The 114,592-nt window shown below is 54.6% G+C and overlaps 11 protein-coding genes across 16 annotated transcripts; 5 read left to right on the forward strand and 6 right to left on the reverse strand.

Annotated features, from left to right (window-relative positions):
- Positions 1–2,934: 2,934 nt before the first annotated feature.
- Positions 2,935–21,475, forward strand: KHDRBS1 (KH RNA binding domain containing, signal transduction associated 1). Its single transcript, XM_005529762.3, has 9 exons — positions 2,935–3,232; positions 9,132–9,259; positions 9,861–9,977; positions 10,834–10,980; positions 12,952–13,088; positions 14,168–14,396; positions 16,196–16,263; positions 17,125–17,183; positions 21,337–21,475. The coding sequence occupies exons 1-9, from the start codon at positions 2,935–2,937 to the stop codon at positions 21,432–21,434; spliced, it is 1,281 nt and encodes a 426-aa protein (XP_005529819.2). The 3' UTR covers positions 21,435–21,475.
- TMEM39B (transmembrane protein 39B) lies at positions 21,457–36,576 on the forward strand. Of its 2 annotated transcripts, XM_014258438.2 has the most exons (10): positions 21,457–21,534; positions 24,361–24,418; positions 30,358–30,543; positions 32,608–32,827; positions 33,096–33,179; positions 33,718–33,872; positions 34,588–34,924; positions 35,322–35,509; positions 35,814–35,934; positions 36,171–36,576. In XM_014258438.2, exons 3-10 carry the CDS (start codon positions 30,416–30,418, stop codon positions 36,405–36,407), a joined length of 1,470 nt encoding a protein of 489 aa, XP_014113913.1. In that variant the 5' UTR covers positions 21,457–21,534; positions 24,361–24,418; positions 30,358–30,415; the 3' UTR covers positions 36,408–36,576. The 2 variants fall into 2 exon arrangements, with proteins under 2 accessions (XP_014113913.1, XP_005529818.1); XM_005529761.3 differs by lacking the exons at positions 21,457–21,534; positions 24,361–24,418 and adding an exon at positions 28,856–28,913.
- A 15,417-nt stretch (positions 36,577–51,993) lies between these two features.
- MARCKSL1 (MARCKS like 1) lies at positions 51,994–54,201 on the forward strand. The gene is made up of 2 exons (XM_005529828.3): positions 51,994–52,123; positions 52,730–54,201. Exons 1-2 carry the CDS (start codon positions 52,061–52,063, stop codon positions 53,300–53,302), a joined length of 636 nt encoding a protein of 211 aa, XP_005529885.1. The 5' UTR covers positions 51,994–52,060; the 3' UTR covers positions 53,303–54,201.
- Positions 54,059–67,754, reverse strand: HDAC1 (histone deacetylase 1). Its single transcript, XM_005529760.3, has 14 exons — positions 67,658–67,754; positions 64,405–64,517; positions 63,908–64,025; positions 62,608–62,682; positions 61,455–61,593; positions 60,826–60,967; positions 59,904–59,996; positions 59,523–59,631; positions 59,290–59,430; positions 59,021–59,129; positions 58,805–58,935; positions 57,945–58,091; positions 57,801–57,855; positions 54,059–57,523 (listed from the first exon to the last, which is right to left on the reverse strand). Exons 1-14 carry the CDS (start codon positions 67,704–67,706, stop codon positions 57,496–57,498), a joined length of 1,449 nt encoding a protein of 482 aa, XP_005529817.1. The 5' UTR covers positions 67,707–67,754; the 3' UTR covers positions 54,059–57,495.
- A 402-nt stretch (positions 67,755–68,156) lies between these two features.
- Positions 68,157–78,779, reverse strand: LCK (LCK proto-oncogene, Src family tyrosine kinase). Its single transcript, XM_088067532.1, is given in 13 exon segments — positions 68,157–68,928; positions 69,851–69,982; positions 70,301–70,454; positions 70,540–70,616; positions 71,002–71,292; positions 71,295–71,456; positions 72,176–72,325; positions 72,400–72,503; positions 72,621–72,719; positions 72,803–72,893; positions 72,976–73,057; positions 73,151–73,257; positions 78,214–78,779. Coding segments are annotated over 12 exon segments (1,647 nt in total). The 5' UTR covers positions 73,253–73,257; positions 78,214–78,779; the 3' UTR covers positions 68,157–68,725.
- A 536-nt stretch (positions 78,780–79,315) lies between these two features.
- Positions 79,316–80,440, reverse strand: FAM167B (family with sequence similarity 167 member B). Its single transcript, XM_005529759.3, has 2 exons — positions 80,111–80,440; positions 79,316–79,806 (listed from the first exon to the last, which is right to left on the reverse strand). The coding sequence occupies exons 1-2, from the start codon at positions 80,399–80,401 to the stop codon at positions 79,543–79,545; spliced, it is 555 nt and encodes a 184-aa protein (XP_005529816.1). The 5' UTR covers positions 80,402–80,440; the 3' UTR covers positions 79,316–79,542.
- Positions 80,441–81,255: 815 nt separating this feature from the next.
- Positions 81,256–86,897, forward strand: LOC102099532 (myotubularin-related protein 9-like). 4 transcript variants are annotated; one of them, XM_088067531.1, is made up of 13 exons: positions 81,256–81,285; positions 81,483–81,562; positions 81,971–82,163; positions 82,348–82,407; positions 82,564–82,672; positions 83,802–83,927; positions 84,004–84,177; positions 84,657–84,874; positions 84,951–85,106; positions 85,199–85,340; positions 85,423–85,643; positions 85,745–85,896; positions 86,016–86,897. In XM_088067531.1, the coding sequence occupies exons 3-13, from the start codon at positions 81,982–81,984 to the stop codon at positions 86,177–86,179; spliced, it is 1,704 nt and encodes a 567-aa protein (XP_087923657.1). In that variant the 5' UTR covers positions 81,256–81,285; positions 81,483–81,562; positions 81,971–81,981; the 3' UTR covers positions 86,180–86,897. The 4 variants fall into 4 exon arrangements, with proteins under 4 accessions (XP_087923657.1, XP_014113910.2, XP_087923656.1 ...); XM_088067530.1 differs by lacking the exon at positions 81,256–81,285 and having other exon boundaries at positions 81,346–81,562; XM_014258435.2 differs by lacking the exons at positions 81,256–81,285; positions 84,004–84,177 and having other exon boundaries at positions 81,345–81,562.
- Positions 86,898–87,011: 114 nt separating this feature from the next.
- On the reverse strand, positions 87,012–93,276 carry EIF3I (eukaryotic translation initiation factor 3 subunit I). Its single transcript, XM_005529757.3, has 11 exons — positions 93,148–93,276; positions 92,848–92,940; positions 92,677–92,764; positions 91,155–91,220; positions 90,487–90,636; positions 89,957–90,084; positions 88,861–88,971; positions 88,477–88,566; positions 87,970–88,043; positions 87,683–87,775; positions 87,012–87,386 (listed from the first exon to the last, which is right to left on the reverse strand). Exons 1-11 carry the CDS (start codon positions 93,274–93,276, stop codon positions 87,305–87,307), a joined length of 1,104 nt encoding a protein of 367 aa, XP_005529814.2. The 3' UTR covers positions 87,012–87,304.
- On the forward strand, positions 93,264–96,153 carry TMEM234 (transmembrane protein 234). Its single transcript, XM_088067533.1, has 5 exons — positions 93,264–93,287; positions 94,152–94,303; positions 95,128–95,194; positions 95,344–95,436; positions 95,880–96,153. Exons 1-5 carry the CDS (start codon positions 93,275–93,277, stop codon positions 95,939–95,941), a joined length of 387 nt encoding a protein of 128 aa, XP_087923659.1. The 5' UTR covers positions 93,264–93,274; the 3' UTR covers positions 95,942–96,153.
- Positions 96,154–97,574: 1,421 nt separating this feature from the next.
- On the reverse strand, positions 97,575–104,753 carry LOC102099172 (uncharacterized). The gene is made up of 11 exons (XM_088067592.1): positions 104,477–104,753; positions 104,224–104,309; positions 103,581–103,777; positions 103,354–103,508; positions 101,087–101,241; positions 100,981–101,003; positions 100,327–100,594; positions 99,875–100,018; positions 98,710–98,998; positions 98,509–98,618; positions 97,575–98,373 (listed from the first exon to the last, which is right to left on the reverse strand). The coding sequence occupies exons 3-11, from the start codon at positions 103,733–103,735 to the stop codon at positions 98,269–98,271; spliced, it is 1,404 nt and encodes a 467-aa protein (XP_087923718.1). The 5' UTR covers positions 103,736–103,777; positions 104,224–104,309; positions 104,477–104,753; the 3' UTR covers positions 97,575–98,268.
- Positions 104,754–104,994: 241 nt separating this feature from the next.
- Positions 104,995–113,785, reverse strand: TXLNA (taxilin alpha). Of its 2 annotated transcripts, none has more exons than XM_088067520.1 (11): positions 113,622–113,785; positions 112,612–112,746; positions 111,603–111,929; positions 110,511–110,602; positions 109,815–109,985; positions 108,675–108,869; positions 108,469–108,588; positions 108,205–108,279; positions 107,762–107,854; positions 107,407–107,502; positions 104,995–106,974 (listed from the first exon to the last, which is right to left on the reverse strand). In XM_088067520.1, the coding sequence occupies exons 2-11, from the start codon at positions 112,718–112,720 to the stop codon at positions 106,681–106,683; spliced, it is 1,572 nt and encodes a 523-aa protein (XP_087923646.1). In that variant the 5' UTR covers positions 112,721–112,746; positions 113,622–113,785; the 3' UTR covers positions 104,995–106,680. The 2 variants fall into 2 exon arrangements, with proteins under 2 accessions (XP_087923646.1, XP_087923647.1); XM_088067521.1 differs by lacking the exon at positions 113,622–113,785 and adding an exon at positions 113,109–113,121.
- Positions 113,786–114,592: the final 807 nt, after the last annotated feature.

Consider the following 114,592-nt stretch of genomic DNA (forward strand, 5'->3'; position numbering starts at 1 on the left):
CACCCCCCCTTATAGCTCATGGTACAGGGCTCTTGTTCCCCCACTAGTTTGGGTATTGGTATGGCCCGGAGGCGTCTCGCCCTGACCAGGCACCGACCGTCCCCAGTCACCTTTGGTACGTCCCGCCCCCCCCGCAGCCCCCGCGCACTTGGAGCGGCCCTTTGGCCGCACGTGCACACGGAGCCTTCCACGCCAGCATCCCCCCCGCCAGCGCAGCCCGCTCCTCCCCACTGCGGGCAGTGGTTCGGTCCTCACGGGGGTTCCCACGGCTTCCGCTTCCATGAGCCCGCGCCGGGACCGGGATCTGGGAACGGGGAGCTGGGGCAAAAACACACGGGGAAACGCTGGTGCGTCCAGCCCTGATCCCCGTGGAAGCGCCAGCACACGGTGAGACGTCAGTAAATCAATGAGCCGTGATCTGCTTCCCCCCTCCCGGCTGGAGCACGGCGTTCCGTGCCTCAGAGCGTGGCTGGGAGCAGGATCCTGGCCGGCCGGACACCCCACAGCTGTGCGGCTTCAGGCGACCCGAGGTGACAACCTTGCGACGTGGCCGGGTGTGACAGTGCTTGTGTAAAAGCTGCTTTCCAATCCCACCTGGAAAAGGGAGGCTGTTCCCCTCACAATCCTGCTGAGATTGTGTCAGAACCCGCTCAGAGCCACCGACCCCAGCCGGGGCCACCAAGTGCCATGTGCAGCCAGCGCGCTGTCCCCAACATCGGGTGACATCTCACAGCTCAGGGAGAGGTGGATAAATAGGAATCCCTTGTTTCCTGCACAGGCTGGAGGAGATGTGTGATTTCCCCGATTATAAAAGTTGTTGTCTTCCCGTTTCCCATGCTCTGACTGTCGAATTTTTAATAGAGGGCTGTGTTTTATACTAATTTAAGCAGCTGCACTGCCTGCAATGTGTCTGTGCCAGTCAAGTGTTGCCTCCACACACAATAACAGAACCCCTGCATGAAAGAGATTTTGCATTTATAGAATGGAATACCTCAAGTTGGAAGGAACCCATGAGGATCACCAAGTCCAACCCCTTGCCCAAACCCATCAGCAAAGAAACCTGAAGAATCATCCATGAAGGGGCAAAATTGAGGTTGGATCCCCAGTGAGAAAGAAGGAACCAGCTAACCTTTGTCCCTCAAAATACACGGAGAAGCTCTCAGTGCCACTTTGCTGGGTTTAATGGCTCTGCAAAGTCGTAACTGGAGTCACAAACTCCGAGAATCACAGGCCTTAGGGCTCTTTTCTTTCCTTCTTCAGCACTGTATGACAACACCTCCCACAAGCACACCTGCTCGCCCTTCAGGGAGCCAAGACACAGAGGCTCGTCCCCAGGGTGGGCTCTGCTCCACAGGAACATGAGGGCAGGCAGGGGAAGGCTCAGCTCCCGCAAGGGCACTGCCAAGGCCCTGCCGGACTGTGGAAGCCGGAGGGACACGCTGAGCCCTCACAGCGGCGCTACCCCTGTACCTCAGGGCAGGCCAAAATCTCGGTCCCCATGGCTCGGTCCCGGTCCCGGTCCCGGTCCCGATCCCCCCTCAGTCCCTTCCCGCGCCTCAGCGCCACCTCCTGGAGGGAATCCGGAGCGCGCATGCGCGGCACCGCCGGGGCGCAGTCCAGGCAGAGCCGCCGGTTCGAATCCCGCAGTCGGCGGTTGGCTTTTTGTCGCGGGTTCGAATCCCGCCCGCGCTCCCAGCGCCAACATTGGTTCTCTTCCAAATTTTTGATTCTATGTACTCTGGGTGGGTGAGGCTGCACTTCTACTACTGCGTCCAGTTCTGGACCCCTCAAAGGCTCCTGAAAGGTCGAAGAGGAGCGGCTGGAGGAGCTGGGTTTAGTCTGGAGAAGGCTTAAGGGGAACCTCATCGCTCTCCACAACCACCTGCCAGGAGCTTGTGGTGAGGCGGGGTCTCTTCTACTGTGTGAAGAGTGAGCTTACTGAGAGGAAACGGCTGCAAGCTGAGACAAGAGAGATTCACAGTAGATATTCAAATTCTTTCGCCGTCCGGGTGGCCAGACATTAGAAAGGGCTGCCTGGGGAGCCGGTGGAGTCACCGTTGTCAGGAAAATTAATCCACAAACACCAGAGGTTTATGTCCAAAAAGGAGACAGAGGAGTCCTTTTTCTTTATTCGAATAAAGGGAGAGGCCATGGGACATTCCCCTGGGGTCTCTCAAATTTTTGGAGGGCGCAGCCTCCTTTTTTATCCTAATTCTCGGCCGCTTGTCCCTTCTCTCTTTCCCCATAGGCTGAGGTACTTGACAGGTACAGACTTCCCGGAAGGCCTGATACCTGCGATACCTTTCCCTCCCCCCCAATGCATAATCCCTTCTTAATTCTTAACTCTTGTGGAATTCATGGTGCTCTTTCAGTGCCTCTTTGATCTTTTAGTGGAATCCATCCCATTGTTTCTGTTGTCTCTCACTGAGAGCTGCATCTTATCAGCAGACCCACAGCTTGTTTATAAAGACAAACCCGTCATTCCTCTCAATGTGTTTAGAGGCGCTACGTGATGCGGTTTAGGGATTACAATGACAGCGCTGGGTAGACGGAGTGGAAGAGTTGTTCTCCTCCCACATCCACGATTCCCTGACTCCATCATTCCCCGCTTCCGCGGCTCCCCTCACGCCACAGGCGGGAAACGCGCGCCCACCATGGCGCCACTCCCGAGCGGCCGGCGGCGCGCGGCGCATGCGCGGGGGCGCGCGGGGTGGTCCCGCGGCGGGTCCCCCCTCACACACACACACACACACACACACACACACACACGCACACACACACACACACGCACACACACACACAGGCGGAGGGGGCGGAGCTTCCGGCGCGGCACTTCCGGCCCCGGCGCTGCGCGGGCGGTGTGGCCGCTGCGCTCCCGCCGCTGTCCCCGGCCCGGCCCGGCCCGGCCCGGCGTCCCCGCCCCGGCTCCGCCTCATGCAGCGCCGCGATGACCCCGCCGGCCGCCTGTCGCGAGGACAGGGTCCCGGTGGGCGCGCGCCGCCGTCGCGCCGGGCGCCCCGTGGGGGGGGGGCCCGGGGGCCCGCCGGCGGCACCCAGCCGCCGCGCGGTGGGGCCGCGGCCGGCGGGGCCTCGGGGCCGGGGGGCTCCGGTGGCTCGGGCCCGATGGTTGGCGGCAAGATGGAGCCCGAGAACAAGTACCTGCCCGAGCTGATGGCCGAGAAGGACAGCCTGGACCCGTCCTTCACTCACGCCATGCAGCTCCTCACCGCAGGTACCGGGGCAGCGCCGGGAGAAGGGAGAGGGCAGCGGGTCCCGATGGCCGTTCTGGCTTCGATGCCATAGGGGGTTAAAATGAGCTATTTCCCTGTGTAATCGGAGCTTAATCCGCAGAGACGCAAGTTTTGCGTGTGTTTTATTGGTGGTTATATTACATTGTGTTAGTCCTTGTGGTGTGGCCTTAGCCAGACGGGAGAATCTAGAGACTCAAGACCCTTGCGGGTTGAGATAACCGTTTAATAATTGAAATAAAACGTAATGGTAATAGTAAATACGCTGATAATAATGATAATTGTGATGTTGAGAAGGAGTAGAAGCAAGCGATCCCCAGTTCTTCGCCACCCGCGGAGCGGTGCCCACCCCATCCCCGAGCTCCTTGCAGTTTCTGGGATGGGAATGACAGTACGGGGGATGGAATATCCCTTTGGACCGTTCAGGTGACCTGTCCTGGCCACGCTGGCTTGAGGACAGCTCCTTTCCTTTACTGAAAAGTCTTGGGGCAAACGCTGCTCGGGAACAGGCAAAACATCAGGGTGTTGGTAATGTGATTCCAATAAAATTCCCTAAAAACAGCTGTTAAGAAGAAAAGGAGCTCTATCCCAGCCGAAACCAGGGCAGCTCTTCCATCCCTGGGGACAGAGGAGCTAAAAAGGAACCTTAAAAACCCGGGGCGGTTCCCACGTAGCGGCGCTTAAATCCCAGCGAGCCATTTCTGGGATTTTTTTTTTCCCCCGTTGGAAATCCGTGCCGAGCCCGAGGAAGGACTGGAAATGGCAGTCTTTGTTCTGTGCCCAGCCGAGCCTTCTCCTTCCTCACCGCCGCTGTCCAATCGCCTGGCAGCTCGGATTTCCCTGGATCTCCCCGCTGCAGCTGCTGCACCGCCTTCGGGGCCTCCATCCAGCCCATTCAGCTGCTCCCACACTCTGGAGGCAGCTTAAAAACGGCAATCAGTTCAAATATTCCCAACCACTTTCTGATTTCTGTGCACGGTGGGGGAGCTGGGAGGTTCCCAAAGCAAGGATCTGTTTAGGTTTAATCTCCCCTGGGCTTGGTATCCTGCTTTTTAAAATAATTTGTTTTGTCGAGGCTTATAAATGCAGAGTTTTGGTGCGGTTCTTGAGGTTTTGCAAGCTTATTTTATGCGGGGAATAATTCTTGGGAATTGCTGTCTCTCTCCTATTGTGCAAACAACCAGGAGAGATCGTCACGGCATCACCCACCAGCATCTTGATCTAAATAAAGGAGTTTTATAATCCATCAGTTTAATGGTTTTGATTAATAAAATTCTTCAGCCAGCTTGGCTATGGTGCCTCCCAGCCAAAGGAAATCCAGGGAGTTTGCAAATTCCCACACAAAGAGCAGAGTCCTGCAAAGCCTCCTTCACTTGAGGGGTGTAACGAGGATTTAGGAGGGGGATTTTTATTAATTTAAAAATTGCTGATTGCAGCTTGGGGAGATTTAAAATTGGAGCAGCTCCAGCTGTGGATATATTGAAAATCACTTTATTTTGGGAGTATTCACAGTCCCAGTTCAAGGTGAGCTGAGCAGGAAAACGATGAGGAAAAATTTGAGGTAAAATGGTGGATTTAGGTCAATTCTTTTGCCTGGATGATCCCCCAAAGTGCTCTGAATTCCTTGGAATTTCAGTCTGGGCCAAAGCTGTGATGCACAGAGCCGGCAAAATGACTTCCAGACATAGAAATGATCTTGAGTGTCAGCAGAATTCCTATTCCAGCCTTTTTTTTTCCTTCCCAGAGTGGAAGTTACTCAGCCTGCCTGCCTCAGGGAGGGAGCCCTGCAGGAATTCTGCATTCATTTATTTTAAAACAACGTCTTAAAGTTGTCTAAAATCCTGTGGTGGTTCTGTGTTTTTAGAAGGAATTGGCTTTTTTTGGGAGCAAGGGCCTGACAGTGATGGGATTTCTACTAATTCCACTAATTTTACTAATTCTGGTATGGAAGTGGCTACACTGAGGGCTCTGTTATCCTAAGGAGAAACTGAAAACTGTGATTTCTTGCATTTTCAAATATAATCCATGTTTCCCTCCTGGGATTTGGGGTCTGTGTGACCTTCCTTTTCCACAGGAGCAAGAAAATCCTCTTTTTCCTTTGGATATAAGCTGTGGAAAGAGGGGAGCTGCTGCTGGTGTGAAGGGCATGGCTCTCTCTGCTTCCCTCCTTTGGGAAAATGGGGGATATCCCACTTGAGTGTTAGCCAAGTGTGGGATTTGGGGTTTTCTGGGAATTTTAGCTGTTTTTATTTCATGGAGAAACTCCAAGGGAAAAGAGCTGAGCTTCCCAAGGTTGTGTGAGCTGTGTCATTCCGTGTGGGGTGGGAATGAGAGCAGGAAGGAGCTGTTGGAGTTGGAGCAACACCTGGCAAAGGCAGGAGCAGCTGGAGGTCCTGGGGCACTCCCACGTGGAATTCCCTGCTGGATTCAGGCTGGGATTCATTCCTGGGAATGGGAAAGGACTGGATGGGAATGTCCCACGGATGGGTGGTGGCTCCTGGGAGCCAAAGGAGGGGTTAGAGAGGACTGAGGTCACTGGAGATGAGAAATGTCACCCTGGAGCTCCTTCCACGTGGAGTCCAGGCTCTCCTGGCACGGAGATGGCTTCAATTCCTGTCTTTCCAAGTGGATATCCTGCCCCCAAACTGTCACCTGAAATTGTCTCAGGCTGGATTAGTTTGAAACAATTTCACTGTTGCACTTTTCAATTTGTATTTTGTTCAACCATGGCAATGTTCTCAATTGCTGGCACTGCTGTGGCCATTCCCATTCCCACTGCCATCCCAGGAGTTTCTGTGCCACATCCCAAAATTCACCTTTCCCTCCCTGTGCTCCTTCTCCTGGCAGAGCCCTCCCTTCCCAGCAAAGCCCCAAAAGCAGAGCTGCCTGCCCAGGAATCCCAGGGTGGGGTGTGTATTTTGGGGAGGGAAATAGTGGGATTAAGATTGCCAAATTGTTGGAATCTAGCCAGGAACTGCTTCCCCTTCCTGGGAAATCAAACCAGCTGGGAAGCAGGGAAGGATGGAGGCTCTGCTTTCCTCAGAGGTGCCACCCCCAAATTCTTTCAGGTTTGGAGGTTTTTTTTTAGGGGTCAGTATTATTTTTGCTGGTAATATTTTCAGCCTTGCAAATGTGCTTCCAGAGCACAGCTGAGCTGCAGGCCAGCACTTCCCATGGATTTTAATTATTAAGGAAGAGCTGGGGCTTAGCTCAGGAGCAGGAAGGAGGAAGAGCAGCATTCCCAGCCCCCTTTACCTGCCCCATAGGAGTCCTGCTGAGCCCGTCCCTGCCCTGGAAAGCTCTGGAAAAGCCACTCATGCTGCCAGCCTGCTGACATTCCCCGTGGCAACCTTCTCCCAAAAAACCTCTGGAATGGGCCTTGATCCCTCCAGGTATCCAGGTTTTCCGACAGCTGCTCCTGGTGTCACATCCAGCTCACCAGTGCCACGATTTTATCCTTCCTCACCTATTTCCAGACTCCCCCTTGGATCTGGACGTGGCCTGAATTCCAGAAGCTTGGAAGAGCTTGGAATTCCTCTGCTGCTCCTTCTCCTCCCTTGTGTTTTACGTTCCATTTCAAGGCATGGAGCTGCTGCTGCTTTTCTCTTTTGGTTTGGTTTTGATAAATTTTTTTAATTCCTTGTGGCCCAGCCAAATTTCCAGATGTTTCTGCAGCTTTGGCAGGAGGCAAAAATGGATTTTGCTGGGTGTGAATTGGGATTTGCAGAGGTTTTCACCCAGTCCTGTGGTGTTTTCAGGAGGCAGAAAATTACTCTGTTTAGTTTCATTTTAATTTTTTAATTTAACAGTAATTAATTCATGTTTAGTTTCATTTTATCAAGGAAGTTTGAGGGTGTTTTTATTCTGGGTGTGTGTGTAAAAAAAACCACTTTTTGTTTATCTGCAGGATGCATTTTCAGAAAAACAAATTATTTAAGGGTTTTAAGTTATCCTTAAACAGGCAAACAGTGCAACCTTTAATTTCCAAATCTTGATTCTCTGCCCTGTTCTTGGAGCTAAAATTAAAAAAAAAAACAACTCCGTAAAATGAACCAAGACAGCTCTTTTGTCTTATTTCATAAATTTGGCAGTGTATGAACTTGAGGGTTTTTTACTTTTGCTTTGTATCTTCAGAAAAATAATTTCTTTTTACAGCAAAATTCAAGAGATTTTCAATTTTGAAAAGTAAGGAGTCATGGTAACAATTTTGTGAGGGGAGACAAGGGGCTGCTGGGAGCAAAAATACAAAATTCAGGTTTTTTAGCACAATTCTGTGTTATGGTTTGAGCCCAGCTGACAAGGAGGCCCCACTAAAACCGAGTTTATATCACTGGGCCTATAACAAAAGAAATATAATTAAAATAGAGATTATTTGATGATTTTTCCTTGAGGTTGGGTTTAATTTTTTCAGTCAGAGGTGCTTCTCAGCCCAGGGGTTGTTCAGAAGGGTGGTGGTGACCCCTGATTCCTGCTTGGATGATCCAAAAATATTCCCTAATGGATAATACCCCAAATATCCAACATCTTTAAGGTTGGAAAAGACCTCCAGGATCATCAAGTCCATCTGGCAGGCTCGTGGGGCTGTGAACAGGAGCATTTCAGACTCAAGCAGATGGTTTGACGTGGCCAAAAATCCCAGGAAATACAAAATATTGCAGCTGCACTGTGCTGGAAATCCTGCTCATGACTAAGCAGGCTGCACTTTGCTCTCCCAGCTCAATCCCAGTGCTGTGGATAATTTTGGGAAGTGTCTCTTTCCCTTGGAAGAGGCTCAGAAATTAAATTTACAAGCCTTGGGTTTGCTGGTGAAATGGCACAATTTGATTTTTCACCAGGCTCCTCTTCCGATAAACAGCCTGAAATCAGGATTTGGGATGGATATTAATGATCAGTTTGGGTTTTTTTTTTCTGTTGGACCAAAGGATCAGCAGTAATTTGGGATTGTTAACAATGGATTGACTCCACATTTGGGGGAATTTTTCACAGAGTTGTTTGCCTTGAAATAAAAATTGTGTTTTTATCACCTCTGGAAAGGGAAATCCAGGCAGCTGTGGGCTGTGTTCTTCTGGAAAATGATGTGGGTTATTCCTGCACCAGGAAAATTAATTTATAACTCAGAAATGCCTGGAAGAGGATTTTCCATCTCCGTGTGGGTCATCTCCTGCTATCTGTCAGTGAAAGCTGAATTTCCAGGAGGTGTTTGTGTACCAGTCCCTAATTAACTTCCCTTAACGACCTCATTCCAGCAGGTTATTGGGACTGTCCCAGCTCCCCTCAGGCTGCCTCAATGGGGTTTTAAAATTGATTTTTAATTCACCACAGGCAATTAAAAAAGAAAAAAAAAATATCATAATTTTGAGAGACAAATAATTAAAAAAGGAAAAAAAAATCTCAATTTTGAGAGACAAATAATTTGTAGTTGTGTTGCTGAATTAAGAATTTCTGAGACTCTCTTTTATGGCTGCACACCTGAGGGTTTAAAATTCCCACTTAGGAATTATTTGTGTGATGAATCTGAATTTATTTCATGAGGTGAAGCTGGGAGAATTTCCTAACCCAAAGCACACTGATGTTTATTAGGAATATTTTCAACGTAACCAAAACTCATTGTGCCTGGAGGTGTTGACACCACTAATTAAAGGTCAGATTTCAAATAAATTCGAGTTGGATGATAAAAACTTGCTGATTTCTGTCACAGTTTAGCAAAAATATTGGATTTTAATGTAGCTTGAGCTGGTTTCTTTGCAGATTTAGGGGCTGGCAGAGGAAAGCACAGGAATTTCCTTCTGGTATTTGTAGGGTTCTGTCCTTGTCATGATTCCATCTCTGATCTGATGCTTGTTTAAGGAAAATATAAAGCAGCCCTATTTTTATCTTGTTTAGAAATTGAAAAAATTCAGAAGGGTGAGACAACAAAGAAGGATGAGGAAGAGAACTACCTGGATTTATTTTCCCACAAGAATATGAAACTGAAAGAACGAGTTCTGATCCCTGTCAAACAGTACCCCAAGGTGAGGGCCAGAAAAGGGTGACCGAATCTCTGGGATTTGCTTATTTTCTGTGGGATTTTGTGCCTGGCAAAGTGTCAGCAGGAGTTAAATCTTCTTTTTAAAGCAAAATTCAAGACATTTCTTTTGAAAAGTGAGGAGGGATTTTTTTTTTTTTCTTTCTTTCTTTGCAGGCCTGCAGGGATTTAATTTCTAATACATTGAATTTCTACAATATCTTGTGATAAATGGTGGTGCATAGGTGGGATTTTGGATTGCTGGAACAGACAATTCCACGTGTGGAGCTTTGTGTTTTTACATTTAACTCCTTAAAGATTTGCTGGAAAGCTGCTGCAGAGTAGATGTTGGAATTGAAACACTTAATTTAGCTTGATTTTTCTGTTGGAGCACTTTTATTTTCATGAAAAGAAAGGTTAGAAACTTAAATTTTCCTTTTGAAAGTTAAATTTTCCTGTGCATTTTTTTTTGGTGAGGTGAGGAGAAATGGAGAATTATTTATTTTTTCCTTCCTTTGTCAACCAACAGAACATTCAGAAAAATTTTTTGTTGACTTTTTTGAGCTCTGGAGCTGATTTTTTTTTTGTTGTTTTTTCTTAAATTCCAGTTCAACTTTGTTGGGAAGATTTTGGGACCCCAAGGCAACACCATTAAGAGACTTCAGGAAGAAACTGGTGCTAAAATCTCTGTGCTGGGGAAAGGTTCAATGAGAGATAAAGCCAAGGTAAAGGAAAACGAAATTCCTTTTGTGGTGTGAGAATTAGTGGTTCTCCAAGCATTTTATTAAAAGTTAAACCAGAGAAAGCTTCAATGAAAGATGAGCTACAAAGTTGATAAAATAAGGATTAATCTCCTGAAGAGCCATTCGCTAAAGGGATATTTTTCCCCTCCATAAAAAGATAAAGAATCCCTTTTCTAGCTGCTCCCTCTGAAATCCTTAAATTCTTCTGGTTCAGTGGAGATGTTGATAATCTTTGGTGAATCACAAAGTACCAGGAGGCTTTTTTTAACAGAAAAAAAAAAAAAAAAATATGAAAAGAATGGGGAAAAGATGTTTTTTATTTCTTCCTGTTTATTTTGAAGCTGAGCTAAGAACCAGCAGAGCTGTAACTTAATTCAGATTTTACGTGAGTGGCACAAAAAGGTTTTTTAAAGACACTTTCAGGTTGTTTTTAACTTCCGAAATAACTGCAAAACAGCCTGAAAAACAGAAATATCTTAAAGATATCTTAAAGCAGAGGTGGAGGAGTTGTTGGAGGCATCGGGCTCCACAAAGTGGTGTAGAAGAGAATATTTAAATATTCTGAGGTAAAAATTTTGCTGCCACCAATTAAAAACTGTGGATTTAGCAAAAAATAAACCAGCTGAAGAGGCAGCAATAAAAAAGTGGAAGTTTTTTTCCTTAAAAAAAAAAAAAAAGCCACACGAAGAGGCAGCAATAAAAATAAAAATATTTCTTTTAACAACACCCTTACACACCTTATTAAAGCTTAGAAAAGAGGCAAAAAATATGATTTTTTTTTGTCTCTTAAACAGATTTTAAGAGGCAAAAAAATACTTTTTTTTTTTTTTTTCCCCAGGAGGAAGAGCTTCGCAAAGGGGGGGATCCCAAATACGCCCATCTCAACATGGATTTGCACGTTTTCATCGAGGTTTTCGGGCCCCCCTGCGAGGCCTACGCCCTCATGGCCCACGCCATGGAGGAGGTCAAGAAATTCCTGGTCCCAGTATGTGTCCTGCTCCTTTTTTTATTCCTGAGGGGTGGAACTGGCTTGGGATGGGTTGGATTTCCTCCTCCTGCAGAGATGAAAGGAGATGAAATGGTTAAATGCGTGTGGCAGCTTTGTAGAATCCTTCAGGAAGGTGTTTTTGGGTTTTTTTTTTATTATAATTATATTATTATATATTTATTATATTAATTATATTATTATAATAAATGATTATAATTTTATTATAATTTTAATTATAAATGACAAAAAATTCCCAGACAAAACACTTGGGGTGGGGATTTCTCTCCCAGTTCAAGCTGTGGGTGTCTTGTCTAGCTCCACATTCCAATTTTAGTGGGAATGGCTGGAAAACCTCACTGTCAGGTCAGGAATTAAATACAGAGGTGCTGAAGGGTATGAAGATGAGGAGGGTGACTGCCCAGGCAGCTTAGTAGTTCAATATTGTGTCTTTTTTTTCTGAGTTAAATCAATATTTTTATAGTTTTAAATGCAGAAAAAAATCCCTGGTTTTGCAGAGCAGGTTTTTCTACAGGTGTCACTTGTCACCTGCTTGGGGATGTGTTTTCCTGGTGAAGCTTTTTGATGCTTTCATAGCCAAATTCCTGGCATTGTGCCGGTGTGTGACAGGATTGTGCTGGAATTTTGCCTCCAAGGGTGCCAGAACTTGAAGTGTGTTTTTAAAATTAAACTTGGTTGTTGAATTAGGAGGAAAAAATGGGAAAGTTCATGCATCTGGTGGGAGATGGTCACTGGGATCAGCAGGAAGCACTGGGATGGTGCTGGGATGATTCTGGGATCACCAGGGAGTACTGGGATAATGCTGGGATGATTCTGGGATCACCAGGGAGTGCTGGGAATGGTTCTGGGATCAGCAGGAAGCATTTGGAATGGTGCTGGGATGATTCTGGGATCTCCAGGGAGCACTGGGATGATTCTGGAATCACCAGGAAGCACTGGGAATGGTGCTGGGATGATTCTGGGATCACCAGGGAGTACTGGGATGGTGCTGGGATCAGCAGGAAGCATTTGGAATGGTGCTGGGATGATTCTGGGATCTCCAGGGAGCACTGGGATAATGCTGGGATCACCAAGGAGCACTGGGATGATTCTGGGATCAGCAGGGAGCACTGGGAATGGTGCTGGGATGATTCTGGGATCACAAGGAAGCACTGGGAATGGTGCTGGGATGATTCTGGGATGATTCTGGGATCAGCAGGGAGCACTGGGAATGGTGCTGGGATGATTCTGGGATCAGCAGGGAGCACTGGGAATGGTGCTGGGATGATTCTGGGATCACCGGGGAGTACTGGGATGGTGCTGGGATGATTCTGGGATCACCAGGGAGTACTGGGATGATTCTGGGATCAGCAGGGAGCACTGGGATGATTCTGGGATCAGCAGGAAGCACTGGGATGATTCTGGGATCAGCAGGAAGCACTGGGATGGTGCTGGGATGATTCTGGGATCTCCAGGGAGCATTGCAATGGTGCTGGGTGATCTCCTGTGCCTCTCTAGTCCCCAAGGAAGGGATCTTTAAGGATCTGCCAGGAACACACTGAATCCCTAAGGATTTGAAAAGCCAGCTTGGATTTGGGAACAGGTGTTTGCTCTGCATCCCAACCCTTTCCTTTGGGAATGGGAACACTGCAGGGTTACCTTGTGTAGGCTCATTGCCCCTTCAGACAGGAGCTGTGGGCTGAGACCTGCCTGGGCTTTTCCCCATAAATCCTCCTGACATCCCTGGGATGCTGGGATCATCAGGACCTGGAGATACAGGTGCTGGAATCTTGGAGAAAGCTGCAGCAAATCCCAGTAAAACCAGATTTCAACTGAGGTCCATGCAGTTATTTTTATCCCAGCACAGCAGCCTGTGATATCCCGGAGCTGTTCTCTGGAGCTGACTTTTTACATCCTTATTTATCTTTATTTTTATCCTTATATTATCCTTTATTTACATCCTTTTTCCAGGATATGATGGATGACATCTGCCAGGAGCAGTTCCTGGAGCTCTCCTATCTCAACGGGGTCCCGGAGCCCAACCGCGGCCGAGGCGTCCCCGGGCGGGGCCGGGGGGCGGCCCCACCTCCCCCTCCACCTGTTCCAAGGTATTCCCAAAATCCCAGCCCTGGGAATGCTGGATTTCACTCACAGTTGTGCTGTCAGAGGGGGTTAAGCTGTTTCTTCTTGCACATCAGCTGCTGGGCCTGACCTTGGGATTCAGCCAAGGTTTGCCAGCTGGCTCGGAGCACAATGTTTGGGATGTAATCCAAGACTGGGGATGATTTGGGATGGGTTTAATCAATAGTTTGATAAAGGAACCTTTCAGAAGTGGTCCCAGCTGGTGATGGATGTGCTGTAGCCCCCTCAGCGTTTTCAGTTGAAATGCCCATCCCTGCAGAGCTCTGGGGGGGCTTCTGTCAAAGCCTGGGGATAAATTGGTAACAAAAGTGTTCCTTCAATGCTTGCCTCACTCCCTGATCCGTGGGTGGTGCTTTTCCTTCTGCTTGGAGAGTCCCTGCCCATGTCCTCAGTGATCCTGAGGGATCTGGAGTGATCCCAGGTGGGTGGGAGGGTCCTTTAAAGTGAAATTCCCTGCCAAGAGTTCTGTATCAGATTTATTTCTTTGTCTGCAGCTTCCTTTATCCTCACAAATCCTGACTCTGGGCTGTAGATCTGCCCAAAATTTGGATGTAGATGTCATCAGGAGGCCTCTCCTTGGCTGTGTGGAGCCAGTTGGGCTCAGTAGGCAAAGCTCAGCTAACCTAAATTATGTAAAACTCCCAACTTAGGCTGGGCTGAGCCAAAATTTTGTGATTTAACCCCAAAGGGTCACCTCATTGAATCCCTCCCCACTTATGGCATGGAGAGAGAATGGGAAGGGTAAAAGTGAGAGAATGAATGGGTTGGGATAAAGTTCAACAGGAAAAGTAAAACAAGGAATTCATTCCCTGTTTCCTTGGGAAGACATTCCAAAGGTTCCTCCCTGCCTCCTGCTTCCCTCAGCTGTGATTTCTTGTCTTTCTACACCTAAAACCGTGGAATTCTCACCCCAAAGGAGAGTTTTGTACCCCTTGCAGCACAACAGCGTGAATTTTCCTGCTGATCCACAATTCCTGGCTCCATTTTTTGGCAGCTTCGTGTCATCCTCGGGCTCCTGACCAAAACCTTCCTCTCTCTTTTCCAGGGGCCGTGGGGTTGGTCCTCCCCCTCCTCCTCCTCCTCCTCCCCCTCCTCGGGGTGCCCTGGTGCGAGGAGCCCCCGTGCGTGGGGCCATGGCCCGGGGGGCCACGCTGGCCCGGGGGGTGCCCCCTCCCCCGGCGGTGCGCGGCACTCCTGCCCCCCGGGCACGGGCAGCTGGAATCCAGAGGATACCCCTGCCCCCTCCCCCCGTGCCAGAGACCTACGAGGAATACGTAAGGAACGGTTCGGGATGCACGGGGTTAACGGGTGCTGGCTGCTCGGCGGGGCGCAGGGAGGGGCACGGTGGGATGGGGAGCACCGGGGAGCAGTGGGGTCACCAGGGATCAGTGGGATGGTGCTGGGATCACCAGGGATCTGTGGGATGGTGCTGGGGTCACCAGGGATCACCAGGGATCTGTGGGATGGTGCTGGGATCACCAGGGATCAGTGGGATGGTGCTGGGATCACCAGGGATCACCAGGGATCAGTGGGATGGTGCTGGGGTCACCAGGGATCACCAGGGATCAGTGGGATGGTGCTGGGATCACCAGGGATCAGTGGGATGGTGCTGGGATCACCAGGGATCTGTGGGATGGTGCTGGGATCACCAGGGATCCGTGGGATGGTGCTGGGATCACTGGGGATCCGTGGGATGGTGCTGGGATCACTGGGGATCAGTGGGATGGTGCTGGGATCACCAGGGATCCGTGGGATGGTGCTGGGATCACCAGGGATCCGTGGGATGGTGCTGGGATCACCAGGGATCACCAGGGATCCGTGGGATGGTGCTGGGATCACCAGGGATCAGTGAGATGGTGTTGGGATCACCAGGGATCACCAGGGATCTGTGGGATGGTGCTGGGATCGCCAGGGATCAGTGGGATGGTGCTGGGATCACCAAGGATCACCAGAGATGAGTGGGATCAGTGGGATGGTGCTGGGATCACTGGGGATCAGTGGGATCAGCAGGTATGGTTGGGATGATGCTGGGATAACCAGAAACTGATGGAAATGGTGTTGGGATCCCACCAACTCCTGGGATGGTGCTGGGACCACCAGAGATCAGTGGGATCACCAGGGATCGCTGGAATGGTGTTGGGATCACCAGGGACCACAGTGGGCTTCTGGGATCACCAGGGACCATTGGGATCTGGGTGCTGGGTGATCTCCCCTGCCTGTTTATCACTCAAAGAATGGAACTCAAAGTGTTCTAAATCCAGAATAAGGATTGGTTTTCATAAAAGTGCCCCCAAGAACTGAAGTTTCCCGTGGCTGTCCAGGCACAGTGTGAAAAATGACATCAAAAATGGATGAAATTCACATTTTACACTCTTTCTGCGAGAGAATTCTTTAAGAAGCACCAAAAAGTCCTCTAAAAATTAAATATTGGAATGGACAGGGTGGTGTTTCAAGCCCTATAACCCAGGACCACCCTCCTGCCAAGCTAATTTTGGCATCTATGTTCCAAAGGAAAAATGGGAAAACTGATTTGGATCACAACAGCATTTTTTGGGAATCATCACAAATACTGATACACCTGGAAATCTGGTTTCTCTTCCCAGAAAAATGTTATTTTTTCACTGAAAAGTTCAGAGGTTGGGGGATTGTAAATGTGTGGTTTGGATGACACAGAATTATGGAATATCCTGAGCTGTGAGGGATCCCCTGGGATCATCCTGGCCCTGCACAGACACCCCAAAATCCCCCCCTGTGCATCCCTGAGAGCGTTTTCCTGGAGCCCTTTGAGCCTGTCCAGTGCCCAGCACCTTCTGGGGGAAAAACCTTTCCCTGATAACAATTCCAGCTCTCCTGGCACATGGATTTATCCCTGGAGATGGAATGATTCCTAAATATGAGTGTGATTAATCCCAGCCCTGGGGCACAGTAGGGCTCAGTGCTACCTCTGTGTTGTGCCTGAGCCCTTTTCCCTGTGGCAGAGCAGGATTTCCAGGCTCCTCTGGAAGCTGCTGGGGGTTGGATTTGGTTCCTTTTCGGTCCTTTTGTGACAAATTTTTGTCCCCATCCTTGCCAGGGCTACGATGACACATACGCAGACCAGAGCTACGAGGGATACGAGGGCTACTACAGCCAGGGCCAAGGGTGAGTTGGATTCTCTCTTCCCAAAGGAATGCTGCATGGCTTTTTTCCCATTTTTCCCCCTTTTTCCCCCTTTTCCCCCTTTTCCCCCTTTTCCCCCTTTTTCCCCCTTTTTCCCCCTTTTCCCCCTTTTCCCCCTTTTTCCCCTTTTTTTCCCCTTTTTTCCCCCTTTTCCCCTTTTTCCCCCTTTTTCCCCTTTTTTCCCCTTTTCCCCCCCTTTTCCCCCTTTCTTTTCCTCTTTTTCCCCCTTTTTCCCCCTTTTCCCCTTTTTTCCCCTTTTTTTTCCCCCCTTTTTCCCCCTTTTTTCCCCCCTTTTCCCCCCTTTTCCCCCTTTTTCCCCCCTTTTCCCCCCTTTTCCCGCCTTTTTCCATTTTTCCCCCTTTTTCCCCTTCTTTCCCCCCTTTTCCCCCCTTTTTCCCCCCTTTTTTCCCTTTCCCCCCTTTTTCCCCCCCTTTCCCCCCTTTTCCCCCCTTTTTTCCCCCCTTTTCCCCCCCCTTTTCCCCCCTTTTTCCCTCCCTTTTCCCCCCTTTTCCCCCCTTTTTCCCCCTTTTCCCCCCTTTTTCCCCCCTTTTTCCCCCCTTTTCCCCCCCTTTTCCCCCCTTTTCCCCCCTTTTCCCCCCTTTTTCCCCCTTTTTCCCCTTTTTTCCCCCTTTTTTCCCCCTTTTTCCCCCCCCTTTCCCCCCCTTTTTCCCCCTTTTTCCCCCCCTTTTCCCCCCTTTTCCCCCTTTTTTTCCCTTTTTTTAAATCCCATTTGAAGCCAATAGAAACATTCCTGAGCTGTAGAGTTCTGCTGGAATCCAGGGAATGACACCGAGCATCGGGAATGGGATTTCCCTGTGTGTAACCACCTCGTTGCTTTTCCAGGGATACAGAATATTATGATTATGGACATGGGGAGGCACCAGAAACCTATGAAGCTTATGGTATGTCTGGGAATTCTGGGATAGGGAAGGGGTTGGGAATTGCTTGTGGTCAGTTTTCCAATGGATAAAAAAAACTGAGAAGAATCTCAAGTGGTTCTTGTGGTGTTTTTATTTAGGTCTTAGCATAAGGACCACCCATCTCTGGGTTTAGATTCTTCTCAATCTTGATTGTCTCAAAGGTGGTGCTTTTAAAAAAAAAATTCATTTTTTAATTCTGGAAATGTCTTCCTTTCTTTGTAGCTTTAGAATATTTCAGGAGGTCTGGATTTCCACCCACAGCACTTGTGCTGCAGTCTGGTTTTCATGGCTGGATTTGATATGGTTCCATCTGCTTCCCTTATCCTCACAAATCCTGACTCTGGGCTGTAGATCTGCCCAACATTTGGATGTAGATGTCATCAGGAGGCCTCTCCTTGGCTGTGTGGAGCCAGTTGGGCTCAGTAGGCAAAGCTCAGCTAATCTAAATTATGTAAAACTCCCAACTTAGGCTGGGCTGAGCCAAAATTTTGTGATTTAACCCCAAAGGGTCACCTCATTGAATCCCTCCCCACTTATGGCATGGAGAGAGAATGGGAAGGGTAAAAGTGAGGGAATGAATGGGTTGGGATAAAGTTCAACAGGAAAAGTAAAACAAGGAATTCATTCCCTGTTTCCTTGGGAAGACATTCCAAAGGTTCCCTTCCTGCCTCCTGCTCTCCTCAGCTGTGGCTGCATTTACTTTTGAGGCCAGTTCCCATATCCAGGCTTGGAATGGCATCTGGATGTGGCAATGGGAAGGAATCCTTGTCCTGTGTCCCCAAACCAGCCTGTGTTGCTCTGGGCTGAGCCAGAGTTCATTTTCCTCCCCAAGGCTGCTCCAGGATTGACTCTGGATTTGTGGTGATGATCCTGAGTTCTGTTGTTGCTGGACAGGATTTTCCTGCTCCTCACAGGGAAATTGGGACAGGACCCCAAGGAATTTTCCAGACCAAATTCCCAAAGCTCTCCAGAGAGCTGCTGAAAGGCATGGAATTCCATGTGGCTGGAACCCGTGCCTTTCACAGCTGAGTGAGTGCAGGTAGTGACATTCCTGAGCAGCTGGAGATCCCTGGGAATTGGGAATTCATTCCTGGCAGAATCAGGGAAGCAGAATTGTTGTCTCCTGTTCACCCTGCTCCAGCTTTGAATTCAAATCCAGGAACCTTGGGGCATTCCCTGCTCCAAGTTTGAATTCAAATCCTGGACCTTCATAGCATTCCCTGCTCCAGGTTTGAATTCAAATCCTGGACCTTCATAGCATTCCCTGCTCCAGGTTTCAATTCAAATCCTGGAGCTTCATGGCATTCCCTGCTCCAGGTTTGAATTCAAATCCTGGAGCTTCATGGCATTCCCTGCTCCAGGTTTGAATTCAAATCCTGGAGCTTCATGGTATTCCCTGCTCCAGGTTTGAATTCAAATCCTGGAGCTTCATGGCATTCCCTGCTCCAGGTTTGAATTCAAATCCTGGAGCTTCATGGCATTCCCTGCTCCAGGTTTGAATCCAGGAGCCTTGGGGCATTCTCTGCTCCAGGTTTGAATTCAAATCCTGGAGCATTGGGGCATTCCCTGCTTCAGGTTTGAATTCAAGTCCAGGAGCCTCATGGCATTCCCTGCTCCAGGTTTAAACCCAAATCCAGGAGTTTTCCAGACAGCTGCTCCCAGGAACTGGCTCTTCCCTGGCTTTGCTGTGCCTGTGTCACTCCCAGAGCACAAAGAGCCTCCTGCTGTCTTGGAGCTGGCCGGGACTGGGAGGCCACGATGCTCCTTGGACACTTGGCACTGTTAATCCAATCTGTTTATCCACAGCTTCCCTGAAATTAGGGAATAAATCACCAAACTGGGCTGGAGACAGTTGGAGAAAGTGGGAACAGGGTGGGAGGAACGGGTTTGGTGTCTTGGGACATTGGATTTCAGAACTGGCAGGGACAGCTCCCAGGGGTGGGTGCTGCGAGTAAACTCTGCTTTTTTCATGGAATCCTGGAATGGTTTGGGGTGAAAGGGGCCTTGAAGATCATCCCCTGCCATGGACACCTTCCACTGTCCCAGGACTGGGATGTGCTGTGTCCTGTGCTGGTGCAGCACTGGCATCTGTCTGCTCCCAAAAGATGTCCCCAAGGGGTGTCAGAGGATGGTGCCAGGCTCTGTTCGGGGACAGGACGAGGAGCAGTGGCCATAAATTAAAACACAACGAGTTCCACCTCACCCTGAGGAGGAACTTCATTCCCTGCAGCCCTGGAACAGCTGGAACCTCCCTCTGGAGACATCCCAACCCCACCTGGAGCTGTCCCCATGTCACCTGCTCCGGGTGACCCTGCCTTGGGTGATCACAAATTGTTTTGGGGGGATCATGAGCTGGATTTTGGGGAAAAACATGAGCTGTTTTGGATAGCTTTGGGGGGTCATGACCTTCTTTGGAGCTGTTTTGGGGGATCATGAGCTGTTTTGAGGGCTCATGAGCTGTTTTGGGGCATCACTTTTGGTGGATCATAACGTTTTAGTGGAGCTGTTTCAGGGGATTATAAACTGGATTTTGGGGACCACAAGCTCTTTTGCTGGAGCTGTTTTGGGGATTACAAAATGTTTTGAGGGAGCTGTTTTGGGGGATCAGTGAGGTCTTTTGGTGGAGCTGTTTCAGGAGATCAGGAGCTGTTTTGCTGGATTTTGGGCAATCAGGAGCTATTTTGGTGGAGCTGTTTTGATTCATCACTTTTGGGGGATCACAAGGTGTTCTGAGAGAGGTATTTTAGGGGATCAGGAGCAGTTTTGCTGGATGACAGGGTGGATTTGGGGGGATCAGGAGCTGTTTTGGTGGGTTTTGAGGGAATCAGGAGCAGTTCTGGTGGATGACAGGGAGGATTTTGGGGATCAGGAGCAGTTTTGGTGGATCACAAGCTGGATTTTGGGGATCAGGAGCAGTTTTGCTGGATCACAAGCTGGATTTGGGGGGATCAGGAGCTGTGTTGGTGGATGAAAAGGTGGATTTGGAGGAATCTGGAGCAGTTTTGGTGGATTTTGAGGGATCAGGAGCAGTTTTGGTGTATCACAAGCTGGATTTTGAGGGGTCAGGAGCTGTTTTGGTGGATTTTGAGGGAATCAGGATCTGTTTTGGTGAAGCTGTTCTGCTGGATCACAAGCTGGATTTTGAGGGAATTGGGAGGTGGTTTTTTGGATGACAGGGTGGATTTTGGGGAATCAGGAGCAGTTTTGGTGGATGACAAGGTGGATTTGAGGGGATCAGGAGCAGTTCTGCTGGATCACAAGCTGGATTTTGAGGGATCAGGAGCAGTTTTGCTGGATTTGGGGGGAATCAGGAGCAGTTTTGGTGGATCACAAGCTGGATTTTGAGGGAATCAGGAGCAGTTTTGGTGGATTTGGGGAGATCAGGAGCAGTTCTGCTGGATCACAAGCTGGATTTTGAAGGAATCAGGATCTGTTTTGGTGAAGCTATTCTGGATCACAAGCTGGATTTTGGGAGCTCAGGAGCAGTTTTGGTGGATCACAAGCTGGATTTTGAGGGAATCAGGATCTGTTTTGGTGGATTTTGGGAGATCAGGAGCAGTTTTGCTGGATCACAAGCTGGATTTTGAAGGAATCAGGATCTGTTTTGGTGGATTTGGGGGGAATCAGGAGCAGTTTTGGTGGATCACAAGCTGGATTTTGAAGGAATCAGGATCTGTTTTGGTGAAGCTATTCTGGATCACAAGCTGGATTTTGAGGGATCAGGAGCAGTTTTGGTGGATCACAAGCTGGATTTTGAGGGAATCAGGAGCAGTTTTGCTGGATCACAAGCTGGGTTTTGAAGGAATCAGGATCTGTTTTGGTGGATTTGAGGGGATCAGGAGCAGTTCTGCTGGATTTGGGGGGAATCAGGAGCAGTTTTGGTGGATCACAGGCTGGATTTTGAAGGAATCGGGATCTGTTTTGGTGGATTTTAGGAGATCAGGAGCAGTTTTGCTGGATCACAAGCTGGGTTTTGAAGGAATCAGGATCTGTTTTGGTGGATTTGAGGGGATCAGGAGCAGTTCTGCTGGATCACAAGCTGGATTCTGGGGGCTCCCACCACCTTTCCCATCCCATTTTTAGGACTCTCCCTCCATCCATCCCATCCTTGACTTTCTCCTCCTTTTCCCCACAGGCCAAGATGACTGGAATGGAACCCGGCCCTCCCTGAAGGCCCCTCCGGCCAGGCCAGTTAAGGGGGGCTACAGAGAGCACCCCTACGGACGCTACTAAAACACAAAAAATGAGGGAAAAAATCCCCATTTAGGAGCAAACAGTTGTAACTGGTTCTTGTATCTCCCAGGATTCCCGTTGCTTTACCCACAGCAGACAAGTAATTGTCTCCCTGTTTTTCTTCCTGGCCCTTTTTTTCCTCCCACTCCATCCTCACCCTGCATTTTGGCTTCTGTATGTAGTGACTTCTCGAGATGAATTTAAATAGATTTAGAGGAAAACTTTTTAATTTTTATTATTATTATTATTATTTTTTTTTCTTCTTCTTCTTCTTCAGTGTGTAGATGGCTTTTCTTTCTTTGTCATTTTAGGTTAAAAAAAAATGTAACTTTTTTAAGGAAAACAAACAAACAAAAAAAACTAAAAAAAAAAAAAGTTTAAAAATGTTAGTTTCCAAAGTGACATGCTTTGCTTAGTTCTGAACTTAAGGTTTTGTTAAAACTTTTAAAGTTTGTTTTAAAGGAACCCATAAAGGTTGTAGTTGCAGAATCCCAAAGTAGGCTACATTTCAAAATTCAGGGTTATTTTTTTAAGAATTAAAATCATAATGTTACAGTAGTGGCTGCCACCATTTAAAAAACAAAAAAATAACTTCAGATGCCAAACCTTTAAAAGGAGATTGCTGGTGAATCTTGAAGTTTAAATTTTAACCTAAAGGATCCTCCAAACAAATTAAATAGCATTTTCTAAAGAGAATTGACTTAAAAGGAAAAATTAGGTTGGTAAAAAAAATTGACTTTTCTTATGTGGATTTTGAAATCTAGCCCCCATGCAGTGTTGAGATATGCTTGGGAATATTTTTCCAGTGGAGAGGGGTTTTAGTTTGGTTCTAAATGAACAATTTTTAAGGGAAAAAAACCCCAAAATATGGCTCTAATTGCCCAGTGTTCGATAGAAATAATAATCCATGGGTAGGCCTGTAAAATTCTCTTTTTTTTGTAGCACTTTGGGGCAGAAAATCTGATGAAAATCTCAAACTTGCCCCGAAAAAAAAAAAATCTCAATTTTAAGAAGTCCCAGCCACTTGTTCAAGTGTATCTCAGCACGAGCTTCTCATAAAAAGGGACACTGCAGCTGTAAAAAAATAAAATCAAAAACAAAAACAAAACAACAGACAAAAAAACAATCCCAAATTTCACTTTGTACATAAGATAAAGTCCTAATTGGATTTGTTACACTGTCCTCCCACTCTGTTCTGGAAGAGAAAAATGCTACATTTTGTGTAAAGTCTGCCTAACTAGGTAGCTCAAAACGTGTCAAAATGTCTGTCTCAATCTGTCAATAAAGTTTAGTCCTTTTTTAATCAAAGTAAATGTGATGAATTGTCATTTGTTTTTTGGAGGTTTTATTTTTATTTTTCAAACAACTTTTAAATTCATGCTAAAATTAATTTGTCTTTTTTTATTATTATTATTATTATTTATTATTTATTTTAAAACCGTGGAGGCATTTTTTTTTAAAAAAATGGTGGTCTTTTGGTAATTCTCGTGAGAAAACAAAATTTTTTTTCAAGCTTAAATTTCTTTTTAAAAAAAAATATGAAAAAGACAAAACAAAAATTGTTTTTCACCCCCTGGAAGTTGCTGAAAGCAGTTTTGAGGCAGAAATCTGAATTTGGAAAGCGTGTGATGGTTCTTTGCTCGATGATTCAGATTTCAGGTGGCCTCAGAGAATATTCCAGAGGCTGGTTTAAGTAGGATTGCTGAGAATTCCAAGGAATTTGCTTTCTGTAACCCCCCCTTGGCTAAGATGATGTTTCCAAAGCAGCTTTTCCTTGGAAAAAAAACACTTTAAAAATGAATTTTTTGTTGGTGAATGGTGCAGCAGCTGCTCCTTAAATCCTTTCTGAGAGGGTGTGGATGTAGAAATATTTAATATATTTATATTTAAAAATAAAGGCTTCATGGTTTGTTATTTCCCATCCAGCAGATGAATTTGGAATTTTAAGGGGAGAGGATTAAACTGCTTGGGGGTGAAAAATAGAACTTTAGGGAAAAAAAAAAAAAAACAACAAAACCAACAAACTGCAGCGCATGAACAGAGGGGAATATTTAAAAAAATAAAAAGGAAAAAAAAAACAAACCAAAAACCACAAAAGTTGTATTTGTAGATTGTTATTAAAGTGCAAATAACTGAATTTTCAACACTGGTTTGGAGTCAGCTTTCAGGGCATAATGTGATGAAAAGATCAGCCTATGCCCCCCCTTTTAAAGGAAAATTATCAGCAGGAGAAATCAGGATGTGTAAAGCTAACAGGCATCGCAAATCCCAAAAGGTAACCTAAATGTCTGATTTTAATATAGCACATTTCTCTTTTCCATAAACCTGTGACGTAAACTTTTTTACCCAGCCGACCCTTCAGATGTTAATTTAATGCAAAAGGGGACAAAAAACACCAACCAAAACCCAAAAAAAAAACTATGAAAAAAAGAAAAAAAAATGTTTTAAATATAAACATTTAAACCAACCCACATGGCTCCGGCATAAATTAGCAATAACTTTATTTAATAATGTGCCCTTGGCAGATGCACTGGGATGGAATGTGGGCCAAAAGGAATCTTTTAAATATCCTGAATTTTTAAAGGATAAAAGATGTAAAATGAACATGAATCCAAGCTAGTCCTGCTACTGCCAAAAAAAAAAAAACAAAAAACCAACCAAACCCCAAATTCTGCTCAGTTGTTTGAAAATATCAATTTTTAGCCCCCCCAGTATTGCTGTTTCCTGTGAAATGTCCATAGCTCAGCTGAACTTGCATGTTTTTCCTTCATGTGTAATTGCATGCAGGAATCTTTTTCCTTCTTTATCCTTTTTTTTTTTTATTATTATTCTTATTATTATTATTTTCTGTGAAGATTTTTTTTGGTATCTCTGCTTCTGTTGAGGATCCTCACGATTTTTTATTTTTTTTTCCTTTAATTTGCAGGGATTTGGCGCCGTGACTCAGCGGGGGGAGGAGGAGGAGGAGGAGCAGCGCCAGCTGGGTGAGTTTTGGGGGATTTTTTACAACCCCTTGTTGAGTTCCCAGCGTGGGGGTGGCACCATCTGAGCTGCTAAATTCCAGTTTTTCCTTGGATCCACACGAATTAAATAAAAAAAGGAGGGAAGCTGCTTCCCTGCCTGCTGCTCTGGCAGAGGTCAGGGCGTGGAGGAGGCTCCTCAGCTGAGGTTTTGGGGGGTTTTAAAGGATTTTGGGATGGGATCTGCGCCTTGGAGCTGGGATGCAGGGATTTGTGAGCAGGGGGGAGCTGGATTTCATGGAATGAGAGGCCTTAAAGGTTCTGTGCTTCCCAAGCCTTGGGATTTGTTACCCGGTGCTCCAGGAGCACAGCAGGCTCTGGGAATGGCTCAGGAATTCCCAGGCTCTGGGAATGGCTCAGGAATTCCCAGGCTCTGGCTCAGGGATTCCCAGGCTCTGGCTCAGGAGTTCCCAGGCTCTGGCTCAGGAATTCCCAGGCTCTGGCTCAGGAATTCCCAGGCTCTGGGAATGGCTCAGGAGTTCCCAGGCTCTGGGAATGGCTCAGGAGTTCCCAGGCTCTGGGAATGGCTCAGGAATTCCCAGGCTCTGGGAATGGCTCAGGAATTCCCAGGCTCTGGCTCAGGAATTCCCAGGCTCTGGGAATGGCTCAGGAGTTCCCAGGCTCTGGCTCAGGAGTTCCCAGGCTCTGGGAATGGCTCAGGGATTCCCAGGCTCTGGGAATGGCTCAGGAGTTCCCAGGCTCTGGGAATGGCTCAGGAATTCCCAGGCTCTGGCTCAGGAGTTCCCAGGCTCTGGCTCAGGAATTCCCAGGCTCTGGGAATGGCTCAGGAATTCCCAGGCTCTGGCTCAGGGATTCCCAGGCTCTGGGAATGGCTCAGGAATTCCCAGGCTCTGGGAATGGCTCAGGAGTTCCCAGGCTCTGGGAATGGCTCAGGAATTCCCAGGCTCTGGGAATGGCTCAGGAGTTCCCAGGCTCTGGGAATGGCTCAGGAGTTCCCAGGCTCTGGGAATGGCTCAGGAGTTCCCAGGCTCTGGGAATGGCTCAGGAGTTCCCAGGCTCTGGCCCAGGAGTTCCCAGGCTCTGGGAATGGCTCAGGAATTCCCAGGCTCTGGCTCAGGAGTTCCCAGGCTCTGGGAATGGCTCAGGGATTCCCACAGGAGACCACAATCCAGTAAAATTCCAGGCTGCAGATCTTTAAACCTTGCCAGTTCCAGCCCTTCCTCTTCTCATCCATGGACTCTGGAATGGGATGTGGCTGCTGGGATTTGTTTTTATGGAATCCTGCCAGGGAATCTCCCTCAGTGATCCTGGCATGCATTTCACAATCCCAGAATGGTTTGGGGTTGGGGCAGCCTTAAATTCCCATGGGCAGGGATTCCTTCCCCTCTCCCAAATTGCTGGAACGCTTCCAGGGATGGAACAGAGATGATTCCCTAAAAAAATCACTTTGTTAAGTGGCTGGAAGTGGTTGGGGGTGATGACATCAGCACAATTCCCCCCCACGGGATTCCTTTGGGAACAGCAAATGCTTCCCCTGAGATATCCCTGGAAATCTGAGCTCCATAAATAAAAATTACAAAGGAATCCACCCTGGAAATGCTGGAAAAGCCCAAAGCCAAGCCGAGCACGGGACATCCAAGGATAAATCCAATTTTATAGGGAATTACAAAGCTCCCAAACGAGCCCCTGTCACCTCAGGAGCATCAGGAACAGGGAAGAGCGAATTTGTGGGAATGCTGCAGCAAGGAGTTCATCCTGAATTCCCACACTTTGAAAATTGCATCCTGCCAGGAGGGAAATGATAACAGGCCTTGATTTGTGGCCTGGTTATCAAATCCATCTTCACTTCCCGTGGAATTGGAGCATCAATTTCAGTGGCAACGCACCAATCTTTCCCATTTCTCTCTTAATAGGCACAGCTTTTAGGTCAAGTGGAAAAGATTTGCTAGAGATCATCTCTTAGGATGCAGTTTATTCCCAAATGGATCTTGTGACGCTGCCTTTGGAATAACCCAGCTCGTGCCTTGCTTTTTTTGTGGGATGTTGATGGGAAGGATTCGAATGTTATGGCAGGATGGAAATGTGAACATTGAAATAACTGGATGTGCTGGGAGTGTTTTGCAAACATTCCTTGGATCAGACAGCTCCCTCCCTCTTTCCTTCCCTCTTCCAGCGCTTTTCCAGGCAGATTTTAGACCTGGAGCCTGCCAGAGCTCATTTGAGATCCCAAAATAAGCCCTCAGCGTCGGATGTGCCTCTCAGAGATGCTCTAATTAGCCAAACATTCCGGGGGTGATGCAGGGATTTGGGAGGGATGGAGATTCCTGGGAGTCTGAGTCACCTCAGTAACCTGGAGAACCTTCCCTTTCCTGATGGAATTCCACTCCCAAGTGCCAGAGATCTTTTCCTCTCCCTGTTTTCCCAAAGGGCTCATCCACATCCTGTTATTTGTAGGATTTTGGGAAAGGCCCCAACCCAGAGAAAAGCCCCTGTTGTTCTTGGCTCTGTCCATGTCTCCTCTCTGGAAGTGTTTCCCAACAAAAACCTGGTTTTGTCAGGAGGAGCTTGGATTGGGAACATCCTCCTGCTCTGTGCCTCGGCATTCCCATCTTCCTGGGCCTTTTCCCTGAGTGGGAAAACCTCCAGCCTCCTGGAAAACCTCAGCCTGGCCTTGCTTGGAGCTGGCACAAACCTGGGTTTTGTCCTTAGTGGGGAGTGAATCCGAGGAAAACTCTCCAGCTGGAATTCCAGAGGCATCCCCAGCAGCTTTTCCTGGAAAGAGCCTCATCCCCTGTTCCTTACCCCTGCTTTCCATTTTCTGTTTGGATTATTTCAATAAAGCGAGTGGCTCTGAGCTTTATTCTATGGAATCATGGATTCAGGGAATGCTTTGGGGTGGGAGGGACCTTAAAAAGCTGCTCCAGTCCCATGGCAGGGCCACTTTCCGCTATCCAACACTCCAGGAATGCTCCAGGGATGGGAATTCCACAGCTTTCCTGGGATTTTTTTTATATCTCAGCCTGACTGAAAGCACAGTGGTTTGATCTTTTACCTCAGTGCACCCCTCCAAAATTCCTTAGCTTGGCTGAGTTGGAGAGCACAGCTGGATTCCTTGTCTAGATTTGAACAAATTTGAAATTTATATGAGAGCATCTGCCAAGAAAAAATAACTGGAATGTAATTTTTTACTTCCTTAACCCCTCTTGCTGCTCTCCCAAAAAAAAAAACCTTGGGATGCAGGGTGATTTCAGCAGCCTGGAGTGGCTCTGGAGGAGGAGAGCAGGGAATTCTCCAGCTGAAGCTTTTGGGGAGGAAAAGAGAGCTCAGGGAGTTTCTCCTTCATGGCTCAAGCTCCAACACCTCGGCTGAGCCGTGGGTGGTGAGGGGGAAGAATTCCTGCAGCTTGGCCAGTGTCCCTGGGGGCTTCCATCCAGGATGGGGATGTTATTCCTGAATTTTTCCCCTCGGGAAGTTCCCTGGGTGTGAGCACAGAACTGTGCTGCTCAGTTGAGCTTTCCATATGTTTTCACATGGAAAAGGATGATTTCCATGCTCCCTTTGCTCCTTTTGCCAAGAGGGATGAATCTCCCAGGAGCTGCTCGAGGATCAGTTCAAACACTGTTTGCTGTGACTGGAAAATGGGAATCTGCCAGGTTTTTTGGGAGTGTTGGAGAACACCAGAGCCTCCCTTGGATCCTGGGAATTCCCTTGGATCTCCAGCTGCCTGTTGGAAAACTGAAATATAAACTGTTTCCTGATGGAAGTGTTCATTTTACCACTGAATTTGGAACTAGACACGACCGAAAAAGGTTCATCCATCACATTCCAGATACATTTTTTAGCCTGACAGTATTTTTAGGGATCTCCTGGTACCTTTAGAGGATCCTCTTAAACATCAGGTGTTTGGCCACTCCTGATTTTTGATGGTTTTGCACAGCCCCAGAATCAGTTTAAGTTGGAAAAGCGCTCCAAGATCTGTCCCCATCCCCACCGGTTGGACACCTGCAGGGATGGGCACTCCAGACCTCTCTGTACAGCCAAAAAAACACCAGAAAAGAAGCAAAGCTCGGCTCTGTGCAAGTCCATCCATTCCAGGGCCGCTTTTTCCTCCAGCCTAGGCAGGGCTGGCTCAGTTTTATATGGACCCATCCGCGCCGAAACATCAACCCCCACAAAACCGAGCGGAGAATTGGGAATAAACCACACCTGGAGGGCGCTCTAAACCCTTCCAGGTGAATGACAGCACCGAACCGCGGCGCGGAGGAACCTGGAGCAGGGAGGGATTCCTCATTCCCGGCAATACCGAGGAACGCTGCCGGCATTTTCCCGGTGACACCGCCGGGCCCCGCTGGGCGTGGCCGGGTGGGCGTGGCCATGCGAAGGGCGTGGCTTTTTTTCCCGCGTTCGCTCCCCGCAGCAGCTTTGTCCCGCGCCGCTTGCCGTCGCGCCCCGCCCGCCATATTGTGCCCGGCGCAGGCGGAGCGGCGGCCGGCGATGGGTGAGGGGGGCCGGGCCGGGGGCAGCGCGGCCGTGGGGGGAACGGGCGGAACGGGCTGGAGGGAACCCGCCCGGCGGCCGCCCGGCCAGGGCTCGGGGGGCGGGCGCGGCGCGGGAGAGCCCCGCGGCCCGCCCCGCCGCGCTGAGGGGGGCGGCTCCCTCGCCGCGGCCTCGCCCGGAGCCCCCGAGCCCCTCAGAGCCCCGCGGGCTCGGGGAGCGCTCACAGAGCGCCCTCGGAGCCTTCCGTGGCGCTCCCGTGCGGGTCCTGAGTAGGCCGGTCGGGTTTTTAAAGCCCCCCAGGGTCCCGCTGCAGCCCCCCGGCCCTCTCAGCTTTTGTGCAGCCCCGCTCGGTCCCCAGATTTCTCTCTCACAGCTCCCTCAGAGCCCCTGTGGTCCCCAGTGTTTTCCTGCAGCCCCCGTTTGTGTCCCACATTTCCCTTTTACAGCCCCTTTGACCCCAAGTTTTACGCCCAAATTTCCGTTTACAGCCCCCACTGTGCCCCCACATTTCCCATTTCCCTCTTGGAGCCTTCGTGGTTCCTTCCTGCGCCTCTCCGGACTCCAAATTCCCCCCAGTCTGTGCCCTCACAGTTTCAACTGCTTCTTCAGAGCCTCCTTGGAGCTCCCAGAGCTTCTGCAGTTCCCAAAAACGATCCCAGCAGCTCCCCAAAACAAGATCCAGCTCTAGGAAGGGGTTTTTGGAGAACTCCCGAGCTCAGCATCAGCTTTAAAACTCCTTTGGGATCAGTTTCTAAACCTTCAGCACGTATCTTGTTGCTCCAGATGCAAATTCCGAAGCAGTGCAAGCTGGAAATGATCCACCAGGAAAAGAAATGTGCAGTCATTGATCTGCCCTGAGTTTCCCTCACAGCTCAGATTTCTCTTGGAAATGGGGTTTTTTTGTCACTTGTGTGGATTCTCCTGAGGTTAACAGCATCCAGAAAGTTTGAAAAACCTCGGGATGAGTTTTGTGTGTGGCAAACAAGCACTGGAAAAGCTGAATTTGGGCTGACCCCATTGACCTCAGTGCCATCAGAACATAAATCAAGTACCCTAAAAATGTGATGTATTTTCCCATCTTAAAGAGTCAAAAAGAAAAGAATCATTTTAAAGAGCTGTAACCTTCAGTTCCAACACAAGATGATACCAAAATATCCCAGTTTTCAGAATTATTGGGGCGAAATGTTGAGCTTCTCTGGAGTCTGACACCACAGGGATGCAGATGGAATTCCTTTTAAAGTGATGAATTCCCAGCACCTCAGCAAGGTTGGAGCTCCTTGGGGTTGCATCCATGGCCTGGGGAAATGTGGCAGACAGAGAAAAAATGTCTGGAGAAATTAGGATTATCCTGGAGCAATGGGGTGGTGATGGAGAGGCCTGGAACTCTCAATAAGAAATAGCAATTAAGAAATTATAATTAATACATGCTCAATGTCTCCCTGCAGTGGTGAGGGCCGAGCCCAGCCCACAGTGAGCAGCCAGGAATTCCCCAAACTCCTGGGAATGGCCGGGGGACGCCGGGGTCCCAACAGAACCTCCTACTGCCGGAACCCCCTGTGCGAGCCCGGAGCTGCCGGAGCCTCCGGACACTCCTCGGGCTCCTCCGTCACCGGCGTGCGCTCCCGGACCAGGTACGGGCACGGCCCGCCACCAGGGACAGCTGGGGATGCCTCTGGCGTGGAGTGGGCTGGCTGGGGAGGACCTTGGAGCTCATCCCATTCCTTGATCCTAAAGCCTGTCCCATTCCCCGACCTTAGAACTCATCCCATTCCCCGACCTTAGAACTCATCCCATTCCCTGATCTTAAAACTCATCCCATTCCCCAACCTTAAAACTCATCCCATTCCCCAACCTTAAAACTCATCCCATTCCCCAACCTTAAAACTCATCCCATTCCCCAACCTTAAAACTCATCCCATTCCCTGGTCTTAGAACTCGTCCCATTCCTTGATAGTAAAACTTCCCATTCCTTGATTTTAAAGCTCATCCCATTCCCTGATCTTAAAGCTCATCACATTTCCCCACCTTTCCCTATCCCAGGTTATTCCAACCCCAGTCCAGCCCAGCCCTGGACACTTCCAGGGATGGAGCAGCCATGGCTTCTCTGGGAGTTCCATTCCAGCTCCTCCCCACTGTCAGAGGGAGGAATTTGTTGCCAGTATCCCATCAAACCCAGCCCTCTGGGACTGGGAAACCATTCCACTTTCTTGTTAACTCCCAGTTCCCTTTTCCTATACCCTGATTTGTCCATACCACCCCTTGGCATTAGGATGGGTGTCCCTGAGACTCTTCAGGACAGGCTCCCAGGAAAGTTCAAAACCCTTCAGTGACCAGGGAATGAGAAATAAAAATAGAAACAATTTTATGTCCGGAGCCCAGCTGGAGTTGTTGCACCTGCAGTGCCCTGAAGTTGGTGTCAGGTAATGTGGCTCTGTGAGGTTCTTTAGGATCAGCTGGATTCTGTCACTGGGGCAGAGGAGGGAGAAGCCAAGGAGCAACAGCATAATCAGGAGGTTCTTTATTTACTCTGCAAAGAAAATGTTCAATCTGCCTCAGCTGAGGGCCCTGAGACAGGAATTTCTAGGGGTACAGTTATCCAGACATGTCATTGCAAGGCCACAGGAGGTGGAGCAATCCACCTTTCCTGGGAAAAGCACACACCCAGGGCCTTATCCCAGGCAGGGAATGCACAGACCCACACCCAGCTCACCTCCAAGGCATCGAGAGCTCTGCTTTGTGCCAGGCTGTGAAGTGACAGGACACAGGGAATGGCTTGCCACTGCCAGATGGGATTTTAGGGAGAAATCCTCCCCTGGGAGGGTAGGGAGGGGCTGGAATGGAATTCCCAGAGAAGCTGTGGCTGCTGCATCCCTCAAAGTGTCCAAGCCTGGGTTGGATGGAGCTCGGAGCCACCTGGGATAGGGGAAGGTGTCCCTGCCCATGCCCTAGATGATCCTTGATGTCCCTTCCAGCCCAGAGCATTCTGTGATTCCATGATTTGCCAGTGCTAAGGCTCTGGATCACCATGGGTTTGGGAATTTGGGCATTTCAGAGAGACAGCTCAGGCTCCTCAGGTTTTCCCTCACTCAATGCCTTATTTTAGGTTCTCCATCTCCTGTTTGAAACCATGGCCTGATCCCCCTGGATCCACAGCCACACTCCACGATTGAGATTTCATTTGGGGATTTACACTTTGTGCTCTGCAGTTCCTTTGAGGCCCACACCCAGATTCCTTTGCCTGTTGTTATTTAGGCATTGCAGCTCAGTCTGGGAGATATTCATTCCCCTTGATCCAGAGGGTCAGTCTGGGATTGTGTGCGTGCTCACACAGCAAGAGGCACCTCTGGCTAAACTCGTTTTTCCTCCTCAGGTGAACAGAAGGTGAAGAATGAACAAGGGCTTGTGTGTAATTGCTCTGCCTTTCATGTTCAAGCACTCTTAGATATGTAAACATCAACTTGAGCTCTGAAAGCTTCCAATTAATTAAGGCAGCCACTGAGTAGCACAACACAACCCTGGGTTTGAACAACACAGAAGATTTAATATCAAATGTCCTGGGTCCAAATATCTGCCTGAAATTTGTGATTTGTGCCAGCCAGGGATAACTTGAGTTCCCCAATCAATCTGAGACCTGTGGAGGGGGGAGCTGGAGGACATTCCCCTGTTCACCCCTGGCTCTTGGCTTCCCCTGGCAGGAGTGGCTCAGGGACAGGCCTGTCCAGCCCCCCTCTGGCAGCTCAGACAGTCGTTCCCCTGCGGCACTGCAAGATCCCCGAGCTGCCCGTGGAGAGGAGCGTCCTGTTCGAGCTGCAGCTCTTCTTCTGCCACCTCGTCGCCCTCTTCGTCCACTACATCAACATCTACAAGACAGTGTGGTGGTACCCGCCCTCCCACCCTCCTTCTCACACGTCCCTGGTAAGCACCAAAGGGCAGCTGGAGCTCCCAGGCTGTCTCTTGGACCGCTAAATGTAAAGTTTTGGAGATAATGGTTGATAAAAGTTGCATCTGACCCTTCAGGATTGCTCCTGCCACTCCTGTTTCCCACATTTTTGGGTTCTGGCTGCTGGCTTGGCATTCTCTTGGAAGAGAGTCCAAGGAGAAGAGAATAATGTGGGACTTTTTGTGTTGAATGTGGGTTCCTGCTGCTGATGAAAACAGAATAATTTTAATTTTGTCCCCACAGAACTTTCACCTCATTGACTTCAACGTGCTGACGGTGACAACCATCGTGCTGGCACGGCGGCTCATCGGTGCTGTGGTCAAGGAGGTAAAGTCAGAGCTGTCCTTCATAAAGCTCTGTGTCACTTTTGCCACTCCAGACTCCTCCATCCCTCCCTAAAGACCTCTGTGGTATTCCATAGTCAAAATCCCAGGCGGTGGGAGGAGCAGAGAACAGAACTGAGCTCCCCAGCCCACTGCTCCTGCTGACTCTGTGTCCTTATCTGACTCTGAATTTCTGTCTCAGCCAGACTGTGGTGCCTGGGATTCCCTCCTGCCTTTTGGCTCTTTTCCTGCTCTCTCCATCACTCCAGCTTTCCCCAGGAAAGAGCCAGGGATGCTCACTGTGGAAGTATCCACAGTGCCGGGAGAGTGTGCTGGGCACTACCAGGCCTTAACTAGAAACTCCCCTCACTCCCTGAGGAATGAAACCCAGATTCCAGAGCTTTTGGAAAGCCCGGATTCCACAGAAAGCCTCCCTGCCCTGGTGTCAACTTGTCCCTGGCACTTCCTTGGCAGCTCTGATTTTACACACTGTTTTCTCCTTTAAGAAGAGGGAATGCCCAGCTCTCTCCTGTGTCCCACAGGCTTCCCAGAGTGGCAAAGTCTCCCTGCCACGCTCCATCTTCCTGGTGGTCACTCGCTTCGCCGTCCTCACGGGCACAGGCTGGAGTTTGTGTCGCTCCATCATCCACCTCTTCAGGACCTACTCATTCCTCAACCTCCTGTTCCTGTGCTACCCGTGAGTATCCCTGGCTCTGGGCTGGGGGATGCACACAAAGTCCAGGGGGAGGCTCCCTGCAGCCCTGTGGGGTTCTGAGCTGGAAGGCTCCAAGGCTTGGAGCAGCCTGGGTTTGTGGAAGGTGTCCCTGCCCATGCACACAGAGTTTTCCCTGCACCTCTCCCTTCTCCTGTGTCACATTCCGTGGTGGCAGGGCACATCTGGGACATTGACCCCTGTTTCAGCTTGATGTGAGCATTAATTATTAGTCATTATTGCTGCTGGTGTCTTCTGGAAAGGGTTGTGTGGTTTTCCCATGGCGCTGACAGAACTCAGGGATCGGTTTTCCCTTTGTTCCTGGCCTCCTCTGCCAGGTGGAGGGATTCAAACAGCTCCTGGATTTTTGTTACCTATCAAAAGGAAATATTTGGAGTGGAAATAGCTCCCTCCTCCCTGGTAGATGCAGGAGGAAACATCCACAGAGGTTTGCTGCCTGTGTTTGAGCTCAGGGCTCTTTTTGGGAGTTTCCCTTTGGAATCAATCATGAGATCCCAGACTTGGGTTGGGGCGGAGGATGGACCTTAAAGCTCACCCAGCATGGCCAGGAACACCTTCCACTGTCCCAGGTTGCTCCAAGCCACGAGCTCTTCCAGCTCAAAACCCCAGAGGGGAATTTGGGATGGGGCTGTGACGGCAGCGGGATGGGATGCAGCTCCCGAGGTCTGTGTTTTTCCAGGTTTGGGATGTACATCCCCTTCCTCCAGCTGAACTGTGACTTTCGGAAGGCAGGGCTCTTCGCCCAGGTGGCCAACATTGGCCCCAGGGACACAGGGGAGGTGACAGCCCGGGGCAGGGACTACCTGACAGTGCTCAAGGAGACCTGGAAGCAGCACACGAGGCAGATGTACGGCATGGAGGCCATGCCCAGCCATGCCTGCTGCCTCTCCCCAGACCTCATCCGCAACGAGGTGGAATTCCTGAAAATGGATTTCAACTGGCGCATGAAGGAGGTGCTGGTGAGCTCCATGCTCAGTGCCTACTACGTGGCCTTTGTGCCTGTGTGGTTTGTCAAGGTGAGGCCTGGCTGGGAGGTGACACTGGGCTGTGGTGGCACAGTGAGGGAGGACACTTGAGGATGGCTCCTGGTAATGGAATTCGGAATGTCTGCTGGTAAATGGGCCTGAGGGGTGAGGCTGTCCCTGTCCCCCGAGGGGCTGGTGCTCCGTCAGCTCAGCATGGGGACCATCAGGAGCTGCCTCCCCAGTCCTGGTGATGATGGCACAAATATTTTGCAGGAATTCTCCATCCCCCATCCCACATGGGCTCTTCCTTTCCAGGCAGGATCCACAGCTCCGTGCAGAGCCCTCGTTTTACCTGCCTGCCCAGGTGCTCTGTGTTGTGATGCCCTGGGCAGGCGAGGCTGTCCAAAGGTGTGTCCCACAGTGTCCAAACACTTCCTGTCCCCCCCAGAACACTCAGTACTACGACAAACGCTGGTCCTGTGAGCTCTTCCTGCTGGTTTCCATCAGCACCTCGGTGATCCTCATGCAGTACCTGCTCCCTGCACGATACTGTGACCTGCTCCACAAAGCTGCAGCACACCTCGGCTGCTGGCAGAAGGTGGATCCGGCCCTCTGCTCCAACGTGCTGCAGCACCAGTAAGGAATTCTCTCCTGGGCTAAAGGCTGCACTTCTGCTGGGTGGGTGGGGAGCTCAGCCTTAAAGTAAACCAGAGAAAAGTGAGAGCAGAGTTGTTGGCTGACACTGACACTCTGGGCACTGTCCCCTGCCAGGCAGAGCTGATTTTTGGCAGGGTGCCTGTTGCTCCTGGCCACAGCTACCTGCAGTTTGTCACTGCCGTGGTGACACTCCCAAACCAGGAGCAGTATCCCTGTGCTCCTCCCTGCTGCAGAGCCCAGTGCCCCATGCAGGTGGGATTGAGGATTCTCTTGTTCCCTGCAGGTGGACTGAGGAGTGCATGTGGCCTCAGGGGGTGCTGGTGAAGCACAGCAAGAACGTCTACAAGGCCGTGGGTCACTACAACGTGGCCGTGCCCTCGGACGTCTCGCACTTCAGGTTCCACGTAAGCTCTCCTCCCCTCTCCTTGCTGGGAGCAGGGATAACGCCGCAGGATTGTGGTCCTGGACACCTCAGGCTGGTGGAGCTGGGGGTCTGTGCCCAGGGCAGGGGAGTTGCTGGGGTTCAGGCAGCATCTCAGCCCTGTGACTCCATCCAGAGCCAAAGTGTCCCGAGGAATCCTCCCAGTCCTCACCCAAAGGTTTCACCTTCTGCCAGGTGCCTCACCCTGCTCTCCCACAGTTCTTTTTCAGCAAACCACTGCGAATCCTCAACATCTTGATCCTGCTGGAAGGAGCTGTCATCTTCTACCAGCTCTACTCGCTGATTTCCTCGGAGAAGTGGCACCAGACGATCTCACTGGCTCTGATCCTCTTCAGCAATTACTACGCCTTCTTCAAACTGCTGCGGGACCGGCTGGTGCTGGGCAAAGCCTACTCCTATGCTGCCAGCAGGGACTCAGAGCAGAAGTTAAATTAAAACAATTGCACTGATGCTCTCAGCATATTACAGAGCAAACAAAAACAAGAAACCCTCAGAGCTTTGTATTTTTGTTACCACTGCTTTTTTTTTGTTGTCGTTTTCTTTGATAACTGATGTAATTAAAAGGAAAAAAAAAAAACAAAACATATTTTTTTACTCCCAACAAGTCGTTTGTGTGTTTGTTGTTTGAATCCGCCTCCACTGAAAGGTTTGCTGCTGTTTGGGTGTGTGGAGGGATTTTTTGATGGTGCTGAGGTTTGACAGGGGTGGAGTGGGAGGTGGAAGGTGAGAGTTACAGGTGTGTTAAAGCTCCCAGCTGGGTTCCTTCAGGAGGGGGTGAATCCTCATCCCATCCTTTTGGGGGTCCTCAGGAGCTCTTGTGCCCCCTCCCCATGCTCTGTGTAGGGAAAGGTGATGTTATTTCTCCAAAATGTTTCTTTTCAAATTGCTGAGCCCCAACTGCAGCAACCCCCAGCTCGCAGTGCCCTGGTTTGAGGGGTCCCCTGTGGATGTGGGGACCCGGGGGGAGCTGGGAGGGTTTGGGGGAGCCCCAGCCGCTCCCCTTGGCTCGTTTACCCGCGGGTCGTGTGTTCTCCCCAGGCTCCTCCTGCCCAACCTGCCCGTCGGGGTCGGGAGAGGAGGAGGAGGAGGAGGAAGGGACCCGGCTCATCCCGAGTGCCCCAGCCCGGGTCAGCAGGGCCATCCCCGCTGCCGGGAGCAGCGCCCGTGCGGCCGCTGCGGGGGTTCCGAGCACCCTGCCCGCGGGAGGGTCCCGGGGGGTCCCAAAAGAGGTTCCTGGGATCCTAAAAGGGGGTCCCGGGGGGCTCGGGGGGTCCCGGGTCCGGCCTTTGTTCCGGCAGGGCCATGAGGCCGCCAGGGGGCGCCCAGCACGCACGGTACCGATCCCGGTCCCGATCCTGATCTTCATCCCGATCCCGGTCCTGATCCTGATCGTGATCCCGGTCCTGATCCCGATCCCGGTCCTGATCCAGGTCCCCATCCCTATCCTGGTCCTGATCCTGATCCCGGTACCGATCCCGGTCCTGATCCCGGTCCTGATCCCGATCCTGATACCGATCCTGATCCTGATACCGATCCCGGTCCTGATCCTGATCCTGATCCTGATCCTGATCCTGATCCTCATCCTGATCCTCATCCCGATCCCGGTCCCGGTCCCGATCCCGATCCCGGTCCTGATCCCGATCCTGATCCCGGTCCTGATCCCGATCCCGGTCCTGATCCAGGTCCCCATCCCTATCCTGGTCCTGATCCTGATCCCGGTACCGATCCCGGTCCTGATCCCGGTCCTGATCCCGATCCTGATACCGATCCTGATCCTGATACCGATCCCGGTCCTGATACTGATCCTGATCCTGATCCTGATCCTGATCCTCATCCTCATCCTGATCCTCATCCCGATCCCGGTCCCGGTCCCGATCCCGATCCCGGTCCTGATCCCGATCCTGATCCTGATCCCGATCCCGGTCCTGATACTGATCCCGGTCCCCATCCCGGCCCCCATCCCGATCCCGATCCCGATCCCGATCCCTATCCCGATCCCCATCCCGATCCCGGTCCTGATCCTGATCCCGGTCCCTGTGCTGATCCCGGTCCCGCTTCCGACACCGCTCCCGATCCAGCCCCATCACGCCGGGGGAATTATTGCCACCGAAAGCGGAGATCAAGCACCGGAGCCGGTCCGGAAACCGGGACCGGGAGCAGGACCGGGACTGGGGTCAGGATCGAGACCGGGACAGGACCGGGACATCGTCCGTGGCACCGGGGAGGGGAAAGGGGGCGTCGGTGCCCGGCAGAGGCCCGAGGGACGGCGGGGACACGGTGGGACCAAAGGCCACCGGAGCGAAGCCGCCGCCGTTTCTCAGCGCTCAGGGAGAAGGGCGAGGAAGAGGAAGGAGCAGCGGGAATAGCGAAGGCTGGAGCAGAGCCAGACGTGCGGAGCCCGCGGGACTGTGCCTCCCCTCACCCCCACCCCCACACGGAGCTGGGACCCCCATTCCCGAGGGCTCGGCTGCTTGGAGCCCCCCCGGCAGATCCTGCGGGTTTGGGGGGCACGGAGCGGCTCCCCCAGCCTGTCCCTGTTTCCCGTGCGACCCCACCAGGACCAAACCCAGTGTCCGTCCGGCCGGGTTTTCCAGCCGGGATGGGGCGGGGGATGATGCCGGGGCCCCGGCCCCCTCCCCAGCACGGCGGGAGGAAACGGCCGTGTCCAGCCTTTCCCGAGGATGAGGATTTCCTTCCTCCCATTGAGCGGGGACCCTGGGGTTAGCACGCAGCCGTGGGACACTCGGCCACAGGACGGGGGGCCTGGCTGGGAACTGGGGGGCAGAGACCCTCGACACAGCCCTGGGGACATCTCCCTTATTCCCCTCTGCCTTGCCGGAACCCCGAGAATGAAGGAGATTAATTTGGGGGGGGGCACAGGATAGAGACACGCAGCCATTTCCTCCTCTCCTTCCCTTTTTCCCACCCCGAGAGCGCTCGGGATATTTCTGGGGCGAGAAGAAGCCGGACATGGGGATTCTTGGCTTCCCAGAAACGCTGTTCCCGCAGCTGGGCAGAGCTGTCACCGGGAGCAGTGACACGTTTCACTTCCCTTTCCCAGGGCCCCCAGGCAGTGACGATGTCCCAGAGCAGTTCCCGGTAGGAATTCCCCCGGGAGTACCACGGAGGTGGCTCCGCTTGGGGCTCAGCTGCCTCGGTGACCCCGAGGGTCCCGGGCTGCACGCCGGGGGTCCCGGGCTGGCCGGGCTCCATCTGCCGCGGGATTAATCCCGGGATTAGCAGCCAGATGCCAGGAACAGGTAACGAGGATCCCTCGGGAGCAGGTGATGACATCAAAGCGCATGAATTGTGACCAATCCCACCTTAGCCGGGGGTCCCCCGGCCAGGAGGGCAGCGGGGACACGGGGCTCACATCTGCCAGGACACATCCTGGGGTGTCCCCGAGAACAGAAACCCAGGACAGAGGCCACGCTGGAGCAAAATTCCCGGCAGAAATTCCCTCCATGGGCTCAGCAATGCCCGGGCTGAGCCCTCCGAAATGGGAAAACTTCTCCCTCCTGCTGCCCGCCGGGAATCCCCTCCCGCTTCCCAGCGCATGCAGCTGATGGGAAATGGTTGTTTTCCCCTAAAAGCCCGCCCCAACATTCCTGGGAGGCCGCGTCTCCCACCCTTATCCCAGTTCCTGGGACCTCCAAGCAGCCAATTCCTGCCTGGTCGCAGCCCAGCTCGGCACAGTGAAGGATCCTGGATTTCTGGGTGATCCTGGGTTGTTTGATCCTGGGATTCTGGGTGATCCTGGGTTGTTTGATCCCGGATTTCTGGGTGATCCTGCAACTCAACCCCCTCACTGGAGACCTCCCAGCTCCTCCTCATCCATCCCAAAATCCCCAGCCCATTTCTGGCTGCTTCACTGCCAAATCCAGCATCCAGCAGTTCCTGCTGTGGACAAAAAGGTGGGAAGCAACAGGATCATCCCCCAAAACCAATGTTGATCCCAATTGAGCTGTGCCACCGTGTATCCAGAGATTGGCAGCTTTAATTCCTCCCTAACAAATATTTTTTTTACATTTCTAAAGCCAAATCCCTGAAGTGGTTAATTAAGGATTCGTTTGCTCGCTGTCACCTCACAGCACAGCAGGTCTGGGGTGAGATCAAGGGTGGGAAAAGCATGAGGGAGGGAAAAATATCCCAGTGCAGATCCTGTCAGGATTCCCGGGCTGGGAGATCCCTGAGCATCCCCGGGGCCCTGCTGCCCTCCAGCCCCAGAGCCGCGGGATCCCCTTGGGACCCCCAAATTTTGGAGATGCTGAACCAAGCCGGGCTGGCCAGAACAACCCCAGGGCTCACCTGGCCAAAACCAGGGCAGCCCACAGCACACGATGCCCCGTCCAGCCGTAATTACAAACCCCGAGCATCCTCATTAACAATTACACACACGTCCTCATTTCCTCATTTAAACAAGCCATGAGGAGCCAGGAGCCGGAGCAAGGACCGGGCGGACCCCGAGCCATCCCCCCCAAGCCTTTCCCATCAAAGGACACCAAACTCGCGGCCCTGGTGCAGGGGAGCGGGGACAGCGCCTGCAGCACCCCGGGCCCCGGGCAGCGGCTCCTGCGGGGTCCAGATGGACCCTCCCGCCCGCGGTTCCCCCTCCGTTTCGGCTGCCATTTTCCCCGGCAGTGCTATAAATATTTAACAGGAGGAGGGACGGCGGCTCCCGGCGCTCCAGCTCCTTTGCTCCGGGCTGGGGGACACCGCGGTGACATCCCCGGCATGGGGGACACGGCCCCCACCGCAGTTTGAGATGAATATTCCCGGTGATCTGAGCTGGAGGTGCCTGAGGACTGAGAGGGGGAGAATGGAGGCTCTGGAGGGTGTTGGGACATTTCCCGAATTTGTGGAGAAGCGGGGGGCAGTGTCAGGAATGTCGCCCAGCCCCCAGGTGGGTGTCAGGCCCTGTGGTGGCCCCATCCCAGGCAGAGCCCCAAAGTCCTCACAGAGCTCCAAAGTAAGAAACCCCAAACCCACCCTACACCCCCGGAGGTTCTGAATCCTCGCTCAGACCCCGGCCAGGGACCCCGCGTTCGGCAGCGCCACCTCCACGGCCACCAAAGGGGTGTCCCGAGGGTCCTGGTCCCCTCTTTTGGGATCTCCCACGAGTCCCGAGGTGCGGCTGACACGGGGCACGCCAGGACCTGCAGCCCCACGAGAGGCGTGGGCAGCCGGAGGGAGGGAACGGGCGAGTTTCGGTGTCCCGTCCCCTCCCCGCGGGGACAACGTGCACCGGGACAGCTCCAGGCTTCCTCCCGCGGTGGCCTCGAGCCTTTCCTCCGCTCTTCCTTCGCTTTTCCGCCGAGCCCGGAGCCGGGGCTGCCTTCCTGCCCCTGCCCCGCTTCCTGCCCTCCGAGCTCAGCGTTCCCGGCTTTCCCAGCTCCATCCATCCTCCCCGGGCTCCTTCCCGAGCTTCTCACAGGGGGACCCGGCCTCCTGAGCCCTTCCCGAGCCTCCGGTCCCCAAAGCTCCTCGTGGGACCCGTCCCCGACGCCGCTGCCGGGGGGCTCCAGGGGTCCCCGTTCCACCCACAGCTTCCTCCCAGCTCTGCGGAAGAAACATCGAACGGAGCAAATCTGTCCCCGGGCTCACCCCAGGGAGCGGCGATTCCCCGATTCCAATCACTTTTGGGGATCTGTGGCTGACCTAGTTTATAATCCACGGCTCAGGGCGGCGGGGATCACACGCAGGACGCTGGGAAGGAGCGGGAGCTTTCCCGGAGCGCCCACACCCCCCCAGAGCGTGGTTTTTGGGGAACTGAGAGTCCCGGGGCTGCTCCCGGCTCGGGGGTGCTGCTGAGGGCAGGACATTCCCACGCTCAGCCCGAGGGTGTCCCCCAAAACCGGTCGGACGTGCGGGGCCGTGACTCAGCCCGGTGGCAGCGGGTGGGGAGCGGCGAGAGCAGCGCAGGACGGGACCTGTGCGGGGCCCCCGCTTCCCAGGCAGCCCTGAGCAAACAGGGAAGTGAAAAATTTCCTTTTCCTTCCTCCCGCCGAGCTGGGTGTCACCGCCTTGGGGTGACCTTCCCCTGCACTCCGCTGCCTCAGGCATCCCCCTCCCTCCCTCCCTCCCCGCCGCTCCCTCCCGGCTCCGGGTGAGGGTTGGGAAGGGCTCCTTATCTCCCTTCCAGGCTGATGCAAGATTTGCTCATCCTGCTGCTTCCCAAGGCCGCGCTGCTGACGGTGCCACCTTCCCCCGAGGGTTCAACTCCCCGCGGCTTTTCCTCCCCCCTCCTGGGCATCATTCCCTGCCCCACAACCGAGCCCAGCGAGGTTTTTCCCCCTGGCCCCAGGGCCGGGAGGGCTCTGTGCCCGGCGGGAATTGGGAACAGGCTGCCGGCCCTCTGCTCCAGCCAGGAATAAGTGGATTAGGAACCAATCTCGTTATCGCTGCTGGCAGCCTCACAAGGGCCGTGGGACGGGGACAGCGATGGGAACGCTCCCGCTGGGGGGGACAGGGGTGGCCGGTGCCTGGCGAGGGGCAGAACGTGGCCACCACGCGTCGATAGCCAGGGCTGGGGTGCCTGCTGTTCCCAGGGATGTGGCATCCGGGCTCTAATGAGGCGGGACGGTTAATTAGACAGTGTCAATTTATGTTAATTAGCCGGAGGGAGTGGAGACACTCATGGCTCTGCCACCTGGCTTGCGCAGGGCCGGGCTGGGGGAACACGCGTGGAGCCGAGGGTGGCAGGGCAGGACAGCCGAGCTCCCTGAGGTCGCTCCCGGCCCTTCCTCGCCTTCCCTGCCCGGTGAGACAGAGCTGAGACCCCGGGGGAAGCTCCAGGGATTTCCAAAACGCCTTGGAAACCCCCCCGAGCTGTGATTTCCTCCCTCTTTCTGAGGCTGTTCGGGTGACGGCAGCAGCACGCGGTGGCCAGGCTGGGAATTTCGGAGGGAAAAGGATGGGAAACGTGATCCAGCCAAGGAACGAGCCCCTCTCCGGCAGGGATGGAGCAGCTCCGTTGTTTACTCAATCCAGTTTGTGCTGCTGTTGGTTCCTGGGCTTGTTTTCCTTCTCCAGACAGGGCTGTGACCGCAGAAACAAAGGCAAAACTTTAATCCTGCAAATCCTCCTCTCTTCCCACCGAAGGCCGCGGGTGTTTGTCCCCCTCCGAGGGGACTCTGGGGTCGGACACGGCCCGGGGGCTGCCCGGGGGCGGCTCAGCCGAAGCGCAGAGCAGCTAAAAATAACCCCGTGTCTTCACGGAGGTGTTGCAGCCGCAATCAGCCATGCAAACGAGACCCAAATTAAATCAGCCGCATGCGACAGGAGCTGTTAACCCCTGCCAGAGCAGGGACGGGTCCCCCGGGCACTGCCTGGGGCCCGAGGGGGACGTGGGGTGCTCGGGGAGCGGGGTGCGTGTCCCCCGGCGGGGCTGAGCAGCCGTTCCCCCGCTGTCCCCGGCCCCCCCCGGGCTCGCTGCCATCTGCCCCGGGTGTGTTAAAGGAGCTGCAGAAAAACGAGGTCAGGGCCGTGATGGCAGCGCCGGGGCGAGGCTGCGTCCGCCTGGAAGGACCCTGCCACCCGCCCGTGTCACCAGCGGGACCCTCCGGTGGCACCGAGCGGAGCGGGGCTCGCTCTGACGGGATGTCCTCGGACCGCAGCGGAGCCCCGGCCGTGGCAGCTCCCTCCTGACCTTCCGGGCGCATTTCTCTCCGCCGCGGCGTTCCCACATCCCGGTGCCAGCGGCCCCGTGCCACCCCTCGCCGGGGCCGGGGATGCACTGCGATTCCCACACCGTCAGCCCCCCAAACCTGGGCAGTCAGAGCAGCGCTTCCCCTCCCTCCCTCCCTCCCTGCCCAGGGGGGGCTCCCCTGCGCCCGCCCCGGTGCCCACCCGAGCCCCCGCCCGCGCTCCAGCCCCGCTGCATGTGCGGGTCCCCGCGGCAGCTGCCTGCATTTCATGCATTTTTAAGGAGAAGAAGGTTAGTGGGTCACTCCAGCGCCGCAGGCTTTTCTCCAGCTGAGCTGCTTTGCTGCCAAACGCAGCCGGGCTGGCGGCGCGGGGGCTGGGCCGGCCGGAGGGGCGGGCAGGTGGGCACCGCGAGCCTGGCACGGCCACCCCGAGTGTCCCCTGAGCCCCACGGCTGTCCCCAGTGCGGCTGGAAGGAGCGCGATGCGCCCAGCCCAGCAGGCAGCGAGTTGGGGCTGGGGGTTTCTCCGCAGCCCCCTGTGGTGCTGGGGGGGCTGGGCAGCAGCACCCCGAGGTTCAGAGCCCTGGGGAGGCGGGAGGAGAGGAAAAACGGCCGCGGTTCAAAGTTAATGTGGAGCCAAAGTGCGGCCGCGCCAAAGCAAACAGAGGGTGGCTTTTATGGCCCCCGCCCGCAGCGCTCCCTCCGTGCCCTGCCCGCCCCTCCCGGGGTGCTGCACCCCGGTACCGGCACCCCCGGAGGGCGGGCACGGCCCCGGGTCCGTGGGGTGCAATGGGGTGAGCCCGCCCCGGGGGAAGCCGGAGCTGCGGGCACACAGGAAAGGGGTGAAGGAGCGATTGAGGTGGTGCCAGATGTGGGGTGAGGCCAGACCTGGGAAAAGGGGATGGGGCACGAATCCGGACCTGGGAGAAGCCAGATGTGAGGAGAATCCTGGCGTGGGGTGACCCCAGATGTGGGGTGAACCCAGACGCGGAAAAAAAAACAGATGGGGGGCGAAGCCGGACCTGGGTGAACCAAGACCTGGGAAAAAGCAGATGTGGGGTGAATCCAGACGTGGGTGAAGCCAGATGTCTGCAAATCCAGATGTGGGGTGACCCCAGACGCGGCCAAGCCGGCCCTGGGTGGGATGGCAGCGGTGCAGCCCCGTTCCCCCCCGTTCCCCCCGGTTCCCCCGCATCCCCCGCATCCCCCCGCGCTGCCGTTGCCATGGCTACGGCCATGCAAGTCTGCCCGAGCTGCATCCGCCGCTGCATCCCAGCGAGCCGTGGGGGCGGGGACGGCTCCGCTGCCCCCAGACACGGCCACTCCTCCCCTCAAGACCCCAAAAACGGCTGGATATCCCTCCCGGGGGCTCCCCCAGAGCGGGTGGGATTGGGGCGTTACCGAGCCCCTTCCAGCGGGGACCCCTCGCGCTCCTCCGACCCCAAAAGCCGAGCAGGAATGAGGGGGGTGGGAACAGCTCCTGACTCTGGAGGGTCCAAAACCCCTCTGTGCCCCCTCCCAGCGCATCCCGCCAGCCCCCGGGGGCATGGGAGCTCATCGGGCACGGCTGGAATTCCTGGGAGGGCAAAGAGCTCCCCAAAAACCGCAGCCCCAGCCCGGAGCCACCCCGGAGGTCTCCGTGTCCCGGCAGCCGCGACCCTGGGGACAGTCTGGGGTTTGCTCGGAGGCCAAGGGGGAATTCTGCTGCTGGCGATGAAGCAATCCCGGCCAGGGACAGCCCGGGATAAAGGGAAGGAGGGGATTTCTGATGGAAAGTTGCAGACAGCCCCGGCACCGCCGGGATTCCCCCGCCGAGCTCTGTTCCCGGCTCCTCCCTCGCAGGGACCGAGCCCCTGCCCCACCCCACCCGCGTGGGGGTTCGGGGAGAGGTTTTTCCCTGCATTTCCCGGGGGTTCAGGTACCCCCAGCTGTCCCAGGAAACCTGGGGGAGAGGGAGCAGCAACGGCAGCCTTGGTGGTGTTAACACTTGCAGGTTCCTAATGAGGTTTTATAATTAATATTCCATTAGGGTAAGTGAGGCGGGAAGTTTGTGGCTCTCGGGGATGATTTTCCACGCTCTTAGGGTACCACAAACAACACCCCCATCATCTGAATGCTCTTTAAGCTCCCTTTCAACCCAAACCGAGATGATTTTACAGTCTCCCAGGCACGCAGCATCCCTCCGGTGCTGCCCATCCCGACATCCAGGGCTGGGTTCGGGAGTCTCTGCTCCTTTGCTGCTGTCTGTCCGTCCGTGCCGGTCCCTTCCCCCCTCACCCCGGGCACACACTGGCCTCTCCTCTGCGCCTGGGCCCGTCAGATGTTGCTGAAAGGGAACAATGCCACGTATTGTCTGTCCCCGCTCGGCGGTATCAGCCCCGGCAGAGCAACAAAAAGCCACATTGAGTGGCCGGGAGAAAGGGGCCCTTACATCCCGCAGCTCCCGGGGGAGGCAGCGCGGCCCCGGAGCGGCCCGGCCCCGCTTCCCTGCGCTGCGTCCCGGCCACCGGCGGCCACCGGCCCCGGGGACAGGGGCAAAAGGGGTCACGGAGCTGGAGGGGGGCGGGGAGGGGCTGGGATGTTGTGTCCCGCTGCCGAGGGATCTGCGGGATCGGTGGGATCGGGGATTGTCCCTGTGTGCCCTGCTCAGGTGAGGCCGCACCTGCAGAGCCGCCTCCAGCCCCGGGATGTGGATGGAGAGGCTCCAGAGGATGAGGAGCTGCCGGAGCGGGTCCAGAGGAGAGCACGGAGATGCTCCAAGGGCTGGAGCCGGGCTGGGAGAGCTGGGGGTGTCCACCTGGAGAAGGGAAGGCCCAGAGCCCCTTCCAGGCCGTCCAAGAAAACTGGAGAGGTTTGGACAAAGGCCTGGAGTGACGGGAATGGTTCCCCACTGCCAGAGGGCAGGGTTGGGTGGCATTTTGGGATCCCAAATCACACAAACCCCTCCCGTCCCGCTGCCCCGGCCGTGGCGTGCGGGAGCCAGGAAACAGCACGGGAAAAGCTCCACTTGGAACGAGCCTGGCTTTTGTTTCCATTATAAACTTCCCTCTCGGCGAGGAAGGATGCTCGGGAACCTGTCCCGGCTCGGCCCCGGGCTGGGGGACCCTGCCCAGGTCAGGGGAGCAGAGCCCGGTGCGGCCCCACCCGCCGCCCTTCCATCCCTGCTCTGGGCTGGATCCTGCGGCATTCCCGGATTTCTCCAGGCACCCTCTGGCAGCCGTCCTGCTCTCACAACGCTCCCGAGCTGGCAGCTCAGGGTCAGGCAGCCCTTTATCAGCCCCGAGACGCAGCCTAAGGCCGGGATAGTGCAGATAAGGAGCGTGGGATGAGCGGGATGCCCGGACCGGGGCGTTGTGGGGGTTCCTGTTCTGCCAGGAGGGATCCACAGGCTGGGAAAGGCCGTGAGGGGGGTGTTGATCCCCAAAATGCCAAAACTGCCTGAGGACCATCCTCACACCCCAGCACTGTCCCCATCGCCACCCTGGGGCTGTGCAGCCCAGCCTGAGGGTGAGGCTGCAGGGCTTTGAGTTTGGGGCCTGGCTCTGTTTGCAAATATCCCAACTCCTGACCCTAAGGAAGGGCAGATGGGCTCCAAGATAAGATACGGAGGAGATTCCTGCTCCAATCCCTGCTCCGTGACTCCCAACACCTCATCACGCAGCAGGGAAGGGGGTGATGGGCTGGAAAAGGCCCAGGGCTGGGAGAGCAGGGCTGATCCCACGGGATGATCCCACAGGAGGGGAAAAGCGAGCCCAGAAATAGCAAGTGCAGTTGCAGAAGGCGCCGGTTGCCATGGGATCTTCACAACCAAAAATGACGGGGCTCTGGCAAATACAAGAAGGGGCCCTTTCATGTGTTTCTATGGGAAGTCAGAGCCTCACCACAGCCTCCCGGGCTGGAGCCCTGCCCAGGGCAGGAAGGATTTGGGGACACTGCTGCTGCATTCCCAGGAGCTTGGTCCGGGAGCCTTTTCCCAGGTGCACGTCAGAGATCACTCGGGATTGAGTCGGGCTGTGCCCAACTTCTGCTCGGTAAAGGGGAGAGATTCCCTGCTCCTCCTGCTGGGCCTTGTTCCCGTCAGGAATCCCCAGCGTGGAGGATTTTCCTGCCACAGCTCAAGGAGCTCGGCCCCTTCACCCTGAATCCCTGTGGGATGAGCATCCAGAGCATCCCCAGGCGAGTGGCCATGTCCTGGGAAGGCCAAAATGCTGCAGCATGGAAGGGACAGCCCCCAGGCCCTACAGGGACAGCCCCCAGACCCTACAGGGAAGCTCTCAGACCCTACAGGGCAGACCCCAAACCCCACAGGAACAGCCCCCAGACCCTACAGGGGCAGCCCCAAACCCCACAGGGACAGCCCCCAGACCCTACAGGGACAGCCCCCAGACCCTACAGGGGCAGCCCCCCCAAACCCTACAGGAACAGCCCCCAGACCCTACAGGGGCAGCCCCAAACCCCACAGGAACAGCCCCCAGACCCTACAGGGACAGCCCCCAGACCCTACAGGGCAAACCCCAGACCCTACAGGGCAGACCCCAAACCCCACAGTGACAGCCCCCAGACCCTACAGGGGCAGCCCCAAACCCCACAGGAACAACCCCCAGACCCTACAGGGACAGCCCCCAGACCCTACAGGGCAAACCCCAGACACTACAGGGCAGCCCCAAATCCTACAGGACAGCCCCCAGACCCTATAGGGACAGCCCCCAGACCCTACAGGGACAGCCCCCAGACCCTACAGGGCAGCCCCCAGACCCTACAGGAACAGCCCCCAGGCCCTACAGGGACAGCCCCCAGACCCTACAGGACAGACCCCAAACCCCACAGGGGCAGACCCCAGACCCTACAGGGCAAACCCCAGACACTACAGGGCAGACCCCAAACCCCACAGGACAGCCCCCAGACCCTACAGGGACAGCCCCCAGACCCTACAGGACAGACCCCAAACCCTAAAGCAGCTCTGGGCTGTCCCCAAGGGCTGTCCCCATCACTGCCATGGTGGCAGAAGCCTTCACCATCCATCCAGGCCAACCCCGCACTCTCCCTGCTGGAATTCTCTCCCTGGAGAGATCTAATTACTTAATTCCCTTGCTATTTATAAATCAATGTGGAAATCCCTCTGTTTTTATTCCCAGGCCCCTTTAACTCGGGGTAAAATCCCGGAGCGGATGATCCGGGTCCATGAATAAATAATTGCCTTAATTCCTCATTAAGGGCTGGGGGAACGCAGGGCAGGGCGAGGTCCTGGGGATGGTCCCGGTCCCTCCTGCCCCTCTCCAACCCGGTGGTGCCGGAGCTGAGCTCCCTGCTCTGCCCCGCAGCCTCCCAGCGCTTAACACCCAATAAATTAATAATCAGCCGCGCTTTAAGTAGGTCTGGAAAGTGGAAAACAACATCCGCAAGGATCTGGAGTCCCCCCGGCCAGGCGGGCAGGAGCAGCAGAGATTTGTCTGCCTGTCCATCTGCCGGAGCGTAATCTGTCCGTCTGCGGGGATCCTGCAAATTCCCAGCCCTTCCAAAGCTCCCGGAAACAGAGCCAGAGCATCTCCTGCCCCGCTCCAGCGGGATGGAGGGTGGGATGGCATCCACCATGCTGCTGGTGGCCACTGGTTTCCACTGGGAGGGCTGGGATGGTGTTTGGGTTGTGCTGGAATTCACCGATTTCTGGTTCCTGACACCCCCGGTGTCACCACAAGTCCCCAGCCACACACGGAGGAGGAAGAGCTGGGAGCTGGGAAAGCTGTGGATGTGGCTGGGGACAGCCCTGGTCACCCCACGGAGCTCCAGAGGCAGCGGATCCATGCTGGGAAGGAGCAGGGAAGGAGGGAGGTGCTGTGGAAGACAAGGCACACTCGGGAATTCACGGGGAACGCGGCTATTTATAACCACAGCTGCGGGAGAGGGGTCGCAGGAAAAGCCGAGACCGGGAGAGACGGGGATTCCTCGGAGATGAGAGCTGCTGGAAAAACTCCTGCTGGGAGGGCCTGGATTGGGGAGGGGGCTGTCACTGTCACTGTCACCCCCCAGTTCTGCTTCTTGCGCTTCCCAGCCGTGCCTCAGTTTACCTTTACACACCACGGCCGTGTCCTGGCGCTCTGGGAGAGGCGTGGGGTGAAATCCTTCATCCCTTCTGGCAAAACATGGAAAAGCCTTGGAGTGTCCATGGGGTGGCTGCTGACCCCAGCCCTGACCCCAATAAATCCTCTTGTATCCCAGAAAACCCCACCAGCACCAGTTCCACAGGGAAGGTGCCCCCAGCCAGAGCCACGCTGGGGCTGCTACCAGCACCCCCAGAGCCCCCCAGGAGTGGGAATGGGCCAGTGAGAATGGGAATGGGCCAGTGGGAATGGGAATGGGCCAGTGGGAATGGGAATGGGCCAGTGGGAATGGAATGGGCCAGTGGGAATGGGAATGGACCAGTGGGAATGGAATGGACCAGTGGGAATGGGAATGGGCCAGTGGGAATGGGAATGGGCCAGTGGGAATGGAATGGGCCAGTGGGAATGGAATGGGCCAGTGGGAATGGGAATGGGCCAGTGGGAATGGGAATGGACCAGTGGGAATGGGAATGGGCCAGTGGGAATGGGAATGGGCCAGTGGGAATGGGAATGGACCAGTGGGAATGGGAATGGGCCAGTGGGAATGGAATGGACCAGTGGGAATGGGAATGGGCCAGTGGGAATGGAATGGGCCAGTGGGAATGGAATGGGCCAGTGGGAATGGGAATGGACCAGTGGGAATGAGCTGCTGGTGCCATTCCCATTTGTGGCTTTGGGATGAGAGCTGGGAATGTCTCAGGGCTGTCGTGTGGATGGATGGATTTGGACGGGAGCTGCGAGAGCCAGTGCTGGATGAGGTGGGGATGGGATGGGATGGGATGGGATGGGATGGGATGGGACGGGATGGGATGGGACAGCAGCACAAGGCCTGTTTGTGTTCCTGAAGAGAAAAGCCAGGATGAAATGACCTCCAGCAGAAAGGCTGAAAATTGCTCCCAGTAGGCGGGAAGAGAAGTGTGGATTTGACCTGGATATTTCCCAAGGCTGGGATTGGGAACAACCTTCGTGTGTCCACTAATTCCACACTCTCTTGGACTCTGGGTCTTCCCAAGCCCAACAACCTCCCTGGCACTGCTGTTTTCCAGCAGGGAACTCCCTGCCCGACTCCCGTGGCTGCTCAGGACACTCCGGCCCTCACGGCCAAGCCGGCAGCGCCCGGCAGCCGTCCAAGGGCTTTTTATCAACTGGCACCCAAAAGTCAATAAGGAAGATGCCGCCTGTTTTAATTAACAGCAATTTCACTCTAACGGGGCTGAGCTGATGTGCAGGGGGGGAGGGAGGGAGGCCGGAGACAAAACATGACCTTGTTGGTGCAGCACACACAGCGGGACATTGTTTTCCCCTTGGAGTTTGGCCTTGGACGCTGCTGGGCTCCGTGGCACAGCTGGGTGCTGGGGACAGAGGGTTCTGCCACCCGTGGTGGCTCTGGAGCTGCTCTGGTGGGAGCAGGATTCCTGGAAAACTCCAGAGCTCAGGATGTGGCACTTGGGAGCTTCCTCCAGGGGTGTTGGTGGCTTGGGCTGGCATGGAAATCTCTGGATTTTGGGAGCCCCCAGTGAAATCCAGCTGTGTTTGGGTGCTGGCAGGGATGCTGCAGGCCAGCACCAGCAATCCATCAGTTTAGTCCCGTTTTCCTTTCTCATCAGTTCTCCTATTCTGGGAAATCAGAGAGGAGGAACATCCAGAGGGAAAAAAACTCCCTGAGTTTGTGCCAGGGTGCTGAGCGGGGCAGGGAGCCGGGGTGTGACACACGGCACAGCCTGTCCCCACTGCAGGACACCCCGGGGATGGTGGGGATGGAATGAGCAGGAGCCTGGAACGAGAAAAACCCCGGGATGAGGCACCCTGGGCTGAGCAGGACCGGGGGGTGACAGGACTGCACCTGACCTGCACCAGGACAGTCCTGGGGGGGGATGGAAAAGGGACAAGGGACACCACGGGACCCTCGCGGGGGTGACAGGGATGGGGTGAGCAGCACCCCAAGGGTGACAGGGCTGGGGGCAGCGGCACTGCAGGGGTGTTGGTGATGGGGCAGAGGCACCCAGGGGCTCTGGGGTTGGGGGGAGCAGCACCCTGAGGGTGTCAGGAATGGGTGAGCAGCAGCCCGGGGGTGCGGTTGGAGCTGCCATGAGACCCCACCCAGGGAAGGGGGTGCCCCCCTCACCCCACCGCAGCCTCCCCGACCTTCGGGGGCTCGGCGGCCACCAGAACCCCCCCGGTGCCGGCCGGGGCGGCGGCTCCATGGCGTTCCCCCCGCCCCCGGGGCGGGCTCGGCCCCGTCCCGCCCCCGCCCCTCGCTTTATCAGCGGCCGGCGGGGGGCTCGCCCCACTCCCGCCCAGCGCAGCCGCCGCGGCGGGGCCGGCACCTCCGCAAGGGCCGCACCATGGGCAGCCAGGGCTCCAAGGCGGCGGGCGGCGACCCCGACACCGCCAAGGCCAACGGGCAGGTGGGTACCGGGGGGAACCGGGAGGAACCGGGGGGCACCGTGCGCTCCGCCGGGGCGGGCGGCAGCGAGGACAAAGGCGCGGCGGGGAGGGCGAGGTGATGGAGCCGAGGGAAAGCTTCCTGCCCCGAGGGGTCCCTCCTGCCCTGGGGGGCACCGGGGGATGCGGCACCGCCCGCGCCGCGCCCCGAGCTCCCCCCGGCACCGGGCGGGTCCCGTCCGCCGCCGCGCCCCGGTACCGGGAGTGGAGCGCGGGCCCCGCCCGGTGGTAACGCGCTATCCCCCCCCCGCCCCAGCCCAGCGGATCCCCCCGTGAGACCCTCACCCAGGCCCGCTGCACCCCCTTTTTCTGCTTGGGCATCCCCCGTGCGCTGCTTTCCCTCGGGGAAGCCCCGCTCTGTGCCCGGTGTTCCCCGTTTCCACCGGCTGCAAACCCCACTTCTCCCCGTCGTGGTTCCTCCCACCCCCGTCTCTTTTTCTCCATCCGGACCCCCCCCCCCGTGCTCGGTGCCCCCCGTTTTCCCGGCCGGGAGCCCTTTGTAGGGCGTGGGGGGGGTTTTGGGGAGGGGGCGCGGGGTCCCGGCGGTGCCTAACGCGCTCCCCCCGCAGGAGAACGGCCATGTCATCTACAACGGGGACATGACGCCCAAGGTGGGGGTCGAGGTGGCCCCACAGAACGGGAACGGCTCGGCGGAACCCCCCAAGGAGGAGAGCGAGGGCGAAGCGGGCGGTGCGGACACCATCGAGCCCGCCCCGGCCGCCGCCGACGGCGGCGACCCCAAAACCGAAGGGGCCGCCGCCCCCAAGGACGCCCCCAAGAAGAAGAAGAAGTTCTCCTTCAAGAAATCCTTCAAGCTGAGCGGGATCTCCTTTCGCAAGAACAAGAAGGAAGCCGGGGACTCCTCCGGCTCCTCGCCCACGGAGGAACAGGGCAAGAGCGAGGAGACCCCGCCGGGGGGGCTGCAGCCCTCGGCTCCCCCCGAGGAGGAGCAGAGCGGCCCCGGGGAGGGCGGCGAGGGGCCCGAGCCCAAGGATGGAGGAGAAGCCGCGGGGAGCCAGGAGGAGGAGAATCAGCAGCAGCAGGGAGGGGAGAGCCAAGGAGACACAGCCAAACCCGAGGAGCCCTCGAAAACCGCGGGGCCGGAGCCCACAACGAGCCCGGCGGAGCAGAAGGAAGAGTAGAGGCCGCTCGGGCATCGTCCTCACCGGGGACTCTCACACCGCCCCCCGACCCTCCCCGCCCCAGCCCGGATCGCCACGGACTCGCCCGCACCGCCCCGGCCCCCCTAGGACTGACAGCACCTCCCGCACACCCCGCCCTGCAGGGATTGCGCTCCCCGTTCCCGGTAGAAATCAAAAAAAAAAAAGCTGGTTTGGATTCCCACCGCCGCCGCCGCCACTTGGAGTAGTTTGAGCTGAATTCCTTGGAGAAAATAAACAAACAAACAAAAGAAAGCTGGCGAGGAAGATTTGTCCCGGACACCACTGGAGTTTACAGTTTGTAAGAACCCGGATCCCAAATCCCACTCTGGATCTCTCCAGACTGTCCCCCTCTCCTCCCGCTCCCACTGACTGTTCAATGGAATTTTTATTTTATTTTGTGTTTTTTCGGTTGGTTTTTTTTTTTTCCTTTATTTCTCAGTTTACATTCCTGGTTCTGACTTTTCATTTCAAGTATTTCGTGCTTTTTTATATAGAAATCGATGGTTTAAAAAAGCTAATCTGGTTAGTTTTTTATAATGTCTTCTATTGGCTTAAAACTATAAAGCTTGTAAGTCCGCTGTGTTTAATTCTGCTTTAAGGGATAACTTTTAGGGTGTGGGGTGGAGAGAGGGGGCCCTACCAGCTGTATAATGTGAAGCCAACATTGGTTTGTTTTTTTTTTTTTTTCCTCTGTAAATAATTTTTTTAATGGCCAAGAAAACCGCTTGATTTGCAATTTTCTAACTTGTAAAAAAAAAAAAAAGAGAAAGAGAAAAAAAATCAAAAAAAAAAACAAAAACCAGAAGACAAACCCAAACTAAACCACCGAACAAAAGCTGTAACATTTGAAAGGAATAAATGGTGACCCCTTTATGGGAGAGCTGGAGTCCTTCTTGTCCTGGATGGCAGGGGAGGAAGACGGCAGTTGCTGATTTAGCCCAGCAGCTGCTCTGTTTAATCAGCGCTCGCCGTTAATTGACTCGCAGCAGATGCAGAACCCCGGCCACAAAGGACTTTCCCAGCCCAGCCCCATCCCCGCCTCGCCATCGCTGCTCCAGACCCGTTCTCTTCCCAATCCCGCCTTTCCCCCTTGTGGAAGCTGGAAAAACCCTCGGGATTTTGTTTAGGATGAGGCGGAATTCCCGATTTATTTTAATTTAAATCGTTTTTTTTTTTTTTTTTAGAGAGAGGGATTAGCTCCTCTGGGCTGAAAGGAGCACAAAAGGCGAGGGCTGGCAGCAAAGATTTCCTGAACAAAGGGAAAAGGAGGCGACAATGGAGCCTCTATCCCTGCTCCTGTCACCTGCACCGGGATGGCTTTTCCCGGATGGATCGGGGTGGATTTTCCCCAGGAGATCCCTGGAAAATGCTCCTGGCAGCTCCTCCATTTCATGGCCTTGCTCCCAGTTCCCACCTCGGCTCCCAGTTTGCCCAGTTCCACCTGCTCCTGCTGTTTTGGCTGGAGAAGAGCAAAAATAATAGAAAAGTAATAAAATGAATAATATAAATAATATAAAATAAAACCTAAAGCATTGTTTGCCCAACAGGCACCACCCTGGCAAGGGCAAGGAGCATCCAGGCTCTTCCCGAGCCTTCAGGTAGGTGGGAATACCCAAAAAATTCCATGTTTTACGCAAGAAAGCCAAAATCAGGGATTTGTCTCCCAAGTGGATTCATTTCTTCGAGCAGAGGGGTGAAATAAATGGCTTTTTTTTACCCAATTTTGAAGGAAAAGTGGGATTTGGGAGCATCTGGCGGAGCCGCAGCCTGGCAGCCATTTTAGAAATCCTGGAAAAGGGAAGGGCTCGGGAAGGGGGAATTCAATGGTGATTCCATTCAAATTCCAGGGGTTTTGTTCCAAAAAGGGGAGGATTTAATGGTGGGAGGGAGGATGGAGCCTTCCCGGGGCTGTTCAGCACCCAAAGTCCACTGAGCCCACACAAAGCTGCTTTATTTTTTCACTCCAAAAAGAGCAGATTTGGGGTTTTGTGGCCATTTCAGGTGTGATCAGCACTCAGCTCCACAATGGAGCTGCTCCTAATTCAGTTAAGGAATTTTCATCCTCTCAGATTCTGGATAAAACCACTAAAATCAAACCCAAAGGTGAATTAAGTCCATCACTTGATTATTCCCAAACTGCTCCGCTCCAAGCAGGAAACCAAACGGGATCAGGGATGAGAACCCAGCTGGAGTTTGGGAATAAAATCAAACAGGTGAAGCTGTGAGGAAAACAAAAAATAATCCCCAAAACCCATCACGTTTGAGCTCCTTTGAGAATCTCAAGGCAAAAAAAAAATCCCCCAAAAAACAAAGAAAACAAACAAACAAAAAACCCAAATAATTGACAAAGGAAATAACCATTAACAAAAGAGATTCAGGTGGAGGAGAAATAAATAAATGTTTTGGTGGATGGAATTAAACCTGAAAGAAGAAAGGAATTAATGCCTCGTTTTTCTTCCCAAATCCTAATTCCACCTCTAATTTTTTTTTTATCCATTAGATCCAAGCACAGCTCTGAAAATGAATTAATTGAGCAAAAAAGCAGACCAGGCTCACACCAGCAATAGAAATGGAGCAGTTTTATTACAAAGGTTCTGAAAATTCAAAATAAACGCATCTTTAAAAAACCACAATAGATTTTTTCCCCTCCCCTCCTGTCCCTCCCACATTCCCCAGACACAAAGTTACACTGATCTCTCTCTTGTTTCACATAAAAACACTGAAAATCAGAGTGAAAACCTCACTCAAAGATACTAAAAAAACTCCACGGTGAGGGGGGAAAAAAAAAAAAGGGAGGGGGGGGGAAAAAAAATAAGGAATTAAAAAAATAAACCCTTTGAAAAACCTGTGTGAAGTTTTAGCAGCATTATTGGAGTTGAAAGCCTCAGCAGTGCTCCCATGGGAGGGTGCAGAGCCTCTGGAATTCCAGAGGGATTCCCCCTGAGAAAGGAGAGCAGCGAGTGGGAACTGCCTGGAGAAAAAAAAATAATAAAAAATTTAAAAAAATCCGAATTTCTCCCCTCCAAAAAAAAAATTTAAAAAAAAAAGTTTTATTTTTCCTTCTCTCGGTTGTAGAAAAGGAGAGGTAAAAGGTCACAAAAGAGATCTGGGGGTGAGGAGGTGTGGGAGGAGGGAGAGGAGCTGTAAAAAAGCTCAGAGCCCCATCTGCTGTTCCCTCAGGATAAAAAGGTTGGAATTTACTGGCCTTGGGAAGGAAATCCAGTTGGAAAACTTGGCTTAAAAATAAGGAAAAACTTGGTTTTTTTTTTTTTTAGGGATACACATGAAGAAAAGCTGTCAGCTGGGTTCTTTGAGGGGATTTCTGGGGTTTCAGCAGAAAAGTGGAGCCAAAGGGGAGGAATTCTGTCCCCACACAGAGAGGGGCATCAAAAACCAGCAAAAAAAATCCCTTTCCTCCCTGCCACACTCCCTGGATCCAGGAGATCTTGGAAAAATGAATCACCCCCTAAAGGTGATTTTAATTTTACATTTTCCAGATCTGGGCTCTGGGGCTGATTCATTAAAAAAAAAAAAAAAAAGCCAAAAAAAGTAATAAAAAAGGACTTTTCAGGTTTCTTTTCAGCTGCTTCGTCTCTTTCCCCAAGTTTGCTGCAGGGAGGAGCCAACTCTGTTCAAGAACTGCACAATTTAGACCCTGAGAAGTGGCACCAGCTCACAGGTTTTTGTTTTTTTGTGGTGGAATCCAACTGAAGACCCCAAAGGTCTCTCCCAGCTTTGTTTGGGAATTCTCCCATTAAAAACAACACCAAAAAAAAAAAAATAAAATCGAGGAAAACCAAGAATTGATGGCCATCTTTCCACCTAACCTGAAATGCAGACACTACTTCTACTTAAATTATTCTTTTCCAAGGTTATTTCAGAGGAGAGAGCAAAGGCAAGGAAGTGATTTTTGTGTTTTTAGAGCCACACCAAGGAGGGGCAGTGGAAGGCAAAGGGTGAAACTTCCCCCAGACACCAAACCTGGGCTGCTCAGCTGAATCCTCCCCTGCCTGCTCCCAGTGGAGTGCAGCAAGGAATAATTTACAGTTCTCCAGTCATTTATACAATTATATAGAAATATATACAGAAAACATATATAAAATAGAAATCCTGTGGGGAGGAGGCAACCCAGGAGCTAAACCTACGACAACACCTGGGCAGCTGCAGACAACTCAAGTGGATTTTGTTTCTTCCTTCACCCTGGGGAAGCAAAAAAAAAAAATAGGATTTTGGTTTAAATCAACGATTTGGGTTTGAATCTAACAACAAGGCTTAAAAATGTTGCTTATCTGGTTCATTTTCAGCTAAAATTTAATATATTGCTGAAGGAAAGAGCAGTGTTTTGATTTTTTAGCCCTCTCAACACCTGCAAGCTTCTTCCAATGAGGAACCTGTGACAAATCCACCCAAAGTGCCACCCAAATTGTCACCTCAACCCTCCCAAACCCTGCTGGGCACAGGCAGGAGCCAGGCTCACCCTTTGGGTTCTGCTGCTGCTTTTTCCTCTTTTACTTTTTCCTCTTCTTTCTCATCTGGAAAAAAAAATAAAATAAAATTAAAGACACACAGCAGTGCAGGAGGAAAGGAGAATTGCAGGTGGTGCCAGCTCTGCTGCTCTCACCTTTCTTCTCCTCTTCCTCCTTCTCCTCCTCTGCTTTCACACGTTTGGCTTTCTTGAAGTTGGCGACGTTTTTGCGCCCTCCCTCGCCCTCGTCCTCGGAGTCGGAGAATTCCTCATCGCAGGATATTCTCTTGTTGGAATTTCGGACTGAGGGGAGAGGACAGAGCTTGGCTGAGCAGATTTTCAAAATCAGGAGGCTCCCAGGATTAATTCTCTGAGCGGAGCTGACATAAATCAGGATTAGGCCGTGATAAAAACGCTTTATTTTGGTACCTGCTGCATCTTTGAACTCATCCCAAGTGCTCCAAGATCACAGGGACAATTTGGATTAGGCACAGTGGGATGTCTAGACCTGACAGCAGGTTTAGAACCAGCCTCCCACTGCCAAATCTGTCTGCCAGATCCCAAGGGCCAAGCTGGATAGAAAATTCCATTTTCCACTGCTGGGATCACACCCAGGATTCTGCCAAGGATTCTGTCCCAGCACTCAGCAACTCCTGGAATTCTCCCTTGAAAACCAAAGTTCTTCCCGTTATGGAAATCAGCTGGCAGGAGAGATCCTGCAGTGCTTTGTCCTATAAAATCCCAGCAGGGAGGTGGGAATGGACTCAAATCAGAGAGGTCAAACCCTGGGGCAGAGCCTGAGGTGAAGCTCCAGCCCCTCCCCGGGGATTCTGGGGGCTCCACAAAGTTCCAAGCCCAAGGGTTTGACTTTGGATGTCCCCACAAACCAAGGGGAATAAATCCTGGAGTCAGAATTGGATCTAAACCCTGCATCCTCATGAAGAGCTCATGGATCCCGCTCGGCTTTGGGCTTCTCCCAGCAGAATTCCCAGCAGAATTCAATTCCCAGCACCTACTGGAAATGCGTTTCTCAGGATCGTCCTCCTCCTCATCCCCACTGTCCTCCTGGATAGCATCCTCAGGAATTGGCTGCATCTGGACCCCGGGAGCGTGAGGGAGCATCCTCAGGTTCTCGAAGAGCCGCTGCCTAGAGCCAGCCAGGGAAGGACACTTTGTCACCAGGGGCCACCCAAGGCCACCAGCCCCCGTGGAAGGGTCATTCCAACACCCACTTGATTTTCTCCAGGTATTCGTTGGTGTTCTGGTTGGTCATGTTGGAGGGGCTGATGTGGAGCTTGAAGTCTGGCCCAAAGTACTCAAAGTAGTCGTTGTATGGAAGTTCTGGGGGGAAATTAATGGTAATTAACACCAAATTAGAGGCAGGAGCAGCACTCGGGGCATCCACAAGGGATCATCCAGAGGTAAGAGAAGCCCAGCAGCACCATTTCCCTGAGCTCTTAGTGGGATATCACTGCTCCTCAGGGCTCCAGGGGGGAATTACCATTGGGGATCTCAGTGTCCAAAGCCACAGCAGTCTCGTAGGTCCAGCAGCGGGCCACGTTGCGGATCGTGTACCCCCCTCCTCCCAGCATCAGCATGGGCAGGTTAAAGCTCTTCACAAACTCCACGCACTTGGCATGGCCTGCAGGACAAAAAAAAAAGGTCCCACTCATTCCATAAATCCCAACTTTTCCATGGAAGCTCCTGCTGTGCCTGTGGCAGTTCAGCTCCCACCTTTGATGGTCAGGTTGAAGCAGCCCAACCTGTCCCCAGACAGGGAATCGGAGCCGCACTGCAGGACAACGGCGCTGGGCTGGAACGTCTCCATCACTTTGGAGATCACCTAAACAACAAAAGCCTTGTCACCCCCTGCCCACAGGCCACTGTCACCGCAGCACAGTGACAGCCAGGCACGTGAAGCCATCCCCACAGCTGCCCTGCTAACACTGGGGCTCTCACACCGAGGAGCTCCCGCACAGGCCCACATTGTTCGGGGGGAACAGAGCCCTTGGTGAGCCTTGTCACAGGAAAAACTCAATCCAATCCCCCAAAGAACGGCCCCAAGGACAAAGAGGGAGCCACAGAGGATCCCTGAGCAGAGGAGGCTTCACTCACAGGCTTGAAAATGGCTTCGTAGGACTCGTCGTCGATGCCGTCCCGCAGCGGGTAATTGACAGCGTAGTACTTCCCTTTGCCTGCCCCAATGTCCTGTGGGGTGAGAAAGGAGAACAGAGCTCACCAGAAATCCAAATTCTGCTCCAAACTGGGAAAGGAAGCTTGGATTCCAGTCTAATCCAGATATTAAGCTAGAGGAGATATTTAACAATATTAATAAATATTAATGATTTACTGTGGAGATGCACAGCAGTGGCCCAGGCGGGCCAGACCACTCACTGAATCTATTCAGTCAGCAAATTCTACTTTAAAATAAAAATAAAATATTCTCCTCTAAACTAATATGTATTTTAACATTTCTTTTATCACTCACAGTGATAAAAGAAACATTTTTTTTAATCATTTATTAAAAAGAACATTTATTTTATCGCTCGAAGCAGTTTATTAAAAATAGTTATTGCATTTATACCACACCAGCACCAAGCTCTTGGCAGGGCTGAAAAAAAATACAAATCCCAAGTGAAAGATGAGAGGATTTAGATATAAAAAAAAACCAGTTTCTATAAAAATCCCATAAAAATAAGTAAAGAACCTTTCACCCCAGAGAACAGAAGTTCTGGCAATGTCACAAGGTGACACTTTGAGTGACACAGAACTGAGGCACTGCAGGAAAAGCCAATAAAAATCCACTCCCTCACAAACCTTCACCCAAGAGCTTGTGTCACCGAATTTTGTCACCAAAATGTCACCTTCAGAGTCATTTTTTGTGAGCACAACCCCACCAAGAGAGAGACTGAGAGCAAAGATTTGGGTTTAATAAACGATCAGGGAGCCTCCCCATCCAAACCTCTGCCCACTGAGCAGGGACAGCCAGGAAAGATGGGAAAAACCCAAATTTCTTGGGAATTTTTTTGGCTCTCACCCTCAGGTCCCCAGTTCCTGGGAAATATTCTCCATATTTATGGAAGGACACGGTCATGACTCGGTCTGTGGTGTAAAAAGCCTCCTCCACCCCATCCCCGTGGTGGATGTCGATGTCAATGTACAGCACCCGCTGGTGGTACCTGGAAAAAATCAGAATATTGCATTTATGCCAAGGAAAAACTGCCTCCAGAGCAGAGGAAACTGGGAGGAGAGCATGGAATTCAGGCCAGGATTTACAGGGGAAGGAGCTGCGGGAAAGGGACAGCAGTGGAACAGAAAAAAAGTGACTTCTGCTGCTGAGTTTGTTTCAGATTCAGCTCAGTTTGGTCAGATTTAGCCAATAAAGTGCATTTTTATGCCCAAGCCTCCCCCAGTGAGGTCTGCCTGGAGCCAGAAGCTGTCACACAGCCATGGGTGGGTGGCACAGGGGAGGGACAAAGAACAGCAGCAAAAAATGTAACACCCAAAAAGCTCCAAAAATCCTCTGCCTCCTGCTGGACAAATCCCTTTGGGGAGAGAGGGGGGCAGAGCCCAAAAAATCAGCTCTGCTGGGGAAAAAATAGGGAATAAAATAAAAATCCTGAGGAGAAAGCAGTGAGGAAGAGGAGCCAGTGGTGCTGCCCATACTTGAGAAGCTCCAGGATGGCCAGGACGATGTCGTTGACGTAGCAGAAACCAGAAGCTTCTGATTTTTTGGCGTGGTGGAGACCTCCTGCCCAGTTCACTGCGATGTCCGTCTGCTGCTTGTTCAGCTTCACAGCACTGGCTGGGGGAGAAAATCACACAGAGTTTAAAACAGGAGTGAAAACCCTGGGCCAGAGGCTGAGGTGAAGCTCCAGCTCCTCCCTGGGGTTTTTTGGGGGCTCCACAAAGCTCCAGCTCAAGGGTTTGACTCTGAATTTCCCCACACACCAAGGGAAAATGGGAAATACTTCACATCCCTTCCAATTTTTGCCTCAGAGCAGAAAAATCTCCACAGAGTAGAGCCCAGCACCCAGCTGGTGTCACACTGGAGACGAGCTGGATTTCTCAGAGCCCTGAACAAATCAAGCTTTTAGCTGAGATATATTCAGGTCATTGAGTGAAAATGCATCCAGGCAAAGGAAGTTCTCCTCCCCCAGCCCCTTCCATCAACTTTCTGCACATTCTGGAATCTCCCAGGATCCAAATAAATTATAAATTCTGTGGAATTCTCCAGCTCTGGGAGCAGAGAGAGCACAGAGCTGCTTCAAAAACTGCTGCAGTCAGTGCTGGGGTGCTGCTGGCACAGGAAATACAGACTGGAGGTGTCATTGTGGCAGCAGCAGCCACAAAGCTCTCAGGCTTTGTGCACATAAACAACTCCCCAGCAGTTCTGCTGTGAATTTTGAGAAAATAAAAAACATTTTGATGTTCCAGCTCTCAAACCTTTCAGTTTCTGCTTTGCTTCACATCCAGAGTTGTGTTCTTTTAAAAACAGCAGCTAAGCCAGCCTGGTCTTTCCTTTCCAAGTTGTGCCAGCCCAGAGTGAGACTTGTACAACTTTTATTTTAATGTAAAGCTCAGGTTGATTTTTTTTTTTTTATTCAACCATGCTGTTGTGGTTTTGTTTTAACTCTGTCACTGGTGATGTTACAGAGCCATTCAGTGAGATAACCCAAATCAGTGATTAACAAATGGAAAGGGATTCAACAGGCAAAGCTTGGAGAAAATCTGGATTTAATTATTAAATCAGCAATGGGTTCACAGAGACAGAATGACATAAAACACAATAAAAAATACACAGGATTTGTGATCTTACCAACAGAGCCTCCAGCAGAGAGCTGACAGAACTCAAAGAGCCCATCAAACACAGGGCAATCCTCCCCAACATTAACTGGAAGAGAATGGAAAAGAGTCATTAAAATAAAAGCAGAAATAAAATCCAAATCTTACACCACCATTTGGGTTTGAAAAGTGGCCAAAAGGGTTAAACAAAATGCTGTGATCAAATGATAAAATAGAAATGTGTGGCTGACACTTTGCACACTCCTTTCACTTCAAATCACACAGTTTTCAGCACAACTGGAGTTTTAGCCTCAATAAATTTTTACTGTAATTAATTCCACTATTAAAAATAGTCACTCATTACAAGAAATTAAACTTCAGGCCCTTTGGTTTATTCTGCCCAAGTCTGGCATGCAAAAATGGAAACTGTTCATTCCCTTTCCAGCAGGTTTTGTTGAAGAAAAGCTCTGTCCTTTGCATATATAATTTTCATATTTTGGCTTTTTCAGGAATAAAACACAATGCAGAAAACACTGAGCAGCAGAGAGAGCAGAGTGTTCATGAGCTGTGGCTGCTCCAGGGGTAAACAGGTCAGTTTGGGTATAAAATGCACTTTGCTGGATGTCATTTGGTGGATTAAAGAATATCATGGACTGGGGGGAGGCTTTCAGTGTGTTTGAAATCATGAACCTCATGCAGAAATATCTGTCCCCTTCAGCTCATGGTGGTTTCCAAGAGTAAAATGTTGTTTGAATGAAGCTTGAGCACTTCCCACTGGTTGTCTGGACTTGTTAGAAATCTACTTTGCCAAAAAAACATCAGCTCAGAGTGGCTGAGACAACAAATCCAGGTTTTTGTACCATTAAAGAACCTTTCCATGGACTGGAGAGGTTGGAACAAGACATCAGCTCACAATTAACCTACAAAATCATTGGGTATTGATGAGTATCTCAAACTTGCCCTGAAAATCCTTCAGATTTGGGGCAGAATCGAGGAGTTGGGGTTTCTAAATTTGCTGGTTTTAAATGCCCCAGCTCTTCTGGTTGAAGATGAGCATTAACACAAAATCCACACAGGTCAGAAATGGAGTAGCTCTGTCATCTCCAAGCCAGGAAGCGAATTTAGGCAACAAGAAAAACCCAAAATACAACCAGCTCAAAGGATTTCCCCCAGCTCCTTTAGCTTGAGAGAGGGACCTGTTTTTAAAATGCTTTATTCACCAGAAAAATCAAAAGCAAAGTCAAGAGAATGACAACTGATAGAAGTTTATCCCAAACTTCTGGAGCTGGGCTAGGATTCCCAGATCCCAGATTTTCAGCTGCAGCATCACTCACATCTTTGCATCTGCTTGCTGTACTCAGACATGTTGTCAGGGCGGATGGACCTCAGGAATTTGATGTAATCGTCGCTGTGGTACTTGGTCATCTCCTCTGCATTGGCTTTGTGAGGACGCTGCAAGGACAGCAACACAGCAAGGATTGCTCTGGAATTCCTCCCCTCCCTAATTCCCAAATCCCAGATTTACCCCCAGGAACTGAGAAGAGTATCAAATCAGCAGCGTTAAATAAGAAAAACTGAATTTGAAAGGCAAGAGTGGCACTGTTGGCAAGTTACATATGCAGACGTGGAAATAAATTTAATTTCAAGGATAAAAAACAGTTTTCCAGTCTCCAAAGCCTCTCTGAAGCATAGAACCCCTCACTTCAACACTGAGAAAAAACCAGGAATGCATCAACACAACTGACTGGGGTTTATTCCTCTCCTCTCAGGGAAAAGCTCCACAATTAAAGAGTGAAACATCAATTATGACATTTAATAATGCCACACTTACATAGATCTCCATCTTCCTGTAGAGCCCATAGTTGAGCAGGAGGTTGTGGGTCATGCGGATCCTGTGGGGTTTCATGGGATGTCCTTGGCCATAATAATAATTCCCAACATCCCCTGGAAGCAGAAAGGAGGTGATCATCAATTCCTGGAGAGGGACCCATCAGCTCCTCTGGGATTTATTTCTCCTCCAGCAGTGGGTGGGATCTCCCACCTCCTGGCACAGGGAAATCCATGGATTCAGGGTTCATCCTCAAATAAAGACAGAAGTTTGGAAGCTCAGGGAAGGGGAGACAGGGAATTTGGAATGCCACCATCACACTGCCATCAGTGGAATGTGTCCCTGCCCTTGGAAAGGAGCTGGAATTGGATCATTAGTGCTGGATCATCTTCCAACCCAAACCATTCCATGGTTCTGTCAATGCAGAGGAAGAATCTCCAAGGTTTTTGGGCCAGAGGAGCTCTGGGCTCAGTGCCAGGAATCTCTCCCAGGTTTCAGGGAGTGCTGGGAGCAGGATTCCCAGGGGCCACGGGAGTTAATCCCGGCTCAGACAGTGACTCAGCCCAGGAACACCCGGCCTCTGCCTCACTTTCCTCCTGTTTACCCAAGGGAAATGGGATCCAGGGAACTCTGAACTCAGCAAACACCACCCAGCTCTGCTTTTACAGCTCCATGGTTGTTTTCACCCTTTTTTATTCCTTGAAATCCTCCAGAGGATTCCCAGGCCTTTCCAGCCACCCCCCAGGAATTATTTTATGGGACCAGGGGAACAAAGTCACCTCCCCACAAGGATTTTCTCCTCCAAACTGAGCTCACACTTCACTTCTAACTGGGTTCCTTTCCCAGGGGGACTCATTTCCCTGAAATTTACAGGAATTTCACTTTCAGATTTCTGCCTGCTGCCTGATTTGGCTGCAGGGAGCAGGAATCTCTCCCAAGCATCATTTTCCTGGGAAACCAGACCAAGTTGTTCCTGGGGTTGAACAACTCCTGATCCTTTTGGGAAGCAGGAGATCCAATCCGGTCTGGCTGGGTGACTCAGAAGGGAGAATTAATATTTCATCACCACTCCCCACCTTCTGCAGAAGCAGTTTTTCTTCCTGTGGACACGGATCTATTTTCAGGTAGGAAAAAGAGATGCCAGAGGTGCAAATCCCACATCCAGGCAAGTCTGCTGCTGGAATTTACTGTCTGTGGAGCTCTGGGGGAATGTTCTTTCAGTAAATAGAATTATTTTCAGTCCAATACGGGTTCTTTTCACTGAAAATAATTCTATTTTCTGAAATTTTGGAAATCCCTGCCGGTGTTTTCCTGGGGTAAGCATCCTGGCAGTTTTGGGGATGTATTTTACTACCTCTAAGTCAAGGTTTGGGGATCTTGGAAGAGATATTTGAGGCTCTGCCTAAAAAATACAAGCACAGAATTCTGTGAAGCTTTTTAGAAGTCACCATCAGCTGTCCAGGGAATGCTCTGGGCCAACCCTGAGCTCCTGTTCCCTGTGCTGAGCACATCCCAAGCCCTGTGGATCCAGGGATGAGCTCAGCTGCTCCTGGACGTCACAGCAGATTAAGGAGTGTGAACTTAGCAGGCTCTGCTGGGGTTAAACAAATCCCTCCACAGGGAGCTCTGAATGGAGAAATCCCATCCAAACCTTTCCACAGGCCCTCGGGATTCCATAAAGGACCCTTTGGATACCATCCCCAATTCCTTCATCCCATCAAATTCAGGGAATTCCCACATTCCAGGGCTGATTCAACTTCCCAGCGTGGAAAATAAAAGGTTCAAATCAACAAATTATTTATTTCCTCCCAGTAAATGCAGCTTTTTACCCCTCAGCTGTGGATGTTTGAGAGCTGCTCAGAAAATAACAGTGGAAAAGAAAAAAAAAAAAAATCTTTTAAAAAAGGCACTAAAACCCCACCACAGAGCACGGAACCCAAATTTGTGAAATTCCTGTGCAGCAAAGACCTGCAGGGCAGCAGCATTTCAAACAAAACAACTGCTTATTTCATATTTCAGATATAATTAAGTGCCTTTAAAAATTATAACCCAACAGGACTGAAAACCTCACATTTGAGGTAAAAAACTTCACATTCTTAGTGGGGGAAAAAAAAGCCCTCAGCACAGGATTTGGAAGAGCCTCCTACACTGCTCCAGCACTGGGCACATCCTTTGAGAGGGAAAAAGTAGCAAGAACAAGTTTTTATTTGATTTCAGGCTAAAACCCGTGATGGAACAGAGAATTTCAAAACACCTCTCATACGAGGTGAGCACAGAGCCTGTGAAAAACCAGCCAGGGCACCGAGCCAGCCCTCTAAAGGGAAAGGGAGAGGGGCAGGACTAGGATTTTCTGGAAGCCCCAGAGAAGGATTTGGCCACCCTGTTCCTTCCCTGCTCCACAGGGATGGTGACGCAGCCCCAGAGGCAGAACCACAAGGAGTCACTCCACAATCCACGATCCAGAGCCAGAAGTGAAGGATGCTCCTGGACAGGAGCTCCGTGCAAACAGCCACGCAGCCACCCTGGCTCCCAGAGCCTTTTTGTTCCCTCCTGACACCAAAGGACTGTCCCAGCAGTGCCTCTTCCTCCTCAGAGCCCGTGCAGCACCTCCTCCAGAGCTCCCCAAAATCCTTCTCCAGCATCACAGCATCCAAAGCCTCTCCTGGCCCTGTGCCCCTGTCACCATCCCGGACCCTTCCCAGCCTTTCCCTAAACCCCAGATCTCCCCATTTCCCCATCCCATTCCACCCCTCTGATTTCCCCCTACTCTTCCCATTCTCCCCTCCAGTGTCCCCCATACCCCTCCATGCCCACCCACATGCTTCCTATGCCACTCAACCCCATAAAAACCCCACACAATCCATGAGCCCCATGCCCTGCTTGCCCCTGTCCACCAGTGCCCCCAGTATCCCTCCCTGCCGCCCCCAGTGACCCCCCACAACCTTTAAAATCCTCCCCACCTCCATATCCTTCAATGATCCCCCACTGCCAACCTCTCACCCCATCCCCAGCACCCCCATCCTCCCTCAGTGACCCCCATGACCCCCACAGACAACCCCACCCCTCTCCCCAGTGACCCCCCGGTGCCCCCTCACCCCCACCCCCAGTAATCTCCATTCCATCCCATTCTCCCCTCAGCCCTCGCCCCCTCCCCTCAACCCCGCCTCCTCCCCTCCCCCCCCGTCCCCGATGCCCCCCACCCCGGGACGGCTCCTCCGCGCCCCGGCGGTCCCGGCGGGTGCACGCAGCCCCTCACCATCGTAGTAGTAGCAGACTTTGCGCTTCGTGCCCTGCGTCAGCGCCATTTTCCTGCCTCCCCTCACAGCGCCCGACCCGCCGCCGCCCGGCGCAACCAACCCTGCCCGCCCCGGGCCCGCGGCCCCGCCTCCCGCGCAGTTCCGTCCAATCACAGATCTCTGTTCCGCCCCCTCCCGCCCTTTGACCAATCGCAAGCCGCAGCGGCACCTAGCAGGTTAGGCTGAGCAATAGGGGGCGCCTGGACTGTACTACTGCGGCGGGGGGCGGGGGGGGGGAGGTTGTACCATCTCTGGGAGGGGGCAAAAGAGGAGAGGGTCCAGGTGGGCAGGGAGGAACCATTCCTTGGGGGGGGGCAGGTAGGGCTGAACCATCCCGGGGGAGGGGGAGGCTGACCCAGGGCTGGGCTGACCCATGTGGGTGGGCGAGAGAGGGCCCGGGGGGGTCTCAGAGGGCTGGGGTGGGGTGAGGGGGTCCCGGGAGCGCCCCGGGGTGGCTCGGTGCGAGTGGGGTCCATCTCCCGTGGGTAGCGCCCAGTGGGGTCCATCTGCCGCGGACATCACCCCGCGTACCCCATCCCATGGCAGCCTGGCCCTGCGAGGTCCCCGCCGCTGAAAAGGCCTTTATTTCCCCAAAATTGGTGTGGGACAGGTCCTGCAAACGCCGAGGGGGAGAAGGAGCGTCCCACAGCCGAGGGGTGCAGTGGCCAGTGCTGCTGGGGGGCTCCTGCCATCACCGGGGGTGAAGGGGGCACGGCCAGAGCCGGGTGAGGCGACCCCTGGGCAGCTCCTGAGGGGCTGGAGCCTGGATGTGCCCCCTGGAAAACGCAGGGACAGCAGGGTGGGCACCCTCTGGCCACCAGCAGAGCCCCCTGTGCCATCCCCCAGCTTCTGGGGGTCTGCTTTGGCCGTCCATCCCCTCCTGAAGGGGTGAAATCTGCTGCTCCCAAGCTCTGGAGCGCTTCAAATCTTCCCAGGCAGAGTTCACCCCGGGGTGATGTCCATGGGGTCTGTGGGGACGTGGGGCACCTCCAGCACCCCAAAGCGGGGCTGTCCCAGCTGCCAGGCCCTCAGGGCTGCTGCTGGTACTGGCCCTCGGTGGCGGTGAAGAAATCCTCCAGCACGCTCTTCATGAACTCGAAGGTGGGACGCTCCTCGGGGCTCTCCTTCCAGCACTGCCTCATCAGCTCGTACAGCTCCGCGGGGCAGTTGTCCGGCTGCGGCATCCGGTACCCGCGCTCCAGGTTCTGGATCACCTCGGGGTTGGTCATCCCTGGAGGGCAACACGTTGGGGGCTCGGTTTGGGTCACCCCACAGGTGTGGGTGTCACCCTGAGGCTGGTCACCCCTTCCAGGACAGTGCCCAGGACTCAGTTTGGGTCATGGGAACCACCCCAGGGTTGGTCACCCCTGCCAGGACAACACCCAGGACTCAGTTTGGGTCATGGGAATCACCCCAGGGTTGGTCACCCCTGCCAGGACAGTGCCCAGGACTCAGTTTGCGTCATCCCCAGGTTTTAGGGACCAGTCACCCCTGCCAGGACCCAATTTGGGTCACTCCCATGCCACTGGTGCCACCTTGGAGTTGGTCATTCCTGCCAGGACAATGCAGAGGACTCAATTTGGGTCACCCCCAGGTTTTAGGGACCAGCCTAGAGTTGGTGATTTCTGCCAGGACAATGCCCAGGACTCAGCTGGGGTCACCCCAATGTCACAGAGACCACCCTGGGGTTGGTCACTCTTACCAGGACAACCCCCGTGGCACCCAATCTGTGCCACCCCCACCTGGCAGGGACCACCCTAGGCTTGATCTCTGCTAGGACAATGCCCAAGACCCAGTTTGGGTCACAGGGACCACCCCAGGGTTTGGCCACCCTTGCCAAGGACAACCCCCAGGACCCAGTTTGGGTCACAGGGACCACCCCAGGGTTTGGCCACCCTTGCCAAGGACAACCCCCAGGACCCAGTTTGGCTCCCAGGTACCACCCCACCTTCCCAAACCCACGGGGGGGGGGGTCTCCCATCCCCTCCCACCTCCTTCAACCCCTCCCCAGGTGGTTTGGGGACCGTGCCCGGTGCAGCCACGCGGGGCAGGGATGGAGGGCAGGGAGCCAGGCTGGCAGCAGCGTGCGTGCAGCACTGCATGCACACACACTCGTGGGCGTGCCAGCCCCGCAGCTGCCCGAAAATCCTGACCTGGATACGGGATCCGGCCGTAGGTGACGATCTCGGTGAGCAGGATCCCGAAGGACCACACGTCCGACTTGATGGTGAACGTCCCGTAGTTGATGGCCTCGGGTGCTGTCCACTTAATCGGGAATTTAGCCCCTGGAAAGCAGCGGGAGGGGAGGGGATAAAGCGCCCTGGCTGAGCTGGAATCAGCCCGCTGGGTTTAATCCGATGTGAAAAACCCCAGGCAGGCTCTGTCGCTGCTTGGGGACGAGCTGGGTTTGGTGGCTGAGCCCCCTGACCCCAAAGCTGGAGCCCCACATCCCCCTGCAGCTGCGGGGAGAGAGATGGAAAAGGGGAAAAACATCCTTGCACGCCCTGCTCCCCTCTCCTGCAGCTCCCCAGAGACCCAGGCTGCCTGGGGTCCCTTTCCCGGTGTCCCCAAGCTCTGTCACCCCCGGGCTGGGCTGGACTCACCCTCCCGAGCCGTGTACTCGTTATCCTCGATGAGCCGGGCCAGCCCAAAATCGGCGATTTTACAGCACAAAGTGTCCGAGACGAGGATGTTGGCGGCCCTCAGGTCCCTGTGGATGTAATTCTTGGCCTCGATGAAGGCCATGCCTTCAGCAATCTGTTATTATTAACGAATTAATTAATCGTTAATTAACAGCTCCAGCCCTCCCAGTTCCATCCCCATTTTCCTGCTCCCCCCTCACCTGCGCTGCCATGTCCAGCAGTTTGTTGGTGCTGAGCTTGACTCCTTCCGAGGTCTTGAGGAAATCCACGAGGCTGCCTGTGATGAAAGCAGCAATTCTCAGCTCCTGGGGGCCCTGGGGGTCACAAGGGCATTGTCTCCCCAAAAAATACTCTGGGAATGTGGGCAGGAGAACAGAGAATGTCCCTAATGGAGGTGGGAGAGAACAAAAGGCTGGAGGCAAAGGAATCTCTAAATTTAACACATTTCCTCATTGCCAATCTCATTTTTACTGGTTTTGGGGAGTCACATCCTTGGAGGGGGTTAAGGAATGACCAGCTCAGCGCTCTGGGCCATTTTAGGTGGGGATTTTCCACAGCTTGGACTCTTTCCTGAAGATCTTTTCCAGCCTTAAAATTCCAGAGCTCTGTGGGCCCATCCACAGGGATGTGCCAGCCCCTGGAGCCGTGCGGGGTGGCCTCACCCTTCTCCATGAACTCGGTGATGATGTAGATGGGCTCCTTGGTGACCACGGCGTAGAGCCGCACCAGCCGCGGGTGCTGCAGCTTCTTCATCAGGTTGGCCTCGGCCAGGAAGGCGCTGGGGGACATGCTGCCAGCCTTCAGGCTCTTCACTGCCACCTTCGTGTGCCCGTTGTAGAAACCTTGGGGGAAAAACAGGGAAAAACAGGATCCGGACACCGGGCAGGTGACAGCAGCAGTGCCAAGGAGGGCGGCTGGAGGATCCTGCTGCTCGCTCTGGAGCCCCGGGTTCGCCCTGACTCACCCATCCAGACCTCTCCGAACTGCCCCGCTCCCAGCTTCTCCACCAGCTTCAGCGACTCCCGCGGCACCTCCCACTCGTCCTGCCACCACGGCTTCTGCGGCTTCTGCGTCCGGCAGGGCTTGCCCAGGCGGCAGCAGAGCCCGTCAGAGCTGCCTGGGCCAGGGGGAGGCAGAGCTGGGCCAGTGTGGGGCACCCAGCACGAGCCGTGGCTTGGCTGGGACACTGGGAGCATCCCTGTCCCATCCCGTCCCATCCCATCCCATCCCGTCCCGTCCTGTCCCGTCCCGTCCCATCCCATTCATTCTTTCCTGTTCCCATCCCGTCCTGTTCCACCCCATCCAATTCTCTCCCATTTCCGTTTCATCTTGTCCCATATTGTCCTGCCCCATTGCATCCTGTCCTTATCCCGTCCCATTCAATCATGTCCCATCCCACTCCCATTCCAGCCTGCCACATTCCTATCCCATCCCATCCAGCCTCACCCCATCCGATTCTGCCCCATTCCCATTTCATCTTGTCCTGTGACACCCTGCCCCATCCCATCCCATCCCATCCCATCCCATCCCATCCCATGGATCCCATCCCATCCCATCCCATCCCATCCCATCCCATCCCATCCCATCCCATCCCATCCCATCCCATGGATCCCATCCCATCCCATCCCATCCCATCCCATGGATCCCATCCCATCCCATCCCATCCCATGGATCCCATCCCATCCCATCCCATCCCATCCCATCCCATCCCATCCCATCCCATCCCGTGGATCCCATCCCATCCCGTGGATCCCATCCCGTGGATCTCATCCCATCCCGTCCCATCCCGCCCCATTCCCGCCCCATTCCTGCCCCATTGCCATCCCATTCCCGCACGTGTGTAGTGCTGCACCAGCTCCCTGAGGCTGCCGAAGGGCGCGCGGGGGGAGATGTAGAAGCCGCCGCTGTCCAGGTTCCGGATCTTGTAGTGCTTCACCGTCTCTCCCTGGCTCTCGTCCAGGTCCCGCACGGACAGCGAGTACGAGCCTGGGGACAGGGACACCCGTGGGACCCCCGGCCCCTGCTGCGCCCCCAGAGCCCGAGGGAGCTGCGGGCGGCACCTTTGGAGGTCTCGCTCTCCCGGATGAGGAAGGAGCCGTGGGTGTTTCCCGAGGCCAGGAGCTGCCGCTCGGCGTCCTTGCGGCTCATGTTCTTGAAGAACCACCTGGGGACACGGGGTGGGGTCAGGCCTGGGGGGACCCGGCCTTTGGGGTTTTGTGGGATGCTCTGGGCTCCTTCCCAGATCTGGGATCCCACCGGGACACGGCTGCTCCCTACTCACGGCTCGGGCTCCAGGCTGTTCACCAAGGCCACGAAGTTGTGGGGGATCAGCCCCTCCTGGCCCGTGGTGAGCGACTGCGCCTTCCACCACTCCCCGTTCCTGCAAGGACACAGCGCAGTGAGACCCCCTCAGACCCTGCCCAGACCCCCGGGGCTGCTGGGACACCACTGGAATTCGCTCACTCTTCCAGGACACGGAGCCTCTCCCCCTTCCTCAGCCCCAGGTCCCCGTCGTGCTTGGGCTCGTAGTCATACAGGGCCACCACCAGCTTATCTGGGGGGACAGGCGGAGGGACAGGGTGGCAGTGACCGGTTTGGGGGTGTCACAGCCACCCCACGCCACAGCTGGGCCTCACCTTGCATGGGGGAGCATGGAGGTGACGAGGGCTCGTAGGACACCAGAGGGTCTCGAACCTCGGAGCCGTTGCGGGTCAGCCTCTGCCAGGGGACAGGAACCCATGAGCCTGTGGGATTTGGCCACCTCTGGGGGTGTTTGGCCACCAGGACTGGGGTCTGTCACCTCCTCCTCACCTGGCGCTTGCTGTCAGGCTCGATGGGGTAATTGCAGTGCTCGCAAATGTCGATGTTCTCAATCCAGTCCTCATCATAGTCTGAGCTGCAGCAGCAGCCCATGGTGGCTGTGGGGGACAGAGGGGACACAGGGAGCCTTGGGCACCCCCATCCCTGCCTCTCCTTCTGCTCCAGCACATCCCCATCCCTCCATCCATCCGTCCATCCATCCATCATCCATCCATCATCCATCCATCCATCATCCATCATCTATCCATCATCCATCCATCATCCATCCATCCATCATCCATCATCCATCCATCCATCATCCATCATCCATCCATCCATCATCCATCCATCATCCATCCATCCATCCATCATCCATCATCCATCATCCATCCATCCATCCATCCATCCATCCATCATCCATCCATCCATCCATCATCCATCATCTATCCACCATCCATCCATCATCCATCCATCCATCCATCCATCCATCATCTATCCATCCATCCATCCATCCATCATCCATCCATCATCCATCCATCATCCATCCATCATCCATCCATCCATCATCCATCCATCATCCATCCATCCATCCATCCATCCATCATCCATCATCCATCCATCCATCCATCATCCATCCATCCATCCATCATCCATCCATCCATCATCCATCCATCCATCCATCATCCATCATCCATCCATCCATCCATCCATCCATCATCCATCCATCCATCCATCATCCATCCATCCATCATCCATCCATCCATCATCCATCCATCCATCATCCATCATCCATCCATCCATCCATCCATCCATCCATCATCCATCATCCATCCATCCATCATCCATCATCCATCCATCATCCATCCATCATCCATCATCCATCCATCCATCCATCATCCATCCATCATCCATCCATCATCCATCCATCCATCCATCATCCATCCATCCATCCATCCATCCATCCATCATCCATCCATCCATCCATCATCCATCATCCATCATCCATCCATCCATCCATCATCCATCATCCATCCATCATCCATCCATCATCCATCCATCATCCATCCATCATCCATCCATCATCCATCCATCCATCCATCCATCCATCATCCATCCATCATCCATCATCCATCATCCATCCATCATCCATCATCCATCCATCATCCACCTTCCCACACCACCTGGCCCATCCCAGCTCCTCAGCTGAACTGGGGACATTCCCTGGCTGTCACCAGCTGTCATTTTCTCCTTGTTTATCCTGCCTTCATTAATTAAAACCACTGAAGTCAATTAGTCCCCAGCTTGAGGCTCCTGTGTCCCCGGCGCTGTGCGTGGTGCCAGCTCCTCCCACCGTGCAGCTCTGGGGCTGATCCCTCTGCTCTCCCTGCAGATAACAACCTCATCATTAATATCAGCAATTAATAAACTCCTGCAGCTCGGCTTTAACGAGCTTTTGGCTGGGAAAGCTCTCCCCGATCCTAAAATCAGCTCCTGGGCTCACAGCTGGATGTGGGCACTTCCAAATTCCTCTCCCTACAAATTCCCATCCTCTCCCGACGTTCAGCCCCCGTTCTGCTGCATCAGGGATGTTCCTAAACCCCCGTCCCTGCAACACCCAGGGCCCCCAAAACCCAGCCAGGGTCACACTGGTGTCCCTGTCACCATGGAGGGCAGAGCTCTGTCACCTCTGTCTCTCCTGAGAACGCTGAGCGTGGCACAAACACGGGAGCAGCGCGTGGGCTGCAGAAAAAGCTCTTCCGCAGAATCCCCCGTGCCCACGGGGCCGGAATTCATCTCCCTCCTCCCCAGGCTCAGCCCCAGCGGCTCTTTAGGGGCCCAGGTGTGGTTTCCTCAGGGCTCGGGGGGGTTTTGTCACCGTGAGGCAGCCCAGGTGTCACCCCCACTGCCAAACCTCGCTGTGCCAGCTCTGATGTGGCAGCCAGGCCAAGCTCCAGTGCCCAAAGCCCAGCTGGGCTGGGAGATGCTTTCCTGGGATGCTGGTGTTGGTTTTTTTCCTTGTTTTCCTGTCTGGGAGCCTGGGTTTTCACCAGCATGCTCCAAAATCCAGCTTTTCCTACCGTGCCAAGGGGACACAGCAGCGGGGGCTTCGTTTGAGCCTTGCAGGGCATCTTTAGGGAGGGTTTGGGGTTTCCAGGGAGGGTTTGGGGTCTCTAAGGGGGGTTTGGGGTTTCCAAGGAGGGTTTGGGGTCCCCAGGGTGGGTTGGGGTCCCCAGGGAGGGTTTGGGATCTCCAAGGAGGGTTTGGAGTCCCCAGGGAGGGTTTGGGGTCCCCAGGGAGGGTTTGGGGTCTCCAGGGAGGATTTGGGGTCTCCAGGGAGGATTTGGGGTCTTCAGGGAGAGTTTGGAGTCCCCAGGGAGGGTTTGGGGTCTCCAAGGAGGGTTTGGGGTCCCCAGGGAGGGTTTGGGGTCTCCAGGGAGGATTTGGGGTCCCCAGAGAGGGTTTGGGGTCTCCAAGGAGGGTTTGGGGTCTCCAAGGAGGGTTTGGGGTCCCCAGGGAGGGTTTGGGGTCTCCAAGGAGGGTTTGGGGTCTCCAGGGAGGATTTGGGATCTCCAGGGAGGGTTTGGGGTCCCCAGGGAAGATTTGGGGTCTCCAGGGAGGATTTGGGGTCTCCAGGGAGGGTTTGGGGTCTTCAGGGAGAGTTTGGGGTCCCCAGGGAGGGTTTGGGGTCCCCAGGGAGGGTTTGGGGTCTCCAGGGAGGATTTGGGGTCTCCAGGGAGGATTTGGGATCTCCAGGGAGGGTTTGGGGTCTTCAGGGAGAGTTTGGAGTCCCCAGGGAGGGTTTGGGGTCTCCAGGGAGGATTTGGGGTCTCCAGGGAGGGTTTGGGGTCTTCAGGGAGAGTTTGGAGTCCCCAGGGAGGGTTTGGGGTCTCCAAGGAGGGTTTGGGATCTCCAGGGAGGGTTTGGGGTCCCCAGGGAGGATTTGGGGTCCCCAGAGAGGGTTTGGGGTCTCCAAGGAGGGTTTGGGGTCTCCAAGGAGGGTTTGGGGTCCCCAGGGAGGGTTTGGGGTCTCCAAGGAGGGTTTGGGGTCTCCAGGGAGGATTTGGGATCTCCAGGGAGGGTTTGGGATCTCCAGGGAGGGTTTGGGATCTCCAAGGAGAGTTTGGAGTCCCCAGGGAGGGTTTGGGGTCTCCAGGAGGATTTGGGATCTCCAGGGAGGATTTGGGATCTCCAGGGAGGGTTTGGGGTCCCCAGGGAGGATTTGGGGTCTCCAAGGAGGGTTTGGGGTCTCCAAGGAGGGTTTGGGGTCTCCAAGGAGGGTTTGGGGTCCCCAGGGAGGGTTTGGGGTCTCCAAGGAGGGTTTGGGGTCTCCAGGGAGGATTTGGGGTCTCCAGGGAGGGTTTGGAGTCCCCAGGGAGGATTTGGGGTCTCCAGGGAGGGTTTGGGGTCTTCAGGGAGAGTTTGGAGTCCCCAGGGAGGGTTTGGGGTCCCCAGAGAGGGTTTGGGGTCTCCAGGGTGCTGCCAGCTCCCAGTGCCAGTCCAAGCCCCCCAGCCTGCTCTTCCAGGTTTGATTCTCTAGACCAGGAGCCACCTCCCTCAGGTCCAGAGGTGGCAGGGACACCAGGACTGTCCCCACAGTGGCCAGAGGAGCAGGTGACGGGTGATTTTGGCCAGGAGGACGCTCAGGAGTGAGGTCCCCATGCCCTGCAACGCTGCTGTGGGGACTCAAAACTCACCCTGGTGCCTTCAGCTCCTGGTGACACCCATTTGGGGACACCTTTTGGCACCCAGAAAGGGGTTTGGCCACACTGCAGGAAGGGTGACAGCATTCAAACACAGATTTTCTTTTGCTGACTCTTTCCTTGTAATTACCAGCACCATCAAGACCTTTCGGCTGGTAGGCAGGAGAGTAAAAAATCCAAAATTCATCAACATTTTCAGGGCCTTTCTAAGCAGGACCCAGCTCAAGCCAAGCTTTTATGTGTCCACATTCATTGGCCAGAGCAAAGGGACAGCTGAGAAATCCCAAATCCATCCCTGACCCCATGGAGGAGCTCTTCAAACACCTCCAGCAGAGGCGAGAGGTGCCGGGAGCTGTTTTTTCCTCCCGGGGTGAGAGGGAGGTGCTGCTATTGTGCCTTTTTTTTCTTTCAGCCCCAAGCCACAGCGTAATTTCCACCGAGCAGCAGCAGTTCCACCTGCGCCAGGGCCACGCAGGAGGGAAAAAAAAAGGGGACGTTTGAAGTCGGGTTTTATTTTTGTGGTGGCTGCATCTGTGCAACCGAATTTCTTTGTGCAAAGGGGCCTGGCAGGGAGGGGTGTGGAGTGTGAGCGTGTTCAGGTGTGCACTGGTGTCCTCGCCAGGTGTGTCCCCCTCTCCCTGTTGGGTTTTTTTTTCCCTCCCTCTGGGTTTGGACCCCCCTGGCTCCCTGTCCTGTGCTGTCCCTTCCGCCCACGTGGCCCTGGCCGGGTCCTGTTGGTTTGTCACCAACAAACACATCACCAACACACCACCAGTGTGGGCAGGCGTGAGGAAAATCAAATCTGAAATGAAATCTGGGCTGACCCCGCGCCTGGTGCTCTGCCAGGGTCACCTGTGTGTCCTTGAGCCAGCTGTGAGCCAGCTGTGAGCCCTCTGCACGGCCACAGCCTGGCAGGGACACCAGGGACCGTGTCCCCAAGGCTGCCACTGCAGCAGGGAGGTGTTTGCGCTGAGCCAGCACCAAAAATGGGAATTTCTGAGCGCCTGAACCCCCCAAACTGGGCAGCAACCCTGAGGGACCGGCACCCAGCTGCTGCCACAGCCCTGGGGCCAAAACTCCTGCGTTGTGCTGGAAATGGGGGCTGGGGAGAGCTGGCACCCCTGGCAGGACCCCCAGGCGGGGAGGGGACATTGGGACAGCGCCTTTCCCCCACCTGGGAGGCCCCAGAGGGATGGAGGGCCCAGCCTGACTCTCCCCCATCCCCACCCGGGCTCTCAACCCGCCAAGAACGAGCCCGAACGCGCATTTCCACCCCTGCGAGGGGCACTGGGAGAGCTCAGCTCACCCCCCAGCCCCCCCAGCTGCTCCCCAAAATCCCAGCTGGACCCGCAGACCCCTTCCCCCGGCTCTCACCTGTTGGCAGCGAGGTGAGCACCGGCCGCTCTCAGAGTCCCATGTCCTGCTGGGATCACGTCCTCTCCATCCCCCGGGAGCCGTGGGGTGCACAGAGGAGCCCCCCGAGCTCGGGTGCGACCTTTTGGGGTGCGGAGAGGAGCCCCCCCTAGTTCGGGTGGGACCTTTTGGGGTGCGGAGAGGAGCCCCCCGAACCCGGGTGGGATCCTGTGGGGTGCGGAGAGGAGCCCCCCGAACCCGGGTGGGATCCTGTGGGGTGCGGTGAGGAGCCCCCCGAACCCGGGTGGGACCTTTTGGGGTGCACAGAGGAGCCCCCCGAGCCCGGCTGCGCTGCCGCCCGCTGCTGCTCTCCCCGCCTTGCCCCGGTTTCCTGCCTCATGAGCAAACTCAAGAGGAGCCCGTTCGCAGCTCGCTCCCGACCGCAAGAGCGAGTGACAAACCCTGATGGCTTCCTGCCATCCCCGGGTCCCCCCATGGCGAGGGGATGCTGAGACCCTCAGATGGGCTGGGCGTTGTCACCTGCTGCCAGCACCCCTGGGTCCCCTGCCCTGGCAGTGCCCTGCTCCGTGCCGAGCTCTCCCTCTCGTACCCCCAAATCCCCGCTGGCACCCCGGGCACCCTCCGTGCACCCTCAGCCTCCTCCCTGTGCCCCAAGGTCCCCTGTGGGACACATCCTGCAGCTCCAGCACGGCTGGCACCGCCGTGCCACCGCCGCGGGGACAAGGGCTGGAGCTGAGGGGACACAGGGGACACGTCCTGCCCCTGCCAGCGCTGCTTTGGAGAGCTCAGAGCAGCCCCAGCAGCATTGTGTTGGCTTTTTTGATAGAGTGAGAAGCCACAGGCACAGGCAGGAAGCCCAGAGGTGTCGGGAGGGGGGGGCTGTGGCAGCTTGAGGGGCACATTCGGGATCTCCTCGCGTCCTGGGAAGGAGAAACAGCCCCAAAAATGATCCCTGGCTCACCCCACAGCTTCCCTGGCACTGCTTGTGCACAGGCTTCTGTCAAAGTCACATCCCCGAGTGGCACCTGGAGCTGTCACCCTCCCAAAAAAAGTCCAGGAGCCACATCTGGAACTGGTTTTTCTGGAAGGAAAAACCATCAGCTCGCACCCTCACCTCCTTTTATTCCTCCTCAAAGAGCCGCTCCCCACATTTCCAACCGGGCTTGACCCCACCGCCCTCAGGGCCAGGCCCCAAAACGCCCGATGTCCCCTGGGGATGGTGACATTCCCGTGCCAGCCGTGGCATCGCCCCGAGTGCTGAGAGATTTGGGGAGGGATCTTTGAGCCCCAAAACTCCCTCGAGGCTCCCCCGCAGCCTCCGGGGGCGGCTCAGCAGAGGGAGAAGCGCCGGGAGTTGATGTTCATGCGGGTGACGCCGATGTGCTTGAGCGGTGTGGAGAGCAGGAAGGCGGCCTTGGGGGGGATGGTGCAGAGCAGATCCGAGTCTTCCTCGCAGCCCTCGAGGCCGAAGGTGGCGTCGTCCAGCATCTCCTTGTGCTGGTGGCAGGCCTGCTCCACCTTCAGCCGGTGCAGCCGCGCCCGCAGCCGCATCAGCTGCTGCGCCAGCCGCTGGTCCAGAGCCTGCATCTCCCTCTGGGGGCAGGAGGGAACGGGGATGGAGCGGGATCGGCTGCCAGGGCACGGTCACAGCGCGGGGACAGCTCGGCTTGTGCCGTCTGTGCCACCCCCAGAGCGGCAGGAGGGGGTGACAAGGCCACGACCCCCGCCGCTGCTGTGTGGGGTCAGGGGCAGGGCTGGGGCACCGCGGAGCCACGAAAAATCTTGGAAAAACCCGTGTACAACCAGCAAGGAGGACAGAGGAGCGCCCTGACCTTGCCGTGTCCGGTCAGCTCGGGCACGGTGACCCCATCCCGGTCCTGGTTCCCGTCCTACTCACCAGCTCCATCCTGAGCCACTCCAGAGCCTCCTCCATGGTGGCAAAGCCACAAACGCCACCATCCTGCTGCTCCTTGGGCTGCCCGGGGCTCTGCTCTGTCCCCCGGCTGCCCCCGGGGGTCCGAGCCCCCCAGCGCTGCCCCCTCACCCGAGCTTCCCACTCCAGGTACGAGGGTCTGCGGGTCTGCAGCTTCAGCTTGGCCGTCAGCGCCTTCACGCTGTCCAGGTTCTCCTCCTCCCAGGTGGGCTCCTCCTCGCCCAATTCCTTGAATTTCAGCTGGCTGAAGGCCATGGTGGGACAAAACAGAGCCCCCCCAAGACGCCCCGAAGATCTCCGCTCCCTCAACACTTCCCCCGGGGAAATGAAGCCCCCACCCTGAGCACGACCACCCACCCACTCCCTGCCCCAGCTGCAGCCGGCTCCCGGCTATTTATCCACCCCTCGAGGACAAGTCCGATGGGCAGGAATTTCCTTATCCAGAGGAGTGCAAAGGAGTTTTTTTGGCTTGTTGTGTTTGGGGTTTTTTTGGGTTTTTTTGGTTTTGTTTTGTTTTGTTTTTTTCCTTTTCTTTTTTAACATCATTGTCTCCGCCCGGGAGGAAACTCCTCGTTCCCGGACGGAGCCTTCACTGGGCACGGAGGAGCGGGAATGATTTATCCCCGGGCTCAGCCGCTCCCCGGCCCCTTGGCGGGGTCCGAAAAAGCTCAAGGAAGGAAAAAGAAACGGGGGATGCCCACCGGGGGCAGCCGGGGTCCCGCACCCGGACGGGACCTTAAGGTGGAACCGCGTCTGGATCTGTCCTGTGCCACCTCCTCCTTGCCCGGAGGGGCCCGGAGGCAGCGGAGGAGGCTCAGGGGTCTCACCCGCGTCCCCCGGCTCTCACCTGCCCCGTGGGTGCCCATTCCTGTCCCCCCCAGCTCTCCCAGAGTAGCCCCCAAATTCTCCGCGTGCTCCCCCTGCGCTGCTCCCGGCTCCCGCTGTCCCCTCTCGTGTCCCTTCCCACGGTCCCCCCGTGTCCCCTCGCTGTCGCGCCGCACTCAGTGACCCTCCCACCCCCAGCCCCAGCCCCGGGAATCGCCGCGTCCCCCCGGACCGGGCCACCTTAAACCCGACATCCGCCAGCCGGGCCGGGCTGTGCGGGGACATCGCCGCCGCCTCCCCGCTTCCACCCCGAGGTCCCCGAACTCCCCCTCCCGCACCCCTCGATCCCCGCCCTCGCACCCCCGACTCCTCCGCTGCCACCCCGGGGTCCCCTCCTTGCACCCCCGGACTCCCAGTGCCCCCCCAATCCCTTCCTTGCACCCTGAAACTCTTCCTTGTGCCCCAAGGTCCCCTGCTGGCACCCCAAAAGTCCTCTCCTTATGGCCAGCAGGTCCCCTTCGGCTCTCGGAGGTCCCCTGCTTGCACCCCGCTTGTCCCCCGCGGTCCCCACCTGGCACCCAGCCCGAGCAGGTAAGCAGAGAGGTGGCGGGGGCAGGAGCACCGCCACCCTCCCGCCCTCCTCCTCCTGCGCCGTCCCCAGCCCCTGGTGTGGCTTTGGGGACAGCAGAGCAGCCCGCTCGTGTCGGGGCAGGTAGCGGGGTACAGCCCCAAGGCGGCAGGGAAGGACCGGGAGCCGCTCCCTGCAATTCCATTGCCCCCAAAAAAATCCCCTCCAGCCAGCTCAGCCCCCCGTGCCTCAGTTTCCCCGCTGGTGGAGGGAATGTCGCGCTCCCGCGTGCTGGAGGTGACAATGTCAACACGGGGAGGGGGGGACAGCCCGCAGGGCCCCGCGTGACTCGCAGGGAAGGGGTTTCCAGGCGGGCCGAGAGCTGCAGGATTTCCCCTTTCTCCCTCTCCTCCCTCCCCTGCGCCGGGCAGAGGCAGCGCCCATGGAGTTCTCGGAGCTGATCAAGACGGCGACAGTGGAGAACGTGCTGCTGTCGCGACCGGGGCTGCCGGCGGTCAGGGGCACCCTGTGCATCACCAGCCACCACCTGCTGCTCTCCTCCAGCCCCCGCGGCGACCTGGAGCTCTGGCTGCTCATCCGCAACGTGGACGCCGTGGAGAAAAGGTGGGGCTGTCCCCAAGGGTTGTCCCCGCCAGCCGTGTCACCCCTGCCCGAGCTGGAGGATTCCCCCGCTCCCTGTCCCGGGGGGCACCCCAGGGGCACCGCGCTGCCGCGCCCAGCCCCGGCCTTCCTCTTCCTCCCGGCCCGCGCTGGGCAGCAGCGGGCATTGCCCTCCTCTCCTCCTCAGAGTGCACAATTTAGGCTGGTACCAGCCCCCCCGGACCGGCGGCTCCCTGCGGGACACCAGGTTTGGATTTTTTTGGCTCTCTTGCCTCTGCCACCCACCCACCGTGGCCCATCCCACACGAGAGCCTCAAGTCCGGCACAGCCGCGGGGGGAGAGGGCAGCTCGGTGCTGTGTGTGTGTCCCCGTGTGTCCCCCAGCCCTGACCCCCCTCCCGCAGGGTCTCCGGCTCCTCCGGCACCATCACGCTGCGCTGCAAGGACCTGAAGGTGCTGCAGCTGGAGATCCCGGGCATGGAGGAGTGTCTGAACATCGCCAGCTCCATCGAGGTGAGCCCCGGCCGGCGAGCAAAGGGTTGGAAAGCGCTGCGGTGTTTGCTCTGGGCCTGGCATCAGCTGGGTAAACACACAGATCCGGCGGGGCAGGGACACGGGGCTGGCACACGGGGATGGGGACATGGGGCTGGGGACACGGGGATGGGACACGGGGATGGGGACATGGGGCTGGGACACGGGGATGGGACACGGGGATGGGACACGGGGATGGGGACACGGGGATGGGACACGGGGCTGGGACACGGGGATGGGACACGGGGATGGGGACATGGGGCTGGGACACGGGGCTGGGACACGGGGCTGGCACACGGGGATGGGGACATGGGGCTGGGGACACGGGGCTGGCACACGGGGATGGGGACATGGGGCTGGGACACGGGGCTGGGACACGGGGATGGGGACACGGGGATGGGGACACGGGGCTGGGACACGGGGATGGGGACATGGGGATGGGGACACGGGGCTGGGACACGGGGCTGGGACACGGGGATGGGGACATGGGGCTGGGACACGGGGCTGGGACACGGGGCTGGGACACGGGGATGGGGACATGGGGCTGGGGACACGGGGATGGTGACACGGGGATGGTGACACAGGGATGGTGACATGGGGATGGTGACACGGGCATGGTGACATGGTGGGGACACGGGGATGGTGACACCATCGCTGTCAGGGCGGGGATGGTGACATGGGGATGGTGACACGGGGCTGGGACACGGGGCTGGGACACGGGGATGGGGACATGGGGCTGGGACACGGGGCTGGGACACGGGGATGGGGACATGGGGCTGGGACACGGGGATGGCACTCGGGGCTGGGACACGGGGATGGCACTCGGGGCAGGGACACGGGGATGGGACACGGGGCTGGGACACGGGGATGGGGACATGGGGCTGGGACATGGGGATGGGGATACGGGGATGGCACTCGGGGATGGCACACGGGGCTGGGGCACGGGGCTGGGGACACGGGGATGGCACTCGGGGCAGGCACTCGGGGCTGGCACTCGGGGATGGCACTCGGGGCTGGCACTCGGGGATGGCACTCGGGGCTGGGACACAGGGACATCGCCAGCGCTCCGCTGCAGTGTCCCTGAGCAGCTCCGGCCGTGTCCCCGCCGCAGGCGCTCTCCTCGGTGGACTCGGTGATGATGATGTACCCGTTCTTCTATCGCCCCCCGGGCCTGCGGCTCCAGCAGGGCTGGCACCAGTCCCCCCTCGAGCGATACTTCCAGCAGGTCGCCTCGCAGGTGAGCCCGGCCGGGAGGGACCCGCTGCCTTCCCCGCGCCGTGCCGGGCTGGCCGCTGATGTCGCCTGTCCCCCAGACGAGCCAGTGGCGGCTGAGCACGGTGAACCGGGACTTCAGCGCCTGCCCCTCGTACCCTCCCGCCGTGATGGTGCCGGCGGCCGTGAGCGATGACACCGTGGCCAAGGCAGCGGCGTTCCGGCAGGGCGGGCGCTTCCCCGTGCTCAGCTACTTCCACCCCAAAAACGGCACCGTGAGTCCGGCCCGGCCCTCGGAACCGCGGGGGAAGGGGGCTGGGAGCCCCCCGTGCTGCTGCCCGTGTGCCCTAGGAGGGATTCCTCCTCCATAGAATCCCAGAACTGGCTTGGAAGGGATCTTGGAGATCATCCCATTCCACTCCTGGCACTTCCACTGTCCCGGGTTGTTCCAAGCCCTGTCCAGTCTGCTCTTGGGCACTGCCAGGGATCCAGGGGCAGCCACAGCTTCTCTGGGAATTCCATTCCAGCCCCTCTCCACCCTCACAGGGAAGAATTCCTTCCCAACATCCCATCCATCCCTGCCCTCTGGCAGTGGGAAGCCATTCCCTGTGTCCTGTCCTTCCATCTCTCTCATCCCAAGTCTCTCTCCAGCTCTCCTGGAGCCCCTTTAGGCTCCGTGAGGCTCTCTAAGGTCACCCTGGAGCCTTCCCTCTCCAGGCTGGACATTCCCAGCTGCTCCCACCGTCTCCTCCAGGCCCTGCTCCGCAGCAGCCAGCCCCTGACCGGGCCCAACCGCCGGCGGTGCCGCGAGGACGAGAAGCTCTTGGGGACAATCCTGGATGAGGGCGAGCGAGGCTTCATCATCGACACGCGCTCGGCGCAGGCGGCCAAGCAGGCCCGGATGAGCGGCGGCGGCACCGAGCCCAAATCCTCGTACCCGCAGTGGAGGAGGCTCCACCGAGCCCTGGACAGGTGAGGGCTTGGGTGCTGAAGGTGTGACGTGGGGACAGCCTCAGCGAGCCACCCACACCTCCGTCCCCTCTCGCAGAGGCCGCCCGCTGCAGGAGAGCTTCATCAGGCTGGTGGAGGCGTGCGCTGAGCAGGGCATGGACCGCTGGCTGGGCCGGCTGGAGAGCAGCCGCTGGCTCGGCCACGTCAAGGCCGCCCTGAGCACGGCCTGCCTGGCTGCTCAGTGCCTGGACAGGTAAGGGGGGCTGCACCTCGCCCACCTTTCCCTTTTCCTGAGCCCCCAGCGTGGCCCAAAACGCGGATTGAGCCCTGGAATCACCGCGGCAGGGAGGGCTGCAAGGTGCTGGTGCACGGGGCGGAGGGGACAGACGCGACGCTGCTGGTGACGGCGCTGGCCCAGCTCATCCTGGACCCGTCCTGCCGCAGCCTGGAGGGGTTCCAGGGGCTGCTGGAGCGGGAATGGATCCAGGTGAGAGCCGCAGTTTTGAGGAGGGTGGGGATCCCAGCCTGGCTGGGTCCCCTCACCCCGTATCCCCTTGGGGGTCCCGCAGGCCGGGCACCCCTTCCAGCTGCGCTGCGCCCGCTCCGCCTCCTCCCACGGCCGAGGCAAGCAGGAGGCTCCGATTTTCCTCCTCTTCCTCGACTGCGTGTGGCAGCTGAGCCGCCAGTTCCCCTTCTCCCTGGAATTTGGGGAGCAGCTGCTCCTCACCCTCTTCGACAACGCCTACGCCTCCTCCTACGGCACCTTCCTGTGCAACAACGAGAAGGAGAGGTCGGTGTGGGGCACAGCCAGGGCCAAACCCCTCCTGGTCACGGCTCAGGTGACACCAAACCCTGCTGGGGACTGAAACGTGTCCTGCCTGTCCCCCCCAGGAGCCTGTGTAAGGTGAAGGAAAGCACACACTCGCTCTGGGCCTGGCTGAACCAGCCTGAGGAGAGGCAGAAGTACCTGAACCCTCTCTACTCACACAACCCCCTGGTGATCTGGCCCTCTGTGGAGCCCCAGAGCATCCAGCTCTGGCAGGGTGAGCGGGATCCTCCCAAAATCCACCCTCGGCTCCCAGCTGGGCTGGCTCAGGGGAAGCTGCTCTGCCTTTCCCCCTCTGACAGGGCTGAAATAACACCCAGCCCCTTCTTCTCCCAGGTTTATTCCTTCGTTGGATCCGTCCTTCCCAGCACCTGGATGAGGCCTGGGCGGAGATCCGGAGGTTGGTGGAGGGAAACAACTCCTCCACCAAGGAGAGCGCAGGGAAAAGGCTGAGCCTGACCTTCCCTGACCCCACTGCAGGGACACGGAACGGAAGGTGAAGCGTGGCCAGCTGGGTCCCCACGGGATTTGGGATAAGCTGGATCTTCCCATGGGAAGGGCTGTGCTGGACACAGACCCCATGGACAGCTCTGGCAGAGGGGACAGACCCCCTTTCCCAGCCTTTAGCTGCCCAGCCCGAGCTCGTTGCAGTAAATCTCTCTCCCAGCCCTTGCCTGTGTCCCACTCTTCCATAGGGAAGCTGCTCCTTCCCACTGGGATGTCAGCAGTGCCTGCAGATGGCTCTGGAGCCAAAGGGCAGGAGATCACACAAAAATCCCAGGAGATGACACAAAAAACCCCAACAGGACACACTAAACCAACACCCTCCCACCAAACTGCAAATGCTGCAGCCTCAGCGTCGTGCCAGCGGCTCCGAGCCGGGAGCCAGCCTGGGAATTCTGCCCTTGGGCCCAGTTTTGAGGAAGGAAAGAGGAAAGAAAAAAACCCACCCTGTGGAGAGACAAGAGGGTGGGTGGGTGAGGATCTGCAGCAGGAGCTCCTAGGGCAGGAAATAACTGTTCCATGATGAAAGCTGGCTCGGGGTCAGACCAGCAGATAAACAAAGCAGCGGGGCCGGGCGCGTGCGTGGCAGCTGGGAAACAATTCCTGGCTGCTGCACTTCCAGCCTTTTCACACTTCAGGGCTGGGCCTGAGGCTGTGGAGCCGCTCTGGGAAGGAGTTCATGGATGGGCAGAGGTCCTGGAAGGAGCAGCGCTGCTCCATGGGTGTGGAACAAAGCACTGACAGCAGAGCTGGGAAAACAAAGTCCTTGGGTTAACCTTGCTCCAGATAGGAAAAAAAAAAACCTAAAAAAAAAAGCCACAGAGGTGCTTTTCCCTGTGTTTAGAAAATATTTCTATTTATTTCCTGGCTTTTTTCCCTTCCCCTGATTTATAAATATGCCCAGCAGGCAGGCAGCCAACCCAGTTCCCTTCACTCTTCTTCCAGTAAAAGCCATTCCTGCCCTTCGGAGCTGCTCAAGTTCCCACTCCCCAACTTCCCACAGCCCCCAAAACCACTGCCAAGAAAAACTCCAGGCCTTTCCAACAGTCCTGGTGGAGCCCATGGACTGGGAAAGGGGTTGGAGAAGGGAAAAGAAGAGAAGAGGAGAGGGAAATTCTCCTTCAGGCTTCAAACTCGAACTCGAAGTACTGGGGATCGAAGTAATGGATGCGGACGTAGCCATCCTCACCCCCGCTGCTGTAGCTGCAGAGAGGAAAGGGAAAGTCAGGGAAAGTCAGGAATGCTGCTGGGAGCAAAGAATGGGAAGTCTGGCCTCATCACCCCCTCCTGAAATTGATACAGGAATCACAAAGGGGTAAAAAAAGATCAGTGATGTGGCCAAAGTGTGGGGCGGGGTGTGAGTGAAGCCCTCCAAATGGGAGAATTCAGGTGCTGGTTCCATTCCCACCACAGAAATCCCGTCAGTCTGGTCATACCCCAATTAAAAAGTGGGATTGGGTGGACTGGGGACACTGCAGGATCCCCAGGGAGCCTCTCACCTCTTCCCATCAGGGTGGAAGGCGACGCTGTTGATGGGCCCAAAGTGCCCCTTGACTCTGCCAAACTCCTCCTCAAAAGCCAAGTGGAAGAACCTGGCAGGAGGAAGATTTCAACTGTCACAAGCCCAGAAGGGACAAAACCATGGAATTCCTAAAAAAAAACAAAACTCAAGGGCTTCTCCAGCACTGCCAACTTGCCAAAAGAAAGGAAGAAAGGGAAATGCAATCCTTGGGAATGTCAGGAGTGCTCTGGGGAGGATTCGGCTCTGAGAAGGGAAAGGACCAACCTGGCCTCGAATTTGCCAATCCTGGTGGAGGTCGTGGTCACATCCATGGCTTCCTGCCCTCCACCCAGCACCACCTGCAGGGAAGAGAAACCAGGGAAATCACAAGCCTTCAGTGCTTCCCGCTGGGATTTCGGGAATCCTGGGATCACTGAGGTTGGAAAAGACCGCCAAGATCAAACCCAGCATTGATCCCCACCTCGAAACCAGTTTAGAGCAGTGAGGGCCAGGTCCAGAGGTTCCCTGGACAACTCCAAGGGTGGGGACTACCTCCAGCACTTCCCACTAATCCCACAAATCCATCAATCCTCAGAGGAATTCCCACAGTCCTCAGAGGAATTCCCACCTCCCTGACACATTTGACCAGAGGACACAAAGATTTTGTTCCCGGTGCCAGACTTAGCAAAATTCCCCAGGCTCATTGCAGAGTCCTGGTTTTAGGCTGGACTGGCACCACTCCCAAGGCAGGAATCCCAGGATTAGTGACACCCTGAGGAAGCTCATCCTTACGTGGTCAAAAATGGGGGAAAGGGCAGCAGAATTCACCGGCCGCTCCGTCCGGAACGTCTTCAGGTGCTCCAGGGATGTGCAGTCAAAGAGCTACAAAAAAAGGAGAAATTCATCGATTAATTCGCACAGCTCCAGCTGCTGGGCCTTACCTGGATGGATGTTCCCTCTCCAAGTTCAAATCCCAAAAAATATCCCCCCAAAAAGTGAAATTTTTTGCCTGCCAGAGGTGGCAAACTGCAGATGTTCTACTGAAATCCCAAAATATTCAATTTTCAACGCCTGGCTGTTCATTTAGCACCTCACCTTTCTCACTGAACATTCCCAAGGAGCAAAACCCTCCCTCTGAGCAGAGATCCTGCCAGGAAATCTCCAGGAAAAGCTCACCTTGGCTGTGTTATCCTTGGAAGCAGTGATGAACATGGTCATGTCCCGGGAGGTCTGGATGTCGTTGATTTGCTTGGTGTGCTCCTTGATATTGGACAGCTGCTCCCCTGACTGGAGGGGAAAAGACAATTTCAGGGAGCTGGGAAGTGATTCCCTCACTCAAAACAACCTGGGAGAGCATGGAATAGAATCCTGGAATCCTTTGGCTGGGAAGGGAATTTAGGAATGGATTCAGCTCCACACCCCTGCACTGAGGTGTCACTTCCAGCTTTGCTTGGGGAGCCTCATATTTTAACAGGGAAGAGGAGTTTTCAGGGAGCTGGGAAGTGATTCCCTCATGGAATAGAATCCTGGAATGCCTTGGGTTGGAAGGGAATTTAGGAATGGATTCAGTTTCATGTCCCTGCTCTGGATCACTCCCAGCCTCGCTCACGGGAGCCTCGTATTTTAACAGGAGACAGGAAAAGGAGTTTCCAGAGAGCTGGGAAAGCGATTTCCTCATTCAAAACAACCTGGGATATCATGGAATAGAATCCTGGAATCCTTTGGCTGGGAAGGGAATTTAGGAATGGATTCAGTTTCATGTCCCTGCTCTGGATCACTCCCAGCCTCGCTCAGGGGAGCCTCAAATTTTAACAGGAGAGGAAAAGGAGATTCCAGGGAGCTGGAAAGTGATTTCCTCATTCAAAACAACCTGGGATATCATGGAATAGAATCCTGGAATCCTTTGGCTGGGAAGGGAATTTAGGAATGGATTCAGTTTCATGTCCCTGCTCTGGATCACTCCCAGCCTCGCTCAGGGGAGCCTCAAATTTTAACAGGAGAGGAAAAGGAGATTCCAGGGAGCTGGAAAGTTATTTCCTCATTCAAAACAACCTGGGATATCATGGAATAGAATCCTGGAATCCTTTGGCTGGGAAGGGAATTTAGAGATGGATTCAGTTCCACGTCTCTGCGCTGTGTCATCCCCAGCCTCGCTCAGGGGAGCCTCACATTTTAATTACCCTTTGCTGAAGCTGCTGTTTGGAGCCCCACATCCCACATTCCAGCCCTGATCCCGCTGGGAATGCTGCTCCAGCCTCCCCCAGGCCCTGACCTTGGCACTGAACTGGTTGAGCTCCCCGTTCTCATGGCCAGCGATGATGAACTCCCCGAGGGGGCCCCACACGGCGCTGGTGATCTTGGAGTCGCTGCAGGGAATCTTCATGTAGGGCTCGTTGTTCTCTGTGGGAAGGAGGAATCAGACAATCCCACAGGGATTGGATCCAGCATTTATCCTTGGATGTCCCGTGCTCAGCTTGGCTTTGGGCTTTTCCAGCATTTCCAGGGTGGATTCCTTTGTAATTTTTATTTATGGAGCTCAGATTTCCAGGGATCTATCAGGGGAAGCATTTGCTGTTCCCAAAGGAATCCCGTGGGGGGGAATTGTGCTGATGTCATCACCCCCAACCACTTCCAGCCACTTAACAAAGTGATTTTTTTAGGGAATCATCTCTGTTCCATCCCTGGAAGCGTTCCAGCAATTTGGGAGAGGGGAAGGAATCCCTGCCCATGGGAATGGGGTGGGATTTCAGGCTGTCCCCAGACTATTCTGGGATTGTGAAATGCATGGCAGGAGATCCTCACCGATCTGGCTGGGGTCCCGCAGGTCGAAGAAGCTGACGAAGCACTGGTATCCCATCTGCTTATCCGTGGAGAACATGATGATGTTCCCTCCAAAGTCAAAGCCACACGTCCTCACGGCTGAGCTGGTCTTCACCAGGGCCAGCTGCTTCCCTGGGAGCAGGACAGGCCTCAGGGATGGGTGGGAAAAGAGGGAAAGGAGGGGAGATGATGGCAGGGATGGTGGGAGGGGCTGGTGACCCACTCAGGAATCGCTGGAGGCTTTTCCAGCTTTTCTCATGGAATGGTTTGGGTTGGAAGGGGCTTAAAGCTCACCCAGCCCTGGGCAGGGTCACTTCCCGCTATCCCAGGTGGCTCCAGCCTGGCCTGGGACACTTCCAGGAATGGGGCAGCTGCAGATTTTCCAGGAATTTCTTCCCAGCCCCTCCCAGGGAAGAATTCCTTCCCAACACCGACCCATTCCTGCAGTTCAAAGCCATTCCCTGTGTCCTGTCCCTCCACCCCCTGTCCCCAGTCCCTCTCCAGCTCTCCTGGAGCCCCTGCAGGCCCTGCTGGGGGCTCTGAGCTCTCCCTGGAGCTTCTCCTCTCAGGATTCTCCCAGCCTGGGATGTCCCCCAGGCTCAGGAGGTGTCACAGCCGTGTCCCCACGGGGAATTTGGGAATGGCCTCACCTGTCTCACAGTCCCAGAGCCGACAGCTGTTGTCTGCAGAGCCGGTGAGGACGTGCCTGGTGTCCCCTGGGCCATCAGTTAGGGAATCTCAGCCCCAAATTCCCCAGCCCCAAATTCCCCTGGCTGGGAACCTCAGCCCCAAATTCCCCAGCCCCAAATTCCCCTGGCTGGGAATCCCAGCCCCAAATTCCCCAGCCCCAAATTCCCCTGGCTGGGAATCTCAGCCCCAAATTCCCCAGCCCCAAATTCCCCAGCCCCAAATTCCCCTGGCTGGGAATTTCAGCCCCAAATTCCCCAGCCCCAAATTCCCCAGCCCCAAATTCCCCTGGCTGGGAACCTCAGAGAATGTTTCTGCACCAGATTAAAAAGGTATTTTTAAAATCCCTTTTAAATTTAAGAAAATTAGTATAAATATTGTATGCTGTTATGTGCAATAAACATATTTTATATCATTTGTATTTTAGTTGTATGTTTCTATATAAACATAAATAAAAATATAATTAAATTATGTATATTTATATATAATCATGTAAGATATAAATTATAAAATTTATCAATAGATTTTATATAACATATTAACATTATAGTATAATATAATAAATAATATAATGAATAATATAGAATATAATTTAATATAATTAATATTACAATTTATTATTATTTATATTATAATATAATATAATAAATATAATAATATATAATATATCTTATAATTGATACTATACTATAATTAATATTAAAATAGAATTAATATATTAATTATATAATTATATAATATAATTATAATATATAATACTATATTATGTAATATAATGTAATATAATGTAATATAATGTAAGATAATGTAAGATAATGTAATATAATATAATGTAATGTAATATAATGTAATGTAATATAATGTAATGTAATATAATGTAATATAATATAATATAATGTAATATAATGTAATATAATGTAATATAATGTAATATAATATAATGTAATATAATGTAATGTAATGTAATGTAATGTATTATAATGTAATATAATATAATATATTATAATGTAATATAATGTAATATAATATAATATAATATAATATAATATAATATAATATAATATAATATAATATAATATAATATAATATAATACAATAATTTAATAATTTTAATTTAAAAGGGCAAAATCTATCCCAGGAAAGGCAACACAGAGCCCAAGTATTCCCATTGGCAAATCCCACGGTTTCCCGATGAAATTTGAAATAAAAGGCTCAGTTTTGTGCATTTAAACAACTCTGCCACGCTCCTGTCCCTGCTGCCCGTGGAAAATCTCCCCAGATATCCAGCACCGGGCACAACAAACCCAAATATTTGTTGGGATGTTATCCCAAATATCGGCAAGGCAGGAAAAACAGCCAAAAGATGGGAAAAGAAGAGGCAGCAGAAGAGTTAAAGGCTTTTCTTTGGGAGGAAAATGAGGAGGAATCACCGGGAATCAGACATTAAAATATGGAATTAAAGCGGATTTTGGCATCAAAGGATACAGTCGGCATCCACACACCACACAGCTCCCGTGTGCCCATTGTAAGTTCCCAACCTCTCCCCGTTCACCGAATACCAAACATTGACAATCTACGGAGAGAAAAAAATGATTAAAATTAACGATCAGCGCCTTAATTAGGTCGCGTTAATTAGCGGAGCTGGGGAACACTCACGGGATCTTTGGCCACGGTGAAGAGCAGGTCTCCCTCGCGGTTGTATTTGATCTGAGTGATGGAGCGCTCGTGGCCCTGCAGCAGGATCGGCTTCTGCAATTAATGATTAAATAATTAATGAGTGAGGGTAGGGAAAGGGGGGTGAGGCCGGGGAGCGAGCGCGACCCCCGGTCCGGGGTACTGAGGTGGCCAACCCGCCTCCCCACGCCCAGGAGCCCCGGAGCGGGGGCGTGGAGCCGCTAAATCATCGGTGGCGACCGCAAATCGCGGCCGCCGCGCCTGTGGCGACCCCGCTCTCACCATGGCGGCCACGCTGAGGCGTGAGGGCGGCACTTCCGGGTTGGCGGCGGCGCGGCGGAAATGCGTCACTGTTTCCACGGCAACGGAACGGGCTTCCGGGTAAACCAGGAAGTGCGACGGCGTTGCCATGGCGACCGTGGGTGAGGGGAGAGTGATGGCGGCGGGGAGGATTTGTTTGGGAATGGGGGGGAAACGTGGCTGGGGGGCTCTGAGGGGGTGTGGGGGAGGTTGTGGGGAGGGGTCGGGCTCTTCTGGGAGGGATGGGAGCATGGAGTGGTTTGGCTTGGGAAAGAATTTAGGGATGATCCAGTCCCGTGGGCAGGGACACCGGCAGCACCCCGGGCTGCTCCAAGCTCCATCCAGGTGGCGTTGGACACTTCCCGGTGTTCCAGGGGTGATCTCGGTGTTCCCGGGGGGTGATGCCGGTGTTACAGGGGATGATCCCGGTGTTCCAGGGATGACCCCGGTGTCCCGGAGGTGATCCCGGTGTCCCGGAGGTGATCCCGGTGTCCCGGGGGGTGATCCCAGTGTTTCCAGGGCTGACCCCGGTGTCCCGGTGCTGACCCCGGGGTTCCCGGTGCTGATCCCGGTGGACCCGGGGCTGACCCCGGTGTTCCGGTGCTGATCCCGGTGTTCCGGTGCTGATCCCGGTGTTCCAGGGCTGACCCCGGTGTCCCGGTGCTGACCCCGGTGTTCCAGGGCTGACCCCGGTGTTCCGGTGCTGACCCCGGTGTCCCGGTGCTGACCCCGGTGTCCCGGTGCTGACCCCGGTGTTCCAGGGCTGATCCCGGTGTCCCGGTGCTGACCCCGGTGTCCCGGTGCTGACCCCGGTGTTCCGTGGCGCTGACCCCGGTGTTCCCGGTGCTGATCCCGGTGTCCCGGTGCTGACCCCGGTGTTCCAGGGCTGACCCCGGTGTTCCAGGGCTGACCCCGGTGTCCCGGTGCTGACCCCGGTGTTCCAGGGCTGACCCCGGTGTCCCGGTGCTGACCCCGGTGTCCCGCAGGACAGGCGGTGGCTCTGGGGCTGGTGGCCGCGCTCTGGGGTGGCACCAGCCCGTTCCTCCGGTCGGCAGCGGCGGGCACCGAGCGGCTGCGGGGCCGGGGCCGCCTGCGGCAGCTCCTGGCCGAGCTGCGCTTCCTCAGCCTCAGCCCCAAGGTGAGACCCTGCTGTTATAGATACATTTTATATCGTTGGCTTTTCCCAAATATTCAAATGAATGCTATGTGTATCAGAATGAGACATTTTGTTGTATTAACATAGTTTTCTTTATTTCTGTTATTGATGAAATTTAGAAATAGAGGTATAATACATGTATGTTAGGTTATGGCATGGTATTAAAATAAAAACTGCTTTTGTTTGTATAACCCAAAGACTGAGGAAAAAATAGCTGGAGAACTCCTGCATTTGTAAATTATCTTATCCAGATGAAGACAGCAGTGACCAGAGCTCTGGGGGAGGAATTTATTGCATTTCTGTGATCAGGGAATGTAAATCTCGATGGCACCAAGAGCATTGATCTATTGGGAAGGGGGCAAGGAAAAACTAAACAGAGGAACCCCAAAGATCCTGAGAAGAATGTCTGAATATGTGTGAGAATTTATGGATATGGAGCAGGGTTCTGTTTTTAAGGGACAATCCTTTGTCAGTGAGGTGAATGCAGACACACCCAGCCCTATCTGTATACTTTACTTTATTTTTTATCTCCTAATTGCTTTTTTATTAAACTTTTAAATTCTGTAAAAATTATGTGAACCTCGTTTTTCACACTGCCATTCCCTGCGATCCTTCCTGCAGCTTCAATATCCACAATCCCTCATCCTCGGGCTGTTTATTCCCGCTGCTCTGCTCCTCCCGTGCAGAACTGAGACCTTTTCCTGTCATTCCCCCCATCCTTTGGCTGGGATGAGCTCAGGGATGGGCACTGGGATCCCCCAAAGCCCCATTTGGGGGGCTCAGAACAGCTTTGTGTTCTCCTGCAGTACCTGCTGCCCTTCCTGCTCAACCAGGCTGGATCCCTCCTCTTCTACCTCACCTTGGCCTCCACAGGTCAGTTCCTGCTGCTTTTTTTTTGGGGTGGGTTTATGAGGTTTTGGCAGGATCGGCGCCGTGGGTCGGTGACTCGGCCAAACACCAAGCAGCTCCCTTGGAATAATTACAAATAAACTGAATTTCTCCACTTGAAACTTGCATTTCAGACCTGTCCCTGGCAGTCCCACTCTGCAACTCCCTGGCTTTGATTGTGACGTTGGTGACTGGGAAAATCCTGGGAGAGGACATCGGTGGGAAAAGTGAGTCCCACTTCAAGCATTTCCTCAAGAAATCACCTTTTATTTGATTGAGATTTTGTTTTGATTTGATTTATAATGTGAAGGCTCTGAAGACACCAAACACCCCACAAGGCTTGAACTTGGGTGCAGCAGCTTTGGCTGCAGGACCTGAAAGGGAATTAAAACAGATTTTTGGGCAGGGCTGGTGAACTTAAAGCCAGAACTGGCTGTTTTAAGCTAAAAGAGTTTATAGGCTTGAGCTTTTCCCTCAGGGGATATTTAGCCAGGAGAGAAACACTGAATAAAATGCCCACCATGGAAAAGGAGCGGCCCAAAAGCCCCCAAATGTCAGCCTGCCCTGCTCAGGAAAAAACAGGACATTGGAAAGTGTAAAACTCCAGAAAAAACAGCTGGAGGTTGTTGATTGAGCCAGATTCCCAGTTTATCCCTGTTAATTCCCACAGGAGCTGTGGCAGGAATGCTGCTCACCATCCTGGGAGTCTCCCTGTGCCTGGCTGGGTCCTGAGGGAGCAGCAGAACCTGACCCAAGGCGCCTCCCCTCATGGCTCACCTGGGATGTCCTTTTGGGATGGCAGAATCCATGGATCCCTGAGCTCCAGGGTGCAAGGAGAGCCAACTCCGTGCCTTAAGGGATTTTTTGTTGGCTGTTTCATGGTTAAATTTGTCCTGTTCAGCACTTGGAGGGATAATAGATGGTCAATAAATCATCCAGTGTGACCTCCTGGCACTGATGGGTTTTTGATTATCCCCAAACCCTTCCAACCATCTCAAAACCCTTCAGCCAGCCCCTCACTGAGCACAAACCCTTCTGACCATCCCAAAACCCTTCAGCCAGCCCCTCACTGAGCACAAACCCTTCCGACCATCCCAAAACCCTTCAGCCAGCCCCTCACTGAGCACAAACCCTTCTGACCATCCCAAAACCCTTCAGCCAGCCCCTCACTGAGCACAAACCCTTCTGACCATCCCAAAACCCTTCAGCCAGCCCCTCACTGAGCACAAACCCTTCTGACCATCCCAAAACCCTTCAGCCAGCCCCTCACTGAGCACAAACCCTTCTGACCATCCCAAAACCCTTCAGCCAGCCCCTCACTGAGCACAAACCCTTGTGCCAAGCCCAGAGCAAACCCTTCCAGCCACCCCAAGCCCTCCTGACAACCCAAATCCTTCTGACAACTCCTGACCACCCCAAACCCTCCTGACCACCCCAAACTCCTCTAACCACCCCCCTGACCACCCCAAACCCTACTGACCACTTTCCTGACCACCCAAATCCTTCTGACAACTCCTGACCACCCCAAACCCTCCTGACCACCCCAAACCCTCCTGACCACCCCAAACTCCTCTGACCACCCCCCTGACCACCCCAAACCCTCCTGACCACCCAAATCCTTCTGACAATTCTTGATCACCCCAAACCCTCCTGACCACCCCAAACTCCTCTGACCACCCCCCTGACCACCCCAAACCCTCCTGACCACCCAAATCCTTGACAACTCTCTTGACTACCCCAAGCCCTCCTGACCACCCCAAACTCCCCTGACCACCTCCTTCCAGACCACCCCAAACCTTCCTGACCACCCAAATCCTCCTGACAACTCTCTTGACCACCCCAAACTCCTCTGACCACCTTCCTGACCACCCCAAACCCTCCTGACCACCCCCCTGACCACCCCAAACCCTCCTGACCACCCCAAACTCCTCTGACCACCCCCCAGACCACCCCAAACCCTCCTGACCACCCAAATCCTTCTGACAACTCTCTTGACCACCCCAAACCCTCCTGACCACCCCCCTGACCACCCCAAGCCCTCCCTGCTGAGCCCAGCCCAGTTTCCATGGGTGCAAACCCAGCAGCAGGAAGTTGTGGCCACATCCAGCACCCTCAGAGCACCAGGAACCACAGGGATCTTTAATCCTCCAGGATTTGATCCAGGAGCAGGCGCCAGGTTCCCATCAGGATTTATGGATCAACAGCTCGTGTCCCCTCAGGTGCTGCCACACCCCTGTCATTGTCTGGGAAGTCCCAAAAGTCCTGTTGTGGATAAACCCACTGCACACCTCACCCTCAGCCATGGAGCCACCTGGCTCTGTCCAGGAGAAATCAGGAAACCAGGCAGGAACAGCATCAGGAAAAGTTGTTTGGTTTTTTTTTTTTTTATTCCCAAAGAGTAGAAATAATTCCAGAACAGAAGGATCCACATCTGGAGTGTCCACACAGGGGTCAGGGAACCACAGCACCACGTGGAAAGTCCCTTTTTGAGGGACCTGGAACATCCCTGAGCTGAAGGAATTGACAAAGCACCAGGTCCTTTCCTGGCTCTGCCCCAGGAGAAAATTCCCAGAGCCAGAGGAAAGGCAGGAATGAGCCTCATCCCAAGGATCAGGGGGATGGGGCTCCCTCCCTACCCACACAGCACAGTCAGGGATCTCCTCCCCACTCAGCACTTCAGTGTTCCCAAAACTCCACCACTTGGAGATCCTGGATATTGCAGGGCCATCCCAAACACAGATTCCCACATGGAATTCCACACAGTTTTGTGGGAAGAGCACATTCCTGCAGGTCCCTGCTGCCTTCAGCCGTTCCAGGTCCACAACAGCACCAAAAGCACCTGCTGGAAGTGAAAATCCTCCATTTCCCACTTGGATCATCCAGCTCAGCTAAGAAAAACAAGGATCCCATGGGATGGATCCCTCCAGGACACTCCACAACCCCTTGATGATGTTTAATCCTGCTTGGACCAAATATCCACAAAAAGTTTTTCTTCCCACGTTTTTCCGGAGTGAAAAACCTCCCACGGAGCTGGAGCTCCCTGTGCTGTCACTGTCACATCAGGACTGGTGCTGCAGCTCCAGGGCTTCTCCAAACCAATCCAGGAACTCGGGAATGTTTCTGGAGTGGTCGGGAATTCCCAGCTTCCGTTTCAGCATCAGGAACTGCGAGCGAGAGAAAACCAAGCACCGGTGATGAAATCCCAGAGCAAAATCCCTGCCACATCCACCCAAATCCCTGGAAAACTGCATCCAGCCCATCCCAGAAGTGTTTGGGAAGAGGCAGGAGCAGCCCCTCACATGTTTCCTGCTGGCAATGGCCTGTTGGATCCACAGCAGCTCCATCAGGAGATGGTTCCTGTGGGATTGCAGCTCCGAGCGCGGAAGGCCCTGCAGATCCGCTGGGATTTCTGCCACAAAAACCAGGAGAACCACAAAGATCTGGATGGTGGGAGCTGTTCCAGCTTTCCCAAGATATTCCCGAGGTTCTGTGTCCCCTACCTGGGCTGGCTCCGAGGTCGCTGCTGTCCCATTCCGAGGCCACGCTGTCGTTGTCCCACTCCTGGCTCCCTGCCAGGGCTCTTCCCTCCTTTTCCAGGTTTTTAGCAGCACCAGACCCCAAATTTGGGGGTTTTGGGGTTGTCCCCCTGGGCAGAGGGGCTGAGGGGGGGATGTTCCCACAGCTCCCAGCCCGCTCTGCTCCAGGGGGATCCGGCTTCTCCGGGATTTTTTTGGGAATGGTTTCATTCTCTGCAGGCTCCCCTGGATCCAAGGGCTTCCCTGGGGAGGGCTGCCCAAAGGAAAACAGAAAAAAAAACAACAAAGGGAGAGAAACAGAATGTGAGGAAAATATTAAAAAAAACAAGAAAGTCTAAAAGGAAATAGGAAAGAAATATGAAGAAAATACGAAGATGAAAAGGAAGAAAATGTAGAGAAAACAGAAAGAAAATAGAAAGAAATATCAAAGAAAATATTCAAATACACAAAAGAAAATATATAAAAGAAAATAGAAAGGTCTGGAATGTTCCCGGGAATGTTCCCTGATCCCGATCCCCAGGAATGTTCCCTGGTCCCCGAGGAATGTTCCCTGGTCCCAAAACCCTGGGAATGTTCCCTGGTCCCGATCCCTGGGAATGTTCCGTGGTTCTGATCCCCGGGAATGTTCCCTGGTCCTGATCCCCAGGAATGTTCCCTGGTCCCGATCCCCGGGAATGTTCCCTGGTCCCGATCCCCGGGAATGTTCCCTGATCCCGATCCCCGGGAATGTTCCCTGGTCCCCGAGGAATGTTCCCTGGTCCCAATCCCTGGGAATGTTCCCTGGTCCCAAAACCCTGGGAATGTTCCCTGGTCCCGATCCCCGGGAATGTTCCCTGGTCCCGATCCCCGGGAATGTTCCGTGGTTCTGATCCCTGGGAATGTTCCCTGGTCCTGATCCCTGGGAATGTTCCGTGGTTCTGATCCCCAGGAATGTTCCCTGGTCCCGATCCCTGGGAATGTTCCCTGGTCCTGATCCCCGGGAATGTTCCCTGGTCCTGATCCCTGGGAATGTTCCCTGGTCCTGATCCCCAGGAATGTTCCCCGGTCCTGATCCTTGGGAATGTTCCCTGGTCCTGATCCCTGGGAATGTTCCCCGGTCCCCGGCCATGTCCCCCCGCTGCTGACGCACCTCAGGCCCGAAGCGCGGCCGCTGCAGAACGCGGCCGGTCCAGCGCAGCTGCCCCAGGTCCCCCTCGATCTCCAGCACCACGGCCTCGAACTCTTCCCGCAGGCTCCGGAGCCGCCTCCGCAGCAGGAACCCCCTGGCACAGGCCTGGCATGGCCCGGGGCAGCGCTGGAGCCGGGCCGGGCATCCACCTTCCCTTCCCCTTCCCCTTCCCCTTCCCCTTCCCTCCCTCCCCTTCCCTCCCCTTCCCCTTCCCTCCTTCCCCTTCCCTCCCTTCCCTTCCTTCCCCTTCCCCTTCCCTTCCCTTCCTTCCCCCTTCCCTTCCCTTCCCTTCCCTTCCCTTCCCTTCCCTTCCCTTCCCTTCCCTTCCCTTCCCTTCCCCTTCCCCTTCCCCTTCCCCTTCCCCTTCCCCTTCCCCTTCCCCTTCCCCTTCCCTTCCCCCCCCGGTCCCGCACCTGCAGCCGTATCACAGCTCGGACCCCCCGCCGCCCCTCGCCCTCATCCCCTGCCCGCGGGCCCGGCACGCCCGCCATGGCCCCGGCGCCGCCTGCTGACGTCATCGGGCCGCGACCGGCGCCGCCATGGCGGGGGGAGCCCGGCCGGGCCCGGCTGGGGGTCCCGGGGGCGGCGGGAGCCGGGAGCGGGAGCGGGACCGGGGCCGGGGCAGGATCGGGGTCAGGGCGCCGCATCCTCGGGGTCCGAGCTCTCGGCCAGGTGCAGCTTCTGTCTGAGAGCGGGTCAAGGGGAAGCGCCAGCACCGTCACTGTCACCAGTGTCATTGTCCTTACCGGCATTGTCACCACTGCCACAGTCACTGTCACCACTGTCACTGTCACTGTCACCACTGCCACTGCCACCACTGTCACTGTCACCACAGTCACTGTCACTGTCACTGTCACCACTGCCACCACTGTCACTGTCACTGTCACTGTCACCACTGCCACCACTGTCACTGTCACCACAGTCACTGTCACTGTCACTGTCACCACTGCCACCACTGTCACTGTCACTGTCACCACTGCCACTGCCACCACTGCCACTGTCACCACAGTCCCTGTCCCTGTCACTGTCCCTGTCCCCAGGCTGTCCCCGTGCCCAGCCAAGGATACATGGAGCTGCTGAGCTCTTCCAGCTGTGGGAGCAAAGGCCGAGGCTGAGGGGCTGTCGGGAGCCGGGGATGTCCCAGCCCTGTCAGGGGACAGGGGTGACACTCACGTGTGCCAGCAGCTGCTCCAGGTTCCTGTCAGCCGCCGCCTTCTTCTGCTCCTCGGGGAGCTCCTCCACGCACACGTCCAGCCCAAAGTGGAGCCGTGCCAGCTTCTCCTGCATCTCCCGCACGTGCTCCAGCTGCTCGAAGGAGCACTCCTTCCCTGGGGAGAGATCCGGAATGTTCCATCACATCCCCTGCTCATTCCAGCCCTGGATCCATGGGAATGATCCAGCACAGCCCCCAGGCCACTCCTTCCCCATGGATCAATCCCAACCCCCAGCCTATCCCTCCTTCTCCATGGATCCATCATCCATCATCCATCCATCCATCATCCATCCATCCATCATCCATCCATCCATCCATCCATCATCCATCCATCATCCATCCATCATCCATCCATCATCCATCCATCCATCCATCATCCATCCATCATCCATCCATCCATCCATCATCCATCCATCATCCATCCATCATCCATCCATCATCCATCCATCATCCATCCATCATCCATCATCCATCCATCCATCATCCATCCATCATCCATCCATCATCCATCATCCATCATCCATCCATCATCCATCCATCATCCATCCATCCATCCATCCATCCATCCATCATCCATCCATCCATCATCCATCCATCATCCATCCATCCATCCATCATCCATCATCCATCCATCATCATCCATCATCCATCATCCATCCATCATCCATCCATCCATCATCCATCCATCCATCATCCATCCATCATCCATCCATCCATCCATCATCCATCCATCCATCATCCATCATCCATCATCCATCCATCATCCATCATCCATCCATCCATCATCCATCCATCCATCCAACCAACATCCATCATCCATCCATCCATCATCCATCCATCATCCATCATCCGTCCATCCATCATCCATCCATCATCCATCATCCATCCATCCATCATCCATCCATCCATCATCCATCATCCATCCATCCATCCATCCATCATCCATCCATCATCCATCCATCATCCATCCATCATCCATCCATCATCCATCCATCCATTCATCATCCATCCATCCATCATCCATCCATCCATCCATCCATCCATCATCCATCATCCATCATCCATCCATCCATCATCCATCCATCCATCCATCATCCATCCATCATCCATCCATCATCCATCCATCCATCATCCATCCATCCATCCATCCATCCATCATCCATCATCCATCATCCATCCATCCATCATCCATCCATCATCCATCATCCATCATCCATCCATCCATCATCCATCATCCATCATCCATCCATCATCCATCATCCATCATCCATCATCCATCCATCCATCCATCCATCATCCATCCATCATCCATCATCCATCATCCATCATCCATCCATCCATCCATCCATCCATCCATCCATCCATCCATCATCCATCATCCATCATCCATCCATCCATCCATCATCCATCCATCATCCATCCATCCATCATCCATCATCCATCCATCATCCATCATCCATCATCCATCCATCATCCATCCATCATCCATCATCCATCATCCATCCATCCATCATCCATCATCCATCATCCATCCATCCATCATCCATCCATCATCCATCATCCATCCATCATCCATCCATCCATCCATCCATCATCCATCCATCCATCCATCCATCCATCATCCATCCATCATCCATCCATCATCCATCCATCCATCCATCCATCCATCCATCATCCATCCATCCATCCATCCATCCATCATCCATCCATCATCCATCATCCATCCATCATCCATCCATCATCCATCATCCATCATCCATCCATCATCCATTATCCATCATCCATCATCCATCATCCATCCATCATCCATCCATCCATCCATCCATCCATCCATCATCCATCCATCCATCATCCATCCATCCATCATCCATCCATCATCCATCCATCCATCATCCATCCATCATCCATCCATCCATCATCCATCATCCATCCATCATCCATCCATCATCCATCATCCATCATCCATCCATCATCCATCCATCCATCATCCATCATCCATCCATCATCCATCCATCATCCATCCATCATCCATCCATCATCCATCCCCCAGCCCATTCCCTCCCTTGGATCCAGCACATTCCCTCATCCCACGGCTTCCTCGCACCCATGGAAAGGATCCCTACATCCCCCATCCCACCCCTTCTCTTTGGATCCAAAATCCCCCAGCCCCAAAATTCCCACCCCAGAGCCGCCCCCTCGTTCCCCGTGGATCCACCCCGCCGCTCACCGAACGCCTGCAGCTTTCCCGAGTGGAAATCGCTGAGGAGGCTGAGCAGCCCCCCCTCCATCTCGCACACGTCGGACACATCCGTGAGGAAGCTGTGCTGGAGCGGGGCCCCCCGGGACCCCCCCGCTGCCGCCCGCGCCCGCTCCTTGCTGGTCCTGCGCGGGGAACACGGCGTTGGCATCGCCCCGGCGGCTCCGGGCCCGCGGCTCCCCCCGGGCCGCACTGACCGGCGGGGCCGCGGTCGCTGCCGGGGCGAGGGCAGCGTGGGCAGCGGCAGAGCGAAGGACGTGCTCTTGCTCGGGGGCAGCGGCCGCGGGGCCCCGGCGGGCAGCGGCTGAGCCAGGCAGGTCTTGGGGCTCCGCTTCTTCCTCCGCTCCTCCATGGCCGGGGCCGCGGGGGCCGCGGGGGCCGCGGGACCGGGACCCTGCGTGGGACGGACACGGCGCTCGGAGGCTCCTTCCCTGCTCGGGGACCCCCGGGACGAAGGGGGACAGCCGCTCGCACCGGGACCCCCGGGTTAAGGATGACACCCACGGCCAGCAGAGCTCGGTGGCGGCGGGAGGACCGGAGCAGGAGCTCGGTCCCCCATTCCCGGGGGTCTCCGCTCCCCCGCGCCCGGAGCATCCCCGCAGGAGCTCGGCCGGGGTCTGAACCGCAGCCGCAGCTCCGGCCGGGCCCCATCTCTCCATGGAAAGGAGGATTTCGGCCCGGACCACCCCGGCGAGAGCGGGGCAGGGACCGCACGGGGACCCCTTTGTGCCGCCGAGCCCCCCCGAGCCCCGGGCCTGCCGGGATGGGGCAGCTCCGGGGGCTGCGGAGCCCTTTTGTCCCTTTTGTCCCCTTTGTCCGCAGCCTCCGGCCGGGACTGACCTGCGCCAGGCCCGCTCCGGCCTCCGGGAGCCGATGGACGCTCCGATCCTGCCGGACACCCCGATCCCGATCTCCGTCCGCACAGCCTGGGATTTGCATTTAAAGGGAAAGGGAACTTCCTCCAGGCGCCGCCGGACACCGGCTGCCCGCAGGATCCCCGGAGCTGGCCCCGGGATCAGCATCCCACAGGATCGGGAATGGAGCGGGATCCGGCTCCCGTCACCCCCTCCCGCCCCCCGGCCGCGGGCTTTACCCCGAGTCCCCTCCGGTGTCACCGCAGTGCCGCGGTCGCAGGATCCGTCCCTGCTGGAAGGAGCCGGGAAAGAGCCGGGAAGGAGCCGGGAGGGAGCCGGGAAAGAGCCGGGAAGGGCCTTCAGCCCTGGCGCACGGACGGGATTAAACAAGTCCCGTCCCTCCGCCACCTCCAGGCCGAGCGCGGCTGTTCCTGTAAATCCCGGCAGGATTTTAAATCGCTCCTGGACGTTTTGGAGCCGATGGGGGCACAAGGGAGCAGGCGGGTGGGGTTGGTACCCTCATGGCCGGGGGCGCTTGGTGGCTGCAGGAGCCCGGGGAGGGAGAGCCGGCTGCTGGGGACACACCAATGTCCCCCTGAGCAGGGACATTCCATCTCCACAGCAGCAAAACGTCCCTCGCAGCCTCCCCCACCTCATTCCCACCGGACAGGCAGGAGCAGAGCTCAGGGACACGGGGAAGTGTCCCAAAATCTTCACTCCCCCCTCCCACGGTAAAAAACGAGAGACACCAGAGGCAGCAGCGAGGTCGGGAGTGTTTCTATTGGATACAGGATACACACAACAGCCCCCGCGGAGCTTTCTGTACCGTAACAGAGAAAAGACCGGGGGAAAAAGGGGGTTTGGTGAATTTCTAAGGGGTTTTCATTTTACTGAAGTCCAGATCCGGGCGGCAGCCCTTGCTCAGCCCTGGGAATGGGGCGGTGCCACCAGGCCGGGGCTACATTCATGGATCATCCTGGAGGAACGGCGCTGACAGCAGGGGCTGGAAGACAAAGCCACCACAGCTCCAGGGATTGTCCCAGTGGATGTCCAGCCACGGCTCTGTGCAGCCCCAGGGCCTCTCCCTGCTTCTTCCTTAGATCTGGATTTCCTGGAATCCCCTGGAGGAAAAGGGGACACAGAGGCAGGTCCTTCATGGAGCGAAGATGTGAGAGCAGCTCTGGTGCCGGGAGAGAATCCCAAACTGATCCACTGGATACATCCATGAGGGGAAACATCTCCAGCCAGCTGGCTTCAGCTTCCAGCACAAGGAAGGCAAGGTTGGGAATAAAGTCTGTCACGAAGAGAAGCTGCAGCGAGGTTTGAAGCAAGTCAAGTCTTCCAAAAGAACAGCGAAAAGACGAAAGTCTGGAGAAACTAAGGAAAATCCCGGTGCCAGCAGGTCCCCCATCTGTCCCTAAACTCCCTCCCGGCACATCCAGGCCCTGTGGGGTGAGGCAGCCCTGGGGAGATGCTCTTCCAAACAGAGGGGAAGGAAAAGCGGGGCTGGGACGGCACAGGCACCCCCAGGCTGGAGGAGCAGCCCCACGGCACAGGCTGGGAGCTGATCCCGGCGATCCGGCTGGAGCAGCAGCTCGTGAAGCACAATCAGCTCTGAGGTTGGATCCTCCTGGAGTCCCAGGATGCCTCCAGGGCTGGGGCAGAGGGGCTTGGGGGCAGCTCCCCAATCCCTGTGCACAACGATGCGAAACACTTGGGAATTAGACCTTTGGATTAACTCTTTAATACACTTTGTGCACGTGTGCGTTCAGCAAAGAGGCAACTGTGAATCGTAAGGCGGTTTTGAGACATTGGCAGGGCCTGGGAAGAACAAAAACTCCCGGGGGTGGGACCAGGCACCCCCTTTCTTGCTTCTCCCCGTCCCCATTCCAGACACAGAACCCACAGAGAGAGGAGGGGAGCGGCCTCTTGTGCCCCCAGCTCACGCACGAGCTGCCAGCAGGAGCCAGAGCGGGAGCTCCCTCCTGCCTGGCAGAGGGAAGAGGGAGAAGCCAGCGCTGGGAACGCTCCGGAATTCCCCCAGCTCTGCTTTCACTCCAGGGTGGAGTCGTTGTCCCTTGTCCCTGTGCCAGGGCACAGATCCCTGGATCTGCTCTCCTGAGCCTGCCAGTGACAAGGTCTTTTAGTGAGGGATCATCAGTTGAGGCTCCACGTTTTCAATATTCACACAGGCAGGGAGCTGGGCCCTTCTTCTCATGGATCTCAATAGATAAAAGTATTGCCCTGCACGTTTTTATATATCTCATATATATATATATATATATAAAATCTTAAAAAAAACCCTCCAAAACCCTAAACTAGGAAATCTCACATCCCCAGAGGGGCTGTGTCCTGTCCTTTCCCATCTGTCCCAGGACAGGGAGAGGGGAATCTCAAGCAGCTCCCAGCTCACTCTCCCTCACCCCACCTGCGTGCTCAGGGCTCAGTCAGTGCCCCGAATCCCCTCCTCGGTCCCGCTCTGCCCCACGCTCAGTTCTGCCGGCATTTCTGCGGGATCTGGGCTGTTTGTGGCCTTTCCTGAGCTCAGGGCGTCTGGAGCTGCCTCGGAGCTGTCCCGGGATGGCTCCTTCAGAGGCTCCAACAGGTCCGTGTGGGCACACAGGTCCTGCACCTTCTTGTTGAGGTCGTTTCGCTCCGTCTGCAGCGCACGGCAAAGCTTCTCCAGGCGCTGGATCTTCACCTGGAGCCCCTCCAGCTCCTTGTCCCGCAGAGTTTTCTGCAGGGAGAGGCAGAGAGATGAAAACAGAGGGATGTGAGGGGATATAGGGCAGGGTTAGGTGGGATACTGGGATAAAATTCCTCCCTGTGAGGGTGGGGAGGCCTTAGCACAGGGTGCCCAGAGAAGCTGTGGCTGCCCCTGGATCCCTGGAAGTGTCCAAGGCCAGGTTTGGAGAAACCTGGGATAGAGGACGGTGTCCCTGCCCATGGCAAGGGGTAGAACTAGATCAACTTAAAGGTCTCTTCCAACTCAAACCATTCCATGGCTGACTCTAGGGAAGCCTGAGGGGAAAATCCCCACGACCAAGCAAACCTTCAGCACCCAAAGCACCAAGAAGTTTCTTTCTCCCTTTGCCATCACAGAGCACCAAGGCAGGACCTGTCCTGTGCCCATCCCACCCTCCCCAGCTGCCCCAGAGTCTCCCCTCACCTCTTCTGCCATCTCCAGGAGGGCCTTGTTGCTGCTCTCCCAGCGGGAGCGGTACATCGTGGTCTCCTTCTCCAGCTTCTTGATTTTCTTGGTCATCTACAGAATCACAGAAAGGGCACAAATCGAGTCACAAAATGTCCTGAGCTGTCCAAAATGTCCACAGGGATCAAAGTCCAACTCCTGGCCCTGCTCAGGACACCCCAGAATAAACAAACCCCAGGGAGAACATTGCTGTGACATCTCACAGGTCCTCATGGGTCACCCCAAATTTTGGGTGTAGACCCAAATCTCACTGAAATTATGGAGCTGGGGCTCTTCCAGCTCCTGGCAGCATCGAGGGAAAAGCATCACCCACCTTCTCCATCTCCTGTTTAAATGTTGTGAACACTTCACTGCTTTTGGAAAGGGTGTTCTGGAACTCCTCAAACTTCTCTGTGTACAGAGCCAGCTGTGGGGAGAGACAGGGAGCTCATGGCACCAGTGCCTGGAGAGGGGAGAGGCCAGCCAAGGGCTGAGCTGCTGCCCTGGGACACGGACAATCAGCAGGAACTGCTCTGCCAAAGGAAAATTCTGTCCTAGGGAAACATCCTCAGAGCAGAATGTTCTACACACACTTCCTGGCTGTGGCAGGGTGATCCAGTGCTGGGAAACAATCCTGAACAAACCCTCAGCTCACCAAATCCAAACCCAGGAGGGATCCTGCCCCTCTGCTTTCCAAATTAAGGAACTTTGGGTTCTCCAGGGAAGGAGGGAAATCCCCAAACAAACCAGGCTGAGCACACAGAGCAGGGAACTCACCTGCTGCTTGAGGTGGGTCTCCTGCTGCTTCATCAGCTCACACATCCTCTGTGACTCCACAGCCTCCTTCAGCAGCTGGGGGAGAGCAAAGCCGTTATCTGGGAATGCTCTTGGCACAGCCCTGCACGGGAGAGGCACGAGGAGCACAGCAGGGCCCCAGCCTGGCTCCTGCAGCAGCCCCTGGACATGCCAAGACCTGGGACAACACCCAGGCATCCACAGAAAGAGGCAAAAAGAGTCCCAAGCGACCGCTCCAAGACTTACAAAGTCTTTCTCCCGCTGGTGCCTCTCCTCTGCCTCCTTCAGCATCTCCTGGGCTTGCTGCAGTTTGGCATCCACCAGCTGCTGCTGCAGCTCCTTGTGCTTGAACACCTTGTCAATGTGCTGGGGGGAGAAGAGCGCAGCTCAGCGAGGATCCAGAGCCTCCTCCTCGCTGTGGCAGCAGGAACAGCCCCCTGTCCCTGACCCACCTCCTCCCGCAGCTCGTACTGCTCGATCAGCTTCTTCAGCCGCTCTGCCAGCTCCATGTTCTCCTGGCGCAGTTTGGAGTTGCGGTCGTTGTGCTGCTCCATCTGCAGCTGGATGTCGTTCAGAGTCACCTGGAAGTGGGAGGTCACCTCCTTCCTCTTCTCCTCCTCCTCCCTGGCACGCTGGACACCCTCCTCCTGCGTGGGGGATGTGTCAGGTAACAGAGAAAACTTCCCAAAATGATGTTCCCAACCCATCCAGCCTCACTTCTTATTTCCATCAGGGTATAATAATTTATACTTTTAAATATTTGTTTCTATTTATTTTATTTAGATATCTATATATAATAATATATAGATAATATCTTTATTTAAGTATTGTTTAAATAAATAAAATTAAAAATGAATAAAATTTTAATTTACATTTATGTATTTTATACATTTATAAATTTATAAAATTTATAAATGTATACATTTAGATTATATTAAAATTAATTAATTTAATCAATAAATAATTTTAAAATAAAATTATAATTTATAAAATATATTATTAATACTATATTACTATATATCCATTATTATATAATGTACATTATATATAACATAATATATTATATGTATATATTATGTTATATATTATATATACTATATTATATATTGTATATTATATAATATAGTGGATATGTTTCTATAATATATATTATTATATATTACAGAAAGAACATTATTTATAATAAAATAATATATAATATAAATATATTTATAATATATAATATAATTAATATATATTATGTAATATGTAATATACAAACAGTATATAAAATATATTTATATAAAATATAAGTAAATAACATTAATTTTATTTAAATATTTCTTTCTATATATAAATAATATTTTTGTTTTATTTATATTTACAGTTATTCCTTATATCCATCAGGAAAGGACTCTGGGCCTTCCCCTCCTTCCCCAGATAAACCCTGAAATCACAACTTGAATAGTGCAGGTGGCTCAACACCAGGATTCCAGCACTGCCCTGATGGCAGAGCTGGGGAAAGCACTGGGAAAGGTGAATTTTCCAGAATGGCAGAGCCCATGGAGAGGGATCCAAGAGCTGGGCAAGGAGCAGAGCCTGGAGAAAATCACCTTGAGGGTGCGGTTGTGCCTCTGCAGCTCCCGGCACAGGCTCTCCAGCTTGCTCCGCGCCAGGATGGCCTTGCTGTGCTCGCTCTGCAGGTGATCCTTCTCCTGCACCAGCTGGCTCTGCTTCTTCTGCAGGATCTTCATCTGCTTCTGGGAGTTGCGGTGCTCCTCCAGCTGGGAGAGAGGAGCAGAGGGTGTGCAGGCAGCCGTGCCCCGCTGAGGGGACACGAGCTCGCTGTGCCCCAGGGACAGGAGCTCTGTGACACCTCAGAACACAGCAGTGTGACACTTTCTCCTTCCTGAATTCCCATCTTGCTGCAATGGGAAGGAGCTCCATGTTCTCCCAGCACAGGGAAAAGCCACCCAGGGACACTTTGGACATGCCCAGGCAGCCCAAAAGCTGCTCCAGGTCCAGATCCATGCTTGGAACTCCACCTTGGCTCTGGTTAAAGGTGGGATCAGGCTTTGTGTGTGTGAAAACAGACCTGACCTCCTCTTGCACCCAGATTTGCCAAAATTCCTTCTGTCCACGCTTCACAAACACCACCAGGCTGGACCCAGCAACACCCACCCTCTCCTAAAGATATCCAGCACTGCAGAGATCCCACACACAACTCCAGTGTGTCCCTGGAATGTCCCTGTCAAAGGCCTCTCCTGCCTCCCTGAGCTGCCACGTCCTCCCCCAGCCCCAGGACTCACCAGCTCAGCGTATTTCTTGCAGAGAGCTGCCAGCTTCTCCTCTGACGTGCTCAGGGTGTTCAGGGTCTGCATCAGCAAAGTGATTTCCTTGCCTGGAACAAGATATGGAATGGGAATAATGCAATAAATAGGATAAAATGGCTTTACACAAGAGCTCTGGCTTGGAAAGGCAAAAAAAGGAGGAACTGAGCAGGTATCCAGTGCATTCCCAGGATTTCCCCATGGTGGGAGAACAACTGGAGCAGCTGGATTTTGGAGGGGAAAACCATCCTTAGGTTGGCTGGAGCCAGCTGTGCCCAGCAGAGGAGAAACCCACGGAATACAGAGGCTGCACTGGGTGCATCCTTCACCCCCACGGAACAGGAGGATGTTCCCAAATATATCCAAGGCTCTGATTTCACCAAGGATGATTAGCGTGGGATAAAATCCATTCATCCATGCACTGATATCATTGGAGCAGGGAATCTTTCACCTAAACCCTTGGAGAGCAGGGAATCCTTCACCTAAATCTTTGGGGAGCAGGGAATCCTTCACAGAAACCCTTGGGGAGCAGGGAATCCTTCACAGAAATCCTTGGGGAGCAGGGAATCCTTCACCTAAATCTTTGGGGAGCAGGGAATCCTTCACCTAAACCCTTGGGGAGCAAGGAATCCTTCACAGAAATCCTTGGGGAGCAGGGAATCCTTCACAGAAATCCTTGGGGAGCAGGGAATCCTTCACAGAAATCCTTGGGGAGCAGGGAATCCTTCACAGAAACCCTTGGAGATCAGGGAATCCCTCACCTAAACCCTTGGGGAGCAGGGAATCCTTCACCTAAACCCTTGGAGATCAGGGAATCCTTCACAGAAACCCTTGGAGATCAGGGAATCCTTCACAGAAACCCTTGGAGATCAGGGAATCCCTCACCTAAACCCTTGGAGATCAGGGAAGCCCTCACCTAAACCCTTGGAGATCAGGGAAACCCTCACCTAAACCCTTGGAGATCAGGGAAGCCCTCACCTAAACCCTTGGAGATCAGGGAAACCCTCACCTAAACCCTTGGGGAGCAGGGAATCCCTCACCTAAACCCTTGGGGAGCAGGGAATCCCTCACCTAAACCCTTGGCTTTTTTCTTCTCCTGAGCTTTCTTCTGGTCCCGCTCGCCGCCCTCCTCTCCAGGCCGGAATTCCTCGCTTCCCTTGGTGTTCTCCTTCTCCCCGTTCATCTCGGGGCCGCCCGGCTCCTGCTCCCCGTTCCTGGGGGATTCGCTCCGTCCCTTTTCGGGCTCCTCGGGCTCAGGGGGCTCTCCCTGCCCTCCGTCCTCCCCTGGGTTCTCCTGGCTGGCATCCACACAGTAGGTGTTCAGGATGTCCTCCAGCTGCCGGCTCAGCTCCTCGGAGACGTCGCAGGAGGATTTGGGATCCTCCTGTGTGAGGGGAGCTGGGGGGGAAAACGGGAACACAGAGCACTGAGCCTCACCCCTCTCACCCTGCTGGGAGCACGCAGGGAATGGGAGGTTTTTTCTGGCTGGACTTGCGGCAGGATAAGCTGTTTTGTTCCGGCTGTGTCTCCAGCCAGCTGCTCTGACAATGGCAGGGCATTCCCAACAGCCTCTCCTTTGATCAGCAGAGCATGACCAAGCCCCTGACATCTGTCAAGAGGGAAAATTCCCCCCCTCTCCCCTTTTTATTTTTTTTTTTTTTTTTTTTTTTTTTTTTAAGGAAAGCAGGTTGTGTGTGAGCTTTTTTTCCCCCCAGAGGAACTGGTAGCCCGGATCTCCAAGGCTGGGCTTTTTAGCATGACAATGGATTTTTAAACCTGGATAAGAGCAGCTGCATCTCTGGGATCAAACAGGGATGAAGGAGGCAGAACATCCTGGCAGCAGCCAGGAAAGGGGAACTCCTCCAGGGCTGCACACACACGCAGAAATAGGGAAAAAAACCCTGATTTTCTGCCCTGGAAAAGCAGGATTTTCTGTCCCTACAAAGAGCTCCATCCAGCAGCCCAGCCTCGTGCAGAAAAAGCAGCTCCCAGGCTCAAACCCACCCTCACACATTCCAGGGAATGCCAGCACTGCCCCCCAGCCGTGGGCAGGGACAGAACCCCCCCAGTCTTCCCCCACCTTCGGGGGCAGCTGCAGCCTCTGGTGAATCTCCCTCTTCCAGCCCCATCCCACTGTTTGTTCTGGAAGGATGTGGAGCTGCTTTGGTCTCCACTCCCTGGTTCTTCATCACAGCCTTTCCACCCTTCTCAGACTCTGCAGAAACAGAAAGGGAGAGGCTTTAAGGACATCTGGAGGAATTTAGGAGTCGTCAGCCTGGCTTGGGAAGGAAGGAGCCTGTTCTCAGCAGAAGCTCTGTGCTGAGGAAAGCATCTCTTGATTCCCAGACTGTGTCGGGATAATTCCTATTGGCATCCCCTCCTGGAGCAAGGCAGCACCTGCCAACCCACAGATATCAGAATTTTCCCACCAGGCACAACCCCCTCAGCCCTTTCTACCCTTCCCAACTCTTGGATTTCCCACAACTCAGAGCTTGCACAGCACAGAGATCAATTCCTGCTGAATTCCCCTGCTAAGGAGAGCCTGAAATCCCAGCTCCTCATCCTCATCCCCTCCACCTCCGACGGCTTTGGATGTTCTCAGCCTCGCCAGCCTCTGGTTATCACACTAATTAGGAGCTGGGGATGCTGATGCTGCTGGGAGGGAGGGAAAGGGGCTGTTCTCAGATTACACCGGGGTTCTTGGAAGGAAAACCCGAGGGCACAGCGGCGGCGGAGCCCGGCCCGTGTCACCACCCACGTGCGGGATGTCCGGGGCAGCGCCCTTCACCGGCACCTGCCCCGCGCCTCGGGCGCTCCTTTTCCGCCGCTGCAAGCGCGCGGCTCCCGGGCCAGAACCGGGGTTCAGCACCCCGAGAGCCCCCGGCCCCCCCGGCCCCGCCCCTCCGCCGCAGCCCGGCCCGAGCCGCCCGTGGTGCCCCCGTTTCACCGGGAACCGGCAGCTCTGCCCCCCCTCCCCCAGCCCCGCTATCGCCCGCGGTGGAGCCGCTGCCTTCACCCGCCGGTGACCCCCCCGTTAAAGCAGCCCCGCGTTGCCCCCCTCCCCGCACCGCGGTGACGTCACGCGCGCACCCCGTGACGTCAGCGCCGGCGGTCTGACGCAGGTGTCGCCTCGTTCCTCAGCCAACGGGCGCGCAGGGCCCGGCGGAGGCCCGGCGCATCGGCGGCGCGGCGACTGCCGGTGCGCGCCCGGTGCCCGTGTGGCGGCGGTTGCGGCGGTACCGGCGCTGAGGGAGCGGCTCGGCCCGGGGCCTCCAACGGCCGCGCGTGCGCCCGCCCGCGCCGCCGCCCAATCAGCGCCCGTCGCGCGGGGGCTGCCGGGAAGCACCGGGGAGACGCGGCAACCGCGGCGGGAGGCGCTGAAGGGACTACAGCTCCCGGCGTGCTCCGCGAGAGAGCGCCCACAGAAACTACAGCTCCCGGCACGCTCAGCGCGGAGGTCGCCATAGAAACTACAGCCCCAGGCCTGGTCTGCAGGCTTGGGAAGGAAATGAGGGGGAAGAACGGGGAAAGAAACGGTCTCCTACAACTACCGCCATGCCTCGGGTAAGAGGGAGGAAAAAAAGGAGGAGAAAAGTGAGAAGAAAGAAACTAGTGCCTACAACTCCCAGCACGCCAGGCACCTGCCCGATCTGGGCCCTACAATTCCCACCCTGCTCCTCGGGGCGGAGAGTAGAAAATGCGTGGAAAAGCAGATGAGGAGAAAGAGAAGGAGGAGAAGGAGCAAAGGAAGGAGGCGGGACGGAGAAAAGAAAGGGGGAAACTCTGGCCTACAGCTCCCAGCAGGCCCTGCGCACGGCAGCCCTGAGGACTACAACTCCCAGCATGCCCCGCGCGATCCCGCTGGTACCGGAGGCCCCTCCCAAGGTCACCGAGCCCCCCCCCCCCCCAGCACCCGCATCACGCCACACCCGGGCACCGGCACAGGTGGAGTTTATTTGTTCCACAACAAGGGCTCAGCTCCCCCTCCGCACCCCCCGACTCGCTGTTTGCTCCTGTTTGTAGGGAAATTGTGGCAAAGTCACTCAAAAGGCGCCGAGGGG

Source organism: Pseudopodoces humilis, chromosome 27 (assembly GCF_049639895.1).
Source record: "Pseudopodoces humilis isolate 2021_Gansu_Grassland_sample_001 chromosome 27, ASM4963989v1, whole genome shotgun sequence".
NCBI classification, from domain to species: Eukaryota; Metazoa; Chordata; class Aves; order Passeriformes; family Paridae; genus Pseudopodoces; species Pseudopodoces humilis.

Excerpts from the sequence above, each read along its gene's own strand:
- HDAC1 (XM_005529760.3), bottom strand. The coding sequence starts at position 67,706 with ATGGCGCTGACGCAGGGCACGAAGCGCAAAGTCTGCTACTACTACGAT. Across the intron at positions 59,130-59,289 it reads GGACACTGAGATCCCCAATG|AACTTCCATACAACGACTAC; the intron begins GTAATTCCCCCC and ends ATTTCCCCCCAG. Across the intron at positions 58,092-58,804 it reads TCCTGAGAAACGCATTTCCA|TCCGAAATTCCAACAAGAGA; the intron begins GTAGGTGCTGGG and ends CTCTCCCCTCAG.
- TMEM39B (XM_014258438.2), top strand. The coding sequence starts at position 30,416 with ATGGCCGGGGGACGCCGGGGTCCCAACAGAACCTCCTACTGCCGGAAC. Across the intron at positions 33,873-34,587 it reads CTCCTGTTCCTGTGCTACCC|GTTTGGGATGTACATCCCCT; the intron begins GTGAGTATCCCT and ends GTGTTTTTCCAG. Across the intron at positions 34,925-35,321 it reads TGCCTGTGTGGTTTGTCAAG|AACACTCAGTACTACGACAA; the intron begins GTGAGGCCTGGC and ends TGTCCCCCCCAG.
- TXLNA (XM_088067520.1), bottom strand. The coding sequence starts at position 112,720 with ATGAAGAACCAGGGAGTGGAGACCAAAGCAGCTCCACATCCTTCCAGA. Across the intron at positions 108,589-108,674 it reads AGTACGAGCTGCGGGAGGAG|CACATTGACAAGGTGTTCAA; the intron begins GTGGGTCAGGGA and ends TTCTCCCCCCAG. Across the intron at positions 107,503-107,761 it reads TTAAACAGGAGATGGAGAAG|ATGACCAAGAAAATCAAGAA; the intron begins GTGGGTGATGCT and ends GTGATTCTGTAG.
- KHDRBS1 (XM_005529762.3), top strand. The coding sequence starts at position 2,935 with ATGCAGCGCCGCGATGACCCCGCCGGCCGCCTGTCGCGAGGACAGGGT. Across the intron at positions 3,233-9,131 it reads CATGCAGCTCCTCACCGCAG|AAATTGAAAAAATTCAGAAG; the intron begins GTACCGGGGCAG and ends TATCTTGTTTAG. Across the intron at positions 9,260-9,860 it reads CTGTCAAACAGTACCCCAAG|TTCAACTTTGTTGGGAAGAT; the intron begins GTGAGGGCCAGA and ends CTTAAATTCCAG.
- TMEM234 (XM_088067533.1), top strand. Across the intron at positions 94,304-95,127 it reads TCCTCAGCCTCAGCCCCAAG|TACCTGCTGCCCTTCCTGCT; the intron begins GTGAGACCCTGC and ends GTTCTCCTGCAG. Across the intron at positions 95,195-95,343 it reads CCTCACCTTGGCCTCCACAG|ACCTGTCCCTGGCAGTCCCA; the intron begins GTCAGTTCCTGC and ends CTTGCATTTCAG.
- FAM167B (XM_005529759.3), bottom strand. The coding sequence starts at position 80,401 with ATGGCCTTCAGCCAGCTGAAATTCAAGGAATTGGGCGAGGAGGAGCCC. Across the intron at positions 79,807-80,110 it reads AGTGGCTCAGGATGGAGCTG|AGGGAGATGCAGGCTCTGGA; the intron begins GTGAGTAGGACG and ends TCCTGCCCCCAG.
- LOC102099532 (XM_088067530.1), top strand. The coding sequence starts at position 81,472 with ATGGCCAGCAGGTCCCCTTCGGCTCTCGGAGGTCCCCTGCTTGCACCC. Across the intron at positions 82,673-83,801 it reads ACATCGCCAGCTCCATCGAG|GCGCTCTCCTCGGTGGACTC; the intron begins GTGAGCCCCGGC and ends TCCCCGCCGCAG. Across the intron at positions 85,107-85,198 it reads GCTGCTCAGTGCCTGGACAG|GGAGGGCTGCAAGGTGCTGG; the intron begins GTAAGGGGGGCT and ends TCACCGCGGCAG.
- EIF3I (XM_005529757.3), bottom strand. The coding sequence starts at position 93,276 with ATGGCAACGCCGTCGCACTTCCTGGTTTACCCGGAAGCCCGTTCCGTT. Across the intron at positions 90,085-90,486 it reads GCGGGACCCCAGCCAGATCG|AGAACAACGAGCCCTACATG; the intron begins GTGAGGATCTCC and ends TCCTTCCCACAG. Across the intron at positions 88,567-88,860 it reads CCAAGGATAACACAGCCAAG|CTCTTTGACTGCACATCCCT; the intron begins GTGAGCTTTTCC and ends CTTTTTTTGTAG.
- LOC102099172 (XM_088067592.1), bottom strand. The coding sequence starts at position 103,735 with ATGGAGGAGCGGAGGAAGAAGCGGAGCCCCAAGACCTGCCTGGCTCAG. Across the intron at positions 100,595-100,980 it reads GAAGAGCTCAGCAGCTCCAT|AAGCTGCACCTGGCCGAGAG; the intron begins GTATCCTTGGCT and ends GCTCTCAGACAG. Across the intron at positions 98,374-98,508 it reads CCATTGCCAGCAGGAAACAT|TTCCTGATGCTGAAACGGAA; the intron begins GTGAGGGGCTGC and ends TCTCGCTCGCAG.
- MARCKSL1 (XM_005529828.3), top strand. The coding sequence starts at position 52,061 with ATGGGCAGCCAGGGCTCCAAGGCGGCGGGCGGCGACCCCGACACCGCC. Across the intron at positions 52,124-52,729 it reads CCGCCAAGGCCAACGGGCAG|GAGAACGGCCATGTCATCTA; the intron begins GTGGGTACCGGG and ends CTCCCCCCGCAG.